A 127,606-nucleotide genomic window follows, 5' to 3' on the forward strand; every position below is an offset into this window, starting at 1 on the left:
TCAGTTTCAAAAGAAAGCATAGTCAGATTGTGCAAGGAGAAGTACGTACAAACATGGAAGAGGTAGGAGGAATGGACAGTCCTTGAATTTCACTTTCATCTAAACTGGCCTCAGAAGGGCAGAACACACGCACACACACACACACACACACACACACACAGTTTGGTGTAGAAATACATTAAATTCAACAGCAATATATATAGAAAAAGGAAGAAAGGAAAAGGAAAAACATAAGAGGAAGGGTAGATTCAGGGATTAATTAGTCATGAGCAAAACAACCTTAAGTTTAGAAAGGGGATAGTGAAGAAAAAGTTAAAAGGAGAAGAGAAAGGATAATAACTTGAAATAAACAGGGAAAGAAAACTATAGGAAAGAAAAAGTATAATAGAATACAATGAAGGGAAATAATTATCTATCATGACTGTGAATGTGAATGGGATGAGCTCACCTATAAAACAAAAGAAATTAGCAAAATGGATTAGAAAGTAAACACTCTGACAATATGTTGTTTATAAGAAATATACCTCAAACATAAAAACTAATACCTAATTAAAATAAGGGGTTGCAGAAAAATCTATTAGATTTCAGCTAAAAACAATCAAACAAACAAAAGCAGGAATAGCAATTATTATTTTAGACAAGGCAACAACAAAAATTGACTTAATATAAAGATAATGGAGGAAACTACATTTTGATGGAAGATAACATACACAGTGAATTGCTTTCAATACTTAATATACATGCACTCAATGAAATAGCTTCTAAACACTTAAAGAAAAACAAACAATAAAATATAATAATGGAGAATTTTTATTTATCCTTGTCAACCCTAATAAATCTAACTAAAAAAATAAACAAGAAAAAGTTAAGGACTTGAATAGAATTTTAGAAAAATCAGATGTGGTGACTACTGAATGGAAATGGAAAGGAAAATATGTATTTTCAGCTGTGCAAGGCACCTTCACAAAAAGTGATCATGTCTTAGGACATAAAAACCTCACAAACAACTTTTTAAAACAAGAATATTATATATATCCTTTACTGATCACAATGTAATAAAAGTTATGTTAAATAAAAGGCCACTGTATAAAGTATTAGAAATCAACTGGAAAAGAAAAAAAATACTCTGGAGACTAAACTGCTTAATCTTGAAGAATAGTTGAGTCAAAAAACAGATCACAGAAGTGACAGAAAATGTCACTGACGATAATTACTACAATGAGGCAATATTTCAAAATTTGGGGGATGCAGCAAAAACAGTTATCAGGAGGAAAAACAGATAGATAGAGATACAATTCTATTAGCAAAAAGAGAAAGAACAAATCAATGAATTAGGAATGCAGTTAAAATAATAGAAAACAACAAATGTAAAAAAATAGAAATACTGAAAATTAAAGAAGAAATCAACAAAATTGAAAATGAAAAAATCCACTGGATTGACAAATAACACTAGGAGCTGGTTTTTTGGAGAAGAAAAAACCCTAATAAAATTGATAAACCATTAGTTAACTAGAATAAAAAAGAAGAAAACCAAATTACTAGTATCAAAAATTAAAAAGGAGAATTAACAACAAATGAAGAAATAATATTATTGGAAACTATTTTTGCCCAAAATATGCCAACCAAACCAAAAACACTGAAATAAATTGATATTTACAAAAAACATATAAAATATCAAATTTAACAGAACAAAAAGTACAGAATTCAGACAATCTAATTTCAGAGAAAGAAATTAAACAAGTCATAAAAGAACTTCCAAAGAAAAAAAGAACAACAAAAAACAACTCCAGGACCAAATGAATCTACAAGCGAATTCTATCAAACATTCCAAGAATAATTAATTCTAATATTACATAAATTGTTTGCACAAACATCAAAAGAAAGGATCCTACCAAACTTCTTCTGTAATACAATAAATACATATATGTAATACATAATGATATATAAAAAGGAACAATCAAAACTGAAAAACTAGAGATCAACATCCCTAATGAACATAGATACATACATTTTAAATAAAATATTAGAAGATTAAAAGGGAAACAATGAGGTAGGGAAAAAAAATCTTATATTTATATATATGGAACTGACTCAAATTTCTAAGAGTAAGAGTCATTTCTATGGTATAAACATATGAATAGACAGTTCTTGAGGGGAAATGGTGTTATGTTTGAAAATTAAGGTAAAGTGAGAGACAATGGTCTGAGCATGATCAATTTATGAGTTAGGCTAGCAATAACCAATACACTGGGTCAATGGCCTCTCTCAATGATCAAAAACCCTGAGGTGGCATTTACTAGTCTTCATATAGTTTTGGGAAGTAGGAGAGAATGAAGAACAGAGTTGGGTAGGTGGGGAAAACAACATGACTGGTTAAGAGAGGTGGGGACAACATGACTGGTTGGAAATTGGGAATGAGGGAAGGAGGTGCCGGCAACAACCTCATCCTTCTCTCCTGTGATTGAGAAGTGTTCACCGAGTCTGCCTGCAAGGCTAGAGAGAGTCGGTCAGCCTTCTTTGGATAACAACCAGAAATCTTTGAAGGATAGCTTGGTGTTCTACAGGTACTAGACTAGACTCCCTGGTGACCACCTGCATTGCCCAAGGACAACAGATTTCCTTGACAAAGAATAGAGCAGCGATTGACAAGAGAACTGGATTTCTTAACTCATTACAAGCTGGTGGAATTTCTGAACAAAGTTCAGAGACAAAGGAACATGACTTAGGCAGTTATAGGACAAAATCAATTAACTAAGATTAACTAAATCAATTAACTATTGATATTAAATATCAATTAATTAAATCAATTAAACAGAATCAACTAAAAAATGATACGGAATCAATCTGATTATTTCAACGGCTAGCCATATAAAATACTCTAAATCACTACTGGTTAGAGAAATGCAAATTAAAGCTCAAATTAAAGATTCTACCTGACACACCCATCAGACTGGCAAAGATGACCAAAAAGGAAATGATACATGTTGGGAGGGGCTGTGGGAAAAGACACTTTGATGCAGTGATTGTTGGTAGACCTGTGAATGGGTATAACCATTCTGGAGAGAAATCTGTAATTATATACAAAAAGTTAATACACAGTGCCTGTCCTATGACCCAGCTGTACCCCTGCTAGGCTTATAACTGAATGTGATCAAAGTAAGAGGAAAAGAAAAAAAAAAGAATTAAGATACAAAAAGACCAGAAAGAACCTAGGCTTCATTTTCTCAGCCCATAGAGGGGGGCGCACTGAAGTGAATATTACTCAATCTGATCCATGTCAGAAACACCCCACCTCACGTCCTTTGTCTCTCCAAATAGCTTCCAAATCACAATTCCCGTTAATTTTAGATTCATGTGACACACATAACACTGACCTTAATGCAGTCTGCGTATCTCTTCCCAGAAAGGCGTACAACTCTAAGTAAATGTATGAAAGGGAAGGGGGTGAGGAACAGAGGCAGGGTGGGGGGAAGAGGTCCTTCATTTACACAAATACTTCAAAGAGCTCCTTTTGTAGAGGCAGAAAGACCTATAACTAAAGGGTTGCCTATCAGCTGAGGAAAACAGCTTATGAACACAATGGGGCCACAGGCTGGTATGTTATAAAAAACTGAGGAAATGGATGACTTCAAAAAGACATGGAAAGACTTGTAGGAACTGACTCAGATTCAGTGAAGTGATCCCAACTACTTGGACTCGAACATCATTATTATTAAAAAAAAAAAAGTTTTGAAGACTTTGACAAACTGATGACGAATGAAATGATTAAAACTAGGAAAATAATGCATTTAATAACCACAACCCTGTGAAGACCAACTCTGAAAACTGTAAGACCAGTGTTTCATCCAATGACTAGTCACAATTCCAGAGATGTGATGATGAGACATGTTATCCATCCATGGCAGAGCCATGACAGATTTAAGGTGTATCATGAGATACACATTGCTTTGTGAATTGGAATTGCATCATAAGAGCGGGTGGTTACATTTTTAACGTGAGCATTTACCCCTGGGATATGAGCAAATGCTATAAATCAAGCCTTAATTTATTATTTTGTTGATTGTCAAGACAGTATAATAGTAGAGAAAATGTTAATAAAGCAGATTAAATTTAAAAGTATGTCCTGCATACGGTTTTTCTCCTTTCATTTATTTATTTATTTGTTTATTTGTTTGTTTGTTTGCAGGGTAGGCATGGGGGGAGGGAGGCAGGATCATTGCAACTGAGAATTTATCATCTAAAGTAGTAACAGCAGACTCCCTCCTAGCCCTTTCCAGGGTGTGAATACTTTACACAGGGAATCTCACTTGATCTTGTAAACCGCTCAGTGAAGCAGGCACTAGAGTTATCTATATCCCTATGTTAAGGAAGAAGAAATCTAGATTTAGAGGGATTATGTGTCCTGCATACAGTTAGTAGGTAAAGAGGTGGTATTTGTGTGTCTGGACTCCAGTGCTAAGTCCAGTTAAGATAAGGCCAGTGTTCTTATCTCTACAGTCACTCTGCACATACCTGCACTTTAGAGTTTGGGAAAACAGGTTTCACTGGGTTCAAAGAAAGGTTAGATGGGAAACTGGGGCCTAAAACTGCGGGGGGCAGCTAGCTCAGGGGAGATGGGGAATCAGTTCTGACAAGAAAGAAAAGGAGCTGCCATTTAAAGAGATTAATACACACACTGATGTCACTGACCAGCTGGGATTGTGGTAGCTAGAGCAAGGAAAAAGAGGATGGGCCTGGTGCTGGGAGACCAGGCAGAGAGTAGTTAGACTAGTTGAGCTGAGCCTGGTGAGGAAAGCTGAGGACAATGAAAGGGGCCTTTGGGGCTCTACCGGGAGAAAGAGGAGAATCAAAGGAGGCAGAAGAGCGGGTCTCAAGACGGTCAATGGGACTGTGATGACAGCTCGACACTTTTGTATGCACCTCTTTCCTCCACCAAGGAGAATGCTCTTTGGACTGAAAAGGACAGAACCAAAAATGGTGGACAGAACTGAGACCTAAGACAAAGAGCGAGACAGCAAGTGAGCACCTCACTGCCCTGGATGAATTCTAGACACCAGACCCAGATGAAGCCTCTCCCCCAAAAGGCCTTGAAGTCTTGGCAGATAGGGTTGCTGAGGTCTGAACTTCTGACTGAACTCATGACTCTCCTGAACCTGCCTTCCATGTTGTCCATAGCTAGACCAGCTCTGTCAAAACCCTCAATTACCATGTGTTTATCCGTCTTAAAGGTAAGATGGACAACAACTGACTAGGATCCCACAGCCTGGTTTTGAGCTCTGCCCAAAAAACAATCTCCAACTTCCTCACTTCACCTACTGCTTCTGTTTTGATGGTGGCCCAACATTCATGGAAGTCCTTGCCAAGGTGGCCGTGTTCCAATGGGACGTCCCACCTTCCCGCTACCACAGTGTTATTTGCCAAACTAACAGGAATCATAGCCATCGGAATCCTTAAAAATCATCCACCCTGGGAAGGGTGTGCTGTCTTCCGGATAGACTTCTCCACCCTGGGAGAATTCTACTTCCTAAATAATCACACCATCCAGATCAAAGAAGATCTAACCTTACAAGGTTACCTATATATCACACTTGAGGTATCATTCCCAAATTTTAACAGCACTTTTATATAACATTCTCCAAAGTGATAACCCAATCCAGCTGTACGCATCTCCAAATCATCTTGGAGAACCACTTCGTGCGCTTCTCTCCTAATGTGGCATTCTAGGTAAATGACAATTCTTTGGCAGGCAGCTGGTGCTGACAGAGTGCTGGACTGGGAGTTAAGAAGGTCTGTGTGTGGGCAAGTTAGTTAACCTCTCAACCTTAGCTATAACTATAGCACCTATATCCCTGGGTTGTTGTGGAGATCAAAGGAAATATTACATGCAGAGCACTTTGCAAACTTGAAAGCCCTATGTAAAGATTAGCTACATTTGTTGTTGTTATTGCTCTATACTGAATGCATTCCAGAATCTAAAGTAGTCAGCGCTTTCAATCTTACAAGGTATGACTCTGTCATACAAGGTATGGCATGCTCTGTCACACAAAATATTACCCTGGTAATTCCGGTCCAGAATACAGATCAACTATATGATAAACAATGGCTACAAATTTATCCAAGGCAATATATGTCCAAAATTTTAACTGCTCAATTTTGAAGGTTGCTCCATGATTCCAGTTACTTTTCCAAATCCACAAAACCTAAATCCTGAAAGAAAAAAAAAAAGAAGGAAATGTGAGGTAACCCCTAGAAAAAACAATTAACCTAGAAAACAGGTTAAGGAGAGATAATCTGAGAATCACTGGACTTTCTAAGAAGAAGAAGAAAAGGCTTGGATACCATATTCCAAGAAATGGCAAATTAAAATTGTCCAGACCTATAGAATCAGAGGGCAGAGTAAAATAAAAAGAATCAACCAGTTATCTCCAGAAAGAAGGCCTAAAATGAAAACCGCCCAGAACATTATGGTCAAAATCCAGAGCTTCCAGGTTTAAGAAAACAATACTGCCAGCAGTCAGAAAGAAAGAATACAAGTGCCAAGGAGCCACAGTCAGGATCACATAAGACTTGGGAACAACCACAGGAAGGAAAAGGCAAGCTTGGAATATGGGTTTCTAAAAGGCAAAAGATAAAAAATTACAACCAATAATAATTAACCTGCAAAACTAAGTATAATCTTATAGGTGAAAATGTGATTTTAATACAATAAAGGACTTCCAAGCATTCCTAAGGAAAATATTAGAAATCAACAGAATCTTTGAAATGTCAAGAAAATCTAAAAAGATAAGTACATGAAAGCAATTAGAAGGGATTATCCAATGAAGATATGTTTATAGTCTAATGGGGGAAAGGAAACAAGTGTCCCTTCAGAATCTTAATGTCATCAAGGCTCACAGAGGGAGTTAGATCAGCCAAAAAGAGGGCCTGGGGGTGGTTTCCTTCTACTTGGATGATCTTAGGTGAAGAAAGAAAAGGGAGGGAAAAAGGCAAACACTAGGGAAGAAAGGGACCAAACTAACGGAACGTGCACCTCTGGAGAGCAGGATGATGTCACTCTTACATCTCTATCCCCAGCAGCTAGCATAGAGTAGTCACTTAATTAATGTTTTCCCATTCATTCATTCAAAGTAATTTTCCTCACACACACAATTTGATCACATGACTCCCTTACTCAACCAATTCCGGTGTCTTCTTACTGACTCTGGGACAAAACACGAGCTCCTCTGGTTCACTTTTAAAGCCCTGCGTGACCTGGTCCTAAGCCACTTCTGGAGCCTCCCTGGACCTTCATCCGCTCTCTTGCATTCTAAGAAGCATCCAATCTGAGCTTCCCTCTGCTCGTCACTCGTGATACTCCAGCTCCTACCCCTGGACCTCTGCACTGACCATCCCCCACGCCCGGAACGTACTCCCTACATCCCTGTGTCTCTTCCTTAAAAATGCAGCTCGGGCAACATCTTCTGCATGAAGCCTTTGCTGAGCCCTCAACAGATTTCACTGACCCCTCTCCCAAACTACTTGGAATTTACTTTGTATGTGTGCGGACGTGTGTGCAAACATATACAGAAAGACATGTATGTATTTATTCACTTTATGTTGTCTTGAGGGAATTCGGGGGATTTGACAGCAAATGGTTAATTGTGGGGACTGAGTAAACCACACTGACTCCATCTTGTGATGTGATTCTGGAGCCAGGTAAGTTCTTTTCTGTTCAATTATGGGTCTATTCCAGTTTCTGACTTGTGAGAAAACTTTATTTAATTGTGGGAATTGGGAGAAAACCATCATGTTTGAACCTAGCCAGGCATGACTGGGAAACTATTCCAACCCTACCTGCTGGTTAGAGACCCTTAACTAAGGACTTAGGTTACACAGTCATATCCTAAGTTCTATGCAAGAGTCTTCTCAAAATTTTACATTTCAAGCAGCCTATATATCTTATCTGAAAGCAGGCCCCATACTAATCAATCAGTCATTGTTTCCATGTTCCTTTGTTTGTTTACAGACACTTTGAGGAATGGGACCCCTCCTTTTCTGATTTCAAGGAGTTGCACCTGTTCACGCTCCCCTTCCTAATCAGAAAGTCCCTGACTTTCCATCCAATTAGAAATTAGATTACCTATTATATTGTTTCTTTTTAATTAATTTGTCTTATTTGATTGTTTTTAATGTATAAAAATCTGTCTCCCTCTGGATTCGGGGTCCAGCCCTAAGCTGAGGAAGGGGCCCGGTCCCAATTTGTTGGGCAAGTGGCATGCTCCGCTTAATCAATCACTGTAATGCTTGGAAGCTCAAACCTTTGCTTCCTCAGTCATGTAGCCTTTCACCGCTGTGGGATGTGTCCTTCTTGCCTTCCTATTAGCTACTTGTGAGTAGGGCTCATTTCATTCTCTGTACCTGCATCCCCAGAACTTTGGTAGCACAATGCCTGTAGTAGACATTTTGTCAGTAGGCACCTAATAAATACTTATGGATTCGAATCAAGAGTAGGTTATGCCAATTGGTTTTACATGTAACTGGGGGGGAAATAATTTTTGTTTTTTGTTTTTTTAGGCAATTGGCATTAAGTGACTTGCCCCGGGGTCACACAGCTAGTGTCAAGTGTTTGGTCTGAGGCTGGATTTGAACTCAGATCCTCCTAACTTCAGGGCCGGTGCTCTATCCACTGCGCCGCCTAGCTGGGTAGGGGTGAAGGAACCTGGCTGGAGTGGGATAGAGAGACCTCCAAGGGGGGGTCCCTGCCGCCTCCCACGGCAGCCTCCCCCATTCTCCTTATCGCTGACAAGTTTATCCTCCTTGTGACTGCTAGTGCTGCCTTTCTGGGCTACACTGACCAAGGCTAACAGCTCTGCGGGCCTCCCTTCTCTTCTCCTGCTTAAACATGCCCAGTCCCCACGGCTGGCTTGGAATTTCCCCACTCGCTCCCCCACAGCATGGGCCAGAAGCTGGGTACACTCACCTTTATCTCCTTCCCCTTTACCCAGCCCAAGGAGGCGTAGTAGTGGGCATCAGTGAAATAGTGGCAGATGGCGGGCATTTCCTGGGGGTGGTAGGTCTCAGAGAACACAATCTCAGGGTGGTCGCTCAGGGAAATCACTGCATCTGGCTGTGACTGTTTTTGCTGGAGAAGAGGTGCTGGGTGAGCCAACTGTCCCTGTCTCCTCCTCCCCACCCTCCTAACTCCAGGGGCTCCTCCAGAAAGCCTTCCCTCCCCCCCCCCAGCTCCCTGTGGCCTGGCTCCTGGGGCTGCTCCACATTTCCACTTCTATCATCATGGCTCTCCTCTCACAAGACTGGAAGCTCCCTGAGGGCAGGCAGCCGGTTCCATCCATTTCCCTTTGTGCTCCAGGCTCTCCTCAGCCTTCCCTTATGCCAACCCGCTTCCGAGGTATGACTCTTTCACATCAGCAGCATCTCCAAGGATTGTGGGACTGAAAGGTAGAGGGCCTCGTCCCCTAGTCCAGTCACCTTGTTTTTACAGATGGGGAAACTGAGGTCCACAGAGAAGTAACTTGCCCACACGATAGGTAGCAAGGGGCAAAGCCAGGATTTGAACCCACGTCCTCTGACTCCAAATGCATCATCCTCGCCAGCATCTCTCACATCTATCCCCTTCCTTCCATGACCATAGCGCACACCCTCGTCTGGACTCTTGGGACTGCCTCCATCCGTGCTCCCTTCCTCCAATCCATACTGCCCGAGCCATCTCCCTCTTGCTCATCCCTCCCCTGCTCAAAAAGCTTTCATGGCTGTCTGTGGCCTGCAAGACAAAGCCCAGACTTACTGGCTCAGCACTCAAGGCCGTCAGCAGCGCCGACCCAGCCTGGATCCTGCCTCATCACAGACGATTTTAATTAAGCACGTGCAGTTTGGCCAGATGGAGGGGGTAACTGAGGGCCCGAGAGAAGGGACTTCCCCACTCTTCTCAACATCCTCGGTGCCCTCTTCCCCCACTTCCAGGATGAACCGGATTGTGATCTCCTTGGTTTCCTTAAGAACAGCAGCTGTGTTGTGGCCCCAAACCCGGCCCCTGCCCGGCCAACCCTGAGCTCAGCGCGCCACTCCCTCCCCCGGGTAAGCCTGGGCCTTGCAGGGGTGGAACTGCCTTCCTGGCTGGACACCCTCTGCTGTGGCTGTGTCTGCGCTGTTTTACCCCCAAGAAAATGGAAGTTCTGGGAGGAGCAGGACCTGTTTCTTTTGTCCTGGAACCTCCAGCACCTGTCAGAGCACCCGGCACCTGGTGATGGAAAATGTGCACCATTTCCAGATAAACATACATCATCTAGATGTGTATATGAATGACAAATGTATAAAGTGACAAAGTCACCAGACAGGCCTCAGGAGGCGGCATTCAAGCCTGGGACTCCAAGAGGCCGAGGTGAAGGAGGGTGTTCCTGGCCTGGGGAACAGCAAAGGCAAAGGGGTGGAGTTGGGTGATGGAGCATTACGTGCACCCATGAACAAGAAGGCCCGTGTCTCTGGACTGCAGAGTGCCTAGAGGGCAGCCCAGTGTCACAAGCCCAGGATGGTAGGAAGGGGCATCTTCCGAAGGCCTTGGAACATGGAGCAGATTATTCTGTATTTGCTCCTGGAAGTGATGGGGAGCCAGTGAAGGTCACTGAGGAGGGGATGGCCAGGGTGGATCTGTGCTTTAGAAAGGTCACTGCGGTGGCTGAATAGAGGATGGAGTGGAGTGGGGAGAGCCGTGAGGCAGGCAGAGCCCCCAGCAGCTACTATGGTAGTCCAGGGGCTAGGGGATGAAGGCCTGCGCCCGGGTGGGGGTGGGTCAGAGCAGAGAAGGGGGCGTGGCCGAGAGGAAATTGCAGGCCTTGGCACCACCCTGGATCTGGCGGTGGGAGAGAGGGAGGAGCCTGAGGGACTGGGAGGGTGGCTGAAACGAAACAGGCCCCAGAGCTTCCACAGACACAGTGAGAGCAGAGGGCCTGCACCTTCTCTGTGGGAGTCCAGCCAGGAATTTGGTCCCAGCCCTCGAGGACCAGGAGGGGCCCGGCTTGGGGGCCTCCACCACGGGGGTGGTTTTCAGGGACACCAAGGAGAAAGCAATCCGGCCATTCCTGGAAGCTGGGGGTCAGGACTTTGAAAGAATGGAGTTCCTTCTGCTCTCGGGCCTGTTTCTTCCTCTATAAAATGGAAGGGGAGTTCTGGGGCCCAGTGGGAATGCTGCCAGGTTTGGAGTCAGAGATCTCAGTTCTGCTGTTTTTCCTGTGTGACTTTGGACAAGTCACTCAGCCTCAGTTTCCTTCTCCCACGTCCCCTGGGACAATCCCCTGGCGGTCTGGGGACAAGGAGGTCACACCCAAGTACTGGCCAGATGCTATTATGGTGTTGTGGGACCCCAGAACCCAGTGAGGCCTGGCCTGACCCCCTTCCAGTTCCTGGCACCAGCTTCCTTTGCTCCCCCCAAATTCCTCAGCTTGCTTTCCCCACACCATGGAGAGAGCACACTGCGGGTCTAGGTGGCCTGCTTTGTTACTTCTCCCAAGTGGGTGCACACTCCCTGAGGGCAGGGCTGGGTTTTCACTTTTTGTCCCAATGCATAGTCTCATCCTTTGTCTCTGCACCTCCAGCACCAGAGGTCCAGGGCCTGGCAGGCAGAGGGTCTTTCTGTGTGCTGAACCGAACAAGAGTCTGGTCTAATCTCCCATCCAGGGCTTCGGAGTCCTCTGGACAGCCCAGGTGCTCAGAACTGGAAGGGCTGCCCCCAGCGGCCATCTGGCGCAACCTGTCAGGAATCCCCAGGTCCACACTCCCTCCAAGGGGTCATCCTGACATCTGCAGCTGGGAAGCTCGCTACCTCCAGCAGCAGTCCACTCCACTTGGGGATAGTTTTGACTACTGGAATATACCTCCTTATATCCAGCCATAATCTGCCACCTCACCACCCCAGAAAAAAAGAAAACACACCCACAGGATTCTGGATTTGGAGCCAGAAGGAACCCTGGGGATCCTCCTCATTTTGGGAAACTGAGGCCTGGGGTCGGAGGTGGGATTAGAAGCCACGATTCCTCGTGTCCCCTGCTGGTCCCTTGTCTGGCCTTCAGACTCAGACAGAACCATCCTGTTCCCTTCCAGCATCTGAGGACAGTCCTGCGAGCCTAGGCCCTACAGTGAATCCCTTCTCCTCCATAATGAATGAGAATTCCTACGCATCCTTATGGCTCCCCGGGGGTGGGGATGGGGGCCCAGGCCTCGGAATGCAGTAGGTGCTGAATAAGTGCTAGATGAAAGGTTGCACACGGACCTAGCAACAATCTCTTACCATGCGTTTATTCAAGACATTGCTGATAATTTTTTTCATATGTTTCCACTCGGGAACAAGCTTATTCTCAGCCATCCTCGTCCTTTCTAAATGTCTCTCCTATCCAGAACCTGCAGGGGTCCAAGAACAGAGTCTCACACACACGTGGGCCTCAAGGGACTGGGAAGGCCTCAGACTGGAAGGGTCAGCCCCACGAAAGAACACTGGCCTCATCAAGCCCAAACTATTCATTCTGGAGGAAGGACAACTGAGGCCCAGAGAAGGGAGGATGCTGGAGGCCTGGGAGCCCTGCCTGGCAGCTGCCAAGAGCCACCGACCAGAGACAAAGCCCCTCTGGATCACAGAAAGGGCCATGTCATAGAGCTCCCTCGTGATAAGGTCACTAGGTCTGGGGCAGCTAGGTGGTACAGCAGATAGAGCACCAGCCCTGGAGTCAGGAAGACATGAGTTCAAATCCGGCCTGACACTTACTAGCTGTGTGACCCTGGCCAAGTCACTTAACCCCGACTGCCTCCCATAAATAATTTTTTAAAAAGATTACTGGGTCCTGGATCTAGACCCGGCAGGAACCTGAGGCCACCTGATCCAACCTTCTTGTTTGACAGTGAAGAGACTCAACACACCAGGAGTGACATGTTAGATTTGAACCTAGGTCCTCTGCCCACAAATGCCCTAGCTGAAAGAGTGGTCCTCTCCATGGCCTATCCTCCTGTCAGACAGCTCCACTAGCAATCCTGAAAAGAGCAGCCTAGGGTCCCTCACTCCTCCAGGCCACTAAGGCCCAGTTCCTTGGCTGGCTCCTTTTAGGGCCTGATCCCTGGCTCCCACCCAGTCCTGACTCCCCCCATCTAGGCACAGGTCTTCCCTGTCCCCCAGCAACCGTGGCTCTGGAATCCCTTCAAGGTAATGATTCAGTGGATCACCCTCTTCTCTTTAGCAACATATCACTGTTTCCATTTCACAGAGGAGGCCAGTGAGGCTCAGAGACTTCCATTGTCTTGTCCAAGGTCACAGAGGACTAGAGGCTCCATGTCTTTTCATCCCACTCTCACAGCCTCCCCTCCCAGCTCTCACTTCTGGGGTCCAGGAGGACAAGTCTACTGCTTCTCCCAGTGAGCTCAGGGACATCCATGGCGGGCAAGGAGTAATGGAGGGGGGCGTTCTAGTGGCCCACAGGGGACCATATGCTCTCATCATGATTGTTTCTCCCTTTCTCAGTGCAGACAAAAGCCCCTTGTGTCTCAGGGGATGGTCTTGATTTGCCATTGTGGCTGAAAAATCCACTTGAAGTCAGCTGTCTCAAGTCTAGGGAACAGGCTGTGACCCCCTGCTGGGTCCTACGGTGTGAGCTCCCCGTCACTGGGGATGACACAGTAGAGGACATTCCCCCTTCCAGCAAGGGTTGCAGGAGGCAACCTCTGAGCACAAAAGGTAGGGACCCAGGGAGAAGCCAGCCAGCCCTCACACACAGAGCACAGGGCCTGCCTCCTCAGCTTCCAAGGCCTTACTCACCAGCTGCTCTTCCCACTCAGAGGGGCCTGATTCCCTCTAGCTTTGCCAGACGCTCAGCTCGCTGGATGGTTCCGGCTCTGTCTGTCCAAATTCCACAGTAGTAATCCCTGGTAGAAGAGGAGAAGGAAGAGGAAGGGAGCCTGGGGAGGCGCCCCAGGTCCAGAAAACTAGAGGTCTGGGCATGGCTCTTAGCCCCAGGTGGTTTGGATTATGGGTCAGGATGCAGATGTGACTGCACTGCCAGGCAATGCTAGCCCCACAGGCCCAAACCCTAGAGCCTCCAGGGCTGTTGGCTACTGAAGATGCCCTCTCCCACTCCACTGGGTCAGGCGGGGACCAGGGCTTCCTGGTCAGTCAAACACCCACGATTCCTTAGCTCTTGTACCACGCCTTGCCTCTGTTTTGCGGCCAAACAGCAGAAAGCCACTTGCCAGGGCTGCCCAGCTCCCTCTGCGCCAACCCGAGCTGGCCCCCCGGGACATAATAACGATCTCCTGGCGGCCACATCCAGCGGCCTTTCCTCTCTCCTCCTGGACAGCTCTCGTCTCTAGGTTTTTTGGCACCCCGGTCTCTCCTGGGTCTCCTCCTCCCCCCAGCTGCTCCTCCTCGGTCTCCTTCGCTGGGTCCTCCCTCCCACCGCAGCGTCCCTCAGGGCTCCATCACGGCCTCTTCTCTCCTCCCTGGGCCCGACGTCACCCGGGGACCTCCACAGCTCCCACGGACCTACACCCCATCCCTAGGCCCCAGCCAATCTCGACTCTCCAATCGCCTTTCGGACAATACACCGGACGTCCAGCAGACATCTCAAACTGGACACACTGTCTTCTCCCCAGCTGGGGGAACCTGAGGCCTCTGGGCCGCACGTGGCTGCGCTGTGAAGTCTGGATTCAGTCAAAGGGCGGCACTTGAGGACCTAGAGGGCGCTGCCCCAGCAACTCCCCCTCCCCCTCCTCTCAGTCCTGTCTGACTCTCTGACCCCACTTGCGGTTTTCTGGACAGAGACACTGGAGGAGTTTGCCGCGTCCTTCTCCAGCTCATTTTACGGATGAGGAAAACTGAGGCAAAGTGGGTGAAATGCCTCGCCCAGGTCACACAGCCGGCGAGTGTCTGGGGCCAGACTGAACCCAGGAGGGAGCCCTGTGCCTTCAGGCCCGGGCCCCTCCCCCAGGCTCCCACGTGGGGGCCCCCACCAAGGGCCGGGGCTGCGGGTTTCCTCTGCACCGGCTCCCCAGCGCACCCCTCCTGTCCTCTGCCCCTGCCCCCACTCCGGTGAAGACCCATGCAGCGGCTCCCCACCGCTTTCGGGACCCGAGGCAGAGCGCTGGCTTGGACATTCAAGGCTCTTCGGCGCCCCCCGCCAGGTTCCCAGACTGGCAGCTCCCTGAGGGCAGGGCCGGCGTGCGCCTTCCCTCGGATGTATTGACTGACTGTCTGACCGAGGCCGTCCCCCTCTCCCGCGCTGCCAGAACCCCCGGGAGGAGGGGAGGGGGACGACCCCCGCCTGCAATCCGGGCCAGGCACAGGAGGAGGGGGCGGCGGCGGACTCGGACCCGATCTCTAAGCACGGGCGGGGGAGGGGCAGGGCCGCGAGAGGCCCCGCCTTCGCCCTGATGGCCGGCGCAGCGGGGAGGGGCGAGGGGCGGCGAGGGGCGAGGGGCGGCGGGGGGCGGGCCTGGCCTCTGAGGCGGTTAGGGCGCCATTACCTGCGGACACTAGCTTCGGAAAAGGGCGAGGGGAGGGGGCTGCGTGCGGAGGCGCCTCATTCTAATTCGGGGCCGCGCGCCTATGGAGGCGCCTAGCCCTTTAAGGGGAGAAGGAACACAGGCAGGGGCGAAAACGGGCAGGGCGTCCATGGGGAAACGGACTGCGGGAGCGGGACGCTCAGGGACGTCCCAGCACTGAGCGCGCGCTATTCTCCCTGCAACATTCCACATACACCCCCCCCACCAACACGCACGCGCATTCTCCTTCGGATTGCCCCCTTCCCCTACGCGCACGCGCCTTTCCGCTCCGCTCTGGCTCCCATAGCTTCTGCGCCTTCTCCTTCCCCCCGACCTTTCCCCTCTACAATCCTACACCTTCCCTTTTTCGACGCCCCCAGCCCCACGCTTGTGCGTTTTTTCGCCGACCCTTCCTTCCCTCCTCCACGCTCGGCCTGTGCACCCCTCCTTCCCCGGAGGCCCCAGGCCAATGCGCATGCGCCCTCCCCTCCACCGGGTCTCGACCTTTGAGAGAGGAAGATCCAGGGCGCCGTCGAGGGGGCGTGGCCACGAGCCCTTCTCTTTTGGCTCCGCCCCTCCCCGCCCTCGTGGGCTCAGCTGCTGCTCTCCGAGCTGGAGGCTCTTTGGGGATTCGCGAAGCCCAGCCCCCACCTCTTTGGCAGAGGGGAAACTGAGGCACAGAGAGGCCGAGGGGCGTGCCCAAAGCTGCACAGCTACCCCCAACGTCACCAGCCCATCCCTGTCCCGTTCCTGAAGGGAGCAGGCACCTGACACGTGCCCGATCCTGCGCTAAGCGTGTATCACACACCCTGTCCCGTTGGACGCTGGGCAGCAGGTGCCGATACTCATACCCATTTTACGGAGGAGGAGACTGAGGCTAGCCCACAGCTCCCCTGCATTGCTCCCTGCTCCCGGCCTCTGCGGGTGGCTTTGGGGAGCCGGGCCCTTCTTGGCTCCCTCGGTGACTCGAGCCTGGGTCCGCTGCAGCCCCTCCCAGTAGCCCTCGGGAGCTGCGCGCTTCTCCCCATTACAGAGCTGAGAAAGCCGAGGCTCAGAGACCCCCCTCCCTTTTAACTGTGGAAGCAGCACCCGATTGGGCTCCAGCCACAACGAAGGCTTCGCTGTCCCGGGGCTCAGCTCCCTCCTGGCCCCGAAATCCTGCAGCTCCGGGCCTTGCCCGATAGCCCTGGGCAGTCCGCCGGGTGAGGAGCATCAGTCCCATTCTATAGAGGAAGAAACTGAGGACTGCCCGCTCCGGGAACCTGCAACACGGAGGCATCTGATCTGGGAAGCCAGGGCCCAGGTGGGACTCTGCCCCACAGTGCCCTACGTGGTGTGGATGCCCAGCAAGGCCTAGCTCTGGGAATGACCCTTTGAGAAATCAAGACATTGCAAAACAAAATGGAAAAAAATGAAAAAAAAAATAGAAGATGATGTGAAATATCTCATTGGAAAAACAACTGACCTGGAAAATAGATCCAAGAGAGAGAATTTAAAAATTATTGGACTATCTGAAAGCCATGATCAAAAAAAGAGCCTAGACATCATCTTTCAAGATATTATCAAGGAAAACTGCCCTGATGTTCTAGAACCAGAGGGCAAAATAGAAATGGAAAGAATCCACCAATCACCTCCTGAAAGAGATCTCCAAAGGAAAACTCCTAGGAACAGTGTAGCCAAATTCCAGAGTTCCCAGGTCAAGGAGGAAATATTGCAAGGAGCCAGAAAGAAACAAGTCGAGTATTGTGGAAACAATCAGGATAACACAAGATTTAGCAGCTTCTACATTAAGGGACTGGAGGGCTTGAATATAATATTCCAGAGGGCAAAGGAGATAGGATTACAACCAAGAATCACCTACCCAGCAAAACTGAGTATAATCTTTATGGGGGGAAAAAATGGTAATTCAGTGAAATAGAGGACTTTCAAGCATTCTGATGAAAAGACCAGAGCTGAATAGAAAATTTGACTTTCAAATACAAGACTCCAGAGAAGCATGAAGAGATAAATAGGAAAAAGAAATCATAAGGGACTTCTTAAGGTTGAACTGTTTACATTCCTATATGGAAAGGTGATATTTGTAACTCATGAGACCTTTCTCAGTATTAGGGTAGTTGGAGGGGAAAAATTATATGGATGGATAGACTATATGTATAGATAGAGGGCACAGGGTGAGTTGAAGATGAAGGAGTGATATCTGGAGAATAAAATTAAGGGGTGAGAGAGGATTATACTGGGAGAAGGAGAAAGGGAGAGATAGAATGGGGTAAATTATCTCACATAAAACAGACAAGAAAGGGCTTTTTACATTGGAGGGGAAATGGGGGAAGGTGAGAGGGAATGAGGGAATCTTATTCTCATCAGATTTGGTTTAAGGAGGGAATAACATACACACTCAGTTGGGTATGGAAATCTATCTTACCCTACAGGAAAAAGGGGGGAAGGGGACAAGAGAGCAGGGGGATGATAGAGGGGAGGGCAGATTGGGGGAAGGGGTAATCAGAAGCAAACACTTCTAAGGAGGGACAAGGCGAGAAGAGAATAGAATAAATGTGAGTGGGGGCAGGATAGGATGAAGGGAAATATAGTTTGTTTTTCACAACATGATTATTATGGAAGTGTTTTGCATGACTACACATGTATAACCTGTTTTGAGTTGCTTACCTTCACAATGAGGGTGGGTGGGGACGGAGGAAGGGAGAAAATTTGGAACCCAAATTTTGAAAAACAAATGTTAAAAATTGTTTTCACATACAACTAGGAAATAAGATCTACAGGCAATGGGGTATAGAAATGTATCCTGCCCTACAGGAAAATAGAAGGGGAAGGGGATAAAAGAAGGGTGGGGGGGAGATAGAAGGGAAGGCAGATTAGGGGAAGGGGTATTCAGAATGCGTGCTGTCTTGGGTTTGGGGGAGGGATGAGATGGGGAGAAAATATGGAACTCAAAATCTTGTGGAAGTGAATGTTGAAAACTAAAAAGAAATAAAAATTAATAAGAGAAAAAAATAATTTTTTTAAAAAAAAGTAGCCTCAACCATGGGTCTGTACCAAAAAAACCCCCAAAACCAAAAGCCAACAAAAAAAAAAGAATTTCTGCTCTATAGTTTTTGACTGATGTTTAATCATTTTATTCTTTCCACTACTTTTGTTCCTTTCATCACCTTAACATTTTGATTTTAATTAAAGATATAAAGAATTTATGAGACACCTTCCCTCACCCCCCATTCTGTTCCTTATGTTTCTTTTTAATTGTCTTTAGTCAGTCAAAAGTAGTGCTCAAATTTTCTGTTGTACCTGATGATCAGATATTGATATACCCTTCTAGTATCTTTGCACAGGTCTTCAGTAGCTTTTTAAAAAATAGTTTATTTCTAGTTTTCAACATTCACTTCCCTAAGATTTTGAGTTTTTAATTTTCTCCCCTTCCCTCTACTTCCCCCCCCGCCAAAAGACTGCGTGCACTCCAATATAGGCTCTACTTATACATTCTTTTTTTGGGGGGGGGTGAGGCAATTGGGGTTAAGTGACTTCCCCAGGGTCACACAGCTAGTAAGTGTCAAGTGTCTGAGGCCGGATTTGAGCTCAGGTCCTCCTGACTCCAAGGCTGGAGCTTTATCCACTGAGCCATCTAGCTGCCCGCTATACATTCATATTTAATATTTTCACATTAATCACGATGTAAAGAAGAGATTCTCTGCCCTATTATATCCACTCTTCCTACCTCACATGCCAGCTCCTCTTTGCCTTAGCAGCCAATTCTTTATGAGTTGCTGGAGTTGAAAGCATCCATCATCTCATGGCCAGCCCTCTGGTACTAAGCCTCCCCCAAACTAAGGGAGATGTGGCAAGGATGAACCCTGCTGGTGTAGACTTCAGGAATTCTGAGTCACTTCACCACTCGAAGAGGTCTTTATGGGCGGTATCAGTGGTGGTACCTTCACACAGGACCAGAGAAGCACCAGATATCAGAACTTAGAACATACAACATGGAAGGTGGGGCTGGAGAGATCTTAGAATACAGTATGTAAGAGCTGAAGGGACCTTAATAGGCAGCATGGAATAGTGCGATTGGCATCCAGAAGACCCAGGTTCAAATCCCACCAATGGGGGTGGGAGGGGGGATTTTGCTCCATGCTGCGCCTCTCCTCTCTCTGACTGGATGACTTCTCCCAGAACCTCCAAGGAGGGTGCCCAGGCCAGTGATGCTTCACTCCTGTCCAGGCTGCCCTCCAGGCTTCTACCATGCTCCCCAACACCAGGTACCATTGTGTCTCCCTCCACCTTTTCAGCTTTGATATGTTGTCTTCCCCATTAGAATGTAAGCTCCACAAGGGCAGGGAATGTCTTTCTTTCTACCTGTATTTTTATTCTCAAGGCTTTGCACCATGCACAGTGACCATGGACAAATCCCTTAACCTCTTAGATCAGCCCCAGGGCTATTGAAAGGATCAAATGAGATAACCTCTGAAAAGCTTGTTTCAACCTACAAAGCACCAGATTTGGCATGTATATAGCGCCTACTGTGTGCAAGGCACTGTGCTATACAGACAAAAGTGAGAAAGTCCCTGCCCTCAATATGTCCACATACAAATGTCTACTGAATAAACACGAGGGCATTGGGAGTTAGGGTGACAAGCCACTCGGTATTAGTAGTCAGTATTGGTAGAAGGCTGACCCATCTGTATGGGGCTCTCCTCAGAAGGAGCTGCGTCATTCAATGCTCCATGCCTGCAGGAGGGGCAGAGTCAGGGAGCAAAGCCAGATCCTTCTCTGCTGGTTCCACTCCCCAGCTGAGAGTGCGGGAGACTTCAGGGAAGGCCCCTTGGTGAGATCTGGGATCCTGTCTCTTGACTGAACTAAGACAATCTCCCTCCAGTGGGGAAGTTTCTTCACTCTGTGTGTTTTCTGGTTTATTCCCATCTGAATTATTTTCTGATTTATTTGCCATTGGCCTGAATAAGAGTTTGTTTACTATTTACTCTATGTGTTCATTGAGGCAGCTAGGTGGCATTTTGGATAGAGTTCAGACCTGGAGTCAGGAACACTCATCTTCCCCAGTTCAAATCTGGCCTTAGACAACTTATAGCTGTGTGACTCTGAACAAGTCACTTCACCCTGTTTGCCTCAGTTATCTCATCCGCAGAATGAACTAGAGAAGGAAATGGTGAACCATTCCACTGGCTTTGCCAAGAAAACCCCAAATGGGGTCACAAAGAGTTGTACATGATTGAAACAAATGAACAATGTGTTCACTGTGGCAGTGGCATTTAGTGAGAAGGAAGTCAAGCCTCAGTATAGCTTAGGGCACTCCTTGCCTACTAAGGCCTAGTTTGTCTAGATCACAGATGCACAAGGAGACTGGAACAGTGAGTTGGGAACAAGCTGTGAGGGGCTTTAAAAACCAAACAAAGGATGCATGTAGCCTATATTAGATTGCATGCCGTTCTGGGGAGGGAGGGGAAAGTTATAAAAGTGAATGTTGAGAACTAAAAATAAGCAAACACATGAACAAATAAATAGTTGAACCAAACAAAGGGGCAATCGGGAGCCACTGGCGTTTATAGAGTAAGGGAGTATCCTGATGCTCACGCTCTCAGGTCTGTAGAATGTAGACCATAAGATAGTAGAGAAGAAGGGAACCTTAGAAGTCATCTGGACCCACACCTTGCTTTATTTACATCCATCTTCTCCGTATTTATCTTGCATGTTCTGAATTCCATATGTGGTTTCCCCCATTAGAATGGAAGATCCCTGAGGGCAGGAATTGTTTTTGCTTTTTCTTTGTATCCCCAGCACCTAGCACAGTGTCTGACAACAATAAACAATTAGTATTTGATTGACTGATTTGGTTTTCAAAAGTTTAATTTTTGAATTTATTTGGTTTGTTTAATGTCTAAAGATACCTTTTATTTTTACGTCATGTTAATTTCTGAATATATGCCTTTCCACTTCACACCATCCCCCAGTCTCAGTCAAATCAAAGAGCATTTATTAATCACTATTTGCCGGGTTAACCCTGGGGACACAGACAGAAACGAAGAGAAATAGTCCCTACCTGGAAGGAGTTTACATTCTAATCAGGAAATGGCACACATAAGAGGAAGTTGAAGGTGGAGGGGAGAGGAAGCACCTACATGAAGGGATGGGGATGAAGTCTGGAGAATGAAGGATGGCTGTTCTGAGGCCTTCTTCAAAATGGAGGGAGGAGGCAGCTGAGGCTTGGTGGCAAAGTCCAGGCTGCTGACTACTTCTTATCCTCCCTGCCCCCATATTCTAGGGGTAACCCTGAGGATTGCTGAGGCTTTCCGCCTTGTTCATGAGCCCCTACTGGTGTGCTTCCCATTTCAATCAGCCAGTAGACATCAATTAGCTTTCAGCAAAGGGCATTCACAAAGGTGATATAGTAAGAATAATTGGTTAATAAAAAAAAGTCTGGGGCACCCTCTCAAAGTACACATTGGCCTATGGGAAGAGAGGGCTCAGAGTACCATGGTTGTAAGGCATACACTGAGGACAAGGACACAGATGGCTACAGAAGGACAGTCACCCATGGGAGGAGACAGCTTCAGAAAGTGTGAACCCTTGAACCAGAGAAGGTTACTGCCTATGGATTCAAGAATGAACTTTCAGTAACCAGGAGTTGTGAGTTAGCCCTCTGCTTATCTCTGGGTATCTACTTCAATGCCTGTGTTTTAGAGAAGTGGAAATGAAAGCTGAGAAAACAAGGAGATTGAGGCACAGATTCAAAAAAAGACAAGAGGAAGATGATAATGTGATAAAGTATTAAGGAAAGATAGTAGTTGACACCTTAGTTGAACTTACTATGCGTGGCTAGCTGGGCTTTCTCTAGGAAAGAGATTCCAATGTCCTGGACATGTACTACTTCAGTGTCTCCTTATGGCATGGAGGAGATCATGGGCTCTCAGTGGTTATGCCAGCAGAGCACAAACATAGGCAGGTCCAACCAAGCGGGTTCTGAAACTGGGCCTGGCAATGTCTGAGTCTGTCTTGCGGGCACCAGCTTTCTCTGTAGAGACAGGCTTGTCACCAGCAGGTTGGCACAGCCATTCACAAATACCATCTACCAAAGCACCAAGGGGCTAGGATCATTGATCCTTAAAGCATTGAGCTCATCCTGTGGACTGGACCTCAGGGACTGATGGAGAGCTGTTAAAAACCAGTTCTGCCCTTCCCGGGCAGAGGAGTCCACCACTAACTATAGTCATAGAGCTCCTTCTCTCTATGTCTGCTTCCAATTTATAAAGATTGTTACTGCAGAGGGCCTCTCTTGCCTTTCCTCTTCCCTCTCCTCCCTCCCTCTCCTGCCTCCTACCCTCCTAATGTTTCTGAGTTACCCCCAAGTGGGATGGATTCCCTGTCACTGGAGGTTGGGGGTGGGGGTCCTCCAGAGAAGGCAGGAGGGCCCCTTGTCAGGGAAAGGGGGTTCTAGCTGAGGTACTGTTTGAATGTTACGCCTCTGAGGCAGGTCACTTCCAGCTCTGGGTTCTGGGTTAACCGCCGGCATTTACCCTAAATGCGCTTTAAGGTTTGAAAGGGCTTTCCATGTTATCTCATTTAATTCCCACAACCACCGTCTTGGGAGAGATCATGTCCTTTTTATGAGAAAACTGAGGCACAGAGAGTGCCTTGCCCCCGGGGCTGGAGCTGGTAAATGTTGGACAGCGGCAGTCTTCCTGACCGCAAGTCCAGTGTTCTGTGGACCATGCTGCCCAGCTGGCAGCCTGGCCTCGGTTTCCTCAGAACATACATCTTGCAGGATTTAAAAAAAAAAATTAACATGAATTTTTAAAAGTTTGGGGTTCCCAATTTTCTCCCTCTCCCTCCCATTGGGAAGGCAAAGGATATTATGTCAATGACACATCAGAAATCAGGCAAGGCCTATTTCCAAGTCAGCCCAGTAGCAGAGTTGTTCTGAGACTCCAAGGACATTCTATCTGCAAAGCCCTCTGCAACCCAGAAGGGCAGCTTTGACCGCCAGCACATTCTCCCAAGTGATATTTTCCAGCAGAGGGGAACTCTCTGAGGGCCGAGTCGGAGTTCTGAGCCCAAGCCATTGCTCTGGGGCCGTGACTCTGAAGCTGGCTGCGGCCAGCACGTCACCCCCAATGTGACCACGCTGACTCTGGTCGCCTGGGGAGGCCAGCAGCAGCAGGAGCTGATCCACCCAGCCCCCTCCTCCAGCCCTTGGCGTGAAGGCCCACCTAGTTTCACCCTTCATCCCTATCCCTGGTGGACTGCAAGCTCCCTGAGGGCAGGAACACGCCTCACCCTGCAGAGCAGCCAGGAGAGGGCGCCACACCCACTACCACCTTACTGCGTTTGCAAACGGTCATTTTTATTCTTGACACCCAGCATTTCTTCATCAGCCAGACTGGGGAACTCCCCCAGCCCTTCCCTACAGGGCAGTTAGCTGCCAACCTAAGGCAGGACGTCTCCCACACTCTTGGGCAGTTCTAACCATTCTTCCAGGGGCAGAATGGCCTTCGGTCCCAGCCCTCCTCACTGACGTCCTACAATTCCATCCCATACTGAGGACCCCTTACTGTGTCTGTAGCCCAGAGGCGCTCACCGACATCCAGAGGGTCTTCTCTGGTATGAGTTCTCTGATGTAGAAAAAACTTGGACCTCCAACTAAAGGCTTTCCCACATTTACCGCACTCATAAGGCTTTTCTCCGGTGTGAATTCTCTGGTGTAGAAAAAAATTGTAGCTCCGGCTGTAGGCCCTGCCACATTCGTTGCACGCACAGGGTTCTTCTCCAGTGTGAATTCTCTGGTGCAGAAAAAAATTAGAATTGCGATTGAAAGCCTTCCCACATTCACTGCACTCATAAGGCTTCTCCCCAGTATGGATTCGCTGGTGCTGAGTGAGGACCGAGCTGTGGCTGAAGGCTTTCCCACACTGGAGGCACAGATGAGGCTTCTCTCCAGTGTGAACTCTCTTGTGATCACTCAGGGCTGAATACCGGCCGTAGGCCTTGCCGCACAGGTTACATTCATAGGGCTTCTCGCCAGTGTGACTCCTCCAGTGCTGCATGAGGGAAGAGCGCCGCCTGAAAGATTTCCCGCACGCGTTACACGGATGAGAGCTCTCCTTGGGGAGAAGTCTCTCCGGGTCGTCAGGGCCGGAGCTCTCCTCAGATGCACCCAATGCGCCTCCTCGGAGTTTCTTCTCGGTACAACGCCGCCAGTGATGCGTTAGGTGGGATCTCCTGGCGAAGGGTTTACCGCAGTCCTTACAATCAAAGGGTTTCTCTCCCGTGTGGATTCTCTGGTGTTCAGTGAGCTTGGTCTGCTGAATAAAAGCCTTCCCACACTGGTGACATCCGTAGGGCTTCTCGCCGGTATGGGTCCTCCAGTGGCGGATCAGGGTGGATCGCTGCCTGAACACCTTGCCACACTCATTGCACACGTAGGGCTTCTCGCTAGTGTGAATCCTCTGGTGCTCGTTGAGGTAAGACCGCTGACTGAAGTCCTTCCCACACTCCTTACACAGGTGGGGCTTCACTTCAGCGTGGCTCTTCTGATGTCGACTCAGGCAGGAAATCCGCTTAAACCTTTTCCCACAGCTGCGACACTCAAAGGGTCTCTCTCCGGCGGGACCTTGCCCACCTGTTACTTGGTTTAACCTCAGATGGATGCATGTCTTCAGCCTGTTACACGCCCGGCCCGTCTCACCCGGCTGAGCCTGCTCGTGGAGGCGGGTCAATGGGCTGAAATCACATCCTGGGAAAGAATACGGGCTCTGGGCAGGGTTAAGGGACTTGCTTCCATGTCCAGAGGCTGCTCCCCACTTAGGTTCCTGGTCAGCATCCCCGGTGGTCCCCTCCGATCCCATCTTCCACACTTCTCCTTCTGTAGAAATGCCCCACCTGGCCTCAGTCTGAGTCTTGGAATCTGAAAGAAATCATAACAATAACCGTGACAGTGATAATGCTGCTGCTGCTGGCTAGCTGGCATTTGTATAGCACTTACTATGTGCTAGGCACAGTGCGGAGCCCTTCATAAGTGTTAGCTTGGTTGAGCTACACAACAGCCCTGTGGAGTAGAAGTGACTTGCCCAGGGTCACACAGCTGCTAAGGGTCTGAGGCTGGATTTGAACTCAGGGTTTCCTGATTCCAGGCCTAGCCTTCTAACCACTGTCCCATCTGGCTGCTCTGGAAAAGGCTCAATGTTCACAGAATCCTACCGTTGGAAGGGACCTCAGAGACGATCTGGGCCAGGGGTTCTTAGCCTTTTTTGTGTCCTGGACCCTGTGGCCCAGTCTGGTAAAGCCCACAGACCCCTTTCCTGAGTTATGTTTTTAAATGCATAAAAATACATGGATTACAAAGAAAATTAATTATATTGAAACACAATTATCAAAATATTTTAAAAAGCTTTTTGTTTTAACATTGTTTATACTGTTAATGCTGTTTAATATTAATATTGTTCAAGTATTAAAAAATGAATCCTGTGTTAAGAACCTCTGACATGCTACAAATCTGTGGTCAATCTGTGGAACAGATTAGCTCCACAATATATGGAAGTAATTGACCACAGTAATCTATTATTTGATAAAACCAAAGATCCCAGATATTTGAGGAAATGGCAGAAACTAGGGACAGACCAACATCTCATACCATACACCAAGACAAATTCCAAATGGGTACATGATTTAGACATAAAGAGTGACATCATAAACAAATTAGAGGAATATGGAAGAAATTATCTGTCAGCTCTATGGAGAGCAGAAGAGGTCATAACCAAAGAGGAGACAGAGAGCTCCACAGGAAGGAAAATCAATAATTATCATTACATAAAATTTGTAATTTGGAACTATGCATACCTTTTTTTTTTTTCAAATTTTAAGGTAAGTGGTTCTTTCTTTTTTAAAAAATGTAAATAGTACTTTATTTTTTCCAATTACATGTAGACAATTTTCAACATCATTTTTTCTAAGATTTTGACTTTCAAATTTTTCTCTCTCCTTTCTTCACCTTTCCCTTCCCCAAGACAGCAAGCCATTTGGTATCAATTACACGTGTGCGATCACATAAAACATTTTCACATGAGTCGTGTTGTGAAAGAAGAAACAGAGCAAAAAGAAAAAAACCATGAGAAAAACAAAGAAAATGAAAATTGTATGATTTGGTCTGCATCAGTTCATTCTCTGCATGTGGATGGCATTTTCCATCATGAGTCTTTTGGAATTGTCTTGGATCATTGTAATGCTGGGAAGAGCGAAGTCTATCATAGTTAATCATTGCACAGTGTTGCTGTCACTGTGTGCAATGTTCTCCTGGCTATAGCACATACCTTTTGACACAGTGATATCCCTAATGGTTCTATACCTCAAAGAGATCAAAGAAAGGGGAAAAGCATCCTTATGTACAAAAATATTCATAGCAGCTCTTTTTGTGGTGGTAAAGCATTGTAAACAGGGGGAATGCCCATCAGCTGGGGAATGGCTGAACAAGCCATGGTATCTGAAGGTAACAGAAATCTATAAGAAATGATGAAAGGGATGGTTTCAGAGAAGAACCAATACAACGTGAAGGAAGCAGAACCAGGGAAACAATTTATGTAATGATAGCAATTCTGTAAAGATAAACAACTTTGGAAGACTTGGGAACTGTGATCAATACAATGATTTACCACAATTGCAAAGGACTCACAACAAAATATGCTATTTACCTCCAGAGTGCAGACTGAGGAATTGTTTTGGACATGGTCAGTAAGGGAATTTGTAATGGGTTTTATTTTTCTTACTTTCTCAACTCGGGGAGGGGTGGAGGGATGGAGAAGGGAAGAGTGGAGAATTCAAACCTAAAAATAAAATTTACAAAAATAAAATTATTTTTTAAAAAAGGACTCCTGAAGACTTACATGAACTGATGCTGAGTGAAGTGAGCAGAACCAGAACATTATACACAGTAACAGCCACATTGTGGGATGACTAACTTTGACAGACTTAGCTCTTCTCAGCAATGAAGGGATCTAAGACAAGTCCAAAAGTCTCATGATAGAAAATGCTATCCACGTCCAGAGAAAGAACCATGGAGTCTGAACGCAGATCAAAGCATGCTATTTTCTCTCCTTTTTCTTTCTTTCTTGTGGCTTTTCCCTTTTGTTCTGATTATTCCTTTACAACATGACTGATGTGGAAATGTGTGTAATAGGATTGTACATATATAACCTATATCAGATTGCATGCCATCTTGGGGAGGGGGGAGGAGAGGGAGGAGAAAAAAAATTTGGAACTCAAAATCTCATAAAAGTGAATGTTGAAAACTATCTTTCCATGTAATTGAAAGAAATAAAATACTATTAAGTTGGGGGGGGGGAAAGGACTCTTGATCTATGTCAAGCTGGCACCCCATATACAACAATCTTGACAAGTACTCATTAAAACATCTCATTCATTCACTCATTCCCCTTAAGAGAGCAGGCCTATAGGTTTCTCTGCAGCATCTCTGGCATTTCCTGGCTGTGTGACCTTGGGACATTCACTTCAAGTCTCTGGCCCTGCGTATCTGTTAAATGCCTGCCTCCCAGGGACCTTAGGGAGCCCTGACCTTCGTGAAGCAGCCTCATCCTGCTCTGAGGCTTCTCCTCTCCTTGTTAGGAGCCTATATGGGAATGTAGTCAGCTGGCCTCCACTGCCCCCGGTTCTGCCTTCAGGAGTCAACCAGAAAACTCAAACCTCTCTTCCCCAGATACTCAGAGGCAGGGGGTGAGTGAGTGATTGCATCCTCTCTTCTCCGTGTTAAAATGACCCTCCCCAGTTCCTTCAAACTATTCTTGGAAGGCTGAGTCTCGGGTCCCTTCATCATCCTGCTTACCTGTTTTCCTTATGGAAAAAGAATTAAGATGTCGGACAATGAGAATGAAGAATACAAGAATTGCAGTCCTAAGACCTGGGTTCAAAAGCCAGTGATGCTTTTCACTTGAAGGCTTACACAGCACCTGCCCTGCCTCCCTTCACAGGACTAGAGGTTGGGGAAGGGGAGTAGGGAGTGATTTGCCCAAGGTCACAAAGATTTGCCCAGGGCTGTTGTGAGGATCCAATGGGACTGTAGGATTGGGAAGAGTGATTTCTATTCTAGTAACAATAATAAACATTTCTATACCCACTTCCAATTTACAAAGCCCTTTCCTCGCTGCAACCCTGTGAGGGAGGCAGTCAAGTATCATTATTTCCATTTTGCAGATGGGAAAAACTGAAGCTTCAAAAGGCCAAACTGCCAGTCCAAGGTACCAGGAACAGAAGTGCAGTCTTCTGTGTCTACCCCAGGCCCTTCTCACCAAGGCTGCCTGTCATGATATGAACAGGCACAAGGAATGATCCCTTTGCCTGCAACCCAGTCCACCCCCTGCTGTCACTGGCAGGTCCCACCCTCCAGAAGGGAGGCAGGCGGTCAAGCTGAAAAGCGCCCAGTCTCTCCAGCCTCACAAAGCGAGAGAAGGTGCAAGCTGCTGGGCTTGGGGAAATGAGAGCAAGGAAATGGAGAAGGCATTCAGACGAACTGCCGTGTTAGAGAAGAGCCAGAGGAGCTCTGCTCCCAGCTGGCCTGGGCCGCAGCAAGTAGCCAGTCGTGGAGGGATTACACGAGGTCAGCAAAGCCTGCCTTCTACCTGTCCAAGGGCCTTGGGCCAGCCTGTGCCTCACAAGGGTGGGAATGGAGATGTTTTAGTCATAGCCTGATCTAATTGGGACATCTAGCTCTGGACGGGGAGGAAGGCAGTACAAGGCTAACAGAGAGTCCAGAGCCAGGGTTCAGAAGGCCTGGGCTCTGATCTAGACCTCACCACTAACCAACTACCTCTTCATGCTTTGAACAAGTCATTTGCCCATTCTCTGGGCCTCAGCTTCCTCTGCTGTAGCAACAGTAATGGGCACTCATGTAGACCTTTAAGGTTTGCAAAGTACTTTACATGTTTTCTCATCATCTGATCTTCACAACAACTCTTGTGAGGCAGGCGCTAATCTTATCTCCATTTTACAGATGAGTAAACTGAGGTAGAAGTACAGTGACTTATCCAGGGTAACAGCTAGTTAGAGCTGTGGAATTCCACAACCCTCCAGGTGCAGTACTCCTCCAGTGGTACAGAGCTTCTAAGAAGAGGGGCTGTGGCCGCTAAGCTCCCTCGTGGCTCTGCCTTTTTCGGACAGGGACCCTCACCCCCCAACCCAATGGGCTCTGAGGATACCCCCAAACACATCCAAACCTGGCCTCAGGTAGCACCCCCCCGATCTCCCTCACACTCACCAGAAGGAATGCTCCCTGGAAACTCTCTTCCTTCCCCTTGCTCAAGCCAGGAGATGATCTGTGGTCTGGATCCAGGGGACTCTGGCCCTGAGGAAAGACGGCACACCATGCTTTGGACAGCTCCCCCAGCATAGGCCTAGGAATGCCTGGTTGGGGTTCAGTGTGGGGCAAGCGGGGCAGAGGCCCCCACACGGCTGGGGTGGGGGCTAGTGATTGGGGCCTGGAGAGTAGGGACCTGGCCCTGCAGTCCAAAGGGAACCCCCTTGGGGGGGGGTCAGCTGAGCCTCACGAAGCCCTCCCTCTGCCTTCAGCCTGAGCAGCCTCATTGAGAAGACAGGGTAAACGTTTGTACTGACAACTTCACAGAGAAGTTGGGAGGGTCAAGGGAGATCCTGAGCAAAGAGCTGAGTGACCCAGCGCATGGCCCTGCACCTGGCAGCCTCAGTCTCCTCCTCTGTAAGATGAGGGAATAGATTCCAAGATCTATGAGAGAATGAGAGAGAAGGAAGGCCGAGAAGAGTGTCCCTAGGGCCTTGGAGGAGGAACCTCGGCTCGCAAAGAAGTGACCGCGGGCAGTAACACGCAGCAGCACTGAGATCTGAAGCCAGGCCCCTGAGGACAGGCTCAGGGCCCTCCCCTAACATTGATAGGGATAGAGACGGTCCCATGGAGGGCTCAAAGGTTGCAAAGGGCTTTATGCAGGAGATCTCAATTTGTCCTGACAGCCCTGGGAGGCAGGTACTATTATTATATTCATTGTGCAGATGAGGAAACTGAGGCACAGCGGGGGAAAGGTGTTTGCCTAGAGTCACCCAGCTAGTCCAGAGTCCCACACACTGAGGCACCTAGCTGCCACTCTGCCATTTGCTCTCCTGTCTCTGGGCAGGAGCCGAGGGCCCGGGCCCCAAACGTGGCCAGGCTGCAGAGAAGTCCCAAAGGCTGCCTCTGCCTGAGGAGAGGGTGGCTTTACCCAGGGAGACGAGGTTTCTGTAGTTCTCCAACATCACGTCCCTGTAGAGCTGCCTCTGAGTGGGGCCAAGACCCTTCCACTGGTCCGGGGAGAGGTCAATGGTCACGTCTTGGAAGGTTACTGCTGACTGCAATGAGAGGTATGGGTCTGCTGAGCTAAAGACTGGGAGGTAAGGCTGCCCCTGGCCTGGGGTAGTGCACACCAAAACTCACGCTCCAGTCAGGACAGGATGCTACCGACAGTCCTAAGTCACCGGCTCAGCAAATCAGGGTGGAAAGAACCCGAGAACCCCTCACAGCCACCTTCCCAATGACCGCGAATGTACCTCAGAGAATGCTTCTCTGAGAAACTGAGGCCACACACCAAGCACTCCCTCTCATCTCCTGTCACACAGCTTTCCCCACTATTTCCTCCAGAACCCCCTGCTCCCATCCCATCTTGCCTTCTCCTGCAGACTGCCCCTCCCATCACCATCACCCCAGCTGCTCCCTCCAAGCTTACCAACGGTCTCTTGACTGCTGACCTTTACTCAGTCCTGGGCCTTCTTGAGGTTTCTGCAGCACCTGACTCTGTTGCATCTTCTCTTCTCGAGGTTTTTGGGGCACCTGGTTCTCGTCCTGCCTGCCTGACCATTCCTCTTCAGCTGAGTCCCCACTAACCACCAGTGTCCCCAGGGCTCTGGCCTGAGCCGCCTTCTCTTCTTCCTCGCTGCTACTTCTGGGTGACGATGAAGCTTCCTTCAACGATCACCTCTGTGCTGCTGATTCTCAAATCTGCTCACATAGCCCTAACCTCCCTGCTAATCTCCAGTCTCACATCTCCTACTGCCCACCAGACATCCTGGGCTGGAAGCCTTGGTAAACTTAAATTCCACTCTTAATATGTCCAAAACTGAACTCATCATCTCCCCCTCCACCAAAGCCCTCACCCTCCTCCCTCCCCTCTTAATCTCAAGGGCACCCCCATTCTCTAAGCCCCTTGGGTTCCCACCTAGGAGTCATCCTGGACTCTTCCCTGTCTCACCCCCCAGATCTGCTATGGTGCTGAGGCCTGTCGTCTTCACTGTCTCATCACCTTCTCTCCTCTGACCCTGCCCCAGCCTGGTGCAGGCCCTCATCCCCTCACCCCTGGACCACCTGCCTGCCCCCAGCCTTTCTCCACGCCTGTCCATCCCCTATTCAGCCCCAAAGAGATTCTCCTAAAGAGCAGGCCTCCCCCCGCCCCAGAGCTGCCTATCACCTCCAGGGTCAAATCCAACATCCTGTCGGGCTTTCAAGCCCTCCCTAACCAGCCCCCTCCTACCTTTCTAGTCTTATTGCATCATACACTGTTTGATTCAGTGACCCTGGACTGCTGGCTGCTCCTCACACAAGACGCTCCATCTCCTGACTCTGGGCATTTTCTCAGGCTGTTCCTCGTGCCTGGCACGCCCTTACTTCTTGCCTCCACCTCCTGGCTTCCTTCGGGCCCCTAAAATCTCCTCTTCCGCCAGAGGCTCTTCCCACTCCCTATCGCCAGCACCCGCTGCTCTGGGGTCCCCTCCAGTTTACTCTGTGTGCACCATTAGTTACAGCTTGTCTCCCACCTGAGCCCCTTGGCAGGAGGCACCACGTATTGGCCCTCCCTGTCCCCCCAGCACTCAGCTCGGTGCCCTGCACATAGACTGACTTTGGCTGAGCGCTTCCAGAGACTGGCCGGACAAAGGCTCCTGCCAGGGGAGCTCCCCTCCCTGAGGGCCGGCCCCACAGCCCTTTGGGGACTGGGGTCTTCAGGCTGGGAATTCTAAGCACCTCCCCTCTAACTCTTAAAGATCTCACCCCTCCCATGAAAACAAAAGGCCTCAGGTGGCCTCTGACTCCCACAGATGGAAGGGCCCTCAAGGGCCAGGTCATCCCACTTGTACCCAAACAAGGCAGGTGGGTGGGAAGGGGAGAGTGCTGGGCCTACAGGCAGAGAGAGCCAAGTTCAAATTCTGCTGCAGACCCTTAGCAGCCATGGGACCCTGGGCAAGGCTCCTCCCTTGTCTCAGCCTCAGTTTATCTGTATAATGAGGGGCTTAGAGTCGATGACCTCAGTGGACATCTCTGCTCTCCAGCATCGTCTTCCCGCCATACAGGGCTGACTCCTAAGGTCTCCTTATCTTGCACCAAAGTCTCCCTTAAGGCTCCTGGCTCTGCCTGCTGGGGCCCAGCTGGATTGTCACAGACAGGCCTCCATGGTCATTCCCAACAAGTGACCGTCCAACCTCTGCCTGAAGACCTTCTGGGAAGATGAGGCCATGGCTCTGCAAGCAGCTGGCCAGGCCTCACCATCAGGCCCGTCCGCAGCCTCCCCTCGTGCTCTGGGTCCTGCCCTCTGGGACCAGCAAAACCAGTCTATAAGTCTCTACAAGAGACAGCTGTCCTGTTCCCACTAGGCCTTCTCCAGCTCCCTGTGTCACGGATGGAAGGCCCTCCCCTCTCACGGCTGCTTTCCTTGGAGCCCAATGCTGAATGCCACGCTCCTCCTGGAGGTGTGACGGCCGAGGGCGATCCTCCCTACTTCTGTTGGCTGTGACTGTCCAGGACGTGCTCGGTTGTGTCGTCGCTACATCCCAAAGTGCTGATTCACGTCGAGTTTGTGGTTAACTCAAAGACCCCGGGGATCTTCCAGAACCACTGCTGGCTAACTGGGATCCACCAGATTATGCTCAGGAAGGCGATTTTTTGAACCCAAGTGGAAGATCTGCCATTGATCCCTAGCACAGAGTCACAGATTCAGCCCGGTGCTTGAGCCTTCAAGATCTCTTGGGATCACTGCTAATGTTAGAAAGACTGTGGAAGATGGAGGAAGGGGATGGAAGACTGGGGACAGGCAAATGTCCTGATTTTCTAGAAAATAAGGCCTGCTAGTTATAGGCCAATGAACTTGACTTTGATTTCTGGAAACATTCTAGCATAGATCACTAAAGGGATGGTTGGTGAACCTCTAGAAAGGGCAGCAACGATTCTAAAGAGCCAACCTGGCTTTATCAAGCACAGGCCATGTCACCTTACCCCCATATCCTTTTCATTTTTTTTAAACAGGATTACTAAACTAGTAGAGTAGAGGAATGCGGCGGGATATCGTTTTCCTAGATTTTAGCAAAGCATTTGATAGTCTCTTGTGTTCCGCAGAGAGAGGATAGAGAGATTTTGACTGGATATTAATGCAATTCACTGGAGTCAGAACTGGGTAGGTGGCTGGACTCATGGCTCAAATGGACCTGGCCTCAGACACATACTAATTTTGTGACCCAGGGCAAGTCACTTCATCTGTTTGCCTCAGTTTTCTTATCTTTAAAATGGGGATAATAATAGTACTGCCTCCCAGAGTTGTTTCCTTCTCCAGCTCATCTTACAGATGAAGAAACTGAGGCAAACAGGGTAAAGTGACTTGCTCAGGGTCATACAGCTAGTAAATATCTGAGGTCAGATTTGAACTCTGGTCTTCCTGACTCCAGGCTTAGCACGTTATCCACTGTGCCATCTAGCTGCCCCACCTGGCATGTAGTAAGCACTTAATAGATGTTATTTCTTTTCCTCCTTTCCATCACTTTTCAGGTCTGTACTAGATGCAAATTTGCTGAGTATGTCACCTATAAATTTGTTAGTCTCTTATGCCATTCTTATGGAAAATTTGAGAGAGGTAAGAGTATAATTAAATGGGTCCCAAACTGGCTGAATGACTAAATTCAAAGAACTAGTGAATGATTCCTTGTCAATGTTGTAGGAAAGATGTCTCCAGTGGAGTGCTCTAGGGATCTGCACTTGGCTCAGCCACTCCACCATTTTCTCAGTGACTAAGGATTCAGTCAAAGGGCTGTACTTGAGGACCTAGAGGGCCATATGTGGCCTTGAGGCCATAGGACCCCCACCCCTGGGCTAGGATGAAGAGCTATCCAGCATCCTTATGAGAGAGGCTCAGAGTGAGACACACATTTTGCGGACTCAGCCAATGTGGGAGCTGGTTTTACTTGACTATGCACATTTGCTCCAAGGTTCATTCCTTCTCCTTCCTTTTTTCCTTCCTCCCTTCTCTCCCGTCCTCCCAATGGGAGTATGGAGATAGGAGGGTGAGAAAAGGGGTCTCTGCTCATTTAAGAACAAAGCCAACTTGCAATGTTTGGGATGGAGCAGAGAAGCCTCACGAGGGTGATTTCAGCTACCTTCTCACACCTGAAGGGCCATCAGGGGGAAGGGGGATGAGCCTAATTCTGTTTTGCAACAGAGGGCAGAGGCCAGAAGTTGTCACGAGTCAGATCCGGGCTTGTCTGTAAGGAGAAGCAGGTGCTGTGAATGAGAACAAGCCTGCTCCCCACAGAGCGTGCTTGCCAAGTCTGGAGTTCTTCCAGCAGAGGCTTGCTCTGGCAGGCTGCGGCAGGATGCCGAGGCCTCTCCTGGCTCTGCAGTCCTCTGTTGCCGTACCTCTGCGGCCTCCTTTCGGGGCTCAGACCCCTGCTGGATGTAGGCCAGGGTTGTTCCTGGGCCTTCCTCTCTCTCTCTCTGACCTCCTCAGTCAGTCCCCACAGGCTGAATCAGCTCTCCACCGAGGCCTCGAAGGCTCCAGACTCTGTCTGGCCTCTGGTGCCAAGTGGGCATTTCCAAAGCACATCTCACTGACATTTCAGACTCGTCATCTCTCCCCCAGACTGACCCGTTTCCACCGAGGGCCCCTGCACCTTCACATCCCTCAGAGCCCTGCCCAATGCCTCCCTTGCCCTCTCTGCCCACATCCACGACGTCACCAAGTCTCAGGCTCTCCCTCCATCCTCTCCTCTCCACCAGGCTAGCTGAGGCTCCATCACCCTGGGCAGGTCCTGTCTGACCACCCCCTGCCCCCAGGCCCTCCCATTACAAAGTGGCCTTTTCTTAAGGGCCGGCCTTTCCAGGTCACTCCCAGTGGCTCTGTAGCCCTCCAGACAGTCCATCCTCAGGGGGGCTCCTTGGCCATGCCATTCTCCCCTCCCTGGCCCCTAAGACACTGTCTCCTCCTCCTGCTCTTCTCCATGACCCAGAATTCTCAGCTTCCTTCTAAGCTCTGCTGCTCCCTCCTACAGGCAGCCCTCCTGGATCCCAGGGTGGCTGGTGCCCTCCAAGTGACCTTGCATTTATTGACCCCGCCTGTATGTTACCCCAGTAAAGTGGAGGTTCTTTGGAGGCACGCCCTGTTTCATTTGTATATTCAGGACAAAGGACTGGGCCTTATGTAAGGCTGGCTGGTTGATGGAAGCTCACCCAGGCACTGGCTGTCGAGAGGGTCCCTGGGGACAGAAGACAAAGGTGCTGTGAGCTGCTGGGAAGGGAGGGCTGGACCAAGGATCCAGGTGGGCCCAGCTGCCTGGAAGGGAGCAGATAGGGTCCAAGTCTTTCACCCAGAGGAGGGAAGAGTGAACTGAGGCCCTTGCTGCTGCATGGCACTCCCAACCTTGGCGGCCAGGGCCTCCAGCTGAGTGCAGAAGACCTGAGTTCAAGTCCTGCCTTCAGCCCCTCACCCTCACCCTCTATTGCCCACCCGGCTCGCCAGTTCTCACCTCCCTCCTCCAGGGTCTGCTGGACGATGGGCCCCCACAATCCCTACAAGTAGGATGGTCAGTAGCTGCTTTAGCTCTGGCAGCTCTGGGCTCTGTCTATCACACGAATGGCTGGTCCCAAGCAGAGGCTCAGAGCCTCCTGGGGTCTCCCCAGAAGGAAACCCACCCAGTGGACATCGCTCCCAGAACCGGACAGGGGGCTCAAAGTCTTTTCTTCCTGCAGCAGCTTCCCTCGGAAAACCTGGGAGAGAAACGGAAGGAGGGCCGGTTAGGAGAAGGGCTCAGGACTGTGACCTGACCTGGAACCCTAGAAAACCCAGCTGAGCCAATCACAAAGGGGAGCCTGGGGCCTCAGGGCTGGGGCACCTCCTCCACCCCAGGAACGTCTCCTGCAGCCCAGGGGCCTCAGCACCACCCTACGGGCTCCCACCTCTCCAGAAGGAGGCTCTTGTCTGACCCGGCATCTTACATGGGAGGTAAGGGAAAGTCAAGAACTTGTCAAACAGAGAGCCCCACACTCATGCAGTAGCTGACGCTGCCGGGCCTTCCCTGCCCTAACCCGGGTCTTCATGCAGAGGCTGGGGGGAGCACTTGGCCAGAGGGAGGCTTTGGGGGAGGCCCCAGGCAGGAGGATATCCCTCCCAGTGTTAGGCCCACCCCTCCAGCTTTACCCACCCCCTTGTCCAAAAATGGGCACGTGGTCTTTCCTCCTAAGACCCGCCTCCTGGGCAGGACACACCATCTGGCTCCAGGCCATACCCTGTGTGACAATCCATATCCTGCCCCCAGGTCTTTGCCCAGGCTGTGCTCCGTGCTGGGACGCATTCCTTCCTCACCACCACCTCGGACTCCCTAGCTTTCTCTGGCAGCCCCTTGTCCTGCAGAGGACCCAAGCAGCCCGCGCTGCTCCCCCCCGCAGTTAATGCTCTCCACCCTAGAAATGACTGAACTTTTCCAGGTAACTGTCCGATGCGAGTGTTACTACTGCCCGAGAGAATGGCTTCACGGCCGTCTTCACCTCCCAGTGTCTGGCGGGTGTAAGCGCTTAGTGCGAGCTGAACTGAAGCGGCCACTCCAACTCTCTCATTTTACAGCAGGGTAAGCTGAGGCGGAGAGGGAGAGGAACCGCCCACGGTGCAGGAGCGGGTAAAAGGCAGGTCTTGAATTCGTGTCCTCGAACTCTCCCGCGGGGTTAAGTGAGCTGTCCGCTAGGGAATGAGCCTCCCGGGGTGTTGGGGCACGCGGGGGCGCGTCCTGCGGGTCTCAGCCGGCCCGGGGCAGCGCGGAAAGAGGAGCCAGCCCCATTCCTGCGCACTCCGCACCTCCCGGCCGCCGGCCCGCGGCGGTAACTGACCACAGGGCTCCGAGCCCCTCCCGCGGGAGTTCGGCAGGCCTCTTCTGCGCCGCTGCGAGAAGAAACTCGCGGCCGGGAGCAGCTGGCCAATCAGCACGCGCTCCCCCTCCAGGCCCCGCCCCGGGAGCACTCCATAGCAACGCGACTAGCGACCCACTGCCGCCGCCATCCCGGAAGTGCTGCTGCCCCGCGTTCTTCTGGGAAATGTAGTCTTTGCCAGGCAAGGAGGTGTTTAGGGCGGCATCCTCGGGGAGGTGTGCGAGGGCGCTCAGGGCGGCCGGTCCAGCCCCCCAGTTTCACCCTGGGGAAACCGAGGGGCAAGCCGTATTGAACAAAGGAAACTGAGGCCAGGAGTGGAAAAAGGAAGAATGGCGGGAGAAATAAGTGTCATGGCGGGGGGGGGGTGGAGAGGAGACAACAGGAAGTTTGAACCCCACTAACCACGTGTCCTTCCTGGGCCTCAGTTTCCCCATCTGAAAAGTGGGGGGATTGGCTCAAGGGCCAAGTCCCCTTCCAGCCCCAAGTCTGTCATCTGTGGTCGTGACGCACCTGATGGAGAGCTGAGTTCAAGGCCAGCCCCTGCCCTGCTTGACCCCAGCCCGCGGCGGCCAGCTCGCTGACCCTCGCAGGGCTCTGGCAAGTTGCGGGGTCAGTGGCAGCCTGCACTGGAAAGTCCTTCGGCTGGCCCTCAAACCCAGGCCCAACTCAGGCGTCCTTGGCATGCCTCCATATTCGCTGGACTGTAAGCTCCTTGAAGGCAGGAACCGTTCTTGCCTCTCTTTGTATCCCCAGTGCTTAGCACAGTGCCTGGCACATAGCAGGTGCTTCATCGATGCTTCCTAACGGGCAGATCCAGGCACAATGAAGGGAGACTGCAGAAAGACCAGTGCTGTCCAACGGGGAGAGCTATCCCAAGGGGAGTGGGCAGGTGCCTTCCCCAGATGCCTAAAAAGAGATTGGGGGAGGTGAGGCAGGACAAAGCAGACCTGAAGATTCTTAGGGAAGGGAGCATTTATTAAGTGCCTGCTATATGCCAGGCACTGGGCTATGCACTTCATCATTATTCTCTCATTTGATCTGTACAACAGGTGCTATTATGATCCCCATTTTCTTTTGAGGAAACTGAGGCAGTGAGAAGTGAGGTGTTATGCACTCTCTCAGGCTCTACACCAATTCCAGGCAGGTCCCTTCCCCCTCCACACCTCAGTTTCCCCAGCTGGAATACAGGAGGGCAGATAGAATACATCTGAGGATCTCTAAGCCCCTTCCAGCTGATGGATGAATATGGACCCCTTCCTCTGGGTCCCCATCTGCCCAGTTGCAAAATGTGTGGAATGGGCTGGCAGAGGTTCCGAAAGTGGGCAATACTGCCCCCATGGGGGATGTTTGAATGATCTAGGTGGGGTCATAGAAGCCTCTGGTGCAATTGGGGGGGATTGCATGACAATAAGGGGGTGATGGGAGCATAAGGAAAGAAAAGATAAAAAATTTTGAAAAACCATTGGTATGTTTCATCTGTTGTATAACAGAGTTAAAATGGTAGTGATTACATTATTTTCTAAATAAACACACAGGAGGAAGACCACACATAGAAGTAAACTGCAAAGTGGGAGGTGAGGAAGGTACCCACAGGGACAAGGTGGAAAAGTCTAGAGAGTCAGAGATGAGGCTGGCTAGCCTGGGTGCTGGCTTCCTCAGATATAGATTCAGAGTAGAAGCTCTCCAGTCAGAAGGGGCTCTCCAGGGAAAGAAGGAAGACCGTGGGGCCTCCACATGTCTGTGGTGGCTTAGGTACCATGAGCTCTACTCCCTGGGTGTGATCCATCAGTCTCAACTTTCTCTCCTGATGGAAGCTGAATATGCCATGAAAGCAATGGAAAACAGTAGCGTAGCTATTGGAATCAGACGTAAAGATGGTGTCATCTTTGGTGTAGAAAAATTAGTCCTTTCTGAACTTTATGAAGAAGATTTCTACCAAGCATCTCTTTCATGTCGATTGACACGTTGGAATGGCGATAACGGGTCTGTTAGCAGATGCTCATTCTTTAGCAGACATAGCTAGAGAAGAAGCTTCCAACTTCAGATCGAACTGGTTGTAATATTCCAATAAAGCACCTTCCAGACAGAGGAGCCCTGTATGCACATGCTTACATGCTCTACAATGCTGTCAGACCTTTTCATTGCAGTTTCATATTAGGGTCTTACGGTGCAAATGACAGAGTACAACTTTATATGATTGAGCCATCGGGCGTTTCATATGGTTACTGGGGATGTGCCAATGGTAAAGCCAGGCAAGCAGCAGAAACAGAGATAGAGAAACTCCAGATGAAAGCAACAACTTGTAATGTTAAAGAAGTTGCAAAAATAATCTACATAGTACATGATGAAGTTAAGGATGAAGCTTTTGAACTGGAGCTCAGTTGGGTTGGAGAAGTAACAAAAGGAAGGCATGAAATTGTTCTGAAAGATATAAGAGAAGCAGCAGAGAAATATGCCAAGGAATCTTTGAAAGAAGATGATGGATCAGATGATGAGAATATGCAACAATGAGTGCTACAAGCCTCTTTTTTTTTTAAAGAAATGTTTTACATGTAAACTACGTAGAAGTAGTGTCCAGTGGATTATTAGCCCAGTGACAAAATTACCAGTTGATTAAAAGTTTATCATGTATCCAGAAGTTCATTTGTTCTCTAAGACAAAGTCTATACTTTGGAGGGGTTGTAAGGACTTTGCCCATTTTGTCTCACACTATTAATATTAGCCAGTCCACTTGAATCTCTGGCAGATCGACTCACAAGGGTACAATTAAAGATGAAATAATTCTATTTCTTTTGCAGCTCATTCTTTCCTGTAATGAAAACAACTTTAAATAAGAGATTATTGTCTAAATCTTTAACCCTTTTCTGCCTCTCTCATGTCAAAGGAGTGAAGATGGAATTAAGTTTAGTAACAGCTACCCTGCCCTTTACCTTGGCCCTATGGATAGTTACCAGATACAGCAGGAAGTAGTACTAACATACTGGTTTTAGAGTAGCTAGTGAAACTCTGAACTCTGTGTCAAATTGACACATGCCAATTTTGGAAATTCCAATTTGGTGAAAGACTACTTTTTAGCTAGACTGGACTTTGCTATTGCTGGATGGCGAATATTTATGGAGTTTACAGCAAATTCCATAAATACTTAACTAAATTCAAGCAACTTAGTAGTTTAGCTTGTCTCACATAAAGTGTTAAGATCTGGCTTCTAGAATTGGCCTTGTTTGCACAAAAGCAAAAGTTAGAACATGCCTGGCAATATCTGGGGCCATTTTTAAGACTCTGACTTAAAGTGGGATGGTTTCTCCACTTTCTAATAAAGTGTGAATATAAAAAAAAATCCTCTGCTGTTGTTTATTTATGCTTATCTCATGTACAGGATAACTTCATGTTTGTATTATAATTTTAAAACCTATATTTTCTAAGTGACTCCTTACATTTTCTGAATTTGGATTGGATAACAAAACTATGTGTAGTAAGTGTCATGAGAAAATTTAAAAGCTTCGTTCCTCAAATACTTTGTGAAAACAGTTTACAAAAACAAACTTTGTCCATTGGTCAACCATCTTGGAAGTAAATTTTTAAAGATTTTTACTGCTACATGATATTCATGGACATTTAATTATCTCAGAATATACCTGTTATAGGAAAATTTGAAGTAGATAAGTTTAAATTCTTTTTATAACATAGGACAATTATAATTTATCTTAAATGACCACAATGTCAGTTATAACAAGATATTAAGTACCTAAACCTTAAAAAAAGTCTTGTCATCTCAAAAAAAAACCTTAGAAATTTTGGAAGAATTGGGTTTTTGTTTAGAGATTTGAAAATGGAAGTATCATCAGAATCAGAAAACTTATTAACACTAACTTTTATAGTAGCACTTTAATAAGGTTTGTGAAGCATCACACACACACACACACACTTTATATATGTTAAATTCAGACTGTCCACTATTAAAATTTTATCCACTTTACTCCTAAAGAGATCTAAAAATTAAAGATTTGGCAAATTAAAAAAAAAGACTGCGGGGTAGAGGTGGAAAGATCTAAATGGTAGATCTTTGTCAGCAGAGCCAGCTTCTCCTTTCTATTTGCATCCTTGGGATCTGGGCTGTGCTTAGCATAGAGGAAGTGTTAAATCAATGCTTTCCCATTCATTCACCCATTCACTTTCAAACATGGCTCAGCCGCAATCAGTGCTTGAATACCCCTATTTATTACAAGAAAGAGCTCCTACTTTCAGAGTCGGTGGGAGGTGGGGATGGATTAAAGGGTAATAATAGGAAGAAAAAAGACCCTCCTTATTTAAACAAATAGAAAAAGGGGTATGGAAGGGGACAAAGCAATTTTATTACTCTGTTAAACTTTTGAACTATACACACATTTATATATATACATACACACATATGGTCCTTAAAAAACTCTATAGAAAAGAATGTCATTTCCTTATATTTTCCTCTTTCCTTTAAGTGGTTATGTTTGTATGACAAACACTATTGCTATGAATTAATGCTTTTAAGTGACTGTATTTAACTAATTGTGAGATCATCTGCAAAATCTGAAAAATAATGCTACGGATGCACAGATGTTCCCCACCCTATTTATTCAGTTTCTGAGACATGTGTTGGTTTATTTGCTGTAATGAAGACAAATTGAATGAGATAAACCCCTTGATGTAACTCAAGGCTGCAGGCATCTGTGGCCTCACAGGTGGGGAGCAGCGGGAGGGAGAGGAGAAATCACTGCTTAAAAACTATTTGAGCGCCAACATTCTAGGTTCTGTGTTACAAGGTCCCTTTGAAGGGGCAGCTAGGTGGCGCAGTGGATAGAGCACCGGCCCTGAAGTCAGGAGTACCTGAGTTCAAATCCGGCCTCAGGCCAAACACTTGACACTTACTAGCTGTGTGACCCTGGGCAAGTCACTTAACCCCAATTGCCTAAAAAGAAAAAAAACCCCTAAAAAAAAAAACAAGGTCCCTTCGAGATGAATTCAGTTCAACAAACACTAATTTAAAAGTCTGCTACATGGTAGGAGGGGCAGCTAGATGATGAAGTGAATAGAGTGCCCAGCCTACAGTCTGGAAGACCTGAGTTCAAATGTGGCCTGAGACACTTAGTAGCTGTGTGACCCTGGGTAAGTCACTTCACCTTATTTGCCTCAGTTTCCTCAACTGAGCTTGAGAAGGAAATGGCAAACCACTCCAGTATCTTTACCAAGAGAACCCCAAATGGGCACACAAATCAGTGAATGACAACATGGCAGGAATCTGGCTAGGTGTCAGGGGATACACAGACAAAATGAAACAGTCCTTCCAGGTACTTAAATACAGCAATCATGGCACTCTCTCCACCTCCAAGTCTTCTCTTCTCTGGGTGAATGGTCTCTAATTATGCCCTCTAGCTGACTGTAAAAAGGTGAACACATGAGGAAGGGGCTCTGGAGCTCTAGTTTTAGGGGCATAGAGTCAGTCAATAAAAACCAATTAGGCACCTACTATGTGCCAGGCACTGTGGTAAGTGTCAGGGATGCAAAAAGGCAAAAGACAGCCCCTCCTCTCAAGGAGCCCCCAGCCTAATGGAGGAGGCAACCAGCAAACAAACATCTACAAGACAGATACAAGAAAAATAGAAAATAATGAAAAGAGGAAAGACATTGGAATTAAGAGGGGTTGGGGAATATTTCCTGGAGCAGGTGGAATTTTAGTAGAGACTTAAAGGAGCCAGGGAAGGGGGTGGAGATCAGGAAGGAGGGCATTCCAGGCATGAGGCACAGCCAGAGAAAATGCCTGGAGGTGAGAGATGGAGTGTCCTGTTCATGGAACAGCCAGGAGCACCTTGGGTACACGATAACCAGCCTGCCCCTGGACTGCCAAGGTATCGCAGGAATTATTGTTCCTGTTCTGCAGAAGAGTAAATGGAGGGTCTGAGAGGAAGCTTAAGTTCAGATATTAAGCCCTGGTTATAATGAGCCCAAGGCGTCACTCTAGACTCTCAGGGGCACACAGACCAAAACAGAAAGTTCCTGCCAGAAAGCTCCCATTCTACCTCGGAGCACCGACATGAGGTGAACGTAACTAAGCATGACATAAGGTAGGGTGTGCTGGGAGCTGGAATTGGGAGAGAGCAACTGGAGCAGGTGGAGGGCGGGCAGGGAAGGCTCCCTGGAGGAGGAGGTGCCACTTGAGCTGAGCCCTGAAGCACGAGGACCACCGGTGAACAGAAGAGGATGTGCTGACATTTCGAACCAGGAGTAGAAAGGTGCTGGCCAAGGTGCTGAGAGTATCTCTGCTGCTGAGCAGAGAGCTCAATCCCACGAACAGCCTGGGCAAGCTTGACATCTTCCTCGTCTGTCTGTCGCCATCACACCCATGTGCCAGGGCCAGGAGTTTCTGTGCTACCCCACTCCAGCCCAGTCCCAGAGAGAGGTCAGGGCTGGGGTGGGCCGCAGGCTTTGGATGGGCGCCTCTTCCCTTTCCAGGAGCATCTCCTCACCAATAGGTCTTCGCTGGTAAGGGCTGAGATACTGTTTTTTCATATGACAATGGAGGGCTGCATATGGAAGCAGAAACTATAGAAGGTGCCACCCAGGGCCTGAAGTTCAGGAGTTACCTAGGCCCTGAGGAACTAAGACTGGGCCCTCTACCCTCTTGAGTGGCCTGACAATGGGGACTCCTTTCCCCCTCAGCAGCGGTGGCTCCCACCTTCTCACACAGGGTAAGGACATAATGGGAAGGATCACCACAGCTCCTATTTCTGAGGCATCTAAAAGGTTTGTTCAGAGAGCCCTTTCCCAGAGTCCTTGTCTCCTGATCCCAAGGCCAGGGCTATTCAGCCTATACCATGCAGGGTTCATTCTATTCTACCAAAGGAAGGGACATCACTCACATTTATACCATGTCTTCAGATTTACCAAGTGCTTACCTTCCCACTTCCTGAGGAGGAAGGTAGTGGTTATTCCCATTTCACAGATGAGAACCCACAGAGAGGGGATGTGATCTTCCCACATTCACACGAAGCTAGCACAGTTCTGAGGTAGGATATGAGCCTGAGCCAGGGGCCTCCAGCAGCCAGAAGCACCTCCCTTCCAGGCCCTACCCAGGAGCCACCTCCCACAAGAAACCCTTCCTGCCAAGCCCGCTAGTTGTTTGTGCATCTTCTGGCCCCCTCCCCCCAACACTCCCCAACTTTGTAATGATTTTGTATATATCTCGTATTTACGTGTGGGAGCTAAGTAGCATTTCATAGAGTGCTGGACCTATGGCAGGAAGACCTGAGTTCAAATCCTTCCTCAAACACCTCCCTAGTTGTATGAAGTCACTACAATTCTCCCAACCTCTACTTCATCGTCTGTGAAATGGGGGTATTAATAGAACCTCCCTCCCAGGGTCATTGTGAGATCGAATTAGAACAGCCGCAAACAGCTTTGCAGACTTCAAAGTGCTATAGAAATGCTAGCTGCTATTACAATTATTTATCTGCACTCATGTTTTCCTCCAGCAAGAGCAACAGTCAGTGTGCATTTATGAAGTGCCTACTATGTGCCAGGCATTGTGTTTGAGTACCAACGGTACAAACAAGGCAAAGCGGTCTCTGGAGCTCACAGTAGACACCATACCAACAAATACATAGAAATAAGCAATACACGGGAAGAATTGGAAATAATTAAGAGAGGGAAGGCACTAGCATTAAGGTGGACTGGCAAAGGCTTCCTGAAAAGGGATTTTAGCTGGGATTGGAAGGAAGCCAGGGAAGCCACGAGGCTGAGAGGAGGGTCTGCCAAGACTGGGGTTGGCCTGAGACAGGATCCAGAGCCCAGAGATGGAGGGTCTTGTTTGAGGAGCATCCAGGAGGCCAGTGTCACTGGATGGTAGAGGACATGGTAGAGGTGGGAGTCAGGGTGTAAGGGGGGAGGGGCCCTGGAATAGAGTTGTTAGAGTAGCAAGAGCCTTTAGAACATGGGACGGAAGGAGCAAGACTGGCTAGGTTATGAAAGGCTCTGAATGTCAAAACAGAGAATTTTGTATTTGATCCTGGAGGCAGTAGGGAGCCACTGCAGCTTATTGAGGGAGGAAATGCTGTGGTTAGATCTGTTCTTTAGGATGGTGATGTTGGTAGCTGAGTGGGGCTGGAGAGGGTAAGACTTGGGGCAGCCAGGCAGACCCCCAGCAGCTGTTGCACTAGTCCAGGTATGAGGTGAGAAGGACCTTCACCAGGGGAGCAGGGCCAGAGGAGGGGAAGGGGCTCATTGCGGAGATGTTACAAAGGCTTGGCATGAGGTTGAATATGAGGCCTTGAGGATGAGGGTACCTAGGGTGGCCTGGGACAGCAGTAGGGAAGTCTGGAGGGGACAGAAAGATAGTGAGGTCAATTCTGGAAATGGTGAGTTTGAGATGTTACCTGGAGATCAGTCTGAGATGGGGGAGATGTGGGACTAGAGCTCTAGGAGGAGTAGAGGGGCATGTAACTGGTCAGAAAATGGTCAGGGGTCTGACTGGAAGTGGATGGTTAGGGTTAGAAGGCAGAGGTATGGTCCTTAAGGGAGGGATTGCCTTGGTTTTTGTCTCTCTATGCCCAATGCTCAGGACTGTATCTGCCTTACCATAGCTGCTTAATGAATCTTGATCAATTGCATTGAATTATGATGATTCTGATGATTCAGTGCTGGAAGTCTGGCTCTGTTGAGGTTAATCTCCCTCTCTGCCCACCATTTCTCAGCCTCATCCTGTCCCCAGAGCACTGGACCAGTCCTGCTCTTCTTGGGGTATACTGAAGCCCTCTCTGGGAGCCCCCTAGAATACACAGCTGGGTTCTAGAGTATGTTTCCAGCTCTAAATCCCATGGAGCCCTGGGCCGGAGGCCAGGAAGCTCTGGGTTCAGATCCTGTCTCTGGCGCCAACTCACCGTGTGAACGTAGGTAGGTCACTCAGCCTCTTCATGTGAGACTGAAATGAGACAGTAAGCGTGGAGCTCTTTGTTTTACAATCTCCATGGCAGTTATGACCCCACAACTGGATGCTCATAAGTGTGGATTGGAGAGACCAAGTGGAGAAGCAGGGAAATGAGGGCATTAGCACAGATCCAACTTCCAATCCACTCCCCACACCTGGCTGCCCATGTGGCCATGGCCTCGGCCTCCTCTTTTTCTTCCTCCTTAAGATGAGTGGTCTCGGCCAGCTCCCAAAGGCCCTCTCCAGCTTGAAATCTTTGGTCCTTTGATCTCTGTCCAGCTTCTAGTGGTGACTATAACCACCCCACCAGCCCTTACAGGAATTCGGAGTCCCATCCAGCCTGTTGCAAAGATGGCAGCATCCCAGACCTCTCCAGCTGATGGCAGACGTCCCAGGCTAGACTGGAAGGCTTGACTTTCCTTTGGACACCACTGGGACGTCCTGATGCAGAGATCTCAGAGAGCCCAACCTCCTATGCCTTGGCTGGGGTCCCCTCAACAACAGAGGTGGAGGAATCCTCTAAGGACGGCACCTCGTTCATCCTCCCAACCCACGTGGGAATTTACCATGGAGATTCCAGAGCTGGAGGTCAGAGGTCATCTCATCGAATCCTCTGCCAATGCAAGAACGCTTAGATGAGAAAATCCCTCGATGAGCCAGAAGAGACCTCAGAGGGCATCTCTTCCAACCTCTTACCCAGTCAGGAGTTCCCTGAATAGGATCAGAAACACTTGGGATTGGTGGTGATCTCAAAGTCCATCTTGTCCAACATTAAACCCATTACTCAGGGACTCTTGGTACAGACATGCCTTTAGGAGTTGACTCGTCCAATACTTCCTGATGATAAGAGAAAACTTGGAGAAGGTGGGATGTGCTGTGAGGCCCCTGGTGTCAGAAGGCTTCCCGTGAAAGGTGACGATGACTCCTGGGCCTGCGCTCCTCATGAGCCGATGTCCACGTGCGGCTTGGATCCTCGAAGGGCAGCCAGGACCCGCTGGGTCCCCTCACTCAGTGCCATGCCAAACAACCTATGAAGACACAAGGAGACAGGAAATTGATACTCACCTTACCTGTCTCTGCTGGCCCTCTCGGATGTCTCTGGGGGACACTCTTGGAGAAACTTCCCGGAGGTAGCAGGGAGCCCAGAGCTATGTCCTCTAGCCTCGGGTCCAACGTGACTCCAGAGCAGAAAGAAATCCTCAGCGTGGCCGCAGGTGACCCATCTAATGTGAGGGCTGTGCCCCTCCATTTGACACTAGGAAGTCTCCCATCCAGTGCAGCCAACCCCTCTGTGACAGGCGATCATAGAATCCCCAGGCTAGACGAGGCCTCTGGGACCTGGTTCATGATCCAGCTTCCCTCTCCCTTCCACTCCTAAACAACCACAGGAGACCTCCCTCTAGCTCACCAAAGCAGAGAGTCCTACAATTAGATGAGCCCTGAAAGGTCACCAAGTCCAAGCTCCATCCCGCCCCCTGCAGGAGACCCCTTAACAATTCTCTACCACATTTTAGTAGAATGTAACCTCCCAGCTCTGACCTTCTCTGTTCTGAGGTCCTTCCCCCCGATTGACATCCCCTGTTCCAAGGGCCCTCTCAGTTCTAACATCCCATGTTCCAAGGCCCTCCCAGTGCCAACATCCCATGTTCCAAGGCCCTCCCAGCGCTAACACCCTACGCATGTTCTAAGCTCTCTTTCCAGAGGTTAAGGAATGCTACCAGTCCCTTTAGCCCCAGGTCCAGCCTGACCCCCCGCCCTGATCCCAGGGGGCTCTCACCATAGGGTGCGGAGCCTGCAGCTGGGCTGGCTCAGCCTCTCACACAGCAGCTGCACCCCCAGGTCCCCCAGAGAGTTGTTGGTGAGGTAGAGCTCCCTCAGGGTCTGGTTGGCCCCCAGGGCAGAGGCGAGGTCCCTGCAGGCAGCCCCGGAGAGGCAGCAGCTGTCCAGCCTGGGCAAAGGGCAGAGGGAGAAGAGCAGAGGGAACCTTATTTCTCTGTGACACTGGCTTCTGGGCTCAGGAAAGACAAGATGTGATCCGGTGGATGGTACCTTGTAAGCTTAGGGAGCTGTCCTAAGCTGGTGGAGCCAGGAAGCCCGGGCTGTGGGCTCCTGGCCTGGTCCCAGCTCTGGTAGCCTCTCCCCAGCCTCCCCTTGTCTCTTTGTGGCCTTCCACACATGGGTCAGTAGCAGGCCTTGACCTCAGATCCTTCTGGCTCCTAGGCCAGGCCTCTCTGTGCATAAAATCCTGTGCTTTGTTGCTCTCTGCCAGTGTCCCCTCCCCCCCCCACTCAACTATGGGCTCCCTGAGGGCTAAGACTGGCCTCCAGAAGTCTTCTGCACAGCACTCAGCGAAAGGTAGACTCTAATCAAGTCAAGACAGCAAGCATTTATGAAGCACCTACTGTGTGCCAGGCCTCACCCCAAGTTCTGGGGGCACAAAGAAAGGCAAAAAGCAGGCTCTGTCCTTAAGGAGTTCCCAATCCAATGGGGGAGGCCAGAGGCCAAGACCTCTGTTCATACAAGACATGTGGGGCAGAGGAAGGTCCTCTGAGAGGGACCAGGCGAGGCCTCCTGGAGAAGCTGGGGTTTGCAAACGAAGATGAACAGGTGAGGTGTCAGAGCACGGGGTCAGGGAAGGCTCTTGAGGGCCCAGGGATGGGAGATGGAGGGTGGGGTTCAAGGAACGTCGGGAGGCCAGCACTGCTGGAAGTGAAGAGTTTGTGGAGGAGAGGAAGTAGAGGAAGGCTGGAGGGGTGGGAGAAGGCCCTCACGTGAGGAAGGACTTTAAAAGCCAAACAGGGGTTTTGATTTGGGCCTGGAGGTTACAAAAGCCAACAGAGCTCCTGAACAAAGGGGGTGGGGGATGTAGCTGGGCTTCCCGGCTGAATGGAGAACAGACAGGAAGAGCAGCCTGAGGCCATCAGATTGCTTAGAAGGCTCTGTAACCGTCTCGGTGAGCCCCCAAAGGGCCCGTGTCAGGCTGGTGGGACACACATCAGAGGTGCCAGGAAGGTGGAAATGACAAGGTTTAGCAAGTGCTCGGATACATCAGGTGAGAGAGAGGAAGGGCTGAGCCCGGAGGATTAGGAGGCCAGGGTGGGCCGGACAGTGACAGAGAAGTTAGAACGAGGGCAGTGTTCGAGGGTGCAGACACTGGGCTCTGTTTTGGACATAGTGACTATGACATGTCCATAGGACAATCCAAGCGGAGGTATCTAAAAGGCAGTTTGTGATAAGGGCATGGAGCTCAGCAAAGACTCGGTGATGTTTGAACCCACAGGAGCTGGTGAGATCACTGAGTGTGACTGTATAAAGGAAGATGAGAAGAGGGCCCAGAACAGTCCTGGGGACACCCCCGGTGAGTCAATGTTCCTTGAGGTTGCTCTTGTCTTAAACTCTGAGTAATGGAAGTGGAGGGGGAAGATGGCAGGGAAAGAGCCAGATTGGCTCCCCAGCATCTCTCAGGCCTTCTGGCCCAGCCAGACCCACTCACTGTAGAACCTTGGCTCCATCTCTCCTCTGGTTCGCAGTAAAATAAGGGGGGCTCAGCCATCTAAAAGTAATTCCATCCCGTTGACTTGCCAGGATTCTGGGTTGGCGCATCCCTGAATAGGGGGATTCTAAGCCTATTCAGGTGGCAGCAACATCCCGGAGACTTTGCTTATGGAAGGTAGGACACAGAAGGGGCCGCTAGGTGGCGCCATAGTGCTGAGAGTACCTGGCCGGAATTCAGGAAACCATCTAAGTTCCAATCTGGCCTCAGACACTTCCGAGCTGTGGGACCCTGGACAAGTCACTTCACCCTGTTTGCCTCAGTTTCCTCATTCTGTAAAATCAGCTGGAGAAGGAAATGACGAACCACTCCAGTATCTTTGCCAAGAAAACTCCAAATGGGGTTGTGAAGAATCAGACATGACTGAACAGCAACAAAGAAACAGAAGGGTAGAAAAGGGCTAGTAGAGTGGCCTTGGAGTCTGGTGGGAGAATTGAATGAAGAGTGAGATGATCATAAGTCACAGAACAGCAGGTTCACAGAGCTGGAAAGGCCCTCAGAGTTCACCTACGTGGACTGAGCATTTTGTCTGAAAAGGATCTGGAGGTCGTAGCGGTCCACAGGCTCAACATGAGCTAACAGTGAGCTACAGCAGCTCCCCAAAAGTGAAGCAGTCTAGCTTCTAGGAATGAGGAGGTGAGAGTCCCAGTTCTGGGCACCACATTTTAGCAAGGCTATGAAGGACGCCAAGTTCTTGCCAACTGAAGCTCCATTGAAGGCACTGGGGAGATTTAGCCAGAAGGCGAGAGACACTCTCAATCTGGAAGAATTGCAATTTTCCGGCAGTGCTCTCAGAAGCGTGCCTGGGAGAAGGATGACATCCTTCTCACTTGGCTTCAGCGGGCAGAGCAAGGACACTGGGTCGTGAAGTGGGAAGCTGCAGATGACTATCTGGGCTTGGTTGTCAGGGAGAGCTTCCCAATAAGCCCAGCTGGTAAAGTGGGCTGGGCTGGAAGGGGTGGGGAGAACCAGGTGCTCTCTCTCACTGGACTTTGTCAATTCGGCTAACCAAACATTGATTAGTCTTGTGTAAAGCACCTTTGGAGCAGCTTGAGAGACCCCCCAGTGGCTCCTGCCCTCGAGGAGCTCATGGTCCCCAGAGACTTCCCATGAGGGTGGCTGGCCAGTGGAGGGGATTTGGCTGAGGTTACTTCTAGCTGGAAGCTTCTAGGATTTTGTGAGGTCAAGGGAGGAGTGAGCTAAGCCTTGGCACCTGATTCCGTAGGCATGGCTCTTTCCATCACACCAGACAACTTATGGCTCCTGACTCCAAAGGGTCCTGACTGAAGTCGGAGGCCATCAGTTCAAATTCCACCTCTGACGCTTACCACCGATTGTGACCTTGGGGATATCACCTGACCTCTCTGTGCCTCAGTTTCCTTCTCTATAAATGAGGGGGGTTGGCCTCAATGGTCTCTGAGGTCCCTGCCAGCTCCTTCCATTCTAAAGAGAGCCAGCTCTAGAAAGGGACATCACAGATGGCCAGAACTGGGGGAATGATGGAGGAGGCAAAGAATCCCAACACAGAATCACATGGTCACCTCAGGGGTCTGTTAGCCTAATGTCTTCTTCTTATGGAGACCCTGAGACCCCAAAGGAGTGTCAGGATCTAATGGATAGGGCATGGGCTTAGGGTTTCAAGGGACACGGACTCTGGCTTCAGCTGTGTTACTCACTCTGCAACCTTGGTTATCACTTCTTGTCTCTCAGCTTCAGTTTCCTCTTCCATGAAATGGGGGTTGGATTAGTTGATTCAAGGTTCCTTCTAAGCCGAAGGGACCTTAGAACTAGAATGTCAGCCAAGAGGCGCCTTAGAACATAGAACATAGAATAAGGGACCTTAGGACATGAAAAGCAGGAGTTTGGGGTTGGGGGGTAGATCTTAGACCATAGTATTTTTGAGCTGGAAGACACAGAATATAAGACATAGAAGGTCAGAGGTGGGAAGGGCTTTGGAGCTCCTGGAGTCCAACATCTTCATTTCACAGATGAGGAAACTACCACCATGAACTCCCCCAACTTTCACTCCAAATCCAGGCAACTCACCACAGCTTGTGAAGCTTACAGTTGGGGTGCTGCAGTCCCTCACAGAGCAGGTGCACCCCTTTGTCTTCCAAGTCATTGAAACTCACATCCAGTGCCTTGAGGTGAATGCTAGACTGGAGGACGGTGGACAATGCCTCACAGGACACAAAGGTGAGTCGGCAGATGCCCAACCTGGAAGACACAGGTGCTCAGGAAGGGCAGGAGACTATGACTTGCATTAATTGTCTTACTCTATGGCTCAAATGTAAAATGTCTTACCTCTCTTACCACTCCTTCTCTCTCTGGGAAGCCTGTCATCTTCCCCCCACTCCCCCATTGTGTTTGCCCTGTCTCCTTTCCCTTCCTCCTATCTTCCCTTCCTCCTGTCTCCCTCCCCTTCCTCCTATCTTCCCTTCCTCCTGTCTCCCTCCCCTTCCTCCTATCTTCCCTTCCTCCTGTCTCCCTCCCCTTCCTCCTGTCTCCCTCCCCTTCCTCCTATCTCCCCTTCCTCCTATCTTCCCTTCCTCCTGTCTCCCTCCCCTTCCTCCTATCTCCCCTTCCTCCTATCTTCCCTTCCTCCTGTCTCCCTCCCCTTCCTCCTATCTTCCCTTCCTCCTGTCTCCCTTCCCTTCCTCCTGTCTCCCTCCCCTTCCTCCTGCCTCCCTCCCCTTCCTCCTGTCTCCCTTCCTTGTCTCCTATCTGACTTCCCTGTCTTGTATCTGACTTTCTTTTTCTCTGTCTTTTCTCCTCCAGGGGCTTCAATCAGCACCCAAATGCCAGACTCCTGCATCTGCATCTTCATCTTCAAACTCTCCCCTGAATTGGACAACGTTATCTCCAATTAACTCCTTGTACCTCCCCTAGGGTGTCCCATCAGCCTCTCTCACTCAGCATGTTCTGAATTGAACTCATCGTTGTCCACCCAAAACTTCTCCCTTCCCTGACTTTTCCCTGTCTCCTTTGCTGGAACCAAACCACTAATCTTTCCATCTCAAGCCCCAGGTTATCAGGGAGAAGGTAGTATTCCTTTTTAAAAAAGAAAACATGAAAGAAGGATTTCAATATTAAAACAGAGAAGAAAAAGGATCTGAAGGGACGAGTGGGAATCCATGACCCTTGTAAAGGAGCTTGGGAGCTACAAGCGTACAATGCAGAAGAGAAAGGGAAGAAGGGCCCTGCAACCCAAGTAACAGACAGATGTGCTCTCTGAGCAGGAAGCAGCTCCTTATCCTCCAAGGAGCAATTAGACACAGCACATCCCGAGTCATCCAATGAGGGTCAGAGGAAGAATAAACAAGTAGTGGTTGTTGGCACCTCCTCTTCAGGGCACAAGAAAAGTTTTGCCAACCTGACAAGACCAGAAGGGTCAGCTGTCCCTCAAGGAGTGAGGAGGCTGTGACCAGGAGGTGACAGCTCCCCAGGAATCTTCAAATCTGATGACTCATCTCATTCTTTGGCCTCGTACCCCAGGCTCATGGCCCAGTGCCTGGCACGCAGTGGGGGTGCAACTGTTTTTGAAGATTCAATTTTCTCTTTCTGCCATCTTGCAGCACTGCCACCATGGTGCACATGAACGTCCTGGCAGATGCTCTCAAAAGCATCAACGATGCAGAAAAGTGAGGAAAATGCCAGGTTCTCATTAGGCCACGCTCTGAAGTAATTGTCCAGTTCTTAACTGTGATGATGAAGCATGCTTACATTGGCGAATTTGAGATCATTGATGATCACAGAGCAGGAAAAATTGTTGTGAACCTCAAGGGCAGATTAAACAAGTGTGGTGTAATCAGCCCCAGATTTGATGTTCAATTGAAAGATCTGGAAGAGTGGCAGAATAATCTGCTACCATCCTGTCAGTTTGGGTTCATTGTGCTTACCACCTCAGCTGGCATCATGGACCATGAGGAAGCAAGACGAAAACACACAGGAGGAAAAATCCTGGGATTCTATTTCTGAGGGTGTAAAACATACATTCAAATGAAAATGCTCCAATGGAAAAAAAAAAGAAAATTCAATTTTATTTTCATCTCCTATTTCTCTCCCTTCCATCTCCTCATCCCTCCATTGAAAAAGCAAGAAAAATAAGACCCATTACAAACTGTAGTGTTGAGAAAAATCAATTCCCCTGGCCACTCCCATCCAGATCTTCTTAGATGCCTCCCTCCAGTCACCCCAAACTACCTGTCCACTTCTAGATTCCTCCCACAGTCTTTCTGTATATAAGGTACATCTTGTCTCCATTAAGGTGCTCAGATTCTCATAATCTAGCCAATAGCTCACTAATGTTCGGACTCCTTAAGAGTCTGTCCAATATGACAGATGTTCTAATAAACCTCGTCTTTGGCTGAAAAAAAAAATCAATTCCCACATTTTGGCCATGTCAAAAAAAATGCCTCAAAATTCTGCATCTTATCTTAACTGCATCACCTCCTATCAGGAAGTGGGTAACATGTGTCATCATTAATCCTCTGTATGATTGGTCCTTGTATTGATCATAGTTGTAGGAGTTTAACTGTTGATTAAATGGTTAATTCCATGTATCGATTGATAGATTCTATCCACTTGTGATGATCCGAGTGGACAAAATTGTTACCAACAGAAAGAATCCAGACTTCTCTGCTAAGGCTTCTGAAGGCTGGGGCTTAAAGGCAGTGAGAGTACAGATGGTGTCAGTCACCAAGTGTATATTAATAAGGCTGAGATTGGCCTTATCGAAACTCTGTGCCTCCAGCAGTCCATAGCATAGCACTCAGCAAATAGTAAATTCTAATTAAGTCAAGACAACAAGCATTCGTTAAGCACCTACTATGTGCTAGGTGCTGGGGATACAAAGTGGAAGAAAAGGAGAATCCTTACTCTCAAGAAGTTCCCAGTCTGATGGGGGCCACAATATGCAAACCAATATTTATAACCAACAATGACCAAGCTGCATATAGTCAAGGTAAACTAGAGCTAAACTTCTGGGGCAAGGCACTTATATTAAGGAGGAAAGGCTTCTTGCAGAAGGTAGGACTTCATCTGGGACATAAAGGAAGCCAGAGAAGGCAGGCAGCAGAGCTGAAACAAGAGGGAGCTCCAGACAATTGAAATAGCCAATGAAAATGCCTGCAGTTGGGAGACGGAGTGTCTTGTGCAAGAAACAGCAAGTCCCTGGCTGCCTCTTCTGCCTTGTATTTCTTTCCCTGGACTGAACTGGGATCCTGAGACAGATGTTCCAAGGTTTGACGGGCATTTCATGAGTATCAGAGCTGCTGGATCTGGGCACTTATTTCTCAGTAGGAGATGATTCCTACACTCATTCTCAGGGGAGATGACCACGGACATAGCAGGATGAGCCATGCTCTGGGTGGCTGAGAGATGTGGATCTGGAGTATGCTGCTCAAACACTGGGCTCTTCCCACTGCACCATTATTCTTCCTTCGGCCTGCGGGAGCTCTCATGGGGCTTTCAATACCCCCAAACTCCCCGAAACAAAAACCCATCTTGTTGACATTATGGAACACCACAGGCTCTGAGGAATCCAAATTACCTACATGACAATAAAGGGACATGTGGTGGCTATAGCTAGGTTTTGGCACATTACCCAGCGGCAGCATGGTACAGTGGATACCTTATTATATTTAGAGTCAGGAAAGCTCGAGTGTATTGGGCTCTGAGCTGAGAGGGTTTGCGTGGGGAACCCTTGGCAGGGTAGATCCCAGTAATCCTGCTGTGCTGATTTGTTCTTGAGCCAAGTGTGGTCTGAACTCTGCCCCTTTTGGGAAGACAGTGCCCAGGTGGGCCAACCCCAAAGCAGAGCATGGTTGTGGATGTCAGACCCTTCAAGGCACGGTAGAATGGAAAGGCACTGGGCTTGGATTTAGAGTTCAATGATTGGTTCTAATGCCGAGTTTCCCTGTGGTAGGAAACACTCTAGCCTGGAGGGAGATGGTGGGAGGGTTGGCCCCTTTTCTACTCTGAAAGTCTGACACAAAGTGGCCGATGGGACTTCTCCAGAATGAAATGGCAGATACTCACCGAAGTGTCTGCAGCTGGCTCTTGGAATGGCAGAGGCCCTCACAGAGTGATTTCACCCCCAGGTCTCCCAGGTCATTTAAACTGAGGTCCAGTTCGGTCAGGTTCTGGTTGGTGCTGAGGACCGAGGACAGATTCTGACAGGCAGAGGGTGTCAGGTGGCAGATCTTTAACCTAGAAGAAGCCCTGAAGCTTTGGCTGCCAGGTTCCTTGCGTGGTCCTTCCCTTCTCCCCCACCCTTCTGTGGTGGTCCTATTCACTCCCACAGCCACCTATGCAGATGACTCCCGTCTCCACATCTCCAGCTGCTTACAGGACATCCCTACCTGGATGGGCCACCAGCACCTAAATGCAGTACTCCCCGCAACCATCTTCTAACCCTCTGTCCTTGCATCCTTCAGATGTTGGGAACTTGCTATCCATCCTCTTTGGACCTAACCTTCTTAGTACTGGAACTGTCACCAGGAAGGCAGAGCCCTGACTCTGCAGTCATGTCACCTCTAGTTCTCCCTCCTCCTCTCCATTCCTCACTCCTCCCAGAATCATCTGCTCATGTCCCTCCTCTGGGCAGAAATCTTCAGTACTTTCTAATTTTGTCTTGAGTAAGGTTTAAACTCTTTTTGTTTGACATTCGAGGCCCTCTCCCAGTGGGTACACCTTTCATTTATTACTGTTCCTTCTATATGTCCTACCTTCCAGCTATCTTACATGGCCCCACAATGCCCCCTGCTTTCTGCTGCCTCCAGGGTTTGCCTCATGCTCTCCTGTGGGTCCGGAATGTCCCCTTTGAGGCCCTAGCCCTCTGCAGCAGGGCCAGATTTGGAGGGTTCTGATAATCTACTTAGATCTGGAAAGAATTGTGGAGATCATCTATTCCAGCCTTATTTTACAGATAAGGAAGCTGAGGGTCAGAATTCCAGAGTCACACAGATAATGAACTGCAGGGCCAGCCTTTGAACCCGTGTCTTCTGACTTCAAATCCAGGGCCTTTGATATGGAATTATGGCACTTCTCCACCCCCAAGTCCCTTCCCCTCTCTGGGTCTCACTTTCCTCATCTGCAAAATGAGCAGACTCAATGACCCCTAAAACTATGAGTCTGGGAGCCTACAACCTGTGAACAAATCAGGAAAATCGAGACAGTAGAAGGCCCTGATGCAAGGGCAGTCAGGGAAGGCTTCCTGCAGGAGGCAGTACCTAAACTGAGCTTTGAAGTCAAGCAGGGATCTGCAAAGCCAGAGAGAAGGAAGCGATGCCTTCTGGGCATGTATGCAAACACCGGGGCAGGAGATAGAGTGGAAGGGAAGGGGCTTGGAACCAGGGGAAGAGCACTGGATTTGAGGGTGGAGGACCTAGGTCCCAATCCCAGATTCACTATTACCACTGTGGGCTGGTTATTTCCCGTCTCTAGGGCTTCAGAAAATGAAAGTTGTGACTGATCACAGACCTGGAGCATCGAGGAGACCGTTGGGTGAGAATGTGGAATTGCTGGAAAGGTGAGGGAGTCTGGGTGTCAGAACCCTTCAGTGCCAGGAGGAGGAGCTTCCATTTTATCCGAGATGAAGCAGGGCGGTAGTCAAGATTTTAGAGTAGGGAGTGAGGCAGGCACGTCTGTGCCGGAGGAAGATTATTTTAGTAGCAGGGTAGAGGCTGGGTAGGAGAGTGGAAGGTCTGGGAGTGAGAGACCACGGGGGATATTACAGTAGGTCAGAATATGAAGTCTATAAAGAAAACTTGAGATTCTGTCATTTTAGAATATAAACATGAGTCTATATCCTCTCTGTCAGGGGAAGCATGTATTTATAGAGGTAGATAGAAAATAAACAGGGGGTGATTTGGGGAGGAAAGGCACCCGCATCTAACAAAGCTTATGTAGAAAGAAAGTGGCGCTCGGGCTGAATTCACAAGAACATTTGGGGTTCTAAGGGGTGGAAGTGAGGAAGGAAGAGATTCTAGGCACAGAGACAGCCAGTACGAAAGCCTGGGGATGGGAGACAGAGAGTTCTGTTTGAAGAACAGGAAGATGGCCAGTTTACCTGGACCACAGAGTTTTTGAATGGGAGTACTGTTCAAAAGAGAGGAAAGGTAGGTTGGGCCAGGCTGGGACTGCCAAACAGAAGTGTGTGAATTTGATCCAAGCGGTAATATGGAGCCAGGGTAGTTGGCTGAGAGAGGAGTAACATGGTCAGAACCGCACTGAAGGAGAAATTGCTCTGGCAGCTTGTCAGGTGTGTTCAAGGGGGGATGATCTTAACAGGATGCTCTCTGAATTCCTTCTGCCTCTCCAATATGGTAACTCAGTGATTTGCCTCAGAGATCAGCAAGACCCAGGCCCTGAGGTGGTGAGGTTGAGGACAAGAGGCAGGAGGCAAAGGGGGACATTCTAGGAAGACAGGAGGTTGCAGAACAGGGGCAAGGATTAGGGAGGGGTAGCCTGAGGGGAGCAGATAGAGAAAGTGACACCCAGTGAGGTTCCCTGAGCTGCCCAAGGTCAGTCCAGGAACTAATGGCCAAGATGGCACCATCTTCCTAGAAAAGAAACCAATAGAAGGGCAGCTGGTTGGCAGAGTGGACAGAGCACTGGCCCTGGAGTCAGGAGGACCTGAGTTCAAATCCGGCCTCAGATGCTTGACACTCACTAGCTGTGTGACCCTGGGCAAGTCACTTAACCCCATTGCCTAGAAAAGAAAAGAAACCCATAGCTGTCACAGAAAGTCAATTATGGCTGAGAGGCCCAAGCATCCTCCAGAATCACACAGTGTCAGAATGTCAGAGCTAGAGCAGCCCTTACTGGTCACTGGGCTCTGTTGCCTTCCATTACAGATGAAGCTGAGACCCAGAGAAGCAGCAGGATTGCCTCATCAGGGGTAGAGCAGGGGCCCTGAACTGCCAGGGCTCTGGACTCCAAAGCCAGCACACTTCCACTTCACCACACCCTCCTCTAAGAAGGCTTGCTTCTGTAGCATTTCAAGGTTTACACAACCCTTTCCTCCCAGCACCTCTATGCAGGCAGCCATGCAGTCTCTCCATTGTAGAGACAAGAAGACTGAGGCTCAGACAGATGGAGTACCTTGGCTCAGTGCTTACTAGCCAGTGAGTGTCCAATAGTTAATGTTGACAGAGTGCTTTAAGGTTTGCACGATTACCTATATTATCTCAGCTGATCCTCACCACAACCTGGGAGGCAGGTGTTATTATAATCTCTGTTTTATAGATGAGGACACCAAGGTGTAGAGAGGGCAAGTGATTTGCCCAGGAACACACAGCTAGTAAGTTCTCGCAGAGTCAGGTCTTCCTGACTCCAAGCCCCAGGCTGCAAGCCCAGCATCAAGCTGCCTAGGTCAGTAAGCGCTTGTCTCTTGGCTGTCTGCCTGGCACCACCATTGCGGGCATTCCTTCCTGGGTGGAAGCCAGGACTCACCACAGCGTCTGCAGCTTACAGGCAGGATGGCTCAGCCCAGGACACAGGTGTTGCAGCCCCAAATCCCCCAGGGCATTGCCTGTCAGATCCAGCTCCGTCAAGTGCTGGCTGGTGCCCAGCACTTTGGAGAGCTCCTGACACGCCGCCGCATCCACCTGACACCGCCTCAACCTGGCCAGGAGAGAGAGAGGCGCTGAGGAGCCAGGAAGCGGACGAGGAAGGGGCCCCTGCTGTCCCCCGCCCCCTCCTCGTCCCTCCGGGAGTGGCTTACTGCAGCATCTGGAGGTGGCAGGCGGGCTGCTGGAGGGCCTCACACAGCGGCTTCAGGCCTGTGGCACCCAGCATGTTCCTGCTCAGGTCCAGCCGGGTTAAATTCTGATTGGTCCTGAGAGCCGAGGCGATGTCTTGGCAGGCAGCACTAGAGATTCGACATTGCTTCAGCCTAGAGGAGGAAGGGGGGTGGGGAGAGGGAGCGAACCGGAGGGAGTGCAGAAGAAACTACATCAGCATCCTTCACTGGCGCCCACTCTCAGAGACTCGGAAACTGTCAGAGGGAGAAAGTACTTCTGAGGCCATTTACTCTACCCTCTCCTTCCTTGAAGGAGTCCCTTAAAAAACAAGTAATCTCAGTGCTGGGATCCCCTCCACCTTCCCATCCAGTGTAGACATCTGTGCTATAGTAGATAGCTCAGAAGTAGCCGGACCATAAAGGCAAAGCAGGCATCTGAAGCAGGCACCACCCATGGTTGGAGCCCTGGCCATACTTGCCTTAATCTCCGCAAGCATTTATTAATCACCTGCTGTGTTCAGGTCACTCAGGATTCAACATCAACTACAGGGCTCCAAAGGGTGCGTGGATAAGTTAGAGACCAGCCCTGTAGAGTCATTGACTTAGGGAACTCCCAGACAAAGAAACTTCTCTGCTAAAGCATGTCAACACCTTCCCCGCCACTGAAAGTCTTCAAAGCTTGCACGTTTTCCCAGAGTGTGGAGAGGTGAGGTGACTTGACCAGGAGGACACAGCCAGTATAATAGCTGGGGTTGTAGCTTTACATACACTTTACATACATGATTTTATTTGATATCACAACAACTCTGGGAGGGAGGTGCTATTATTATTACTACTTTAAAGTTGAGGAAACTGAGGCAGACAGACATTGAAGTGGCTTGGCCAGGGTCACACTGCTAAGGCAGGATTTGAACTCAGATCTCCCCAGCTTCACTACCTTGTTACATCTGCTGGCAGGACGCGTCACAAGAGGAGCTGAAACTCACCGGACTCTGCCTGGAGCCAAGGCCAGTTCTCTCTCCACTACATAGCATGCTGTACCTTGACCCTGACATAGTGGTGTCATTTCGGTCCCTTCAAGCACAAAGGATGACAGCCAACTGCCTCGATATGAGTGAAATAAGTAAATACGAGGTAATCTGGGGACAGAGAGATCAGGAACGGACAAAGGCTTCACACAGGAGAAAGACAAGAATTCTGAGAGTCAGGGATGAAGTGTGAGTGCATTCCAGAATGGGGAAAGGCACAAAGACGGAAGCTGCAAGCCAAGCTCGGGGAACATTTCATAGGCCAGACAGGCTGGAACCCAGATTGGATGAGAGTGAGTAATGAGAAATAAATTGGTTAAGAAAGGATGGGCAGGGTCCCAATATTCAGTGGCCACTGAAGGATTCTGAGCAGGCAAGTGCATGCTCAGATCTGGGCCTTAGAAGAATTATTTTGGATGCCATATAGAGTATAGATGAGAAAAGAGAGAGGCTGGAAGTAAGGAGATCAGCTGGAAGCCTGAAGTAGTTGTCCAGGGGACATGAGGGCCTGAAGCAGGGTAGCCTGAGAGTGGAGAAAAGAGGGGAGATACCTGGCCTCATGTTGAAGCCCCCTTCAGATGTCAGTAAAAAATTAGACCCATTTTCCAGAAGCAGAAACTGAGAACTACAGAGGGGAAAGGGCTTTTTGAAGGTCACTTGGCTTTGTCACAGTGCAAGGTGACTCTCAGTCTCCTCGCTGCCAAGGTATCACCATTCTTTCCATCATCCCATGCCATTTCCTTTCTGCCATAACTAAGGGTATGTCATTAGACCGGAGTAGAGAGTCAGCTTGGACCTCCAGCACTCTAGGGTCCATTTGACCCCAGGTAGACTTGATTTATGCCTGACAGATATGAAATGGAATAACTCCCCTTGAATGCTCTGAGAGTGATGGGCTCATGGAGCACCATCTCTCTTCAACAACCTCTTTCTCATCCTGCTAGCCAAACTCCTGTGCGTGGTGCCGCTGTTCATCTACTTACTGCTTGCTTACATTTGAAATCTTGGGGTTGCCTCTGGCTTTCTCCCCTCTCTTATCTCTCAGATCCATGCAGTTGTTTCCACCAGCTATTTTGCATGTATCTCCTTCCCTCTTATCCCATGGCCACCACCATAGTCCAGTCCCTCTTTATCAAATGCCCTGACAACAGCCTCTCAAAAGGGTTTTCCCCTCACTCTTTCCCAGTCCATTTTTCACACACTGAAAGAGAAGTTGTTTTTTATGCACGGATCTGGCCGCGTCTCACCTGTTCAAATACCTTCCATTTGCTCATTGACCAAAGCTCAAGCTTCTCTCGTATTAGTCTAACTTCAGTCCCATCTCACATGCATCCCCTTCCCGCCTATTTAACTCCAGCCAGAGCAGATAACTTGCTATTCCCCAGGTACGCCCCCTATTGTTCTGCTTCCACATGTTTACTCACGTTGTTCCCCATTCCTGGAGTCCCCCTCCCACCTTTCCTCTCTTCAGCTTATGGATCACTACCCACCCTTTAAAGAACAACACAAACACCACTTCCTCCCTCTTCTGGATCCTCTCAGTCAATGAGTTTCCCCACTCAGTCCTCCTATATGGATCTATCGCGTGGATTTTGCATGAATTATTAAGGAAGAGAGGTCCCTCTGGGGGTGTCATATCCCCCACTAGCCTGGGGGCAGGGAGGGTGGGGAGCAAGCAGGTATTATCTGGCCTGTTTCTCTCCCTGGACCAAGAAGAGCATGGATCACCCTCCACTGGTGCCGGATAAAAGTTGCTTGAGCTTAATTGGCGCTTCGTTGAAATCGTGAGGAACAGACTCCAAGCTGAAAGAGGCTCCGGAGGTTATTTAGCTCAGTCTTGAAATGAACAGGGATCCCACTGATAACTTTTGGAACACAGGGATCCAGCGTCGGCATGTAGACCACCAGTGATGGAGACCTTCCCACCTCCTGTCGCACTGCTGGACAGCTCTCACAGTCCCTGAACTTTCTTATTGTTTTGAAGCAGAACCTGCCTCTCCTGCTCCTCCTCCTTAGTTTCTCTTCAGGAATCAAGCAAAACAATTCTAATCCCCTCCCACCTCCCACCCCCTGCCCCCTGAACGCCTTCAGATAGCCAAAGGCATATTCATGTGCTCTCAAGACCTCTGATGTAGTGTGGTTTTGCCTGACGTTAGGAAGGTTAGGCTGCCTACCAAACGAAAGGACTGCAGAGGTGCTGTGCTGACCTCATTTTTGTATGCCTGTGAAACCTGGACAGGGTGCCAGCAAATGCCAGGAAACTGGATCGATTCCATTCCAATTGTCTTAGGAAGATTCTGAAGATCACCTGGCAAGAGAAGGTACTGGACACTGAAGTCCTTTCTCAAGCTGAACTGCCCAACATTCAAACCCTGCTGTAGAGAGTGTAACTCCAATGAGCTGTTCACGTGGTTCAAATGCCAAATGTACATTTGCCTAAAACTGTATTATGGAGAACTCACACAAGACAAATGCTCACACTGAGGTCAAAAGAAGTGACACAAGGCCACTCTCAAAGTCTCTCTGAAGATCTTTGGAATCATTTGTGAGACATGGGAGGCACTGGCCTGTTGAGCATGGTGTACCTTCATCAAAGAAGAGCTCCGTGCTTTATGAGCAAAGCAGAATCACAGTAGCAAAAAGGTGATGTAAGATGGGCAAATCTAGAGATATTTCCACCCTAAATGTTCAAATGGACTATTTGTGCCTGACCTGTGCCCTTCCAGAGATGGAAGGGACCTCGGAGATCATTCAGTCTTATACTGTCATTCACAAAGGAGAAAGCTAATGGTTACAGAGGGGAAGTGATCTACCCACCATCACCCAAGAAGAGACTAGAAGCTGGGTCAGGCTTGCGTCCCAGCCCAACGCTTTTGCTCATATCTACACACTCTTAGAGTCTAGACTTCTCCCCCTTCACCATGGATACTGGCCAATTTTGAGGGCCCTCAGTTTCTCAGCCCTCTCCATCTCTCACCTGAAGCTGCTCCAGATAGCTGTCCTAAGCAAAGGAACCTGTCTGTCCTTACCGAAGGTTCTGGAGGTGACAGTTGGGGTGTCTGAGCCCCTGGCACAGCAGTCTCACTCCTCGGTTCCCCAAGGCATTCCGGTGTAGAACCAGCTCTATAAGATTCCGGTTGGTGCTGAGGGCAGCAGCAAGATGTTCACAGTAGGCCTCTGGGAGGACATTTCTCTCTGACCTACAGGAAGAAGAGACAGGCCAAGTGGAGCATGTTATATGGGGAGGTGGTCAGTTTGCCATTGAGGAAGGTCATCAGATGGAACCAAGAGGACCCATTTGCCGGTGCTGATTTAGTTAGGATGTCTATTCAGAGGAGGACTGGATGCTTTTTTGAGGTCCCTTCCGGTTCTGAAAGTCTCTGTGGAAGGAGAGACTCCAGAATTTGGCTTAGCGTGGGGCACTGCACATCATAAGCACTTAACAAATGCTTGTCAACTGACTGAATCTGGAACAAAGAATGTCTCAACGTCCCTTCCAGCTCTGTGATTTATACAAAGGGCGCACTTCACAATTGTAATTGTGCAATTGCATTGTATTGAATTATTGTTTATTTAATGCTGCACAGGGAACATGTGTACCAAGTGAGGGTTGGATGAGATGACCTCAGAGGTCCTGTCTACCAGTATGAGTCTATGATTCTCAGCTTCTTCAGAAAGACGACTCACTCTGGGGCAAATTTGGCAACATCACCAATGGCCAGTAAGTTCAAAGCTCTTCAGGACAGGACCATGGACAGCTTTGGACCCAAGGAGAGCATGAGTCAAGCTCATAGGGAGAACTCTAAAACCAATCTCCCCAGGAGGACCTGGACTGGGGCTTCAGGGATGGCCTTCCAGGGACAACTCTACATCATATTGTAAATTAGGAGGATGCTTACAAATCCCTGAATCCAACCTTCTCGCAGTCAGTCAACTAGCATTGATTAAACACCTACTCTGTGCAAGGCATTGTACAAAGTGTTGGAGGCTAAGGCAGGAAACTGAGGTCCATAGAGAAGGGACTTAATTGAAGTTGCTTGTTAATCAAAAGTTCAATCCAATATATTTATTCTTTATATATAAAGTTCTCCTCTCTCTCATTAGGCTCCTTGGGAGTGAAGATTGTTTTATTCCTTATATTTGTGTGACCAGGGCCCAGCTTAGTGCCTGGCACACAGCAGGTGCTTCTTAAATTCTTGTTGATTAGGACTGAATCAAAAGAATTCTATTGAAGACCCAGTGCTAGGACTGGATACAAATAGAGGAGTGAACCAGTCCTTTGGGGAGTTGACAGTTTTCATGGGAGATACAGTGTGTCCTCAGAAAACAAGCACAGACTTTACGAAAAGTGATTTCAAACAGGAAGGAGTACTGACGTTGAGGTCAGAGAGACCTAATGCAGAAGGTGGTGTGCATTTTAGACACGGGTGACCGGCTGGGCAACGGGGTGGGGTGGGAGATGGAGTGTTGTGTCTGGGGAATAGCTAGCAGGCTCATTTTCCTGTGTATGCAGAATAAAAATATGAACTGCCGGGGCTGGAAAGGCCTTCAGAGAACTTGGGAACATGGGATGGTGAAGTTTATAGTTTGAATCTCCCAGAGAGGAGAAGCCCAACCTCCCCGTAGTGCATCCAGAAGCAGGCAACATTTGCAATCAGGAAAGACTTGACTAAATTCTGCTCCTAACCTTTGACTTTCAGCAAACTGTGTGCTCCTCTGAGTCTCAGTTTCCTCACAGTAAAATGGGTATAATAATGCCTACCTCCCAGGGCTTTCTCAAAGACCAAATGAGATAATATGCTTAAATACCTCCTAGACCTGAAAGTTCTATGTAAATGTAAGGTACTGTTATTGTTACAGATGGGGAAACAGAGGCTCAGAGAGAGGGACTGACCAAGTCAAAGACACCTAGCCATCCCGAAGCGCAGAATATCAGAGCTGGAAAGACCCTTAGAGATCAGGCAGCTAGGAGGTGCCACAGTGCACAGAGCACTGGGACTGGAGACAAGAAGACCTGAGTTCAAATGTAGCCTCAGACACTAGCTGTGGAACCCTGGGCAAGTCATTTACCTCTGTATGCCCCAGTTTCCCCATCTGTAAAATGGGGATAATAATCACATCTACCTCGAATTATCAAATGAGATAATAATTGTTAATGGCTTAGCACAGTGCTGAGCACTTGGTAAGTGTTATATTAATGTTAGCTGTCATTATCATTCTCATTATTATTATTATTATTAGAGATCATCTAGTCTAACTTCCCTGTTTTCTAGAGCAGGAAACTGAGGCCCAGAGAGGTGAGGTGTAGAAGAATCTGAACCCGGGAAAAGGAACAATAATAGCACTTATTTCTCAGGGCTGTTTTGGGGGTTAAATGACCTTCTATTTCTATGTTGGTAAACATGTGGATAGACAGCTTACATGTGCACAGATAATCGCACATCTATGCATGTACACGTGCATTTGTGCATGTGTATATATACGCGCATTGCATATTCATATATGTTCCATGTTCACTATATAGACTATACTGTATGTGTTATGCTACATATAGTATATTTACATATTGTATGGATATTTATGTACATATTATATATAATTTTCTTTCCAGTCCAAGTCTTCCTGATACAACACTATCACTTACTTGCTGGGTGACCTTGGCTCAGCGTCTCGCCCTCTCTGGGCTAAGTGAGCCCACTGGATTTGAGGATCTCTAAGGCTCCATCCAGTTCTGGCCATCTATGAAGTCCTAGTCCAGGCCCCGCCCCTGACTCATTATTCCAACTTCAGTAAGTCTGTCTAGGCCTCAGTTTCTCCACCTGGACAATGTTGGGTATTGCGCCAGATGATTTCTACCATCCCTTCTAGCTCTGACGTTCTGGGAGTTGGTGACCTAGCGTACTCTTCCATTTTACAGATGAGTAAGTTGAGCACTCACAGCTTCGGAGGCTGCTTCTGGGGTTGCTCCGGGCCCTCGGACACCGACACCCATCTGTCCTCACTCTCCGTGTCTTCTTCACTGTCGGCACTGAACGTGGCACTGCACAGGTGGACCACGAGAGCGCTCTGGCAGTTCCTCACGCAGGAGGAGGAGACCATGTGCTCCATCTTGGTGGCCATGTCGCTGACCACGACCACCTGGAAGTGGTCCAGCGCTCTCTGGATGAAGTCCTCCTCCTGGATCTCGTAGAGGCACTCGAAGATCTCCAGGGCGCCCCGCTGCAGAGTGGAGCCTTCGCTCTCCGCCTTGGCCTGGATCCATCGCAGCAGGTCGCGCTTCACCCTCCGACACGTCTTCCAGCCAAGCTGCTTCTCCAGGGAGCTCCTTCTCTCTTCGTTGAGAAGCCCAAAGAGGAAGCGCACGGTGAGAGCCAGGTAGCTCCTCTCCGACTTGACGTAGTGGTCGAGAAGCCTCAGCACGTCGGCGGGAGGGGCCCCACGCTCCCCTTCCAGCACGTAGAACATCGCGGCGAAGAACTCCTGGAAACTCAAGTGGATGAAGCTGTAGTATCTCTCACAGTGGATGTCTTTATGGAAGACGTTCATGTTGAGGAAGGCCGAGACATCGTCCGCCTCCAAGCCGTGCCTGTGCAGGTCCCCCTCCTCAAAGAGGATCTGCTGGCTCCAAAGGCCCGCGGCAGCCAAGGAGCAGAGGCCCCTGAGGTTGGGCGGAGGCTGGGCCCGGGGCCTCCTCGGCTTGGGCTGCAGCAGGCTCAGCAGATAGAACGTGTAGACGGCCGTGGTGGTCTTCGAGGTCTGGGGGAAGGGCCAGCCCGCCTCCAGCTGCTGTTCGAGGCAGGTACAGACGATCCAGCACATCATAGGCACGAAGCACATGGTGAAGAGCGGCTCGTGGTCGCGCACCAAGCTGAAGCCCTGCCGTGCCTGCTCCTCGTGGCGGAAAAACTTGTGGAAATACTCCTGGCGCTGCGCCTCGGAGAAGCCCAGGATCTCCACATGCCGGGGGTGCTCCAGCAGGTGGTGGAGGGTCTCCAGGGTGCTGGGTCTGGTGGTGATCAGCAAGGACAGCTCCGGAATCAGCTTCCTCCGCAGCAGGCAGCTCAGAAGCTGCTCCACCGGCTTCCTCTCCACCCACTGGATGCAACCGCAGTCTCGGGAATCATGAAAGGAAGCCCGGAGCTCGTCGAAGCCGTCAATGATGAACAAGAGTCTTTCGGGGACTCGAACAATCTTGGAAATGGGCACGTTCCTATCCGGCCAGCAGACCGAAATCAGATCCTCCAGGCTCCTCTCCCGGACCTGGTTCATCTCTCGGCAGTTCACGTAGAAGAGGTAATCAAAGCGGCCGGAGTACAGGAGCCCATAGGCCCAGTCCAGCATGACCTTCTGGGCTAGAATGGACTTCCCAATCCCGGCAGCCCCCTGCAGCACGACTGTGTGTGGTGCATCTGGTCGCTCCTCGTCGGGCTCAAACAGAGTCTCGATCTGGATGGGGCTGGCCCGCTGGTCCAGGCACAGGGCGTGCTGCCGCCCCACAGCCAGGAGTTCACGCTGGGCTCTGCTCAGGGTGGCGTGTTCCTTCACCAGGAGCAGTCGCGTGTATCTCTGGCTGAGGTTCACGAGCTCGCCCAGGCGGGCATTCCTGTCCTCAATATACTGGAATTTGCGCCTGATGTGTTCTCGGTAAGTTTCCTGGGGATCTGGCAGAAAGGTACAAAGGGATAATGGGGCATTTATTCCACAAGGAGTTATTGCTAATTACAGGGCCTGTGACTTTGCTGAGATAGAAAACATCCAAGTGAGAAAGCTCGCAGTGCCGCTGGGTCCTAGAGAACTGCCTACCACTGGCAGTGACTCAGCAAGAGTCACACGGACAGTTTGTCAGAGGTGGGACTGGAAGGCAAGTTCTTCTGGCTCTAAGGCTGGCTTTCTATGTACTACAACCTCCTAACCTTCCTTGTTGTTAATGACATGGAAGAATACGATCAGAGCAGGAAGGAGGGAAGGTGGAGTGGGGGAAGAAAAAGGAAGAAGCCTTTATAGAGCACCTACTCTGTGTCAGGCAACTCCTCACAGCAACCCTGGAGGTAGGTACTAGAATTACTCCCATTTTACTGTTGAAGGATCAGCTAGGTGGTGCGGTGAATAGAGCAAGGGCTTGGAGTTAGGAAGACCTGAGTTCAAATCTGGCCTCAGACTACTAGCTGTGTGACCCTGGGCAAGTCACTTCACCCTGCTTGCCTCAGTTTTCTCATCTGTAAAATGAGCTGGAGAAGGAAATGTACAACCCCTCCAGTATCTCTGCCAAGAAAATCCCAAATGGGGTCGTGAAGAGTCAGAAACAACTGAAAATGACAGAACAACAACAATTACAATAGAAGAAACTGAAGCAAATAAAGGTTAAGTGACTTGCTCAGGGTCACACAGCTAGTGAGTGGCTGAAGCGGGATTTGAGCTCAGGACTCCAGACCCAGTGCTTTATCCACTGTGCCACCGAGCTGCTTAACTTCTGTAACCACCTTTTCCAACCTGAACCCAAAGGTTATTGGACCTGAGAAACATCACCCAGTCTTTGCTTGAATACCTAAGATAAGAAGGCACTCACTACCTTAGAAGCAGCCCATCCGCCTCTCTGGAGCCTTAACTGTGGGAGAGTTCTTCCTGGTAGCTAGCCTCAGTGGGTCTCTCCCCTTCTCCCCATGGCTCCCCAGGCTGCCCTCTGAGGCTAGACTGAAACAGCCAGATCTCTCCTCCACATACTCAAAGGCAGTTCTACTGTTCCTCCTAAATCTTCTCTTCTCCAAGGAAAACACCCCCAGTTTCTTCAATTGCTAGGTCACTGCTGGGTCAGACAAACCTCTGCCCCGCTTCTTGCATTAGTGGAGGGGATTGGTTGAATCCAGTTGTCAGACTTGGGATGGATCCCTATTAAATTCCACCTTATTGGAGTCAGCACAGGGCTCACTGTGGTAGGTCAAGATCATGGATCTTGGCATTGTTGTCTCGTGTGTGTGTGTGTGTGTGTGTGTGTGTGTGTGTGTGTGTGTGTGTGTGTGTGTTCAAGCACTACCTCTCCTAGCTTTATGTCATCTCCTCATTTAATAAGCTTGTCACCCTTGCCCTTATCAAAGGCACTGAAAAACTGTAAATAGCAAAGGGTCAAACACAGCTCCCTGGGCATAAAGCACAGCTCCACCTGCCCTGCTCCATAAACTCCTGTGGCTCCCTATCACCTCTACAATCAAATCTCTTTGGCATTCAAAGTCCCTCCTAACCTACCCCCCCACCTTTCCAGCCTTCTCTCCCTCCCTCTGTGATCCAGTACCACTGGCCTTCCAGCTGTTCCTTTCACAAGAAGTCCAATCCCTCTCAGTTCTGTTGCCTTCTCTCTAATGATTGCTTCCTATTTATCCTGAACATATCTTGTTTACACACAGCCGGTTGTGTTTCCTTTCCCCCATCAGACCACGAACTCCTTTCTTTTTTCCTGAGCCATTAGCAATACTTTTTGACTTGCTGACCATCTTTAGTAACTCACTCTGTATCTACATAAATAACCAGTTCCAAATCCAGCAAATTCCTGTGTCTAGCTCCACATTTCTATGAGTTTTGAGGTTCCTCATCTCTCCTGGTTCTCCTCCTTGAGCCCTTGAAATCATGCCCCCTGGCTGGGTCATCCCAGTCTTACACCTGAACCATGAGTGTCACCCAAGGGACTCTCCTGGACCTACTTTTCTTTTAGTGACCAGACAGGCTCATCCCCAGTGGGCCAGCTACCAAAGGGCAGATGTTTGGACAGCCTCTGCCACAAAGGGGATTCATATATGCAAAGGGAAGACCCGCAGGCTTCTCAGATTCCTTCCTATTCTAAATCTACAGTCCTATGCCCACTGAGGTCTCCTGATCTCTAAATCAGTTTTATAATGCTAAAACCTCTGAGGTGCTTTACCTCTAAATCCATAATCTTACACATCCTCTGACCTCAAAAGTTCCTTCTAATTCTTGGGACTCTCTGAGTAAATCCAGGGAGTCTGAAGGGCCTCTCAGAGCTGGACAGGACCTCAGAGGGCAGCTTATCCACTCTGCCTCTCGCCGCTCAATCATAATTGATATTTTCAAAGCCTGCTGGGCATATTTGGACTCTACATCAGGGCTTCCCCAAGCTGAGAGGACCCTTAGAGGCTTTGAGACAACTTGTATCTAACAAGAATCCTAACAAACTATCTGTTTGCAACTTTGCAGTGACAGGAAGCTCCCTGCCAGCCCTCTGCCCTCGGACAGCTCTGATTGTGAAGAAATCCTTCCTTCTACTCAGTTGAGATCCTCCACTCTTCCATCATCATCATCTTCATTCCATCACCACTCCAGCCTAGAGCTAACTGCAGGCTCCTGCTTGCTGAACTGAATTGAATTGAAAATGAGTTTCCCATTGCAACATTCCCTTCTACATTTCAACAGATGTTACCACCAGATGTTTCAGTGCCAGCACTGGAGGTGAATGGCTTCCTGATAGCCCTCAGGAAAGGGACTTAGTCTTTTCAGTAATGCATCCTGGGATCCGCTGGAAGGACCCTGAAGAATATGTAGTTCAACTCATTTGACAGAAGAGGAAACTGAGGCACAGAGAAAGAAAAGGATTTGCCCAAGATGGCACAGGGAGTAAGAAGCAGTCAAGGAAGATGAGATAGCATCTCCTCCCCTCTAGCTAGATCTGTGGGTCTGAATGCATCCTTTGATGAGGGAGGAAACTGAGGCCAGAGAGGGGAAGCTAGAAAGAAGGTGGCTCTGAGTCAGGAAAAGGAAGTCATGCAAATCTCTGAGGGATCTGCTGTGCTGCCACCATCCCTGCAATTTAGGGCCACACACTGGGGCCAAGAAAGCCACAAAATTCCTCTTGTCTTTTGCTCAATTTTAGAAAGGGGAACTGTTTTTACAACTCATCCATTCTCAGAACTGGTGAGTTCTCCATGAGGGCAGGATGGGCTCAGAGGGCGCCTTGTCCTACCTCTCACCTGGAGCAAGGGTCACCTTGCCCACCACGAATTCCAGGGCCAGAGGGGTCCCAAAGTACACATCTATAACCTACTGTAGCTATCAGATCCCAGAGTCTCCTGATAATCCTGTAAGGGTCCCCTCACCCACCATGAATCCCAGGACCAGAAGGGTCCCAGGGTACATGTCTATAACCTACCGTACCTAACAGATCCTGGGGTCTCCTGAGAACTCTGTAAAGGTCTCCTCTCCCACCATGAATCTCAGGGCCAGAAGGGCCCCTACTGTAGCTATCAGATTCCAGGGTCTCCAGATAACCCTGTGAGGGAGGCACCACAGATACTATTGTTCCCATTTTGCAGGTGAGATTGGAACCCAAGGCTTCTTGGCCCCACTTATGCTGTCCCACCCTGTAAGCTCCAGTCTCTCTTGTGATCATCTCCAGACCACCCACGACACGGAGCTGGCCACCTCCCCAAGCCCATTCTCTCTACCTCATAGGATAATCAAGGAGACATGGAGGCAGGGAAGGCCAGAGCTGAAAGGACTCCTGCGGGCATTCTGTCCATCTTGCTTAGCCAACAACGTTAACAATGACTCTCTTTTTACAGAACGTCGTATGTTTTACCCAATGCTCTTCTGACAGAGAGGCTGCATTTTCACCCCCATTTTATAGAAAATGAAGTGGAGCTCCCCAGAAGTTAAGTGACTGCCCCCCAGATTTGGGGATCATGGTGAGCCCTTGTCAGCTGACTCCAAGGCTGGCAATCTGGTGCCATCTTCTCAAATCTCCTAACTGAAAGGAAGCTCAGAGGGCACTGAGCTCGGGTCCTCCCTGAAACATGAGCTTCTCTCCCTCATCTCCACCAAGGAACTGGTCCTCCAGCCTCTGCTCAGGGGCAGCCTCTGCTGACAGGGAGCTCATTACCTTACCCAACAGGCAGCCAGTGCTGGGGTTGGACCAGGCTGATGAAGACCAAATCTACCAAGCTTCAGGCTTCCCTTCTCTGCCCCTGGGGATCACCCTTCAAATCTTGGAACAAGTTCTCATGTCTCTCCTGAGACTTCTCCTCAGGCTAAACATGCTCAATTCCTGGAACCAATCCTCATGACATGACGGCAAAGCCCTTCCTTAGCTGGCACAATGAGTGGAGCAAGTCAGGAAGACCTGAGTTCAAAGTCCACCTCAGACACCAGTCACCTCACCTTTGTGTACCTCAGTCTCCTCATCCATAAAATGGGGATAATGAGCCCTACCTCCCAGGAGCATCAAAGGAGATGATGTCTGTGAAGCACTTTGCCACCTTCGATTGCTCTGTAAATGAATGCTCGCTGTGTGCCAGGCATTCTCAAGCTCTTACACGTCCCTCCTCAAGTTCTCCACCCTTGTAGGGCTGCCGGTTTGGTCTGCCCATCTGTCTAGCCCAGGCATGCTCTCACTCTTGAGGTTCAGCAGATGAAAGGCCAGGTGCCCAAGAAGCAGAGGATCACTTCCCAAGGCAGCCTTGACACTAACACACAAATTGTGGTCTGAAACATAGAGGTTTGCCAACAACAATGGGTTGGCCATTGGGTAGCCACCGGTAGAGCATGGAAGGGAGATCTCTATGAAAGGAACAGGACCTACCTGGCTGGCTTGGGGGGAACAGGGTCTGCACAGTCCTCACTGCTCACCTTTCTTTGTCACCCCTGGGAAGTCTTTGGCTAAACATCCGGACTCTCTGCCACAGGAGCCCAACGCAGTGACCTCCAAGGAGTGTGGGACATCTGGAATAAGAAAAGAAATGTGTCTATGTGGAGACCACTATCACTGGAAAAGGCTCAGTCACCTGCTGTGGCCTGGTCCCACAGGGATCAGCCAGGCTCAACTCAGTTTGACCCAAGCAGACTCATTCATTCCTTCATTCAGTCAGTCTGTCAGTTAACAAACATTTCAATAGACTCTGAGTTGGAAGGGCCCTCAGAGGCTGCCCACCTGGTTCAATCGGTCACTGAACAAGAACCCTCACTACAACACACACAATGAGTGTGTAGCCTCAGCTTCAGGCTCTCAGGGATGGGGGCCCACTACCCCTAGAGGTGGTCTGTTCTCTTGGATAGCTCTGGTGGTGGGAAGCTCATTCCCTACCTTGGGCCATCTCTATGCAGCTCCCACCCATGGCTGGGCAAGTTGAAGCCTGTTCCCACAGAACAGACCTTGGAAGAGCTCAAAGGAGCCCCACAAATCATGGAGTTCAATCTCTTAGTCTTTCAGAAGGGGAAACTAAGGCAGGCCCAGAGAAGGGAACTGGTTTGTTTGACATTACACAATGCCTCCCAGGTCTTCCCCCAGTGAAGAGGTGGATTTAGGGCAGTCCATGCTGGGGACCTTTCTTTTCATCCTTACCCCTCACCAGAGCCTCTTGGCACCCCCGCTTCCACAGGTCCTTCCTGTCGATCCGGTTGAAGACCCGCAGCGCCAGCTCCCAGGCCTCAGCTGGGCCGCAGTGCGCCACCAAGATCTGTGCCATGTCCAGCGGTCCGGCCTTCTCCATTCGGCCCCGGGGCACTCTCCCCTCCCCCTCCCTCTCGGCCTCCAGGCCCAGGTACATCTTGAACTTGGTCAGCTCGACAGACTCCAGCTCTTCCAGATAGGCTGCCAGGAGGCAGAGGATGGCATCTGCCATGCCCATTGGCAGGGGCTGAGCTGAGGGTGGGGAGAAGCCCGTGGGCTCCGACCCCAGGAAGGCTCCAGAGCTCAGGGGCTTGGACAGGACAGGAGGCTTCCTGATCAGTCAAGGGGATCCCCAATGTCACCCACTACCTGGCTGGGTACTGGAAGATGACCCAGGGGATACCACCATGGACGTGGGGGCAGTGACAAACAGATGGAGTGGGATGGGTGGGGGTGGGGGAGCAGGATACTGGGAAAGAAAGAAGGACAGAGAAAAAGCCAGAGGTAGCAAAAGAGAGACGGAGAGGGGCAGATAGAGAGAAAGGGGAAAGGAGCAGCGAGATGGGCAGAGACAGAGAGAGGGACAGAAAAGGCAAGATTGCAAAAGAGAGATGGAGAAAGGAGAAATAGAAAGATAGAAGGAAGCGGATCAAGAGACAAAAAAGCTAGAGAAACAATGGGAGATTGCAGAGGAGAGAGAGAAATGGAGAGAGATGGACAGAGGCAGTAACAGAGAGAGCTGGAGGGAGAGACAAAGAGAGGACAGGGAGAGCCCCTGAAAGCACCGAGGAGTTTGCAGACAAAGCCAGGAAAGCCCCCAAGGTGCTTCACCTCCTCCCTGGCAGGGTCTCCTCCCAACGTGCCCAGTTATTGTCCTAGTAAAACTTGAGGGACTGACTCCTTTTATAAAGGGGAAGCTGGGGATGTTTTTTTTGTCTGGGGGAGGGTGCTCTGGGAGGCCCAGTGTGGCCATTGGAGATGTGCCCTCCCCTCCCCCTCCCTCTGTGGCCTCCCCCTCCTGCTCCCAGGATTTTCCTTTGACCTCTTTCCAAATCCCACAGTCTTTGCTTATTCTTCTCTTTCGCATTGCACACTGCTGCACCCTCTTCTCCCAGACGTTCTGCCTTCTCCTCAGTCTTTGTGTGTGTGTGTGTGTCTGTGTGTGTGTGTGTGGGGGGTGGCAATTGGGGTTAAGTGACTTGCCCAGAGTCATACAGTTAGTGATTTGAACTCAGGTCCTCCTGACTCTAGGGCCAGTGCAGTGGATAGAGCACCGATCCTGGAGTCAGGAGGACCTGAGTTCAAATCTGGCCTCAGACACATACCACTCGCTAGCTGTATGACTCTGGGCAAGTCACTTAACCCCACTGTCACACTGTCAGTCTTCTTGACAGTGACTTTGTCCTGATCTGCTTCCTCCCTACCTGCCTGCCCCTTCGTGGTCTTCTTTGTTAGGTCTCCTTGGCACCCAGTGGATGCTATTCCTAGTTGCTCTCTGGTGCCTGCCTCGAGTTCCTGTCTCCTGGGAAAGAAAGCTTGCTCTTCTCAGGAGCTGGCTGCCTGTCTTACTTTTGGCTAGCTCCAACATGGAGCCTAAAGTGATCTCTTTGTAAGTCTCACCATTGCTTTGAACTCTGCCCTACATGAGGGACCTCTCCTGTTTTGCCTAGAATGTAAATCTTGGTTTCCATATCCCCAGTGCCCAACACAATGTCTTGCACGTAAGCAGACACATAGTAGGTGTTATTGAATAAAATGGAATTGAAGTAAACTGAATGACAACTCAGGAGGTAAACACTCCCAGAAACCATCAATGGCCATAGCCATTCTCCAAAGAAAGGTCTAGAAGGACCATGGCTGAGGACCTCACTGCTGGTGACTGGAGAGCAAGGACCCATCTCACATAGGAGCTTTTTGAGGTTCTGCCTCAGTCAAGTAACTACCATCTCTGCTCAGAGCAGGTCCTGGTCTCCCTCCTAGAAAAGAGAGTAGAGGCCTCAAGGGATGCCTCCCCACTCTCTGAGTTGTAGGGAGGGTGAAGGTGCCCCTTTAAAACAGGAAGAAAGACTTCAAAGAGAAAACAAAGAAGGAAAGGTAATCAGAAGACAAAAAGAATCCTCAGCTGGACAAGGAGATTGGAGGCTGGAAGAATGCCAAAGAGAGAAAGTGGGAGGGAAGAAGGTCCGGGGAACATAGAAGGATGTCTTGATAAGGCACCTCTGAGAGGAAGCACCTACAGGTGCCATGAACTGGGAGACCACGGCACCAAGAGGAGCGGGTGAGGGCAACTCCCCCGAGGGCAGACTTCCAAGGTCTGCAGTCCTCCCACGGCACGTGTCCAACGTGGGGCAGAGAGACTGCCACAAGTTATAAACCAGCTGAATTCTGCTGACTGCCATGCTAGAAGGAATCCAAAAAGCCCAGCTGACAATCATGAAACAGGGCAAGAACTGGAAACTTAACACAAGATGGCGGTATTTTCATCACTGGTCATCAAACAGGGGATTCAGAAGGAGAAGATCAGATTTGGCAAGTGAACAGTTGGTTAAGAAAAGAATATCTAACAGTGGGACAATATGGAGAGATGGGGGTTAGGTCACAGGAGTTAGAGGGCCTTGGAACTCGTTCACCGTCCAGCCCCAGAGAGGAGGTGGCCGTGCATGGTGCCATGTCCACGCGGCTGAAAGTCTCTGGTGGAATGCCTCAGGGATTGCATTGTTATCCATGACAAAAGTATAAATGACACAGTCATCAAATGTGTGGATGACACAAACCTTGGGGATAGGGGAGCAAGCATTTATTAAGCACTTACTGCGTACCAGGCACTGTGCTAAGCATTGTACAATACCTCATTCGATCCTCACAAACTTAGGAGGTAGGGGCTACTATTACCCTCATGTTACAGTTGAGGAAACTGAAGCAGGCAGCAGCTAAGTGACTTGCCCAGGGTCACACAGCTAATACCTGTCTGGGGCTAGATTTCAACTCAAGTCTTTCTGACCCTGGACAACTTAATCCTTCTTGTCTCAGTTTCCTCACCTGTTAAATGAGCTGGAGAAAGGAAATGGCAAACCACTCCAGGCTCTTTGCCGCAAAAACCCCAAATGGGAAGGGGCAGACAGTGTGGAACGATTTGCATGCTTCCTGACTACAGCCCAGCACTGTATGCAGTGTGGGGCCTCTTAGTGGCAGCTGACACCCAGATCATAAAGTTAGAATTTGAACAGATCTTGACAGGCTAGAACGTTGGGTGAAATCAATTAAGTTATAATTTAATGAGTGTAAATGTGAACTCTAGGCTGACAAATACTCATTTTAGAAGTGCAAGATAACAGCATCTTCAGGTTAGAAGATCTGAGGGTTCTAGTGGACGGCAAGTTCAATATGCATGAACCATGTTGATTTGGTGGCCAGAAATACTAATGTGCCCCTGACCTGCACTGTGAGAGGCAGTACTCCTGGACGCGATCGAGCCACTGTCCCAGGCCGGCCCTGGTCAGGACACATCTGCATGATTGTGTTCAGTTGTGGGCCCGCAATCTAAGAAGCACACAGACATACTGGGGAGTGTCCAGAGAAGGGCAGAGGAGGGCAAAGGGCTGTAGAAGAGTCAGTTGAAGGAACTGGGGATGTTTAGCCTGGAGAAGAGAAGACTCGGGATGGTGAAGGACACCAGGGTTGTCTCCAAGTATTTTAAGCGTTATAATGTGTAGCTGGGGGTCCATTCATCCAGTTTGGCCCCCAAAGGGCAAAACCGAGATAATCTGATTAGAATTGGAAGGGTCTTTGGAAGCCATTAAGTCCAACCCCTTCCTTTTATAGATAAGGAAACTGAGACACAGGGGTTAAGTGACTTGACCACAGTGACACAGGTAATAGATGTCTGAGACAGGAGTTTCATTCTGGTCTTCCTGACTCCAAGCTTGATGCTTTCCCACACTGCCACCTAGCTGTCATGAGTGGAAGCATCAGTGTCCCAACACTAGGAGCTGCCCAAAAGAGGAAGGGGCTGATCATCCTGGGAGGTCTTCAAGGGCAAGCTCAATGGCCATTCGTTGGACATATTGGAGCAGGGCTTTCTTCTTGGTTAAGAATGCTGGGGTCCCTCCCAAATAGAATATTCGGTGATTTGGATTTCTAGACCCAGCTTAAAGTCTGGGAATGACAAGCTCTTGGCTAGCTAATAGAGACTGTGAAGAATATATTTGTCTGAAGTCTTGCAAAGCTAATCAAAAGTGCTTAAAATGGAAAGGGAAGAGAGAAGAGTGTCCATCTATCTTATCTATTATCTCTGTCTACTATCACCTCTATTATCTCTGTCTCTATCTATCTGCCTATTTATCTATCATCATCTTTGTCATCTATTATCCCCATTATCTTCTATCATCTCTATCTATCTACCCTATTATATCGTCTCCTCTCATCTGTTATCTGTCCCTACCAGTCATCTTTATCATTATCATTTCTCTATCATCTTTATTATTATCTCTGTTTCTATCTGTCTATCATTTTTATCATCTATCTATCTACCTACTGGCCAGTGGAGGGAGGTCACTATGGTCAGGGTCCTGGAGCTCATGCCACACAGGACTGGTTGAAGGAGCTTGGGGAGTTTAGCTTGGAGGACAGAAAGCTCAGGAAGGACATGGTGGCTGTCTTGGAGCATTTTAAGGACTGTGGTGGAGAGGAGGGACTGTTAGATCTGTTCTGTTATACCCAACGGGCAGAACAAGGACCCCGTGGCTGGAAGGTACAAAGAGGCCAATTTTATCTTGAAGTCAGGAAACAAACCAGGTGAAAACAGAAGCTGTCTACCAGTGGCATGGGCTGTATCAGGAGCTGTTGGAGTCCCCCTAACTGGATGGCTTCAGGCAGTCTGGGTGGCCTTTGCCAAGTATGATAGAGCCAGGCTGGGGCTGGAGTCAGTAAGACCTGAGATCAAATCCAACCTCAGACATTTACTAACTGTGTGACTCTAGGCAAGTCATTCCACCTCTGTCTGCCTCAGTTTCCTCAACTACAAAATGGGGATCATAACGGCACCTACTTCCCAGGATTTTGGTGAGGATCAAATGAGATATTGTAAGGTGTCTATTTAACACAGTGACTAGTCCAGAATAGGCACTTAATACTTATTCTATTCCATGTTATAGTGGGGATGGTTTCTCTGGCGTTCATCAGACTGGATAGATGCGAGGCCCTTCCAAGTCTGCGACTCTGTTATTTGTGATGCCCAGACTTACTTCCCTTCCCTTCCCTGGTCCTCAGCTGTCACAACCTAGGTTCTTTCCAGACCAGCTCAAGTCAGTAAACATTTGTTAAGTTGGGGAGGGGGGTAGAGAAGGAAAGCAGAGGGCCAAGGGTGAGTTTTAGCGTGCCTGGAAGCATAGCACTGTTCTCAGCAAGAGCAGAAAGCCCAGCAGCTGCTCTGCTTGGGTATGTGGATGAAAAAGCATTTGCTAAGTGCCCACTGGTGCCTGGTACTGTGCCAGACATCAGCAATCCAAAAAGAAAGTGAAATGTCCTGTGCCCAGAGGGAGCTCACACTCTCGTGTGGGCAGACAAATGGATGCTTGATGATTTGAGTTTGGAAAGCTTGAACAATCGGTGGGAGGGGAGGGAGCTCAGGGAGGGCTTCTCGGAGGAGGAGGCAGCAGCTGGGCAGAGCCTTGAGCCATAACCACTTCTTTCTTTCTGAGATTCCGAGTTCTCAGGTCCAATCTGCCTCTCAGCTTCTATGTTCTTCTATGTCCCAGGACCAGATCTAGCACTGGGTTATTCTTCCAGGATGGATCTGGCTATCTATCCCAGAGGGCTGGAGGACAGAAGAGGAATATGGAGGGGGATGGGGACAAAGTGGGAGGGACTCAACTGGACACTTCCTGCCTGGGATGTGGTCACCCAAAGTGGAGACTCACTCCAGAGGGGAAATTGCACAAGCCCTGGTCTGCTTCTCATCATCAGGGCTCTGAGGTGTGTGACCCTGGGCAGGTTTCTTCCCTCTCTGAACCGGCTTCCTCCTTAGTAAAATGGAGATGATGTTGATCCATCAGGCAGCTAGGGGTGCAGTGAACAGCACTGAATTTGAAATCAGCATGAGCTGTGTTCTGATTCTGCTGTGTGACCCTAGACAAGGCATTGTCTTCATCTACAAAATGGGGATGATGATAATATTACCTCCCTCACAATAGTACCTGAAGAGAGGACTTAATAAGATGATCTGTGTAAAGAAAAAAAACGTTTCACAAACACTTTTAAAGTGCCACAGAAACTCCAGCTATTATTATAATTGACTTACACAACAGCAGAGCTGGGAGGGGAAGTATGTTTCTGGGTCTCAGTTTCTTCATCTGCCAAATGAAAGGGTTAGATTCAATGACCTTAAATTCCCTGCCATCTTGTCTATCAACTTGGAAAGCAGCTTGTCCAGCCCCTGCGTAGAGAGAAGAGGGGATGGAGAAATTTGAAGAAGCCCTCCCTCACCTCCCAGGCTTTGTGCAAACTGAAGACTGTCCAGTGAAGTGCTGCCCAGTGCCATGCAATCCCCCTCTCCAGACACCTTGAAGACCCCTCCCCTCCACAGGTCGGGCAGAAATAGTCCATGTGAATATTTGGAGTGGAGACGGCTCTACATGTCCATCTCCCATTTCTTTTGAGATACTTCAATTCTGCTTTGCTCATAAAGCAGAGTGCCTTCTCTGATGAGGGCACGCCATGCTGAGTGGTCCTGTGCCACTATCTCCCATGTTACACAATCCATTCCAAAGTTCTTCAGAGAGACTTTGAGAGTGTCCTTGTACCACTTCTCCTGATTACCATGTGAGCACTTGCCCTGTGTGAATTCTCCATAAAACTGTCTTTTTGGCAAGCATTTGGCATTCAAACAATGTGGGCAACCCATCGGTGCTGCATTCTCTGCAGTAGAGTTTGAATGCTTGGCAGTGTAGTTGGAGAAAGGACCTCAGGGTCTGGTATCTTGTCCTGCCAGGTGATCTTCAGACTCTTCCTAAGACATTTCAAATGGAAGCGATTCAGGTTCCTGGCCTGGCGCTGGTAGACTGTCCAGGTTTCACAGGTATATGAGCTCAGCACAACAGCTCTGTGGACCACCTTTGGTGGTCAGTTTAGTACCTCTTCTCTCCCACACTTTCCTTCAGAGCCTCCTAAATACTGAGCTAGCTCTGGCATGAGTGCGTCAACTTCATTATCAATGTGTACATCCCTGGAAAGTACACCAGCAAGGTAAGTGAATTTATCCACAGCATTCAAAACTTCTCCACTTTCTGTAACCAGTGGTTCCACATACGGATGGTGTGGTAGTGACTGATGGAGCACCTGTTTTCTTGGTGTTCATTGTTGGGCCAAAATTAGCACCAGCAGCAGAGAATTGGTGTATACTTTGTTGCATCTCAGCTTCAAAGGCTGCACTGAGTGCACAATCATCTGTGAACAAAAAGTCATGCACCAACACTCCCTCCACTTTAGTCTTGGCTTGTAGCCTTTTCAAGTTGAACACTTTACCATCAGTGCAGTAGTTGACCTTGATGCCGTGTTCATCCTCATTGAAAGCAGTTGACAACATGGCTGAAAACACCACGCTAAGAATCATGGGAGCAAGCACACAGCCTTCTTTCACTCCATCGGTGACTGGGAAAGCAGGAGAGTGTCGTCCATTATCCAGAACCCGGGCCAGCGTGATATCATGGAACTCACATACGACGCTGATGAACTTCTTAGATGACCACACTTTGGCGTCATTTTCCAGAAGCCCTCACGACTGACAGCATCAAAGGCCTTGGTCAGATCTACAACCATTGTGCACAGACCTCTGTTCTGCTCCCGGCATTTCTCCTGGAGTGGTCGGGCAGCAAACACCATATCCAGTGTTCCTCGGCCCTTTCTGAAGCCACACTGGCTCTCGGGTAGATGACCATCTTCCAGGGGAAGGAGGAGTCTGGCAAGAATCTTGCTAGCAGTGACAGAGAGATGGCCCTGTGATTGTCTCTGGGCTATATATTTCCTTTACTTTTATAGAGACGGACGATGGAGGTGTCCTTGAACTCCTGGGGGATAACCTCCTCTTGCCATATAACCCTAAGGCAGCTAGGTGGCCAAGTGGCTAGAGTACTGGGCCTGGAGTAAAGAAGACCTGAGTTCAAATCCAGCCTCAGACACTGTAACTCTGGGCAAGTCACTTCACCCTGTTTGCTTGTTTTTTCATCTGTAAAATGAGCTGAAGAAGGAAACGGCAAACCACTCCAGTGCTGACCTCATGGCATCGTTGTTAAGTAAAGCCTTTCATGAACTTTGAGGCACTCTAGGAATGGCAAGGAACGGCAGCTAGGGGGCGCAGTGGATACAGCATCGGCCTGGAGTCAGGAGGACCTGGGTTCCAATCTGGCCTCAGACACTTACTAGCTATGTGACCCTGGGCAAGTTACTTCACCCCATTAACTTATGGCCTCAGTTTCCTCAGCTGGAGAAGGAAACGGCAAACGGCTCCAGTATCTTTGCCAAGAAAACCCCAAATGGGGTCAGACACAACTAAAAATAACTGAAAAGTAACAAGGAATGGCAGTCATCATTATTACTAGAGCTGAAGCTGGTGTCCGATGTACCTCACCTGGGTTCAAATCACTCTACTGGCTGTGTGGCTGGGCAACCTGCTTGATCTCTGTAGTCCTCAGTAATTACATCTGGGAAATGGGAAGGGTGATGCTTGTTGTGAGGAAAGCCCTTGGTAAATCTCTGGAGCTAGACTCTAAGCTCCCTGAGGCAGAGGCCAGGACGATCTCTGCCAGCAGTCCCCTACAATGGTACCCGGCCCATCCTTGGTGACTGGCTGGTTAACTGAAGCTTTAGAGCTGACAGAGGACTTGGGCCTTGTGGGAAACCAGAGGAAGCTGGGATTATGACTTCATCAAGCTGAGGTCCAGGCCAAGACCTGGGGTTTGTCTGGACAGATGGAGAAGTCATATCATGTGGGAGGGTGGAAGGGAGGAGGGAGTTAAGGCCTGCTTCCAACCCACAAAATGGCACAGTCCCTGCCCTGGGGAGCTCACTGTCTCCTCCTCTCCATGAGTGCCTTCCTTCCCTCCCTCCTGTGTCCTGGGCAATCCCCGGAATCTCCAGGATGCACTGCCGTGCTCTCCTCTCCCTCCTACCCACCCTGGCTAGAGGCTGGAGAGGCAGTTAGAGCCCTGGACTGGGAAGCCCAGAGAGCTGTGCCCCTAACTTGCAGCTGTGGAACCTCAGAGAAGCCTCTTTTTCCGTATGTGCCTCATTTTCCTCACACAGAAAATGAGCAGCTGGCCTGGGTGGTCTTTGTCTTCTTCTAGCTCTAAATCCTGGGGTCTCCTAGGACCTCTGAGCCTCAGTCTCCTCCTTTGAGACATGGGGGCAATACATACCTCACAGAGTTGTTTAAGGGAAAGTATTTGGGGGGAGGAGCCCAATCACTCGTGTGGGGCCAGGTCAGTCCGGGGCTCATTCAGCAGACAGGCCAGATGCCTCTGGGCCTGTCTTGCCCAGTTTGGACACAACTGGTACAGCCTTGGTCCCAGTGTCTCTGCCCTCCCCCTTCTCTTAGTCTTGAGACCTACAACACCAGTTAATGAGCGTCAGTGTGGCACGCTGAGTGGCTTTAGGCCAGTCTCTTCTCTCCTTTGTCCGAGGGTCTCAGAGCTCCCTTCCGTCTCTGAAGTTCTTTCTTTACACAGCATCTCCTTTGGGGTCCCAGATGCCCCTCACAGCCCTACTCCAACCCCAAGGACTCAGCAGCCGCTTAATAGGGAGGCCACCACCTTGGTTGGGGCTGACCACTAAAGGCTGCCCATTGTCTTCCCCATCTCTTAAATTGAACAACTTCTAAGGGGTGGCTGGAGGTGAGGGAGGGCCAGGGACCTCACACCCAGCCCTGCTCACTCACTTCCTCCCCCTGGGGATAGAATCACTGGCAGAGTGGGGAGGAGGTCTCCCCCTTCCTCTGGGAAGGGCTGGGACTGAGGAGCTGCTAGAGGGAGGAGACGGAGGGGGCTGGGCTGACCCCAATTTTCTTCCGCCTGATGAGGTCCTCAGTTTCAGTTCCCTTTCCCATCAGAACTCAGAGAGAGGAGGAAAGAGTATAATGTGTTTGTGTTTGTGTGTGTGTTGGGGGGGGGTTGCAGCTTAGAACCTGGAAGTCACTCAGGACACCACTCAAAAGCCTTGGTTAGACTCCAGACTTGGGAACTTTGATAAAAGCCAGCCCTATCCCAGGACTCCATTGAAGTAAACATGCCTCAGATTAAACACTTACTGTGTGCTGGGCACTATACTAGGTTATGGGATAGTGCCCCAAATCCTCAAGGAGCTCAAAGAAGCAAACATAGACCTGTGCACAACCTACTCAGAGCAAACACAAATTAGTGTGTGTGTGTGTGTGTGTGTGTGTGTGTGTGTGTGTGTGTGTGTGTGTGTGTGTGTGTGTGTGTGTGTGTTGTCATTCATGGCCGAGGGAATCAGGAAAGCCTCATGTAAGAGCTGGCAATGGGCTGTGTTGTGAAGGGCGAAGGGGATTCTACGCAGCAGAGACAGCATTCCAGGCATGAGGCACAGCCTGGCCAAAGACATAAGAGAATGGCAAGTGGGTGTGTGCGTCAGGAACTCACAGTATGGGGAATAATCCTGGAAAGGTCAGCCAGAGTCAGACCCTGAAGGGCTTTAGATACCAGGCTGCATAAACTCTTAGCGGTAAATAGGGAGCAACCCACTGGAGGGACACGGGAGACTTTATAGCAAGTTGTCCCAGCGGTGGAAGAGAGAAGGCCAAGTCCGGTGGGAAGGCCGCTCCTCCCATGTCCCTCAGAAGGGCTGAGGGAAGGAGGGCTCTGGTGTTGTGGATGCAGCGGAGGGCAGGAGTGGGAATGGCCAATAAAGCTGGCCTTGGGCTGGTGACTGAGGAAGAGCTAAGGATGCCGTGGAGGGTGCGTGACTGGGGGCAGCTGGAAAGAACTGGGGATATTTCAGAAGAGGGGCAGGCTGGGTAAAGGTTAGGAGGTCCACTTGGGACAGCAGGCTGGAGAGCCCGTCGACATCTGGGTGCAAGGGCTCACTTCGCACGTGGGGAGAAGGGGGGAAAGGCAGGAAGCTTTTGTTTGTGAGGCTGGAGAGGCAGGCAGGGAAGAGCTGTCACCAGGGGGAGGTGTGAACCCATGGGAGAGGAGAAGGGAACAGGGCCCAGGGCAGAGCCCTGCGGGACACCCGTACTGTGGGGACAAGGCATGGCTGACAACAAGCATTAATTAAGCACCTACTAGGTGTCCAGGGACTGGAGATGGAGTCAAAGAACCAGACTGTTCCTGCTCCCCAGAAGGAATCCTACTAGGGCATTCGCTATACTTTTGGGGAATGGTGGCCAGGCCCGTTTTGGCCTAAGCAGGCACAGGGACGGTGAGCGGAGCCCAAGGGTGGTAGGCCACTCCACCTTTTATAGTAACGACGGTAATGTTGATTTCATTTATTCCCTGAGGAAGATGGGCTGAGGGCAGATACATACATGCTGGCAGGATAGATCTGTCCACACGGGTTAGTCTGATGTCCTGGTGGGTGGACACGTGGGCAGCTGAAGGCTAGGCCGAGGCCAACTAGCTTCAGAGGGCAGAGGTGAGGACCGGGTGACCCCCAGCCTCCAATCCCAGGAGCTCTGCCCTGTGGAGTCCCACAGTCGATCAATGGGCCTGGTGGGTATGGTGGCCCTTCCTGATCCTGCAGGCCGGGCTCTGGCATCCTGGTGACTGGCTGGATGAGAACCAGGACTGAGCAGGATCCGGAAGCCCTAGGGAGGAGAGAAGGTCCAGGAGACAGGGCATTCCAGCATTAAAAGATGCAGATACAAAAAGCGTGAGGACTCAAGAGGCCAGTGAATGTGACCGCTAAGAGGGCCCTAGGTCCGCACATGCCGTGTCCTCCATTGAGCCTCAGACAGGACTTCCTGCCCTCAGCACTTTATTACATGCAGGCAAGCAGGCATGTCCCGTGTAAATGCAGCCCGTGTGGCCCAAACATGGAGAAGCCTTTACATGAGACCACTGAAGGTACAGAGGCCCAACCTCTTCAGGATGCCAAAGCAGAAATGGGCCCATTCAGTTAAGAAGCTTGAGGGTGCAAGTCAGAAGTCTGGGTGGGCACACCTGCACTTGTGACCCAGAATACAAGGCCCTGGGAAACTTTCTGAGATTCCAAGTGGAAGAGCAGGTGCCCGGCTGTACCAACAGAGGAAGCTTCTCCAGAGGAAATTAGAGGTCTGGCCAAACAAGACAAATCCTATGCTTATTTCTCTAGGACTTGTATCCTTACTCTCCCCACCACCCATAAGGATCATCATTCCTGCTTCACAGAAGAGAAAACCGAGGTCTCAGAAGAGGAAGTGAAAGGAGCAAGACACAAAGGATTGAGCAACAGAGCTCCCGTTGGAGCCCAGGCCGCTAATGGCCCGCCTGGAGGTCGGGCCACACTCCGGGCCTTCAGGAGGAAGCAGGAGGGAGGCCCCGCCTGGGAGCCTGACCAGGCTCTTCTCCTGATTCACTGTGTGACCCTGGGGTCTGGCATTCACCCTTCCAGACTCAGCTCAGACCCCACCGTGGGCAGGAGGCATCTGCTGCCCTCCACCTTCTGCAGGAGGTCTTTGCTGCTCCTCTCACCCCAAGCTCCTTGAGGGAAGGTTGCTTTTGTCCCTGACTTTCTTCATATCCAGAGCTTAGCACAGTGCTTGGCACTCTTAAGATGCTTGTGGACCAACCGGGTCTTTCCCTGACTCATTAGGTAGTCTTCGATAGGCCAAGCACTACCCCTTTCTAGATCATCCTCTTCTCAGTAAAATGAGGAAATCTGACCCGGTGATCGCTTGGCAGTCAGATTTTTCACATTTCGCCTTTTCCTCACGTATCACACCCTAAAAGTTAGATATACTTGGAAAGCCCAGGTGTACCCAGAGGATACCAAGTTCTCCTCAGTCTCCTCTCCCATCCAGTCCCTGGCCTCCTTGGAGACCACCTCTGGTTAGACAAGGTTTGGAGCTACTAACAGCTAGCTTTGAGTGTTTTCCAATGTACTTGACAAGTATTACCTCGTTTGTGAGGTAGGTGCTCTGATCTCTGTTTTATAGTTGAAGAAGCTGAGACAGGTAAAGTGACTTTGCCCATGATCACAGTACAGTTTAAGGCTGGGTTTGAACTCACACCTTTCGGATTCCTGGCCCAGTGCTCTGTGGCTCCCCCTAGCTACCTAGCTGGTGGAAGCTCCCAGTGTGGTGCCCTCCAGGTAACAGATCTTTGAGAAAGGGAGTAATTTGGACAGCTTGGAGGAGGAATGGGTAGTGCGACTGGCTTGCCGGTAGGGAAGGGGGCATCGTGCTTATCACTGTCCACGGTTTTTGTGGTCTTTGCCTTTGACCACGAATATTCCTGGGAAGGAGGTCATGCTTGCATCACCTGTTTTGTAACATTCCCTAAACCTTGTGGGGCACACAAGCCCAGGGCTATCCCAGACAATGAGCCCGAGACTGCACTCACTGCAAGGTCCATCGCTAGAGGGGAGGGAGGACCTCTGGTACCGTCCTTGGTCTGGGCTGCACTTTGCCCTGGTCCACCTTCAGAGAGCTCCCCTTTGTGGTTAGACGTGATTTTAGAAAATTTGGGATTCAGTCTTGCTTGAGGTAGGCCGTCCAGCATCCCTGACCAAAGCAGAGCCCTGTAGCAGAGGGGCAAGCCATATAACCAACAGACTGAGGGAAGCCCACCAAAACTGTCTGAGAGAAGAAAACCAAACTCAGAAGGAGCAAGACAAATTTGCCCAGGGTTAGACAGTATTAAACTGGAATTCAAAGTGTCAACTATTACAGTTCCTTCTGAGAAAGACAAACAAAATTAGGCTGCGTGTACATGTCAATTCTCTCAAAGCTGGTGGCTCATGCATAGAGAAATCTGCATGGGAGTTCACTGTGAACACGAGCCGAAGGAAGGACAAAGCAGTACTTACATCCTCAGAGAAATTCCCTCTCACCTCTCCCTTCCTGGTTTATGCCTGTGTCAGCCAAAATTATTGTATTAACCAGAAGAAAAGAATTTAATTGAACAGATGCATAAATGTAAGTGTCAAAGTGCCCATTGAAACGATAGATTGCTTGCCTTCCCCTCCCCTTCCCCCCTCCCCCATCCTTTCTCCTTTTTCCCTTTCCCGGCCTAGACGATGCCATGGTGGAGATGGCCGAGGAGGGAACCCGCCAAGACGGACATCACGGGGCTGTGCCAGCATGTGTTCTCCAAAATGGCCACATACCTAACCGGCCAGCTGACAGCCACCAGTGAAGACTATAAAACATGAACAAACTGAATAGCTTGAAGTATCTAGAAATGAAAGGTATTGCAGCAAACATAAGTAGAAACCTAAAGGACTTAAATCAGAAATCTGCAGCACTTCAGCCTTATCTGGATCAGATCAGTTCCTAGAAGGAAGCCATGCTGCTGATCCAAGCAGAATCCCAGCCTTCACCTCTGGTTGGATGTGCGACTTCGGTCACCCCTTGATGTTTCCTAAACTTGCAGCCCCTGGAATCTCATCTTCATTGTGTGCCCTGGACCAAGGCTTAGAAATCAGGATCAGCTCCGTCTGGAGCAGACACAGAAGGCTCTCTTCTCCCTGTCTCCTCCCTTCTTCCCTCTCCCCTAGGCCTCCCCCCCCCACACCTCCTTCATAACCTGTTCTTCAACTTAATGCCGACTTATGACCTTCAAAAATAAAAATGGCAGATCCAGGGTGGCTCTTTCCTCTATCATTAACACTACATTTAGCATAACATAATATAACCTAAGTCCCATTATTCAAGATAATACCAAGATCAAGATATTCAAGATAAAAAACCAAGGCAGGTTTTAGGACTTTCTCAGGTGTTGGGAGGGCTCAAAATCATCTCAAAAGTAACATCACCCCGGAGTCCTTAAGGGCTGGGGTAAGTTTCCAGAAGCCAAGGTTTATATTGGCAAAAGAGCCCAAGGGGCTGTCTCATAGAGTAACGAGTTCCCCATCACTCCCTGGAGCTCCTTAAAACAGAAGCCTGACAACCGCTCCATCAGTGGGGACTTCTGCTCAGGTGTGGATTGGGAGGATTTCTCTTCTGGACTCGGTGGTAGATACAGTGCAGGGGCCATAAGAACAAAAGCAAATGTGAACCCAAAGTTTTGTACCGGTGGGACACCTTGGGGATGATAGGACAGGGGAGCGTGGGGGCAGGAAGAACCAGCAGAGGTGAGCCTGTTCACAGAACTGCACAGGGTTGAACTTCCAACTGTTGTCTCCTGGGAGCTGCTGGCTAGCTCGACTTTTTTCACAAGGGCACCTAGGTGGCACAGTGGATAGACTGCATGATGTACAGTCTGGAATGCGACATCAGACCCTTACTAGCTTGCCTCGGCTTCCTCATCTGTACAATAAGGCAGAGAAGGAAAGGGGGGGGGGAGATTGCAAAGGCCATCTGAACAGAGAATTTGGCCGGGAGCACCCCGGGGCGGGACAAGGTCAACATCAAGGGTTGTTGGAAATGGTAAAACGCTAGGACTAGAAGGGAACAAGGTTTGACTCCAAGCCCGACTGTGCCTGACCCCACACAATCGGCCAGAGGTGAGGGGAAGGTCGGCCGGTGACCGTGCACAAGCCAGAGTGCATCCGTGCAGGAGCGGGGGCACGGAGGAAGGGGCGCGCTCCACTGGTGCCAGGAGCGGGGCACAGTACCAGACGGACGGCTGGGCTCCGGGATGACTCGCTCTGCCCTTAGGAAGCCTGCACGGACTCGGCCCCGCCCCTGACAGATCCCCAGACATATGCGCAGTAGCGGGACCGGACGGCACCGGAAGTAGAAATCCGCAGGAGGAAGCTGCCTATGGTAGTTGCCATAGTAGCCCCAAAACATCCATCCTGCTCAGAGCTTTCTACTTTAGGAAGGCAGAGGTGACGGCGCAGAATTAAATAACAAATGAGCACTCTTGAGACCGCTCTATCGTTAGGAATCTCGGCCACCGAGACTATGGAAAATAGAGGCGAGGCGCGAGGGCTTCTGGGAAATGAAGTCCAGTCCACGGTCTGACCGCGCAGGCGCACTTGGAGGCCTCGGCCTCCCACCGGGTGTGGCTTTGATAAGCGAGTGGGGGCGGGGGGGGGGCGGGCCGCAGAGACCCAAACCGCCCCGAACTGGGGGCAGACGCGATTTGCAAGGTGGGAGCAGATGGGGTAAAGATGGCTGCCGCCCTGAGGGACGCGTGGGGCGTCTCCGTCTCCATGGAGCCGGCCCCATCCCGAGGCTGACATGCGTACTGGCCAGGAGCCACACGAAGGGGCGTGGAGGGTGGGATCGGGGTCTTGGGGCGCCCCCCTCCCCCTTTCCCGTTACCCGAGGGTCTAGTCTACAGGGAAACCTGAGGCACCACGTGCACCCCAACTTAAGGGGGCCCCCATCTTGGGGTAGCCTAAGGCCTGGGATTAGGGCCAGACCCCCACCCCCAGGTCCAAGCAGTCTGCTCCCAAGCGCCCCAGGTCTGACCCTTGGCCAGCAGCCCGGCCTGTGCAGACCCAAGACCAGGATGGGGGGGGACCCAGACACAAGGATGGGGGGCATGCCAGGAGGCCTAGCCCCAACATGGAGCTGGGGAGAGGGAGGAAAAGGGAGGCAGTGTCTGCTGTGCTCCACCCCCCATGAAGTTCTCCCAATCAACACAAGAGTTAATTTTAATAATAAAGATTTAATGGACATAAGGACATGTCGAATTTAGTGTTAGGATAGGAGGGTAACCAGGTCCATCACCCCAGGATGGCATTGCATGGCCACATGGCTAGGCTTAATTAAAACACGCTTCTATCAAGGTCATGCAGGGCAGCTGAGAAGTAGAGCAGGAGTGAGGAAAACCCATCTTCACATCCAGCTCAGACACAAGGCTCGTTGTGTAACCAAGCCCTGGGCAAGTCACTTAAGCCTGCTGGCCTGTTTCTTCATCTGAAAGTCCCATCTTTGCAAGGAAACCCAAATGAATTCAGGAAGAGCTGGATCCTGAAAACAATTGAACAAAAAAACAGGGCCATCCAAAACTAGGGTCACAGTCCTTTTAGTCTGTAAAAAAATGGTGGCCTTTCTCTGGGAGAAGGGGTCTAACAGCTCCTGCTGCTGTCTCTCCAAGGGCTCTGTTGTAGAGGACCTGTTGTACCGAGAAATCATTTAAAATGTGGATTCATGAGGGGTATGCACATCCAAATCAAGCAGCCCCAATCAGGGGTCGAGTTAGGGTTTATATGGAAAAGAGCATGGGAAAGAAATGCCAGGAACACTGATGAGGTAATCCAAAGGTGCAGGTGTCTTTGGGGGCTATGGATGGGAAAGTACAGGGAGCATACTGGACAGGGAGGGGAGTGAATCTTTGGAGTCTGGCAAGAGGAAGAGTCCTTGGGCTGGCCAAGGACACCCCTCTCCCTCGATGAGAGAATGCTCTGCAACAAGGGAAAGCTTTCTCACAACACAGGAACTTACTGAGGAATTGGGAGGCTTCCAGAGACATGATCTGAGGGCTGGGGCCCGGGCAGCCCAGCTGTGTAGCTGTACCAGGGAGAGAGATAAGGGTCCTGCCGAGGCCCATGCATGAATAACTGCTAGGCACAGTGTCCTTGGTTTGGGGAATGGTTGTTAGAGATAGTGTTTGAGACTAGGGAGGCATTTTTGGGGCAAAAGTATAAGCTCAAGCATCCGAGCACCCCATCATTACAGGTCAGAGATCACACAAACCAGACCAGGTGTCCTGGTTTCTGGTATAAACATAATTATCTAAAGCCATTGTATTGCAAGTTTTCTTATCCATTTGCTTTGGAGGTATGGGCTGTGCTTAAGCCATGCAGGAGTACATTTCACTATTGTTTAGATTTAGGAGGAAAGAGGTCTGGGGCAAGATTGAGCACCAACTTGCTTTCCATGCCTTAAAGGGCCCTACTACCTAAATGGCAAAATAATGTTCTGCATTATAGGATCCTGCTCCCTTTACAGCGTGCAGCCTAATTTAGGTGGAGGCCTCCCAAAGCTGTCATAAACCTAGGCCATCCTCACCAGCAGCACTTTCCTGTCTCAACATCCAGAAAGGGCCCTTGGTGAGGACGGCCTAGGACCTGGGCTGAACACCTAGGTGTGCTCTTACTATATCCCCTGTCTCAAGGGCCCATTGGCCATGAGGTTCAGGAGATTCAAGCATGAAAGTGTTACTGGATACTTGTGTAGCTCAGATCCTTCAGCATCAAAAGAAGCCAAAGCTCAACAGAGCAAGGGTCCGAGGCCAGAGTAGCTTCCCAAACCTTCTGAAAGAGAGCAGGTTGCAAATCCATCTTTCAGAATGTAAAAGGGAGCTTCCCCAGGCTTCAGGCACCAAGGTCGGGTCCACAGTGAAGGCCTTTCTCCCACATGCAGCAGGATAATCTCAAACTGTTCCTTCCTCACTAGGAACACTTTGCCCTTCAGCTTGCAGAAAAGTGCCCTTAGTAAGGATGGAACAAATTGACTTCTCCATTCCAAGTCTGGCTTTTCCATGCCTCCCTGAGCTGTCCTGACTGTTCCTTGGGACTAGAGCACTCCCAAAGTCAACCACAGGTCCAATGTCATGGCCACTAGATGGGCTCTGGGCCCAGGCCCTATCATTAATACTGTATCAACCCCTTCACTAAGGAATCAACACAATAGCTGTCAGGTGAAGACGGCACAGATCCGTTGAAACTCCCCCCCACTGCCCTACTTCCAGTTTGGAGGGGCTCCAGCCAGGTGATCCAAGTAAGAACTTGTCCATGAATGATGCCATGTGTCCTCCACAATCACACCCAAAGAAGACGCCTGTCTAGGACCAGAGAGGGCGTCTACTTTGGATGTGATTGGGTTAGACCAGTTTCCCAGGTTCCAAAGGCCTATGAGGACTGAGATGCCCATAAAAAAACCTTATCCTAGGTGATTAAACCTCAGGAGTAGGAGGGCATGGGACCCAGTGTTAACCTGGCAGCCTCCTTCAGGGCCAGTCCCTTGAGGCTCATTTCATTCCATATACATTCTTCAGGAAATAAAGCAAACAAACTTGTGAATGGTAATGTACGAATGGGCCAGAAGGGTCTGGAAAGCAATCCTTGAGAAGAGGCAGTAAAAAAAATCCATCACAACATTAGCACTCAAGTCTTCAGAACTAGCCCACAAATCCCTCCTCCCAGGTACCTACTGCACTTGGTACCCTGCCTAACAATTACCTGCCTGCCTTACTGGTTAGGCTCAAATTTAAGCCTTGGTCCCCAATTCAAATTTATTCAATTTTTTCCAACTTACAATCTAAAAAGCCCCAAGATGAAGGCTCCCTGATGGCCTTTCCTGGATCCTTGCCCCCCCCCCTTCCAGGCTTATTTCAAACCTTGGATCTGACTTCCTAGTTGGGATATACCAGACTTATAAAACCAATTTGATTTTCATGCAGCCATCAACTAATTCACCCAGGTAATAAGTATCTACGCTAAAAGGCTCAGCCAGGATCGCTCTAACCAATGTTCCTCTCCTCAAGTGAAGGATTACGGACCTGAATGAAAGCAACCTTTGGAGGCATTAAATCTTGTCCCCTCCTGCTCACAAGGAACACCTTTCCTACACAGATGAGGAAACTTACTTGGCATTTCTTGTAAAAGCAGGATTTAATTCAGGGCCTGAAGAAACATGGGAACGGGAGGAGTTCCAGCACCGCCAGCAAGGCGTCTTCTCCTAAGGAGCCGGACTTCCCCAGCTGTAGTTTCTTTTGCCCATTTCAGGACCCGGAGGCCAGAAGCATCGCTGGGTGTCGGTCCCATTACAAACTGCCACATCCAAACAAGCACACCATCTGTCCATTGTCACAACAGTGTGCCCAGTTGGGATGTCACAGGTTGAAGGTCATGGCTGCGAATGCTGGGGGCTGGAAGCCAGAGTTCGTCCACTGCAGGCTGATGAATCCTCAACAGAATCATTCACACCAGGACACCCCATTCTAGATACAGATAAGAATGAGAGTGTGGTATGAATAAGGCAGTTGAGACTGGAGGGCACAGGTTGGCACCTCAGACATTACCATGGCAACAAATGTTGGCTCAACTGAAATGAGCTCTTAGCCAAGTAGGGTTCAAAAGACTTGGACTGGAGTTTCATTTGTAGATGTTAAAAGATGGCTTATGTATGAAATAAGTTGGTGTCCAAGCACCGAGGGTGGGCAGGAAGCTGATCGCCACCTTCTATTTGGGAAGGCAGCAGCCCTCTATTCTAACGAGCCTAGGTTGGCTTGTAACTGGGAGGGGGAAGCCAGGTGGGCTTTAAAAGCCCAGAACCTGCCCTCGAGATGCACTTCGTGATCAACATGACCCAGTTGGTCCTGCTCCTCTACGCGGACCCCAGAGGGAGCCAACCAATTGGATGCTGTTAAATCAGATCTGAAAGCCACGATATGATATAAGCCAAACCCTTGGTGCTGCAATCCATTCTGCCATGCCTCCTGTCTCCCCCAACAATATCCAAAGAGGACGCATATCCTGGTTAGATGGGACAGTGCGCCCCGTTTGGATGAGGTTGGGGTGGACCCTGTCTGCTCCCACAACTGCAGAAGACCACTGGAAGCCACCGAGAGTCTCTCCATAAGGACACCTGAACCAAGAACCTGGAGGATGGCACACTGCCATTTCCTTCCAGGGTGGGTGCTGGGCATTGAGCACGTGGCTCTACCCTGACTCTGAAGGCAAGATTACAACGCAGCCGGCTTTATACAGGGTGCAAGGATGTTTGTATTGTTTAGCAATGCCCACAGGGGCATCTTTAATTTGATGAGATTACCTTAGAAACCTTAGAAAGGATGGCACAAATAATAAAAATCTACTTTTGGCCAAGGCAGGAGGATTGATTACGGGGGGTGGAGGCAGAACAAAATCCGAAATAGTTACCAGCTAGCCATCTTTGTCCTCCAAAGACCTCAGTTTCTGGCCCAAATACAGAATAGGAATGAGGGGCATCGCCGGGGGACCTGCCCACCACAAGGCCTGAGGTGTGAGGGGACAGGACCCAAGGTTTAGGACAAATGTGGGAAGGAAATGACACTGGGCCTAGTCTAAGTTAGACCCTGGCCCCAGAGTCCCTGCCCACAAGGGACCCACCCAACAGCCGGAGGCCTGCAAACCCAAGTGCTACCATTGAATAATATCAGGTGGGGGAATAAAGGGGAAAGCCCTGGAGGCTAGTGAAGATCTGAGGCTGGGGATTTTCGGAAGAGTGAGGAAAGCACTTACTGTATATTTAAGGATATGTGAACTGTCAGCCTCTGGTTTTCCTTGCCGTTTCCAGCCCTGAAATCCAAGGTGAGGAAGGAAGATACAGTGCCAGGAGGATCCTGAGAGCCTTGGACTTCCCCAAAAATGGCTTTTCCAGAACAGAGACCCGGCCGACAAGCCCTGCTGCGGGAAAAAGTTGGCTGTGATGGCCAGGCAACTGAGCCTGGGAGCAATCCTTTCATCTACCCCAGCCCAGCAAAATTCAACAGCCAAAATGTGTAAGTTTTGGCCGGTTAAGAGGGGCTCCAAAGACGCAGGCCAGGCCACCTATTTGCCATTTAAGCAGGAAAGCCAAACAAGGTGCCCTGGGGATGGCCAAGGGTGGCGAGGCTTCCCAGTGCTGATTATGAAGGAGATCAGGACTCGAGGGGATGGGGGTGGGGGGCCTAACATGGGCAAAGAGGCGAAATGTGAGCAGGAAAACAGCTTGAGTTAGGTAGGAAAGGGGGGAAGGGAGACTCACCTCACAGCAGCACCATGAACAACTGGAAGAGGTCGTGGAAAGCTGTGGCTGGGAATGAAGGTCTCCCCACCTGGAGTCTCCTTTATATAATCCCACTGCTCACCTTGCCCCCTCCCCCACCTTCACATAAAGTCCCACCCCCTAATGACCTCACCCTCCCACCCCCTAATGACCTCACCCTCCCACCCATAGGGGGATTATTCACTTTAGACAATAAGACTGCTTATTTTTTCTAGAAGGGGAAACTGAGTCAGAGAGGAAGGAAATGACCAACCTTTAGTCACCTAACTCTTCTGGGGCTCAGCTGAGAACAAAAATCAGGTTCCCCAACTAGCACTATTTCCACCAATAGCCCCCCCCCCTTCAGATTAGAGGCAGGCTGTCAAGAGAAGTGTCCTCCTTGCAGTTTCGACCCATACCTGGGCAGGCATGCCATTTCCTTACTCCCACCCCATTCTGTGTGGCTCCCCAGTCCCTTCTGGGATTCTCCTGTCTTTCTCTGAGATGACGCTTCTATCAACTTTCATTTCTCCCACAGCGATGCTCTGAGGAAGATCTTTTAACCTCATTACACAGACTTGGAAACTGAGACTGACCCAAGGCCACCCTCTAGGGAGGGTCCCTCCAAGCAGGGATCAAAGTGTGCCTGGGGTCTCCTGACCCCTGAATGGAACCCGGGGATCTCCCTACAGATGCTGCAACTTCCAGACCAAAGCCCTGCCTCTAGCGTCTGGGACAAGTCTTCCCTCTAGCTTTCTCCCTTAAAGTGCAAACTGTCCTACAGTGTCCTAGACTGGTCGCCTCTGGGAGACGGAGCGTTTGGAAATGTCCACACAAATGCCAGGAAATCACTACCTGGAGATGGCAGAGAGCCCCAGCACACAGTAAGTGCTTAATAACTGCCAGTTCAATTCATATTAGGTAAGGGGCTAGGAGACGCCAAGCACTGTAGGATATGAAAAGCCAGTCCCTGCCCTCCGGGAGCTTGAGACAAAGTGTTAACAAATCCACACAAAGGCAGCTGGCTTAGTGCCGGATACACAGGAGTGCCTGAAAGAGCCGGGCTTGGCCACCTTTGGCTGCTCGGCCTCAGATTCCTTTCCCGGCAGCTCCCGAGGCAGAGGCCCTGGGCCTCGAAGGTCCCTCTTGGGACCCAGTGAATGGAGCACTTTGCCTGCAGTCGGAAGATGAGTTCAAATCCTGCCCCAGCTAGCTGTGTGACCCTGGGCAAGCCGCTTAGTCTCAGTTTACTTCACTGTAAAATGGGGATGACAACAGCACCTACCTCAAAGGGCTGTTGTGAGGGTCCACTGGTAAAGCCCTGAACGCAGAGCCTGGCACACAGCACTCACTTAATAAACACTTGCTCCCTTCCTGATTAAGCAATCCCCCTGGATATTTCCAGCCCAGAGTCTAGGTGATGCATTTGAGAGAGTACAAGGCCTGGAGTCAGGAAGACCTGAGTTAAAACAGGGCCTAAAACACCATGTGACCCTGTAAAAGTCACTTCACCCTGCTTGCCTTAATTTCCTCATCTGTAAAAGGAGCTGGAGAAGAAACGGCAAACCACTCCACTCATCCCAAAATGGGGTCGCGGAGAGTCAGACACTATGGAAAGCACCGACTGCTCTTTGGGAACATTTTAAACCTTCCCCACGTTCACAAAATCTTGGAGTTGGAAAGGGCCTCGCTGGCCTTTGAGTTGAACCCAAGCAGGGGAAAAAATCCCTGCTAAAGAAAGTCAGGGCAGAGCCCTGCTTGGAGCTTTATGGTCTGGGAGGAGTGACTAGTACCCGGGCTGCCTGCTCGCTCCTGGAGGTCTTCTGTTACCAAAGAGCCTTTCGGCTTTGCCTTCTCCAGCAATCCCTCCTGGCTCTGTGGCTTGGGAACCATTCTTGTGAGCTTCTTCAAGGCAGGGCCCCAGCGCCGACACGGGCCTGGCACACGGCAGGCAGCTGGTGAATGGCTTCTCACCCACTCAGGACCAGCTCAGCTCCTCTTTTCCCGCTGAGCCCTCTGACATCCTTCCCATCACCCAGGACACTGCCCCAGACTCCTTTCCTTCACCCCCCCCAAGATCAACAGTGACCAAATCCCCCCTTCTGCACCCCCCCCTCTTTACTCCAACCCTATGGAAGCCCAATGTTAACAATGAAGTGGAAAGGCCTTCTGGAATTGCAGAATGGGGGGCATCTGTTAGACTGGGTCACTGGACCGGGCCTGGCTTGTATGGGGTCGCTGCTTCACAAAAGTTGGGTTAAATTGACTCCCTTCCTGCTAGCCAGAGGCCAGGGAGCCTTTGGGGGTTTCAGTCCCCAGAGAACAGAGATCCAGGAAGGCCAGGCTATGGAGGCAGAAAGACAGAGAAGAGATAAAGGCAGACACCCACCCCAGAGCCCAAGGAAGGTTTGGGCCCCAGAACAGGCTGCCAGCACTTTCTGGGTGCATGCTTACCAAACCCCAGAAAGCCTAGTGTGGGGGAGATGATCCAGAGGCACAGGGGCCTGACCCTGTATCTCCTGCCTCCCAGGCCAGACTCCCTGCTCACCAGGAGGCCAAGCCTTGGGACAGAGCCTGACTGACCATAAGTTGTGGCCTTTCCCCTTCATCTGCCTTTTTCTCCCATGTCTTTGAGTCCACATATACAGCAGAAGAATCTCTTGCTCCCTCACCTGGCCCTCTCCCCTGCGCCCCCCCGGGAAAATCCTGGACCCCAACTGGGAAAATGAGGTTCCGCTGAGCTATGGAAGGCAGGACTGTACAGCCCATGGAGCCCAGACACCTGAGTTCTGGTCCCTGTTCTACCACAGACTGGAAGGATACTGAGGAAATTCGGTCCTCAGTCTGCATCCAGGAATTGTTAAGCCCCTGCCAGCTAGAGGGCTCCCTGTTCTGGGATTCCATGGGGCTGGGTCCTTCCCTGGATTCTTTCTACCTTCCCCCCCTCATCTGTTATCACTTTGCAGGCCATTAATTAATTAATCAATATGCAGGTGTTAATAAATGCTAGCGTGGACATAGCTGAGGACAGGCTGCCAAGTGCTTGCCAAAACGTGATCTCATTAGATCCAGGCTGGTAGGTGGTGATATTCCTGTTTTACAGAGAAAGAAACTGACAGAGAAGCCAAGTGAATGGGCCAAGGTCACACAGGTGGCCAAGGGCAGGCTGAGATTTGAAACCTGGTCCCCAGGTGACACGGGAGAATGGAGCGCTTCATGCCCCCCTGGAGGGCCGTTTTCATTCCAAGAACTTAGACAGGGCCTTCTGGGGCCTCCACCCCGCTCCTTGCCCTGAGCCCCCAAATAACCTTTGTCTCCCTCTCCCAAGGGCAGAGCTCTAAACCAGGAGGAAAGGATTAGGAAGAAACAAGGACTCACTCCAGGCCCCAGGGCCGTAGCCTCAGGGAGACTTTCATTTCAATCCCACTGGGTACTGTGTACAGAAGCGGAGAAAGTGCCCCACCTGGAGTCTTCCGGCCTCAGACACTTCCCAGATGGGTGACCCTGGGAAGTCACTGCACCCTGTTTGCCTCAGTTTCCTCATCTGTAAAATGAGCTGGAGAAGGAAATGACAAACCCCTGCAGTATCTCGGCCAAGAAGACCTCAAAAATCCAAGGCTCCTCCAGGCCTGAGAAATCTCTCTCTCCATCCATTTGAAAGAAAACTCCTGCAGGGCAGAGCCTGTATCTCCACAGTTTAGTATTTATTCAGATCTTACTAAAGGCTTTTTTCATTCCTTCTTTCCCTGGGAAGCTTCGCTTCTTTTCATCTGGCTGCTCTCTCAGCGTCTCCCCCCAGGGATGTCTTCCGGACATACTTACGTCTATGGGCCCCCCTAGAACAAGGGCTAGGAATGTTTTGGGCTTCCCATCCCCTGACCCCAAGCTCTTCTCAGTGCCAGCTAACCTCCTCCTTCCGAGCCAAGCCTAGGAGGTGCCCTCGATCCCATCTTGGGCCTCCTTCAGTCAGGAGCCTGGACCTGTCATTCCTCCTCAGGTTAGAGACCGGCACATAGTAGGTGCTTAATACATATTTGTTCCCCTTCAAGTGCCTTGTTCAGGGTCACACGGGGATGAGGGGATCACCCAGAGCTGCGGGTCCTCCCTGGGCATCCTGAACTCCCTTCTCCCTCAGAAGATGACCCTAGGGCCTGGGCTGTTTCTAACTATTTAAAAATTAAATTCACATTTCTGAAAGTTCTGTAGTTTATAGCCACCTTTTGCTTTTAATCGACAATCATCTACTAAACCTGCCTTGAAGCTTGTTTTGTAAGAAAGCAAAACACTTACGGGAAAAAAAGAAAACAGGCCCAGAGGCAGCTTTGAAGGCAGCCAGCAATAGTTAATGGCCAACTCTGAGCTCGGCCTAAACCATCCTGTGTGTTCTGTTGGTTTTCTTTCTATAAGGTGGGGGGGAGGGACGGGGTGCTAATCCAGAAATAATCACTACGTGCACCCCGGCCCCGGGCCGACGAAGAACAAAACCATCCCTAGCTGACAGGGGCTTACATTAGAATGAAGGACACAATTTCCTATTAAAACATAGGCCGAGTTGTAAACCGGGCCAGCCATTCTAGAAAGCAGTTTGGAACCCGGCACAATTTGGGGCTCACCAGACACCGACCCTCTGATGAATGACGATCGACCTGGACATGAGAAGGTCATGAGACAGGTGACTGGGAGTAAGGGATGCCCTGCCCGTCTGCTAGCCACAGTGGAGCCACTCTAGCTTGACCCTGTGTGTCAGGGTCAAGGTCACCATCTGGGGGTTCCATCGCCCCACACCTCTAGACCTCTTTAATTGTGGTCCTCTTCCGGCACCAAGGCCAACAGCCAATATAACTGCGTTTATCCCCCAAAGAGCCCGAGGATGGAGCAGCTTTCTTTCTTTCTGTTCTTTTTTTCAGTGGCTGGGTGCCCATCCATCACTGAGAGGCTAAAAACATTCTGGTCTCTGAATACAATGGGATGCTATTGGGCAGGAAGAAATGAGGAAAGAGGGGTCAGCAAAGGCACAGGCCAGGAGCTGGGAGATAAGGCTTGGAAGGTGGCACTGGCCCATTGGGTGGGGACTTCATGCCAAGCGTGAGAACGGGCATTGGAACAGCAGCTTGGGGAGGACCGGCTAATGAGGACACTCCCTGGAGCCAGCTGGGGGGTTAGGGGCTGTGTCACTAGCCCCCCGCTAGTTTTGAATAAGGTATGCTATAGGTGGTGCAGGAAGACCCAGCTTCAGGACTTGGAATCCGGCCTCAGACACTAGTTGTATGACTCTGGGCAAGTCACTTAACCCTGTTGACCTCAGTTTTCTCATGTGTAAAATGAGCTGGCGAAGGAAATGGAAAGCCATTCCAATATCTTGGCCAAGAAAACCCCCAAGCAGGGTCACCGAGAGTGGGAAAGGATTGGACAACAATAAAGCTAAACTTTGGGCTAGATTCCCAGTTCTTGACAAAAGAATATTCCTATCCCTCCGGAGAAGAGATTTGGGGAAGGGGGTAGGGAAGGTAAAAGCTTTACCTGGAAGAATGGCCAGGAAGTGCTTTGTAATGGCCAAGGAGGGACCATTTTCATTCAGAGCAAGTTCTCAGCTCCACCTCATTTCTCACAATGGAAGGAGCCAGGTAAAAAACCTCGTGGGCGTCTCCTGGCCGGAGGGTGGATCCCTCCGGATCCTGGAAGTCTGAGAAGTCTGGGAGTCCATTCAATTCAGTGAGATTAAGTACCTCCTTTGTGCCGGGCTTGGCACTGGCTCTAAGCCCTCTGAAGCTGTTGGGGTGCTGAACCAAAAATGGGGTGAGCCACCCCTACATTAGGCTGCTTCCTAAGTGCTGGGCCCTTCACCCGGCATCTGAGCAAGGGCTGGGTGCCATGCCAAGTCTACCAGCATTCATTAAGAGCTTCCTAGACTCTGTGCTTGAAAAATGAGGAGTGGAAGTTCCTTGAGGGCAGGAATTTCCATTTCTTCTCGGTATCCCAAGCCTGTGACACACACCTTGACCAGTTAGTTGGGCAGTATGAACCTGAAAGTTTGGTTAAAGAGGCAACAAGCTAGGTGATAAATAAATTCATATTGTTTATTCCCTTAAATTAGTGACATGTACCTGGTGCCAGAGCTTCAACTCTGACTGCATCAAGCAATTTGAAATAGAAAATGTATATGCTTAGAGCAATCCTGACTCAGGATGTCTGCGTCACTCAAAAAATATATAGAGAGACTCCATATGTTTTTAACATATAGCATGAGAAAGGAGGTTTCTTAGTTGAATGGGCTGTAAATACAATAAAGTAGGAGAATGTCAAAGTGTCATTTGAAATTATAATCCCAGGATATCTGTGTTTCCCCTACATAGCCTACGTCCATTGGATACCAAGACAAGAAAAGTCTCACTCTTCCAGACAGTGTCTGGTCCCAGGCATCCTGTCCTTAGCGATCACAGACTGGAAGAGTGCTGGTCAGCTCCAGCTGGTCCTGTAGTGGCTGACACAGGAAGGGGCTTTCTTAGATCACTCAGAGAGCACAGCATGCAAAGCATTATGGCAGATTAAGCCCAGACTGGGCCAAAATGTCTCCCCTGATTGGCCAATCCAGGTTTTAGGCTTTTCTCAGGTGCTGGAGTTCAAAATGGTTTGGGGATAGAGCAATCGGCCCTGGAGTCAGAAGGACCTGAGTTCAAATCCAGCTTCAGACACTTGACGCTTCCCAGCTGTGTGAACCTGGACGACTCACTTAACCCTACTGCCCCACCAAAAGAAAAAAAAGGTTTGGGAAAGGGTCTATAGCAGCAAGCATTTATAAAGCTCTTACTGCATACAGTGTCGGGCCTGAAGTCAGGAAAACTCATCTTCCCGAGTTCAACTCTGACCTTCGACACTTGACACTTCCTAGCTGTGTGACCCTGGGCAAGTCACTTAACCCTGTTTGCCTCAGTTTCCTCATCTGTAAAATGAACTGGCAAAGGAAATGGCAAACCACTCCAGTATCTTTGCCAAGAAAACCCTGATAATCATTTAAGATCAACTGAGCCCGAGTAAGGGCCAAAAACCTGAATTAATCTTTTCTTTCTGAGTGAGCTAAGAATGCCTCTTCCTGTGTCAGCAGCTAAAGGTGCCCAAGAGCATTCTTATGTTTATGACCACTAAGGCACCTTTCACCCAGACACAACCTGGAAACCCAGATACCCTGGACCTGACATTTGCCTATCTTATTTAAATTTCCTTTCTCATGCTCTGGTTAAACAAATGGAGATCATAAAACTGAGTAACACAGACATCCTGAGTCAGGGTCTAAATGTCCTCCAAAAATTGCTTGAGGGAGTCAGAGTTAAAGCTCCCTCCATGTAACAGTGTTACATGCTGCCACATTAAGGGAATAAAAAGATATGGATTTACTTATCACCTAGCCTGTGGTCTCTTTAACCAAAATTCTTTAACCCCAAATGCGGTCTTCATTATGAAGAGCTAGACATAACTAAACAACAGCACTTGTGTGGCCTTGTACTAAAAGCCAGGGAAACTGAGGCAGAAACAGCCCCTCAAGAAACTCACATTTTAAGGGCAGAAGACAATATAAGATATACACCCAATAGATGGAAAGCAAGGTGGCCTAGAGGACATTTTCCAGGAGGGAAAGGCGCCTAATGAGTGCTTAATAAGCTGGTTGATGTTTTAAGACTATGAGAAATTCAGAGAATCCAGGGGACATTTGCAATGACTGCTACAGAATGACTCAATAATCCTTTATTAAGGGCTCACTGTGTGCCAAACACAAAACAACCCCTGCTCTCCAGGAGTATAAGGGGAAGGCAACAAGCATTTATTAAGCACTTACTGTGTGCTAGGCCCTCTACAAACATCACAACAAACTGGGAGACAGGTGCTATTATTATCCCCCTTTTTACAGATGGGGAAACTGAGGCAGACAGCGTTTAAGCAGCTGGATGAGGACTGCACAGCTGGGAAGTATCTGAGGCTGGCTGTGAAATCAGGTCTTCCTGACCCAAGGCATCGTTCTATCCACTGCCCCAGATACCCGGCCCTTTAGAGTCTAATGGGAGAGATGAGAAAGAGGTACCCTACACATTTTTGGTTTTTGTTTTAGGCAATTGGGGTTAAGTGACTTGCCCAGGGTCACACAGCTAGTGAGTGTTTTGTTTCTGAGGCAGGATTTGAACTCAGGTCCTCCTGACTCCAGGGCCAATGCTCTATCCACTGTGCCACCTAGCTGCCCCAAAGCTCTGCTTCTCTAAATGGCCCCTGAGATCTCATTATATTTGAGAGCTGCCCCATCACACACTTCTTTCTAACCCCCATCTTGTACTTGGGATGGCGATTTTTTTGACCCTAAGTGTAAAAGTTGACTTGAATGTCAAATGATTAGCTCTAGCGCAGTATTCTCCGGTCGTGAGTGCTTGGGGATCCTGACTCTGTGGTCCAAGGTGTCGGCCATCCCTCCCACCTTGGGGTCACTGATCACCATGCCAACTGGCCCATGGCGCAGCACAGATTCCTGGGGCCCAGCACTGCCCACCTGCCACACTGACAGCCCCCCCTTCTTTGGGGCCAGGCCCAATGCCTCTGCTTATATCACCCTCCAGGCCACCCCCAGGTCTCCCCCAGGCCACTTCTGTCCATCTTCTCCACAAGAATAAAAGCTTGCCCTGATGGTGCCCTGGGTGAAGATGCAGGCAGGCTGGTGATATCTCCAGTGATATCTCCGGCCACCCCTGACCTACCAAACAGTACCCTAGGCAGAAAAGGAAGTCAGGTCAGCTGGACTAGACTGGTTCTGGATGACTTCCCAGCCTCTGCCCAGGTTCTTGGCCCCCACGACTTCTGGCTCTTTCAAGGCCTGGGCCCTGGAGAACCCAGCTCAGGAGACCTCCCCTATCTCTACAGTCAGCGGTGGCCCTCCTTCCCTGTCCCAATTACTGTGTGCTTGGTTTACATAGGAAGGGGAGAGGAAGAGCAAAAGCATTCCCGGCCTGGGGCCAAGGCACAAAGAAGGAAGGGGGACGGAGCTCCTCAGACCTAGGCGCTGCCTACGGCTTCACAATGAACATTTATGAAGCTCCTACTATGTGTCGGGCACTGTGCTAGGGAGGGAGACAGAAAGAATGGCTGGTCAGCCCTTCCCGTGGGCCCCAGGCAGCCTGGGCTGGCCTTCTCCCAGGCGGGAGGTAATGGGATGGCCTGGTTGAGCTCCTGCCCCAAGCCTCAGTGCCCTCCCTCCGAGGGCTGCTCCTTTTCCCTTGGCCTGCACCCCCTCATCACCTTCCACCTGGCCTGTGGCAGTGGGCTTCTGCTTGGTCTCCCTGCCTTAAGCCCCCTCACTGTGCTCCCCTCCCAGGGCTCCCTGGCACTCTCTGGATCAAATTCTAAATCCTGTCTGGCATTGAAGGTCCTCCCTTTTGTGGACCCTCTTATGCAGTGACGCCAGCCTCCCTGGCGCTTCCTTAAGGACTCACACCCGTGTTTTACTCTTTGACCCGGTGACAGTGGGCCCCCGGCTGTTCCTTGTACAAGACTCCGCTCCTTCTCCAGACTCTGGACGTTTGCCCTGGACGTGCCTCCTGCCTCGAATGCTCTCCCTTCTCCTCTCTGCTCCTGACCTCTCTGGTTTCCTTCAAGTCCTAGCTAAAAATCTCTGGTCCCCTTAAGTGGGAGCACCTTCCCTGGCTTGACTGTCTGCAGTTTGAACGTCGTTAGATCGAGCTCTTCACGTCCCTAGTACTCAGCGCAGTGCTTGGCATGTTGAAGGTGCTGAATAAATGTTTACTGATTGATTGACGGACCGAGAATGGGCCACCAGAAGCCTCCCGGAAAAAAGCCACAAAGAGAATCATAGACTCTGGGAAAGGCTCCTGGGACCCACCTTCCAAGGTCACGGCTGGACTGGGAGGGCTGGAAGTGTAATTCTTTGGAATAAAGTAAGTCCTTAAAACCGGTGAGATTCCATTTGCAAAGAGCTTCACCAACCCTAAAGGGCTAAGTCTAGGCAGGCAATTAAGTGCAATTGAAAAGATAAAGAGGAAGTTGTCAGCCCTCAGGGGAGAAGAGTGGCTGTCCAGGATGAATGGAGATGAAGGCTGGTGGATCTGGGGAGGCAGGGAGGGCAGAGGGGAAGGCTCCAGGGGGCCTTGGGGTGACCCAAACAAAACCAAGGACTTGGCTCCACCACTTTGAGGCTTGCTGATCTTGACAGCCCAACGAATCACCCACCGAGCCAAAAAGCACTTTTTAAGTGCCTGCTCTGGGTCTGGTGGCCAGGGGACAGTGCCAGGTGCCAGAGACAGAGCAAGGCCCCTGGCCCTTCTCTGCTGCCTACCAACAGGTCCATGTGCCTGCTCCCACCAAGCCTCACTGGCTCTATCAAGCCAGGTACCAAGACCCAGACAAGAGGAGCCAGAGAAGAGGGCTTCAGAATGAAGGGAGATCGCAAAGCAGTGTGGGGAAAGAAAGGGAGCCCAGGACTGAGCTGTGTGGGGCACCCATGATGAGCTCGAGGAAGAGCCAGCAAAGGAGACAGAGAAGGGGCGGTCAGAGAGGGAGGAGGAGAACTGGGACAGAGAGGGGGAGAGACAGAGAGACAGAGAGGAGAGGGAGACAGAGAGACAGAGAGGAGAGGGAGAGACAGACAGAGGAGACTCAGAGAGAGAGAGACAAAGAGAGAGGGAGAGACAGAGAGAAAGCAACAGAGAGGGAGAGAGAGGAAAGAGGGGGAGAGACAGAGAAGAGAGAGAGACAGAGCCAGAGGAGACTCAGAGAGAGAGAGACAAAGGAGAGACAAAGAGAGAGGGAGAGACAGAGACAGAGAGGAGAGAGAGGGGAAAGAGGGAGCGAGACAGAGAAGAGAAAATGGGAGACAGAGAGAGAGAGAGAGAGAGTGGGAGAGAGGACAGAGAGAGACAGAGACAGAAAGGGGGGGTGCCCTGCAAACCTAGAGAGAAGAGTGCATCAAGATGGAGAGTGACCCACAGTGACCAAGGTGGCAGAGAGAAAAATGAGCATTTTTCAAAATCCACTGGGGCAGAGAAGGGATCCTTAGTGACTCTGGAGGGAGCAGTTTTCAGCTGAGTGGTAAGATTGGAAGCCAGGCTGTGGAGAGCTGAGAGGAAAGTAGAGGTGCTCACTGGCAAGGCCTTCTCGAGGAGTTTAGCCCCAAAGAGGAGAAGAGAAACAAGCCAGTAGCCACTGGGGGTGGATGGATGGACCAAGGGAGTCTTGTGAAGGCTGGGGTAAGCCGGCTCTGTTTATGGGCAGCAGGGAAGGAAACAGGACATGGGAGCTCCAGGTAATAAGATGGCACTAGATAAAAGATCAGAGCCTCTGAGTTCTCAAGCTGGAATGGACCTCTATCCAATCCAACCGCCTTGTTTTTCAGGTAGGGACACTGAGGCCCAGAGGTGAAGTGACCTGTCCAGGGTCACTTAGGGAGGAAGAGGCAGAGGCAGGATTCAGAGCCATATCTTTTGACTCCAAATCCATTTCTCACAAGATGTTAGAGATGAAAAGCCTCTCTAGTACCCTTCGGTCCACTGCCATCCAGTTCACAGAATCTCAGCTTTGGAAGGGCCTGAGAGGCCGCGGCCTTCCCCCTACGAACCTGAATCTCTACTCCTTCACACTGGACAAATGGTCATCCGGCTTGGCTGGGACGCCCTTTGGCCAGGAGGAATTCACCGGCTCAGGGAGGGAAGGTTCCTGGCTGTGTTGTCCCCTCCCCCTCTCCTTGAAGCCTGGGCTCATTCAAGGCTCTGCATGGGGCCCAGCCCTTTGTGGGTTTCCTTTTGGTCACTGGGTCCCCCAGCAACTAGCACAGTGCCAAGCTAATTAATGCTTGTGGACTGATAAAATGGGCTGCTATGTGTGGCCGTGGATAGAGTACCTGGCCTGGAGTCAGGAAGACCTAAGGTCAATCAACACTTGATCTGTATGACCCTAGACAAGTCACTTCCCCTTGTTTGCCTCAGTTTCCTCATCTGTAAAGTGAGCTGGAGAAGGAAATGGCAAACAGCTCCAGCGTCTCTGCCAAGAAAACCCCAAATGGGGTCACAAAGAGTCAGACGTGACCGGAATGAATGAACAGGATAGGAGTGCCTGGCTCAAGGCGACAAGGACCACCTGAGGTCGCTAAAGTTTGAATGACTTGATCAAGGTGCTGTGGGTAACCAGGAGCGGAGACAGGATCTGAGCCCAGGTTCTCTGACTCTCTCTGGAGAGGACTTTCTGGTCTCTCTGTGCCCATGGAGCAGGGCTGGAGGCAGCGGGCATAGTGATCTCTGCTAGCTGTGTGACTGCTGGCCAGAGGAGGGGCTCAGAGGGGGACGGCCGCCCCATTGAGGTCACCCAGCTTCTCGGCGTCCAGGCCAACGTCACAATCCAAGGGTCCCGAACCAAGAGGCCCAGCCTTCTGCCAGGCCAACACCTGCTGGGGTCCACAGGTGCTTTCTAGAAGAGGGGTCTGCGGAAAGGGACTGAGCTCCTCAGTGCTGGGAGTCTGTGATTTTGAGGGGGTCTGGTGCCACCTGCTGGAGGCTACAAGAACTACATGGAGGAAGCACGGACCAGGAGGAGCAGCGCCTGGGACCATCCGGTGAGGCTGGTGCACCCAGCCTCCCGCCATGCCAACCCAACCTCTGCAGATGCCAAGGTGATTTAATTACAGCACAAGGGTTACCACATCCTCAGGAAACTCCAATATCACCTTTGGGATCAAACAGAAATCCTCCTGCCCCTCCCCTTCTTAGGCATCCTCCTCTCCTGTCTCCGCTCCAGCTGTGCCCCATGACAGGGATGCTTCCTCATTCCCTCCGTGTCTCAGGATCTGTCCTTCTTGTCAAGATCGTACTGAAAAACCGCCCTCCATGGAAGCCTTCCCTGAGCAGCCCAGTTGCTGATGCCCTTCCCACCAAATTACCTTTTCCTTATTTAGTATGTATTGTCTGTTCTACTTCCCCTTTGGCATGTGAACAGTCTGAACCCTGAAAAGGGGAGAAAATGAACACTTAGTGCAGAAAGTGAGATATTGCGTAAATGCATACAAACGTATAGGATTAGCTCGGCATTCCACGGCGACGTGGGGCTGTGTCGGATAATTTATTTCTCATTAATTTGTGCTATCCTCTCATTAATCAACTAATTATCTTGAGCTCCCATTCCAACTAATTAAATGTTAATTGTTTAATGAACTAGATGCTTCTTTTCCCAATACTTATTTCTTTTATCTATAATTGAATATTAAAGACTACTAAACTATTTATTAACAAACGATGACAATAAATGCACAAAACTGTGTACAATATTTTAGCTCTGACTAATGTCACCACTTTTGTTGTTGGGTCACAGCCAACTGTTCATGACCCCATTTGGGGTTTTCTTGGCAAAGATCCTGGAGTGGTTGTGCCATTTCCTTCTCCAGCCCATTTTACAGATGAGGAAACTGAGGTGAACAAGGTTAAGTGACTTGCCCAGGGTCACAAGCTAGTAAGGGTCTGCAGCCGCATTTGAACTCATGAAGAGCAGTCTTCCTGATGCCAGGCCTGTTGTGCCGATCCACTGCGCCACCTAGGTGCCAGCTTAAGTCTTTAAAATGGTGATAGCCGATTCCACTTGTTTGGAAACCCAGTTTCAAATTATTCAACTTGCTTCAGATAATAATCAAAGTCTCTGAAATATCTTACTGTTTTCCTCCAGAATTAGGCCTTTCTCTTTATTCTCTCTTTTAGTGAACACAGGAAATACTCTTTTCTAAATCCCCTGGTCTGCTAGTCACAGATAAAATGCCCATTCTCCCCATTGCTTCAAAGGGAAAAAGATTTCATGTTGAGACATTTTCCCAACTGCCAAATGCTTTTTTTCTTAGCATTCTATCTGCATCTGTGCTCTTAAAGAGATAGCTTCTATAACAGGCAGGATTTACTGAGGTAATAATGAACAGGAGTACGGGACCAGTCTGGAAAGCCAACCTGGATTTGCTTGTGAAAGACTTTAAAACAGGAAAAAGAAAACAGGAGTTTCTTTAAATTTGCTGCAACACCTGTTTCACTTCCACAAACTATATATTGTTATTGTATCTTTAAGAGACAAATGGGATTAAAAAATTATTCTGAATTTAACCACCAATTAAAATGGACATTTCCATATTTATAAAACAGAAAAAAGAGGATTGTGCTTGAAACTGAGGGTGTTTATTATGATCAGTTTGCTGTTCTTTTAAGGTGAGAAATTTGAAAGTACAGCTAGGTGGCACAGTGAACAGAGTGCTGGGCCTGCAATTAAGAAGACCTGAATTCAAATCTAGCCTCAGACCTTACTATCTGTGTGATCCAGGGCAAGCCACTTCACCTCTGTTTGCCTTAGTTTCCTCATCTGTGTAATGAGGATAATAATAGCATCTATCTCCCAGGGCTTTGTGAGAATCAAATGAAATAAAATTACAAAATACTTATAGAATTATAAAAAATTATAATTATAAAAGTATAAAAATTATAAAATGTGATTGGTACATAGTAAGTGTTATATCAAAATTAGCTATTATTATTATTGACATATAACTTTCAAAGTTGTTCTGTTTGTGGTTCTTTATGGATTTCCTTCTGTGCATTTTTTTAAAGATGCTTCAGTGACCCTCTTTTCTTTTTCATTTTTTTTCTACTATCTTATCCCTATCTACTTTCTCCTCATCCACAATGGAAAAGAAAAAAAGCCAAAAAGCCTCCCCCCATAATAAATATGAATAGACAAAGAAAACAAATTAGCTGAGTTGGAAATTTTCATTGGCCAGTTCCCCATCATGCCTGTCTTATTCTGCCTCTGGAGTCTTTCATCCTGTGTCCACAAACGGGCAGCATACTCCATCATCAGTCCTCAGGAACTGAGCAATTATTAGAATCACAATGATTAGAATTAAAAGATCTTTCAAAGTTGTTTTTCTTTATATAAATTGTTCTCCTCTTTCTGCTCATTTCACTTGTACGTGACTTACCAGGTCTTTGGGAAACAATCCCTTTTGTCCTTTCTTAAGGTGCAAAAATACTCCATTATATTCATACACCATCTTTTTTTGGTCATTCTCCAATGGCTGGGCACCCCTAATTTTGCTAGTTCTTTGCCATGATAAAAAAGAGCTACTATAAATATTTTTGTACATATGGGTCCTTTTACCTCTTTCTTTGAACTCCTTGGGATATGGGCCTGGTAGTGATATCACTGCATCAAACAAAGGGGATGCAATGCAGAGTTTAGTGACTTTTGGGGCAGAGCTCCCAATTGCTTTCCAGAATAGCTGGAATGATACACAGCTCCTTTTTTTTTTAAAGTTACATGCTGAATTTATTATACTTAAAAAGGAAAGCAAGCTATACACAATAGAGATGGATGGTTTCATTTACAAGCCTTGACCTATGTTACATTTGTCTGTGGAGATGCTCTTCCCATTTGATGTTTGTCAGGTTCAGGACAAAACATAATACACGACTATTTTTTAAAAGGAGGGAATGAGAACTCCAGGGGGTTACTAACATTGTCAGGTCAGAGCACAGTCTTCTGGGAATCATCGCTGACTTTGCTTTCCATGAGACCATCAGGACCCCTTGGTGCTTCTGGGAATGGCGCTCTTGGGACGCTGAGGACCAGCTGGAAAGGACCTTAGGACCTAGTCCTCTCACTGGACAAGTAAAGAAATGGGCCTAGAAGAATGGTTAGGTGACTGACCCAGGGTGTTGCAGGTAATGGCAGACTCCGGATTCAAACAGGTTGTCCATGACTCCAATCCAGCACATGCTCTCTGAGGCTAAACCTGGAGTCAGGAAGACCTGAGTTCAAATCCAGTCTTAGACACTTACTAGCTGCGTGACTGTGGACAAGTCATTTCACCTCTGTTTCCTTCAGTTTCCTCAACTATAAAAGGGATAATAACCGACCTCCCAGGGCTGTTGTGAGGATCAAATGAGATATTACTTGTAAAAAGCACTCAGTATGGTTCCTGGCACACAGTAGGCACTCTATTAAATGCTTCTTCCCTTTCCCTCTTTACCAGAGATGGCTAGGAGAGCTTCCTTCCCAAGCCTGGCCAAACCCTCCAAGCCCTGCTCTCTCTTATGCCCTTAGAAAGCCAAGGAAAGAAGGTCATACACAGGTGACAGATGACGAGTCACAAAAGTCATCGCTGTAGCTCTGGAAGGCCCTCAGCGGCCCTACCGACAGTCCAACCCCCTCACTATACAGATGAGGAAAATGAGGATCAGGAAAGTCAAGGGACTTGCCCAAGGTCACAGAGGTTCTGGACCTGGGTCTAGAACCAGTGGTTTGGGGGACTGAGTTTAGACTGATTACATTTCAGAGGAAAGCCCAATTCAAGTTGTTTTAGGCAAAGGAAAGTGGAGTAAAGGCCCCTAGGGGGAGGCAGGGCAAAGGGGCAAGATGAAGGACCAGAGACTGGGGATAGTGAAGGGGAGGGGATGGAGAAGATGAAAGGCACTTTCCTTTCCACTGGTCACCTGACCTCAGCATTCCCTTACTCCCAACAGAGTTGGAGCTCCCTGAAGGCAGGAATCAGCTTGCTTAATTTAATTTAGGACTTGGAGTTCCGAGTCCCACGCAGGGTCATTATGAACGAGTATTTGGTAAGGTGAGAAATGAGGACAAAGGCCGGCAGTATCCAGGTAAAGGAAGGGAAACCCCAGGTGGGCAGTGACAGAGTCAGCATCTTCTGGCCGGCCCACGATAAAGAAAGAGGAGGGTGTCTCAGGTCCCAGCATTCCCAGCCGCCACTTTGCTTTACTTCTTTCTCATCTTTTTTTTGTTTTAAAGAAATTCCACACAAGGGGTAGCAGACTGAATAACCAATCTCTTGGTATTTCTCTGGGGACTTAGGGAGGCTCCACGGCTTCACTCCCCTCACACTGGGCAGCAACTGCCCTCTCTTTTCTTCAGAACATCCTATCCAGGGCTGAGCATCCCCACCGACTTCACAGCACAGTACGAAGGGTTCCCGTTAAATAGGACCATTGTCACACTTCCCTGGCACCCCCAAACCAACAGTCCTTTGTGGGGGAGGCCACAGATAATCTCAGAGTCAGCCTCAACTTTTCCCTCCCCCTGCCGTATGCCCACATTGAACCAGTGGCCCAGCCTTGTGGATTTGGCTCTTCTATCTATCCCCTTCTGTCCACTCACATAGCAGCTGCCCTAGTTTTCAAGTGAGATAATCTATGCAAAGTGCTTCAAAAACCCCAAAGTGCACCTAAGTGTTAGCTATTAGGAGTGCCGGTGCCAGCCCTCATCGCCTCACACCTGGACTATCACAAGAACCTCTCAGTGAGTTGGTCTTCCTGCCTCAAGTCTCCCCCTTTCCAACCCATCCTCTGCCCAGCTGCCGAGGGCATCTTCTTAAGAACGGGTGGGACCATGTCATTCTCTTGCCCAAGATGTTGTCACTCTTTTGGCTCTCTCTGGCCCCTTGTGTAGTAAGGTACCGGGTACCAGTTACCGTGGTAACTGCCCTCTCCTCACCGATCAAAGCTACAACACTCCCACTCTCTCTGACTCTGGCTCCTCAAAGAGAAGCATTTTCCAGCAATCTACTCCCAAAGGCCAGCACCCATTGCTTTTTCTGTCACATGTCATTCAGGTTGCCTTTTTAAGAGATTAGGAAGACAGCCAGACAGAAACGAGAAGAAAAATAGCCAAGAGCTAAAAGTAAACAAATATGAGGAAATCTCCGGGAATGTGATGCTACTTTGGCTGAAGTAGAACAGCCCGATCCAGGCAGATGGGAGATATGAAAGGCACTTTGGGGAAAGAATTTCAACATCTTTCTCACAGAAAGGACAACGTGGAAGATAATGCTGGCATGAAGACGAAAACAGCCCCTCTGCTTCCTGTTACGATCAAAGGCAACACCCTCATCCCAGTTCTCCAAGGCTCACAGTCAAGGAGTCATCCTGGACTCCTCACTATCTCTCACTCTGCCATGTCCAAGCTGTTGCAAAGGCTTATACTCTTCATTTCGGCAACATTTCTGGTCGATGTCACCTCTGCAGCATCTCTTATATTACACCCACACACACTCCTCCCAGCCTAGTGCAGGCACTTATCACTTCATGCCTGAATTACTGCAATAGCTGCTGTTGCTTCTGCCTGCTCCAAATCTCTCCCTATTCTTTGAGTCCATCCTCCATTCAGCCACCAAAGTAATTTTCCTAAAGGGCAAGCCTGACCATGTTACTCTCCTACTCAGTAAACTCTAGAATCTGATATAAAAATCTGTGTTTGGTGTTTCACGCCCTTCATTCTCTGGCCCCCTTCCTACCTTTCCAGTCTTACATGTTACTCCTTACAGTATGCTCTTCAATCCAATGACACTGGCCTCCCGGCTGTTCCATGAACAAGACCCTCCTCTCAGTTCCAGGCATTTTCTCTGGCCATCCCTTATGCCTGAACGCTCTTCCTCCTCATCCCCGCTTACTGGGTTGCCTGGTTTACTTAAAGGCTTAACTAAACTCCCATCTTCTACAGGAAGCCTTTCCCAATTCCTCTTAATTCTAATGCCTTCCCTCTGTTAGTGATTTCCTAGTTATCCTGTCTATAGCTCATATATGTATGCTTGTTGTCTAGCCCATTAGATTATGAGTTCCTTGAGGGCAGGTACTATCTTTTGCTTCTTTTGGTATCCCTAGTGCTTATCCCAGTGCCTGGCACATAGTAGGTACTTAATAAGTGCTTATTGATTGATTACTATTATCCACAAATGTCAGCAAAGACTAGAAAACTTTATATATATATATATATATATATATATATATATATATATGTATATACACACACACACACATATATAATAGATATAACAGCTAGCATTTATAGAGCACCTTCTGTGTACCAGGTGTTGCTTTCTTTACAAATATTACCTCATTTGATCCTCATACAAACCTAGGGAGGTCCGTGCTATTATTATCCCCATTTTGTAGATGAGGAAACTAAAGCACACAGAGGTTAAGTGACTTGTCTAATAATACACAGCTAATAAGTTTCTGAGGCTGGATTCAATCTTAGGTCTTCCCAACTCTAGACCTAGTGTTTAAGTCATTGAGACATTGACACATTTCAGCACAAATGATGGAAACGATTTAAAAAAATGTTAGATGTACAAAAGTCTCAGGAAATAGGCATGCAAACAGTGGCCAGACCATAAGCAAACTGAGGGCTCACCATTTCAAAGATACTGAACTCTCTGAGTCTCTTTTGACCTGGCTAAGTTACTGGTGCCTACCCAACCACTGTTACTTTTGTGAAATGGACAGATCATGAATGATTTTTTTTTTAAATTAAAATGATATTTTTAAAAAATGCCCAGTTAAGCAAAGAAGCAAAATTTTAACAGCTTGGTTTCATAAAGATCTTTAAAATTTTTTTTTTAGCCTTTAAAAGACGGAAACATTTCTAAGGTGTTTTCAGTTTGAATTTTTAGGCATATTTTGATAATTGCTAAAATGGTAAAATTGAAACTCATTCTCACAAGTTGAATTTTACAAGGAAAAATTGCTTGTAAGTAAATGAAAATTAAACTAATTTAGTCTCTTAGATCATGAAATATTTCTAAAAACCACAAATTGTAGCTCTGTGTGTACATGTCAGGATATCACGGAAGCTAGGAGCTAGGACTGACCACCTGAGCCATATTCCTCTCTCCCACGTCCTTGGCAAGTGGCCATCCAGTCTCTGCGTAAAGGCCTGTGAGAGGGGGGGACACAGAATGCCAATAAGCATATTCTACATTAACCCAACACCAAAGTCATTGGTAGCTTTCTAAGAATGTCCAAACAAAACTACCTGCTATAATATGTACCTTGCATTGTCTAGAGGCAACTAGGTGGCTGGGCAGATAGAGCACTGGATCTGGAGTAAGGAAGGCTTCAGTACAAATATGGCTTCTGACATGGACTCAACCTCAATTTCCTCATCTGTAAAATGGGGGTAATAATAGCATCTACCTCCTAGGGTTTCTGTGAGGATTAAATGAGATCATATTTATAATGTGCTTTGCAAACCTTAAAAATTCTCTATAAATGCTAACAGGCAAAACCAACAGCAGCTAATTATTATTATTATCACTTCAGCCCAACCCAGGAGCCTAGGCTCAGGCAGGAAGACAGGCCCTGAGGCATGTAATTTGGCTTGGGGTGATTCTCTACCAACAAACAGGGGTGGTTTTCAGGGGGCACTGACCACTTAGATGGGGAGGAAGTCTTTGAACCACAGATACAGCATGCCACATAAATCTTCCAGTGTGGCAGGCACCTGGCAGAGAGCTGCAGGGATCTACACTTGCTGTTCTGGGTAACAACACCCCCCCACACACACACCATTTATATGCTTAGAGGCCTGGTATGGCCAATTTAGGGAGACAGGGACCTCAAAGCACATTCTTGTTACATTTCTAATGTGGCATGCCCTCTGGTGTACTCCCCAACTTAGACTCCCATTTGTGGACTGGGTCCTCAGAGGACCTAGAACCTGGAAAGACTTACATGAGCAAAGTGAAACATACTGTGTACAAAGTAACAGCAATATTGTAAGAAGAACAGCTGTGAATGATTTAGCTGCTAAGCTGAGTTCTAAAGCTAACCATATAGAATTGTAATCCTACCAGTATGGCACATGAGCCCCCACTGGTATGCTTCCTATTTAAAAATAAGTCAGTGGACACAATTAACATCTCTTCCCCCGGGCAACCATTCCCACAAATATACACGGTGTCTGTGGGATAGTGGATGGACACAACCTTAGGATATAAAGACATGTAGGGAACACACGTACCAGGCAAACACACAAATCCAGAACTGGAGGTCCTTTCTTTCTTCATAAAGTGAGATCCGCTCTTGGTGGCCACATCTCCCTCTTTCTGAATTCAGAGCCAGCTCTCTTCTGTGCTGCCAGGATTCCCCCTTGGGTAACTGTCTTTCTATATCCATGTTTACCTGGATATCTGGTCTCTTAGTTGTGCTTCCAACTCTCAGCCCAATGAACTCTCAAAATGCTTGGGATATCTCCTTCTGTGTAAGGCACTGCTATGTGCTATGGCCTGATTGAAGGAAAAATTAGTCTCTCCTCTGCCCCCTCCTCCTTCTTTGAGATATTAGGCTGTATTCAAGCAGGGATAATGTCCAGAATGAGGCTCCCTTTGAGTTCTGATAGAATGAAATTTTCAATCCCTTTCAGTAGACAGTGCATGTATGGACACCATTGTGCTACTCTGGATTTCTTTTAGGTTCGGTACAGCCAAAACCCAGGTCATCTAGCACTTAGTTTACTTCTATTGCTCAAAGAATTTGCTGCTGACTGTAAACTGATACCACTATTACTTCGGAGACAGCTCGGCTGTGTTACCTTTGTTCCTAGACAGATTAGAACAGGATGAACTCTCCGAGACCATGCAGTCCAAACTCCTCATTTGTACGGGAGAAAATCTGCCTGCAGAGTTTGAGTAACTTGCCTAAAGTCCCCCAGGGAGTATCAAGGCTAGGAGTTGAGCTCCCATCTGACCCCAGAGTGGGGCTGTTTTCCAGGGCAGTTCACTGGACCATCGATCTAATGCTGGAAGGGACTTCAGAGGCCACTGGATAGATGAAGGAACTAAAGCCTAAGGAGGTTAAGCGACATGACTAGGGTCACTTAGGCAATTAGTGGCCGAGCTCAAAGACTTCAAGCCCTTTTTTATTATTTTTCCTTAATGTCCATATGTTATGCTTTAGATGTTTTTCCATTTTTTTCTTTTTTATTCTGAATAACATGCCCAATAAAATGAGCATTTTACATTCTACATTGTAGAATAGATGGAGTATACAAAGCTGAACATTATGTAGAGTTTGACTTTCTTTTTACTTAAGTAATGGGGGCCAGGGACTGGCTAAGAAGAACCTTGTCCTGGCCCATCCACTGGGGAATGGCTGAACAAGCTGTGGTAAGTGATTATGATGGAATGCTATTGTGCCACAAGAAATGATGAGCAGGATGCTCTCAGAGAAACCTGGAAAGACTCATGGGCTGATGCAAAGTGAAATGTACTGTGTACAAAGTAACAGCACTATTGTGAGATGATCAGCTGTGAATGACAGCTATTCTCAGCAATACAATGATCCAAGACAACTCTAAAGGACTTATGACAAAAGTGCTGTCCATCCGCAGACAAAGAACTGATGGTGTCTGAATGCAGATTGAAGCAGACTTTTTTTTTACTTTATTTTTCTTGATTTTTTCTTTTTTTTTTGTTTATGTTTTCTTTCACAACACAACTATTATAGAGATGTTTTGCATGACTACACATGTACATCCTATATCGAACTGCTTGCCTTCTCAATGGGGGGGTGGGGTGGGAGGGAGGAAGGGAGAGAATTTGGAACTCAAAGTTTTAAAAACAAATGTTAAAAGTTTTTTTCATGTCTAACTGGGGAAAAATAAAATACTAAATAAAGAAAAAAAAGTTAAAATAAAAAAGAAAAGAGCCTCGTCCCGAGCATGTGTGTGTCCTCCGCTGATGCAATTCCCACATAGACTTTAGAGCCTGGCTGGAGATTGCTTCTTGTCTGTTAACTTTGTGAAGAAGAGTCTTCTGAAGGGCTGCCAAGCCAGAACTGAGGATGCTTACAAAAAGCAGTAACTGACATGATTCAGGCCCTTGCTGTCTCCCAGCTGTGTTCAGTGGAGGAGTGATGTAAGCCTCCAGGTGGGCAGAGAGGCATTGGGCCTTTATCTCCCTGCCCAGGCCATCGGGTGTGCACACACCTCCTTGGTGAAGGAGTGTTAGCTCCTGAGCTTCAAAAGACCATGAAAGCAAGCTGCTGGAGGGCCAGGACCTGGAGTGCATGACAGACAAGCCCAGTGAGAAGGGAAGGCCCCAGTGACTTGCCTGACCTTGCACAGAAATGGACTGAAGGCAGACAAGAGACAGCACAATGACTCATCCACTGGCTTTGCCACATTTAGAAGTGAACTTGGTAGGGAAGGCTTTGTAACAATGGCTCTAAGGCAAAAGAGGAAGGCTTCCAAAGAAGCATTCCCTGTCCAGCAAAGACGATTGTAATCCTATATGGAAGAGAAGGAGCCTTTTATGAAATGGAGGGTTTCCAAGCATTTTTAGTGAAAAGGCAGACCTGAACAAACCAATGAAGTGGAATCTCAGGAATCAAGAAACACGGAAAACATACAGAGATTTACTCACTTTGAAGGAAACTGTTTCATGCTTATAGGAGGACAAAAAACAAATGTCTTCTCAGAACCCTAATGTCTTCAAGTGTCACAGAGTAAGGGAAGTAGAACAGGCAGAGGGCCTGGGGTATTGGGTTGTTTGTTTGGGAAGGACAGAAGGGGACTGTAGTGGAGAGGAAGAGGAAGGATATCATTATCTTGTACAACAGGGATACTTGAGGTGAAGGGTATTCAAACATGGAGGAAAGGGTGGGGCATTCTATGAATCTGATTTTCATCTGAACCAAAGGAAAGTTTGAATACCACCCCCAAGCCCCCTCAACATATTTACATACGAAGACAGTTATATAGAGACATATTAAACTTAACAGGGAAATAGGAGAAGGGAGATAGAGATAAGGTTATAAATAGGAGGTCAGGATAGACCAGTGGACAGCTAGCTGTAAACAAAACAAACTCCAACATTGGAGGGGAGAATATGTACAGGGGATTAAAGGAAAGGAATAGGGAGTAAAAAGGTGGGATCAGAATGGGGGCAAGAGAAAGAGCAGAGGTATAAAAACAGGTCTGTTTATTTATAGATCAAAAGTATTAGGCAAACTCATTCTCTTTTACTACCTTCTTATTTATAAAGAGAAGGGTAGGGGGAAAGAGAGGGAAAAGTACTAGAGGATAGGATGAAAGAGAATATGGAATTGGGGATCACAATTATGAAGGTGAATGGGATAAACTCACCTGTAAAATGGAAGAGAATAGCAGAATAGATCAGAAAGCAGAATCCAACAATATGTTGTTCATAAACCTACTTGAAATACAATGATTCACAGAGAGCTCAGATGAGGGCTACAGTAGAGCAGAATCTGTAATGCTTTGGGTGAACCAAAAAAACTCAGCAGTAGCAATTATGATTTCAGATAAGGCTATAGTAAATATGGACATGATACAAGAAGACTATATATGCTCAAAGGCACCAGAGATAACAAATAAATATCAATATTAAATAGATATACTCCAAATTCCTTACAAAGGATCTATATACTTAAAGAAAAAGTTAAATCAATTTGCAGGGAGACATAGAAGGTAAAACTACAATACTGGAGAACTTGATCGAGGCTAATCTAACAGCAAGATAAAAGAGAAAGAAAAATTAAATATTATAGATCTTTGGTGATTACCGAGTGGGAACTGAAAGGAGCTTGCTTGCCACTTAGCCAGAAATTTCACCTTTACAAAAAAACAAAAACAAACAACAAACAACAAAAAACAACCCATGTATTGGTGCATGAAAACAACAGCTCAAAAACGTAGAAAAGTAGAATACTAAACTTGTCACTTACTAATCATAATGTAACCAAATTATATTCAACAGAGTGTCTTGAAATAAATAATTAAAATTTAATTGGAGACTAAAATAAACTTGATCTTAAAGAACAAATCTTAGAAACACAAGATAAATGACAATAATGAGACAATATCCTAAGCTTATGGGATACGACTAAAGTAGCCCTTGGGAGAAAATTTGTATCTGCAAATGTTTTAATCAACAAAAGAAAGATAAAATCAACGAATTAGGGATACAACTACAAAATCTACAACAACAAATCAAAACCCACAAGTAAACACCAAAGTAAAAAATTCTAAAAAATCAAAGATGAACAAAATCAAAAGATAAGTATTTATAACTAAAAGTAGGAGCTGTTTTTTGAAGAAAAAATGTTAACTAATCTGATTTTTTTAAAGAGAAAGGAAAAACAAATTATTTGTATCAAAAGTGAAAAAAGGAGCATTCCCAACAATTAAAGATGGAATAAACAAACTTATCAGAAAACATTTTGCTTAATTACATGACAACAGAAGTAAAATTTGGAGGAAGTAGATAAATATATACCAAATTATAAAATATGCAGGTCCACAAAATAAGAAAAAGAATATTTAAATAACTCAAAGCAAGAAAAGAAATTGAATAGTCGTAAATGAATTCCAAAGTGGGGGAGGGAAGAAACCTCTAGGATCAGATGAGTTTACAAGTGAATTCTAACATCCAAAGAAGAATTAATTTCAATATTACCAAAACGTCTGCAAAAATTGGAAAGGAATGGACCCTTCTGATCCCTTTCAATTATACAAATATGGTCCTGATACCTACATAAGGGAGAAACAATGCAAAGTGCAGACCAATATCTCTAACACACTGATGAAAATTTTTAAATAAAATATTAGTAAGTCAGGCTATAATAATATAATAAAAGATTACACTCTACAATCATGATTTCTACAAGGAATACAGGGTTGGCACAATATAAAGAAGAGCATAAATATAATAAACTATATTGATACCCAAGAACAAAAACCACATGATTATTTCAATAGACATTGAAAAGGCTTTTGACAAATTCCAACACCCATTTCTGTTAAGAGCACTACAAAGCATGAGAATAGCTGGACCTTTCCTTAACTGTGTAAATAATATCTGTCTAAAACCAGGAGCAAATGTCACATGTAATAGAGAAAAGTTAGAGTCCTTTCTAATACGATCAAGGGTAAAGCAAGGCTGTCTATTTTCAACACCTCATCAGTATTCCTGTATGTTACCTACCAAACTCGGCAGGAAGAGATGGAAAGAGAAATTTCATTCAAAACAACTGCATAATGTACAAAATCTAGTGGCACTGGCCTCCTTGTATTTCCTCAAACAAGACATGCCATCAGCTGACATTGGGCATTTACAGTGGCTGGTTGTCCTCCGTGACTGGAATTTGCTCCTTTTTCATTGCTACCTCCTGGCTTCCTTCAAATCCCACTTTCTATAAGAAGCCTTTCCCAATCCCCTTTAATGCTAGTATCTTTCTTCTAGGATTATTTCCTATTTATCTTGACTACATCTTATTTGTACATGGCTGTTTGCATGTTTCCTTTTCCTTTAGATTGTGAGCTCCTTGAGGGCAGGGATAGTCTTTTGCCTTTCTTTATATCTCCAGTTCTTAGTACAGCGTCTGGTACATCACAGAGGCTTAATAAATACTTATTGATTGACTGAATAAAATAGTTGGTAACCTGTTTACCAAGATATACCCTGGGATTCTATGCGTCCATAGACACTCCTTCCTAAAATAAAGACAGACCTAAATAATTGGAGAAATATTAATTGCTCATGACTATATTATGTCACCCTAATAAAAATGATAATACTGCCTAGATTAATTTGCTTATTTAGTACCATACCCATGAAACTAATACCAAAGGATTATTTTAGAACTGGAAAAATAATAATTAAATCATCAGGAGACACAAAAGGCCAAGAATCTCAAGGGAAATAAGGAAATAAATTGCGAAGGAAGGGGTCCTAGCAGTACCAGATCTCAAACTATAAAGCAAGACAAGAATTATCACAACCATTTGGTACTGATTAAAAACAAGTGGTTGATTAGTGAAACAGAGTAGCTGCATGGCATACAGAAGGCAAGGACCATAGCAGTCTTAAAACCCCAACTCCTGAAGAAAGAATTCGATATTTGATTTAAAAAAAAAAACTAATGGGAAAACTGGAAAGGAGTCTCGCAGAAATTAGGTTTAGATCAACCCCTCACCTTATATACCACCTCCCACAAAGATGACACAAGAGGAAAATGACAAATGTTGGAGTGACGGGGGGAAAATGGGCACAAGAAGGTGTTTCTGGAAAGCATTTGGAACTAGATGCTACCAGTCCCTAATGTGTGACCATCACTTACCACTAGGTCTATGCCCCAAAGAGATCAAAGGAGGAGGAAATGGAGATGTAGATGCAAAATTATGAATGCCAGCCTAAGGGAGTGTCCATCAACAGAGGAGTGGCTAAGCAAATTACAGTATATCAATGTAGTAGAATATTCTCGTGCCAGAAGAAAGAATGAAATGGATGGTTCCATCGAGAGCTGGGAAGTCTTGCATGAACTTTTACAGAGTGAAGTGAGCAGAACAAGGAGACCAATTTATACAACAATATCGTAAAGAAAACAACTTCGAACTCCCAATCAATGCAATGGCCAAGGGACCAAAGGTGAAGCATGGTATCTACTTTCTGAAAAAGACTCAAATGAGGAGTGAGACACAGACAATGAGGGAATTTGTTTTACTTAATTATGCATATTTGTTATGAGGCTTTTATTTTTTGTTTATTTAATTGGGGCTCTGGAGACCCTGGGAAGTGGGAGCTAGAGAGAATAAATGCTTATTAATTTAAAATTATATAATAATTATAAAATAAATTATATTAAAAATTATATAATAAACCTTAAGAATTTAAAAAAGAAATAGCTAGGTGGTGCAGTAGATAGAGCACTGGCCCTGGAGTCAGGAGGACCTGAGTTCAAATATGACCTCAGACACTTGACACTTACTAGCTGTGTGACCCTGGGCAAGTCACTTTAACCCATTGCCTAGACAAAAAAAAAAAGAAAAGAAAAGAAAAAAGAAAGGGGCGGTTGAGGCCAATACCCCCAGGGGAAAAAGGTGGTATAGGTAAGAATGTGTCCCCAGAGTGCTGGGAGGAGAGGTTATGCCTTATAACTGAGGTTTTTGCTTCTTCTTCTCAGTCCGTTTCCCTATGTAAAACCTAATTAATGTTAATTGGTTCAATGATACTGAAGCCACTAATCACTAGGGACTGCTATTAGTGAGAATATACCCAGAGCGGATAAAATTAGAAAGACACCCTGCCCCAGTGAGGCCCTTGAGGGAATACCACTTCTCGACCTCAAACTATGAGCCATTCTGCAGTAGATAAAATCATCAAAGGATACAAACATTTCTCAGAAGAACTGCAAGTATTCATAACCACATGAAAAAATGCCCCAAATCACTAAGAATAAGAAAAATGCAAATCAAAGCAACCCCAAAGTTTTACCTCACACCTTGCAAACTGATGAAAATGACAAAAACGTCAACTGTCAAAGGTGGAGGGACTATGGGAAGATAGGCACACTAATACATAGCTGGTGGAGTTGTGAAATGTTATAGCCATTTTGGAAAGCATTTTGAAATTATGCAAACAAAGTGACTAAACCATCCTTATCTTTTGAACCAGAGATTCTATTACGGGCCTTATACCACAGTGAAGCCATCAATGAAATGATATGTGAGATGGAGACCAAGAAGTCTGGGAAGATCTACATGAACTGATGCTGAATGAAGTTGACAGAGCCAAGAAAACAGCACACACAGTGACTACAACAACATCAATGGAAAGGACAATGACACCAAAAAAAAATCAAAAGTTAATTAACAAAATTATAAAGATCAAGCAAGACTCAGATGAAGAAATATGAGAAGATACCCCTAAGCCACACCTTCCTGAAGGGGGGGGGAGGGTGTCCGCAGGTGTTACACATTGCACATGTTTTCAGACTTTCTCAATGTATTGATTAATCATGCTGATTTTTTTTCCTCTCTAAAAAAACCAAAAACCACTATGGGATGGGGAGAGGAAGGGATACATGAAATACTATAGTAATATAAGAGAGAGAACATTAGTAAAAATTATCAATTTTTAAAATTTAATTAAAAAAATTTTTTAGGAAAAATTATTTTAAAAAGAAAACAATAACCCCGATCAGGATTTCTGGAGCTTGTTAAGGAACTCAGCATACAAATTCACCATATTCCTCTAAAAGCTGTTCTGGTCTATGACTGCTTCTGGTGTTCATGATGTTTCATTTTTCCTTCCACTGAGGATTCCAGCAAATACAAAGAGTCAAGCAAAACAAAGTCCCACCTTGTGCATGACCAAGAATATAGGTCTTATTGTTCTACATCTACACCTCTCTGTCAGGAGGTACAGAGAATGCTCCATCATCAATACTCTGGAATCTTGGTGGGTTATTTAGTTTATCCACATTCTCAAGCCTTTCAAAGTTGTTTTCCTTCACAATATTTTTATTATTGTAGAAATTGTTCTTCTGGTTCTGTTTACTTCAGTCTGCATTAGTTCATACAAATCCTCCTAGGTTTTTCTGTAACTATCGATACAATAATATTTCATCACATTCACAAACCATCATTTGTGCTGACGATTCCCAAATACCGTCAGTTTCTAGCTTTTGCTACCACAAAATATACTGCTGTAAGTATTTTTGCACATATGCATCCTGAGTCAAAGTACAGTTTCTGGGCTTGGTTCCAAACTGCCTTCCAGGAGGACTGGACCCATTCCTATCCCTACCAACAATGCAGCAATGTGCTGGTCCTGCCCAGCCCTCCTAACTTTGGTCATCTTTGCCAATCTGATGGGTATGGAGTAGAACTTCAGAGGTGGGTTAATTTGCATTTCTCTAATTTTTCTAACCACGAATAAGTCATTTAGAGCATTTTATTCATGCAGTTGTCGACAGCTTAGATTTCTCCTTTGAAATCTGCCAGTTCACATCCCTTGATTATTTATTAATTGGAGAATGGATCTTAGATTTAAAAATCTGAATCAGTTCCTTACATAGCTTGGAAAAGAGACATTAATGAGGGAAACCCGCTGAAAAGGTTTTTCCCAGTTGCCAGCTTCCCTTCTAATTTTAACTGTATTTGTTTTGTTTGTGAACAACCTTTTAATTGTATGTAATCTCATCTCTTGTTTAGTCATGAATTCTTCTGCGATCCATAGATCTGGAAGGGAATTTCTTCCTCACTCACAGAATCTGAGACATCACCTTTATGGATCTTATCTTGTTATATGATATGAGATCGTGCTTCATGCTTAATTTCTGCCAGACCGCCCTCCAGTTTCCCAGTAGGATTTGCCCACGTGTGAGTTGAGTGGTTGAGTGCGTCTTCACCTGTGGGGCCTTTGGGTTTATCAAACGCTAGATTATTATGTTGTATGTTGTCTATCTATTCTGTTCCGCCCATGGACCCCTCTATTTTTTCACCAGTACCAAATTCTCTTTGATGATCATTGCTTTGCTGTATAGTTTGAGATTGGGTACTACTAGGCCCCCTTCTTTCCCACTTAATTTCATGATTTTGCTCGAGATTCTTGGCCTTTTGTTTCTCCAGAATACCATTATTTTTCTCTCTAAAGTCATACTTTTCATAGTTCGATTGGCCCGGCACATATAGCCCATGTTCCACTGTACTTTTGGGGTTTATGAGAGGGACACTACACACAGCACATGTACAAACTTTTCCTCTACTGTAGGGTGTGTGGCTGTAAACATTTTTGCATTCCCTGATGTGGTCGGGAAAAGGGTTTTATAAACTGCGGTAGGGCTGAATGGGCTCAGAAGACGGAAGCTCCCCAAGGGCAGGGCCAGCCTCCTCTTTGTCTTTGCCTCCCACACCCACAGCAGGCATTCAGTCCTTCAAGGCCTCCACCTAGTTCCGCCTCTTTCATCCTTCCTGGACTTGGCTGATCTGGATATAGGTGTAAGAATAGATAGATGGATGGATACAAGGATACCGATGTCTAGCTATGCTATATCTCTCTCTCTATAGATACACATCTATCCGTAGCTACACATGGATGGAGATTTTTTATATTTAAAATTACATTCTATTTTGCATTTATAAACACAACACATGTATGCAGGATTTAACGACTTGGGTTCGAATCCCGCCTCTCCTCCTCCGTAAAGGGGCTGGCCTCCCAGGGCCTTTCCTACATCTAGGACCCGTACTGGTCCCCTCCTTGGAAGGTAAGCTCCTCGAGGGCACACCCAAACTCCATCACAGTCAGGTACTAAGGAATAAGGGGGGTGGGGGCGGGCCGGAGGGCCAGACCGGAGCCCCGCCCTACACGCTGGAGGTCCAGCCTCAGTTTCCCCATTTGTAAAATGACCGAGCTGATGATCTCTAAGCGCCTCAGTCTGCTTACATCGCGGAACTTTCTCCCCCTCTTAGGGCTTCATTTTGCCCATCTGTAAAATAAGGGCATTAGACGCCGGGATTTGCTTAAGGGTCCTCCAGCACCCGGAGGTCGGCGGCCTGGACCTAATTTGCATGACTCCGCCCATTCCTACCACCCACTTCTGCTCTCTGAGAGTCTGATGGTGAGGGCGGGGCCAGAGCGGCGCAGATTTGATTGGACAGGAATCCCCGGAGCCATGGTTACGCCGAGACGACCCAAGGACATACTCAGACGCAGGCGCGTAGCCCGGGAAGACGTAGCCACCACACAGAACTACGTTTCCCAGGAGACGCTGGGGCGAATTTCTGGAGACGTCGGCCAACAG

General features: G+C 48.6%; 2 protein-coding genes, 1 long non-coding RNA gene and 2 pseudogenes across 5 annotated transcripts; 2 read left to right on the plus strand and 3 right to left on the minus strand.

Moving 5' to 3' along the window:
- Window positions 1–611: 611 nt before the first annotated feature.
- Window positions 612–15,452, minus strand: LOC144454439 (uncharacterized). 3 transcript variants are annotated; one of them, XR_013482802.1, is made up of 4 exons: window positions 13,793–15,452; window positions 12,281–12,390; window positions 8,960–9,121; window positions 612–6,207 (listed from the first exon to the last, which is right to left on the minus strand). It is a non-coding gene; the product is annotated as an uncharacterized LOC144454439 (long non-coding RNA). The 3 variants fall into 3 exon arrangements; XR_013482803.1 differs by lacking the exon at window positions 13,793–15,452 and having other exon boundaries at window positions 12,281–12,516; XR_013482804.1 differs by lacking the exons at window positions 612–6,207; window positions 12,281–12,390 and having other exon boundaries at window positions 9,033–9,121.
- An 8,399-nt stretch (window positions 15,453–23,851) lies between these two features.
- LOC110220093 (uncharacterized) lies at window positions 23,852–37,075 on the minus strand. The gene is made up of 6 exons (XM_078146429.1): window positions 37,069–37,075; window positions 36,476–36,550; window positions 36,014–36,039; window positions 30,759–30,885; window positions 29,789–29,875; window positions 23,852–25,432 (listed from the first exon to the last, which is right to left on the minus strand). The coding sequence occupies exons 4-6, from the start codon at window positions 30,790–30,792 to the stop codon at window positions 24,048–24,050; spliced, it is 1,506 nt and encodes a 501-aa protein (XP_078002555.1). The 5' UTR covers window positions 30,793–30,885; window positions 36,014–36,039; window positions 36,476–36,550; window positions 37,069–37,075; the 3' UTR covers window positions 23,852–24,047.
- Window positions 37,076–39,672: 2,597 nt separating this feature from the next.
- On the plus strand, window positions 39,673–40,213 carry LOC110219814 (proteasome subunit alpha type-3 pseudogene; annotated as a pseudogene).
- A 5,494-nt stretch (window positions 40,214–45,707) lies between these two features.
- Window positions 45,708–75,225, minus strand: LOC110220084 (NACHT, LRR and PYD domains-containing protein 12-like). The gene is made up of 10 exons (XM_021003927.2): window positions 74,318–75,225; window positions 73,606–73,698; window positions 66,917–68,639; window positions 64,008–64,178; window positions 59,933–60,103; window positions 59,662–59,832; window positions 56,245–56,415; window positions 52,252–52,422; window positions 48,430–48,600; window positions 45,708–47,680 (listed from the first exon to the last, which is right to left on the minus strand). Exons 1-10 carry the CDS (start codon window positions 74,601–74,603, stop codon window positions 47,593–47,595), a joined length of 3,216 nt encoding a protein of 1,071 aa, XP_020859586.1. The 5' UTR covers window positions 74,604–75,225; the 3' UTR covers window positions 45,708–47,592.
- On the plus strand, window positions 53,791–54,262 carry LOC110220109 (small ribosomal subunit protein uS8 pseudogene; annotated as a pseudogene).
- Window positions 75,226–127,606: the final 52,381 nt, after the last annotated feature.

Source organism: Phascolarctos cinereus, unplaced genomic scaffold (assembly GCF_003287225.1).
Source record: "Phascolarctos cinereus isolate Bilbo 61053 unplaced genomic scaffold, phaCin_HiC Scaffold_726;HRSCAF=1367, whole genome shotgun sequence".
Lineage (NCBI taxonomy): Eukaryota > Metazoa > Chordata > Mammalia > Diprotodontia > Phascolarctidae > Phascolarctos > Phascolarctos cinereus.

Coding starts and splice junctions, on each gene's coding strand:
- LOC110220093 (XM_078146429.1), bottom strand. CDS start 30,792: ATGTTGGAGAACTACAGAAACCTCGTCTCCCTGG. Junction 29,876..30,758: donor CAGAAACCTCGTCTCCCTGG/GTAAAGCCACCC, acceptor GTCTTTCCTCAG/GGCCAGAGTCCCCTGGATCC. Junction 25,433..29,788: donor TCCAGGGAGCATTCCTTCTG/GTGAGTGTGAGG, acceptor GATTTCTTTCAG/ATTCCAAGACTCAGACTGAG.
- LOC110220084 (XM_021003927.2), bottom strand. CDS start 74,603: ATGGGCATGGCAGATGCCATCCTCTGCCTCCTGGCAGCCTATCTGGAA. Junction 64,179..66,916: donor CAGAAGCAGCCTCCGAAGCT/GTGAGTGCTCAA, acceptor TTCTTCCTGTAG/GTCAGAGAGAAATGTCCTCC. Junction 60,104..64,007: donor TGTCACCTCCAGAACCTTCG/GTAAGGACAGAC, acceptor TTCCTCCTCTAG/GCTGAAGCAATGTCGAATCT.